The sequence below is a fragment of the Rutilus rutilus genome (assembly GCF_951802725.1).
Source record: "Rutilus rutilus genome assembly, chromosome: 16".
Classification (NCBI taxonomy): domain Eukaryota; kingdom Metazoa; phylum Chordata; class Actinopteri; order Cypriniformes; family Leuciscidae; genus Rutilus; species Rutilus rutilus.
Window position 1 is genome coordinate 35,205,543 of NC_140224.1, and position 144,179 is coordinate 35,349,721.

Here is a 144,179-nt window from a genome sequence, read left to right on the forward strand (position 1 = left end):
GATTCTGTTGTTTACATCATGGTAATCGTAGCTAAGGCGCTGATCTGTAAAACCATTTCTAGTAAACACACCCCGTGAATGCACCAAAACTAACTTTTCCATTTGAACCCCAATAACCGCACGGCTCCTGCTGCGACTCGTTCGCACTTTAATGTCCTCTTATTTGAGTGAAACTTTTCTGTCTGTCAACAGAAATAAAGCTATAGGGATCTTCACCGCCTTTTGCACAGGCCCATTGAGATAACCATTAACCAACACGCACTCTCGCTGTTTCGGGATAGCAGTAATAATAATAATCCAGAAATAAGTCGTGGAGTTTGGGCTAGTTAATCGTGTGGTTCCTGGAGGGGGCCACATTAACAGTAAGTGAGTGTAAGTGACAGAGATTGGCCTAAGTACAATCTCAGCATGAGTCCGGTTTTTGCCTCTAATTCACATCTGAATGAAATCACCCCCGCTAAGATCTCATCAGTGTTATTACCCCCGCGTTTACCCTGCGTTTATACTGTTGTCCGCTAGCTTCCTGTGGGGTTGTAGATGTTTTAACTCGACATTATCTTGCATGCGTTCCGTTGAAGACGCGCCTTAATGTCGATGATGTGATTTTGGGCGGGGGGTGCATGAGATGCTTTTAGTTTCGAAGAAGGAAGATCAAAAGATTAGCGATATGACTGTTTGTTAAAGTGTAGCTTGCCATCATTTTTGGAAATATGATTACTGCAATGCAGTTCAAATTGAGGGTGTATTAGAGGGAGTCCCGGACCCCCAAAGAGTCAAGGGACCCCATGAATGTGCTTCCAATCATCGCTCTGACATAACATGATTGTTTTAGTTTGTCCATTTTTTTGTCAGTGACTTAAAATTCAAGCAGTGAAGGGTTTGCACAATGAACACTGTACAAACATTTCAAATACTTAAGTTAAAGTTAAAAGTTAAAAAATGTTTGGTTCAAATACATTGGACAAATCTTCACAGTAAATCATTGAAGAAGTTAAAAACTTTAAAATAAATTGTCTTTAAAAGTTTAAGGCTGGGTCCGAAATTGCGTACTCTTTTATTTTGAATAAGTAATTACTTCACGACTGCTAAAAAAAAGTATGTTCTATTTAGTATGAATGTAATCTGGACGTACTACATTCGCCATGTTGTCATTATCATGTGACCTACCAGCATCAGTTACGTCACTTCACTGCCATTCATAAAGGCCGCGATATACTTCAAACGAAACTTATGTGACGTCATTTTGAACAAAATCAGGCCAAAACGAACTTCGTTTTGGGAGTTTGGAACAACTCTCCGGAAAAGTTTGCTTTGGCTAGTGAACACCTTTGTTCTACCATTGGTCCTTGGCAATTTCATAATAGGTAGATGTGCACAGATTTCTCCTCTAGAATCAGACATCAGTGAAAACATGAACACACTGGAAAGCTGCTTTATAGTAGAAAATGAAGTTGTACTTCTGATGAAACAAGGCACTGACACTGTTTTTCGTGTTTAATACGGTAAAGCTGCTAGATTTTAAGCAATCTATCATATAAACTGCTCTATATATATACAGTACTGTGCAAAAGTCTTAGGCATGTTAATACCCCCCCTCCCCCCCAAATTGTTTTAAGTCAGTTATTTATATCTTTTGCTGTAGTGTGTCAGTAGGAAATATCAGTTTACATTTCCAAACATTCTTTTTGCCATTAATTGTAGTAATCCAGTGAGATTTGTGTATGCACAAGGAGTCTGACAACAGCCGGTATGATCTGATCTCACCATCATCGAGTCCGTCTGTGATTACATGAAGAAACAGAAAAACTGAGACAGACTAAATCCAGAAGAACTGCGGGAACGTCTCCGAGACGCTTGAAGAAACCTTCCTGCAAAGCTACCTGAGAAACTATGCGCAAGTGTACCTGGACAAAAGCCGTTTTAAACGCAAAGGGTCGTTACACCATATATTGATTTGAATTAGTCAATAGAAGTTAAATCATAAATAAATTCAATTTGTGTTTTATTTTTGAAAGCATTCTCACTTTACAGCATTTTAACACAAGTGCCAGTACTTTTCACAGTACTGTATCAGTACTGGATATTAACATGCCTAAGACTTTTGCACAGTAATGTATATATATACATGATCAGATGCTTTTCTTATGCTTTATTAAAAAAATGCTTGCTGTTTTCTCAGTTTTGTGTTTATTTTGTTACCAAGAGGAACGAGCGCGGCACATATTCACATATTCATCTAACCGTCGCTCTCAGCAGTGTGGCCGGTGTCAGATGTTGGAGAACAGTACACCGCTGCTCACGGATTTCGAAGTTCGTTTTACCCCAAAGTAAAGATAATTGAAGATTATTGAAGATAATAACAAAATATCTTCGCCGTGAGTACATCAGAACCTCAAATCCTCTCCCGTGGCCTCATGGGACAGTAAAGTGTCCATCATATGCACACTTCAAAATCTCACTAGAAGTAGTGGGTCATCCGGGTACTTTTTGCCTACACTTTGAGTATTGCAAATTCTGACTTGCTGCTTTTGTCACATACTGTTTTTCGCCTACTATACAGTTCTGAAGTATGAGATTTCGGATGCAGCCCAAGTGATTTTTAGTCCCTTCAAGGCAAGTCTTTTCACTCGGTGGCCATCTCTGAAACGCCTCTCGGTCAGCTATTTCAGTCAAGCAAAGTACAGCTCTTATCTTATTGAATGGGGAAACATCAAATTTTCCAAAGCTGTTCACCAAACTTACTATTATATTTAATATTTGAAATCACCAATGAAATCTGACAACAACTGTCTCAAAAAAGTTGTTTCTAAACGCTCAAATCATGACAAAAAAAATGCATTTTTCAGACAGTTTTTAGCCAGTGTGCATGTATCAGAACACTGACTGTTTCTATATCACACTGAGCTTCTAAAGGAAGCTGCAGTGATGCAATGACTTTACCCATTGGCTATTGGCTCTTTTATTTAGAAGGTGGAGCTTATTCCACAATATTGCAAGTAAAATGAGTGCACCATCTTTGCATATCTGAAGTGTTGAGTTTAACTGCAAAAAAATGGAACAAAATATTCAATTTGCCAACAATTTTGATGGTGCACAAACACACAATAACAGAACTGAGAAAGTTGTTGAGCAGACTTACTGATGTTTTAATGTTTATGCTTGAAACATACACATACATCTGATTTTTTGTGCATTTCTCAATTTCCGGTCATCTTGCTGCGTCAGGACGCTCTTCAGCTTTTTGTTGAGTGTTTCCTTTTGTCATATTGCTGTTGATGACATTTTAGAAAAGCAATACGGTTGATGGCTTCTTGCTTTATTTTAACACTTTAAGAATCCATTTTCTGTACAGTACATTAATTTCACTTCTAAAATGAGAATAATATATGATTTTTGGTATCTCAGAGAGGATCGAGAGTGTATTTGACTGCAGGCCATCACAGAAACTCGTCTGTCCCCACCACGTTCATTTAATTCATTCTTGGGTAAAGATGCCTCTCACGGATTGCTGCTCTCGCTCAGATAAATTGATCTGTCGGGTCACCTACGGCGCTGACTCCTCGACGGCGGGGCAAACAGGGAGGCCCAGAGCAAAGCTATCTTAGAGCAATATCAATAAAACCCTACAGTATACACCCACTGAGCTGTGTACACAGACACAACACTGCGCTCCAGTCCTCCGCTCAAATCAAATTGTGCAAAATCATCGGGCCATGACCGACAAAATGGGGTGTAAATGTTAAATACAGTCCGATATTAGGCACAAGCGCATTAGAGGAGCATTTCAGCCAACAAACATGAGTCGGCAGAATTTCATTTAGCTCCTAAAGCCTTTCTGACACAGTCTTGTGTAGTAAAAATATCCAAGAACAGCCGCAATGCTGATACAAAGTACTCTCCTCTAAAATGAGTATTACTGGAATATAGTTGGGTCAAAAAAATCATTTAATTATACTTATTTGAGGGCTTTTTTTTCTGAGCAAATATCATATGGCATATCATGTAAATAATTCTGTTAATTCACTTAAAGTAAAAGACTTTGAGGGCTTTAACAGTGTCTTAATGACAGTTATGGCCTTAAGAAGAACATCAAGGGACTTCTCGTCTGATTTGCTGCAGCTCAGCAGTACTTGTCCCCTTAATGAATTTTTAATATCCTTAATGACAGCAAAAGAATGATGTAATTAAGAAGGCCAAGTTTGGAAAAATGCTGACCGGCACTCTTTTTGGAGAACATCTTAATAGCACTTCCCATAAATTAACATATTATCTTAATGAACAGATTGCCTTCAAGGGAACTGTGTTCTTGATCAGGTTGATGCGAGTCTTGAGATAAATTAATTAAGCAGAATAAAAAAATGGATTAAACATGCACATTTGCACACATAAAGTGTGGCATTTTTATAATGTTTCTTCTATATTTTTATTTTTTTTGTCATTAACAACAATAGGAATGCATATATATTTATGAACCATTTGATGTATATAGAATATTGAATTCATACGTGGATTTATCAAAGGATGCTAGTTAAATATGCCATCAAATTTATAGAGTGCAACAGTGCCTGCACACTTTTAAGCAGCGCTGGTTCCGGAAATATTTTTTCCATTAATTTTTTTCCCATTGGGAAATCTTTGTTAAAGAGTTATATACAGTGCTATGCATAAGTTTAGACACCCATGCTAAAGTTGACTAAAAAGAGGAATAAAAAATCATCTTTTGGAAATTGAACTTAATGCCTTAATTAAAAAAATTAGGAAAAATCCAACCTTTAAGGACACCAATTTTCTTTGTGAATGAATAATGTATCGTAAATAAATAAATGTTCTTCCTTAAAATACATGGTGCATAAGTGAGTACACCCCTATGTTAAATTCCCATAGAGGCAGGCAGATTTTTATTTTTAAAGGCCAGTTACTTCATGGATCCAGGATACTATGCATCCTGATAAAGTTCCCTTGGCCTTTGGAATTAAAATAGCCCCACATCATCACATAGCCTTCACCATACCTAGAGATTGGCATGGGGTACTTTCCATAAGATCATCTTTTAATGCAAATCAAACTAGCTATTAGGCTAACTGAAATAAAACCATGCCAATCTCTAGGTATGGTGAAGGTTATGTGATGATGTGAGGCTATTTTAATTCCAAAGGCCAAGGGAACTTTATCAGGATGCATAGTATCCTGGATCCATGAAGTAACTGGCCTTTAAAAATAAAAATCTGCCTGCCTCTATGGGAATTTAACATAGGGGTGTCCAAACTTATGCACCCTGTATTTTAAGGAAGAACATTTATTTATTTACGATGCATTATTCATTCACAAAGAAAATTGGTGTCCTTAAAGGTTGGATTTTTCCTAATTTTTTAAATTAAGGCATTAAGTTCAATTTCCAAAAGATGATTTTTTATTCCTCTTTTTAGTCAACTTTAGTATGGGTGTCTAAACTTATGCATAGCACTGTAGCATGAACCGAGCCAATCAGCTACGAGGTGAATGACAACACTACAAACTTTGATTTTAAGTAAAAAAAAAAAAGTTGAAAATCAGACAAAAGGGCAAACTGTACTTTTCGTGAGGGAAAGAACTACAATCCCATGAACAATTGCAAACAGCATAATCAAATACAAAAATGATTGAGAAATCTAAACCTACTAATTTACAAATATTAAATGTGTATATATACATACATATACATATATATTTTGTTTATTGCAAAATATGCATATATAAAGTATACAAACATTTTGATAGCGTAGAAAGATCGAGTCAATAATGTCATTCGCAGCGCTTCATGGGAGTGGGCGGAGCTAAAGAGCTAGTTTGGCTTGTGTTGCTTTTTTCAACTCTCTGATTGGTGTAATTTTCTGTACAGCATCATGGGTAATGTAGTTTTTCACTAGGAATTCCACTGTTAAATACAGTTACTTTAAAAAATAAGCTGAAATAGTGAGCTTCAACAACCAATGAGCTTCAAATACCACCAATAAACAACCCTGTAGCTCACAGTTTTTCTGTCTTTTAAAGGTTTATACATTATCGTTCAAAACTGTTGCACTATAAAGCATTTATCTCATTTGACATCATAACGGTCCATTCTGTTCAGCACAAAGTAGTCAAAAGCCTTTGGTTTGTCTCAGCCATGAACCATGATTTGCATTAAACCACAGAACTTGATTTCTTCTGGGTCTTTAGCCTATATTTGTAGAAAGAGCAGATAAGATCATTGCAGAGTAAGATAGTAGATATCCTTTAGCTAGCTGTTTTATCTTACTCAGCGAAGGAGGGGCTCTTGTGTTATTGATTAAAAACAGAAGGAAGAAGAATCCCACAGGCACTAAAAGGAACAGGCAATGATTAATGTCCCTCTCGGAAAAAAGAAATTATATGGAATAAATTAAACTACTGCGGCAGCAAATTGAAAAATAAGGACGCAAATGAGGTTTGAATACTTAATATCTTTTGAAGAGAAATAGTCAATGAAGCACAAAAACGATGAGGGATTGGCAAAGAAATGTGATATTAGCACTAATGACCCAGGCAAGGTTTGCTGTACTGTCAGAATTCACCTGTCATGTGTGATTTTACACCACAGCAGTGAAACAGTGAGGAGTGTAGCAGTGTGTTTATCATGGAGGTGTGTAAACCGTGCAGAGAGCTGTCCGCTCGATCATCTCGATGCTCGCTGAGACTCCTAGAACTAAAACCGAGTCCGAGTTTTTCCAGACTTTTCAGTGCTTGTCAATGGAGACAGATTGATGAATGTAGTTGCATCATCTACCAGCAGGGGCAGCCTTGGTGTCTATGCAGAACACAGTAACATGCAGGTTATATTTCAAAATAAATTATTTTAGTATTATTTAATTATTTAAATGGCTCCTAACTACTGTCATATGTTTAGAACCATGTTTTATTTTATATCATTAATGTTCTATTATGGTTATAATTATATTTTGGTGTAAATTTAATTTTTATATTTTATATTTTATTATGTTTTAGTAATTTTATTGTGTTTTTTTGCATATGTTTTTTTTTTTATATATGTCTGTATAGTTTCATTCATTTTTATTGATCAGTTTTAGTTAAGATATAATAACCCTGTTTAGAACATATTTAAATATTTATAAAACATTATAACAGATGGATCCGTGTCACTCATCTATCATTACAACCTTTAAGAGTTCCTCAAGTAGAGCACAAAAGATGTTCAGACCGGTTCATAACAAATGATTTCCAATGCAAATGATTTATACAAGCCCACTATAACTGATAGCGAATGATTCATATTTCATTGATGGTTATTCTTCTTTGTCTTTCCTTAAAAAGGTCAGACTGTTGAAACGGGCCTTTGATACATCACACACTGTCATCAGACATCATCAGCTCCTGTTGCAACATCAATTAGGTGCCGGTGATGACACAGCTATCCCACAATGCACTTGTGACGTCCGTTGCACAAATTGCGCTTCTCCAGTCAGGCATACTGTCCTAAAGGAAGTGTTTAAAACCTTAGGGGTGTGTGTGTGTGTGTGTGTGTGTGTGTGTGTGTGTGTGTGTGTGTGTGTGTGTGTGTGTGTGTGTGTGTGTGTGTGTGTGTTTGGAAGCTGCTGTAGCCACACCCCATTACCTGAGACGGATGTTTGGTGGGGAGGGACATTAAAACACTGATCGGCCACATGGAACCTTTAATTAGCCTCATTCTGCAGAACACACTGATGCCTGCACAGATGCTCCAAACTCACCACAGCACAACCGTTCTGCTACACACACACACACACACACACACTCACACACACTCTCTCTTCCCCTCTCTCTCTCTCTCTCTCTCTCTCTCTCTCTCTCTCACACACAAACACACACAAACAAACTTTCTGCATTTTTACATTTTCATAAAACATCCCTTAGTATGATTAATAAGCTGTTTTCCTCATGGGGACCAAATAATGTCTCTACAAGGTCAAGGTTTTTGGATATTGCATCTTTGGCGGTAACTTAGGTTCTGTCAGGACCACTATCGTCAAATATGATTGACAGTTAGCATACAGTTTGGATTGGCGGTATGGTTCTGTTATGGGCGAGAACTCCCTGCGCATCCATGCAGTCTAGCATTAATAAGAGCAATAACCCTCCTTAGGGTAAACCGAACAGAACCAACATGAATGTATTGCAGATATCATTAATTCAAGATTTTAAAGTACAACATAATTCGAGAATTCATTCTGATTTGAGGGGAATCAGAATGCCAAATCCTGACTGACGAGAGGAGGAGCTGGGGATGGAGGAGGGTAATCGCTCCTGAGAAACACGATAGCTGCTGATAATACTGAAGGATCTTATATATATGTATACGGTGATAGGCGTCGTATTCCTATAGGTAGATGTGCATCAGCTGAGAGTCACTGATGCGAGCTTGACTAGCGTGACCTGCCAGAACTAAAGCTATACGGTTGATGTTTACCTGAGACACACACACACACACACACACACACACACACACACACACACACACACACACACACACACACACACACACACACACACACACACACACACACACACACACACACACACACACACACACACACACACACACACACACACACACACACAGCAGCAGCAGCATCTCAGTACTTTGAAAGAATACATTCTGCATGTTTGTCTTTGTAGAGAGACATTCAGTTGTTTTTAATGAATGTTGGTAACCAGACAGCTGTATTTTTATTTTATTTTTGCTACTATAAGTCAATGGCTGTTTGATTATCAACATTTCTTCAAAATATCTTTTGTGTTCAACAGAAGAAAGAAATTCATACAGGTTTGGAACAACATGAGAGTGAGAAAATGTTTTAAATTATTCTCTGAGCTCTTTTATCCGTGACTCGAGCTTCAAGCGACTCGTACACGAGCACTTTATATATATACTTTATATATATATTGAGCACTTTATATATACACTTTATATATAGAGAGAGAGAGAGCTGGTCATGTGATGCAAACGTCAGAATTAACACAGTCACTTTGCAGTGAGAAATATTCAACACGGTAATATTTCCATATTATTGCTAATTTTCTACATTTTAGAACTGTAGTTTAGTTAAATTAAAACTTTGTTATATGTAAGCTTCTTTAACGTCACTGGCCTGGATATATAGGTCTGCTCTTAAAAGATGTTTGTTTAACTCATTTCAAGGATTTATATCTCTCTTCTGGGATCAGATTTGAGTGTACAGTTACATGTACATACAGTATATATCTGTTATGAGTTTTGCTTTGTGGTGTAAAAGAACTCATTATTCCATCAAGTAGTTTAAAGCAGTGTAATGGGGTTTTATACCAGAGAATCTAAACAACACAATCACTGTTAGCAAGACATTATGTGTCAATATACAGCGTATTTACAGACACGCACACTTGCAGGGTTTATGTATCATGGACATTTTAATGGATTCTGGCATCAGCCTCCTTGTGTTCTCTCAAATCTTATTAAACTGTGTTTAGTATCATAAAAGCTATGAACCACAGAGGCAAAACAAACATGTAACATTTTTCTTGTAATACTGGCTTGTTACGAGATGCTTTTAATACCCATGAAATCCTCCAAATGACTATAAATGTGACTTGTTCCGAGTTTTGATTGGTATTTCATTAGCATGAACTTCCTTCTGAGTGACTAATTCAAATTAATTACTCACTTCTGGGATTTTATCTGTTGATGGACAATCTTTATTTAATAGTATACAAGCAGCTTTCTTTCCGGAATGAGGTCCGTAAACTCCCACAATACGAGTGAAGCAGAAGCTGTCCGTTTTCTGTGTTTTACCAGCCAGACTCTCACTAAAGAATTAAAAATAAGAACATTAAAGCATGCCTGAGTCTAGAAGGGAAACAGATGTAGTGTGTTATCATGAGTGATAGAGCTTATTGACCTTATTATTCTTAAAATTGTATTTGCTGTTTTAAAGGATTTAGTTTTCTGTATGGTTTTAAGTTTGAATTCAAATGTTCATTAAATTGAAATGATAGAGGGTTGGTTTGGTGGGGATGAGGAATAATGATTTTTTTTATTTGATTATCACAGTAAATTCTTCACAAATTTGTATCACTCCATAGTCTCATTATGCATTTATTATTATTTTTTATAATAAAGTATTTGATTTAATTTCAAGATCTGTACTGAGCTCTGCATTATCTTATTGTGATGACAACATCACAGTAATTCTCTCTCTCTCTCTCTCTCTCTCTCTCTCTCTCTCTCTCTCTCTCTCTCTCTATGTCTCTCTCTCTCTCTCTCTCTCTCTCACTCACTCACTCTCTCTCTCTCTCTCTCTCTCTCTCTTTCTCTCTCTCTCTCTCTCTCTCTCTCTCTCTCTCTCTCTCTCTCACACACACACACACACTCACACACACACACACACACACACACACACACACACACACACACACACACACACACACACACACACACACACACACACACACACACACACACACACACACACACACACACACGTAATTGGTGCATCGTACCTGAACATGTACAGTGGCTGATTTGGCCCACATTTCAGTTTTGCCCCATTGGTCTTGTGAGGTGATGGCAAAATGTCAAAGTGAAACGCAGCAATTTGCTTTCCACACAAAATAATCATGTTTTCCTCCAGGAACAAGGATATGGGATATTAAAGCGGATGCAAAGACAACATTTCCAAGTGAAAGCAGGCGCCTGAATGACAGCAGCGCTGTCTATGTTTTTCTCATTCCCTGCCTTTCTGTTCCTCAGAGGTTTTTCAAAGAACAGACAGAGCATTCAGAGAGATTAAAACAATACTGAATGTGTGAAAATAAACTGTAACCTCACACTTTTTACTGCCAGAGTAGAAGTGGGTATAGAATAATGGGAGAAAACACCCGCTATTTACTGCATTCATGTATAATTTTGGAGGAAAGAGGCGCAGAGACTTTGTAAAATCGAGCGATGCATTAAGCGTTTTCTCTTCTACATTCATCAGTGTCACACACACACACGGGTTTAGAAATCTAAATGCACTGAAGTGTGTTTCTGTCTCCAGCCGCCTGTGACTCTCTCTGGGAGAATGTGTGTATATTAGCTGTGGAAATCCCTACTGTGAGTTTTTTCTTTTTTTTTTTTTTACATTGTCCATTTTGTTGGACAATAATAACACAAACTACATCTAAAGTGAGTTAGTGTTTGTGTAACTTGCCCTACAGCGGTGACCGGGGCAAGTTGTCACACTGGGAATTTATCGCAATATCTCTGTAACTATGGGATGGGTAAATTACATAGGCTAAATGTTTGTTTTCTCTAGCACTGGTTTTGATTCCAAACACTCCTCTCATACTTTTATACACATTGTTTTATCCCATAATATCTAAATAATTAGAGAATAAATGTTGAATACTGATTTTTTTGTAAGATACTGATTTCTTTTAAATTAATTTAAAACAGAGAATGGTACAAATTGTGTCATCAGTAATAACTGCACAAAAAACTACAACACATAAACAATACAAATGATGTAGATTCATGTTTAATCTTTGCACATTCACATCTGGCCTAAGTATATGGAGAAAGAGAGAAACAGTGTAATTTTAGTATTATTTACATAGTATTATATATATATAAATTAATTAGCTTTCCTTTTTATTTTTCAGTTTTCATTTTAGTTTTAGTATTTATTTATTTATTTATTTTTTGCATTTCTCTTTAGCCTTATTTATTTATTTATTTACATTTTAGTACTTCATATAATTCAACTTCAGTTGCCAAGGCATTATTTCTATTATTATTTTATTTTTTCAGTAGTTTTAGTTAATATAACACTGAGATTCAGTGTGCGAGTCAACAACAGAACCGAACACAAGTAGCCAGCATTGTTTTATCTGTTTAGTGATGTAGAAACTTTGAAAATCAATCTAGTACAGTAATAATTACAGCTCTTTGTTTTCAGCTGGTGACTCAAGACCCAAAAAAGGTCACAGCTCTGTTCTGATCTGATCTTGCCTTTAGGTTTAAGAGTTGACTGATACACTGGCTACAGCAGATACAGTAATGTCCAAATACCTACAGCAAATCTCCCAAACGTAAGTGAAGTTTGTTGGAAAATGCAAAGAGTCACAGCACCCTCTAGTGTCTAACTGAAGAACTGCACATACAGACATTTATAAAACAGAACTCATGTAGATGGTTTATCTTTGCTACACAGGTGAATCTTCCTTGAAGTAGTCAATCACAGAAGCTATATGTAAAAAAAATAAAAATAAAAAATATATATCTATCCTTGCTATTTTCACTGAATTCAGCATGTATACTGTGCACATCTGTATTCAATAGCCGGCCTGGTTGACCTTCTACATTCTCCAGAAAGACTCATTGTAGACATTTTTACACACAATACCTTTGTGACTGTTAGAAGATTGTAACTGTATTTATTGATTGATTGATTGATTGATAATTAGAAATAAGTAAAAGCTTGTCTGATAATATGATAGTTACTAATGATGGACAGGTCAGTTATGTTTTTATGTGCCATCTCCTGTCATAAACCCACAGACATTATCAGGTGTGGATGCTGTCCACGATGTGGCACATTGTTCTGTGACAGAGACAGTGTGTTCTGGACTTACAAGACAGACTTTGTCAGGTTGATACACCCCATTATTGATTGATTGATTGATTGATTGATTGTGTAATTTTTAACAATTCAGAGTGACTTCCTCTTCTTTGTTTTTTTTTTTTGTCCTCATAGTGTATCCATCAGTCCATAAATCATGTGCACATCATCTCATGCGCACAGACACACATCTGTCAAACACTAGGTGGCGCTATAATAAGGTGATTTGCATCCCTGAATCCTTCAGTCAAGTCTTACCCATTGGCACTTGGACACTCATGATTGCTGCTTGTGGTTATATTTTCTAATTAAAGATGTTTCTGTGTTGAAGAGAAAGGAAAATGTATTTGGTTATGATTAAGCTAGAAACAAACATTATAACAGTATCATAGTGTTCAGACAAACATAACAATGTTGTAAATGTATGGATTGGACTACATATGAAGTGAGCATCTGAAAACCACATAATAAAACTTGTTGAATATGTTGTAGCAAATTAGCTCTATGAAATATTAATAATCAATAATAACTGGTTATATAATTGATTATGAATATTTGGATCAGTTAATATAATTAACTTACTGTCGTAAATTAATATTACAATCAATTAACCTGTTTGTCCCGTGAACACTCGGGTGTCACTGTGTCCTGTGATTAATTGTTTATTAACTCTAAGAAATGTACATTTCCGTGGCATGGGAAATGTTTTTCTTAACTTACAGTACTACTAAGAGCAGTAGCAAAAATCTATATGATTAGTGACTCCAGATATGAGCTTGAGACACGGACAACTTTACATGTGACATGAACAAGATTTTATTAACTAGTCTAAACACTTAAACTACTCTAACACACACATACATACACACACACAGGGAAAGAGAGCAGAATACAGGAAAGCAAGAAGTTATAGAATTGTTTGAAATTCAGCAGATCAACAGCCTTGAGCAAACCATCAGTTTAGTTCTAACACGCCCTTCTTTAAAGGGGTAAGGATACTTAATGTATCAAATAATGAGACTAAGTTTGACACTTGCATGTCTCGCCCATTTGAATGAAACTGTCCTGATGCAATTTGTTGAGGCTCCAGTTGATCTTTGCTGATGTGGTCTTGATGAGAGAGAACCAGTGGGAGTCAGAGGATCTTTGGTGAATGGAAAGACAAGGCCGCAGCCTGGCACAAACTTGGTGGTCCTTAGAAACTTCTAGTTCAGCATCATCTTCACATCAGGATTCCAGAAAAGGACAAGAGAGAGTGATCTTGTGATCAGTAACTTTTAAAGCGTGAAGATGTCACAACCTCTGGAGGTGTGTGAGCCAATGAGAAGATTTCCCTTGGAGGGAAATTTTACTTTACGACCCATTGTTCAAGCAGGAACATGTAATTTGATTGGATGTTTAACACAAGAATCTTTAAGATGCTTATACTACTAATGCGTCACAAAGTTAGCAAAATGTAATGTAAATTAACAAATCGGGGACGAAGATTGGAGTTTATAGAGACCAAACATGACACACATATGATTTTGGGTTAACCATTGTATCCAAAGTCTGAAACATTAACCCAATAGAGTTTACAAGAACACAAAAGCCAAACCACATAAACGGAAAATCATGAGATTGGAAAATTAGATACATGTTTACACATTTCTCAAGTGGTTATATATAGAATATATAGGATTAACAGGGTTTATTTCTCCTTCTCAGCAAGAATTAAGTGAGTCGCAGCTCTCTGGAAATTCCTTTGGGTTGTAAAACTCTTATCAGTCTCAATGTGTCCTGTAACATGAAACCGGGTTCTGCCAGTGTGTTAGCTTCATTTGTGATATTAGTTTTGGGGGAAGTTTCATAGGCCTTTGTTGGGAGAGTGAGTTTGCTGGATTATTCATTAAATAAATGAATCATTTGTGTGTGTCTGATTGGTCCAGACGCTACAATGTCATTTTAAAACCCATGCTCATAAATAACCATCTCAAATGTGTTCAGTGAGGTTCAGGTCTGAGGTTTGTGCGGGCCGGTCAAGTTCTTCAACACCTGCCTCAGTAAATCTCTTCTATGTGGACGTTTGTGCCGTCCTCATCCTTTAAACAAGCCATTCTTTTAGCTTTTCAATGGGTAGAGAAAGTTTCTCCCATGATCACAATTATTATTAAAGGACACTACAGGACCTGGATAGTGAACAGGATAATGGATAATGCCGGCCCAAAAAGATTAAGATTAACAGCTTTATGTGTATGACAACATTCTCTTACTGTGACTATAATGAAAAGAGCATGCTCATGGCAGCAGTGCCAAGGTCATGGGTTCAGTTATCAGGGAAAAACTGTTCAAACTGAGACCTTAAAATAATGCACTGTAAGACACTGTGGAATAAAAGTTGCAAATCCATGCATAATAAATAACAAATACAATCATTGGATTTTTACCCCATTCCCAGTTTTATTGTTTTTTTGTTTGTTTAAAAAGAGTATTGTTAGCAGTCCACACACAAAATATATGAATACATTTTTAGATGATTTAAACAGAGGAAAGAGTTACAAGTGATTAAACATCAGTCAAACAAATGATCAGAAATGGTAATAGAGCAGGCGTGCACGATCCAGTATTTCACAATATTGCTGTTCTGAGATCTATTTCCATTCAAACAAATGCAGCCTCAGTGAACATAAGACACTTATGTAAGAATCCTTTAAAAAAATGTTGCAATCAATTTAATTCTAATCATAAAGCCAGAAGTCTGAAACAAGAAAGTAGAACAAAAGGTCATCAGATTAATCTCATCATGTCCATGCGTCCTCAGAGCGATGTTTTCTTGTAGGAGATCAGCTTGTAGGAGTTCAGTTTTGCAGGAACTCACTGAGGGGAGAGTGACTGATTTTCTGAAGTAAAAACAAAAAGGACAGAATCCAATTTAGAAAAAAGTACAGCATTCTTTAATCCTTTAAATAGAGATATATATGTGTTCATATCCTATAAAAAAAATATTTAAAATAATGAAATGACTTGAAAGTTTTTTTTTAAATGAAAGTAGAATTTTTTATACCATTTCCCCAAACTGATAAGAGGTGGGTTTGGCATGTTTGCTGATATCTTCAAACAGTTTCTTGAGTGTTGCTGAATTGAAGTCATTCTGTGAATATAAAGACAAATACACACATTTGTCATGATTACTTTGTGAATGCAATTAAATCAGAATATAAACATTTAAATGCCATTTGCATTGACAGAAAACTCTTACTAAATGAATGAACTTCAGCAGAGCAGAGGAGAACTGATCTGAGAGGTAGACTTGCAAGATTTTGTCAGGATCACTGGGAATGTTCTTGTTATTCTCATCACATGAAGTCACTGCATAGACTGGATGACAGATTCACGTCAGAACAGGTTTTTTTTTTTTATATATAAAATGATAATGGACACAAACCTTTAAATAAAGACAATGTATATGAGCCCATGCAACTCTTGATACTTTTAAGGCAGAACTATTTGATGTGATCTTCATGTAACTATTTATCTTATCTTCATCTTACCATTTATTGTAGTGGAAAGGGTTTTAAACATTGATCCAGAGAAGTCACTGTCCATGTATATCGCCATCTGCAGCACATACACATGAAGAGGAAATAGTAATAAATATTTTAAAATACAGCCAACTAATTCTCGATAGGTAAAGTGTTTTATATAACTACAGATTGTTTAAGCCCCTTTTGAGAGTTTTGCAGTTGCATTTGTAAAAGCAGTTCTGTTGTGACTGCTGGGAAAGATGGACCTGCTATAGGTAGAAGAGAAGAAACAAGAAGAATCACAACGGGCCCTATTTTAACGATATAAGCACACGGTCTAAAGCGTCTAATTGCGTCGGGTGTATGAGGCCCAAGGTTTGGATTTTCTTTTCGATTAAAGACTGGGATTTCTTAAAGATTTTAATAATTAGTCCATCAAAGACATTTGTATACATTTGATTATATTTAAGATATTTAAGTCTTTTAGTCAATCAGTTTCATACGTAATATTTGTCAAACACATTAATATGGATAATGCACACTATTTTCCTCCGCTCAAGTGAGGAGAAAGAGGGAATGATTGTTGCGTTACAAATTATTTTTAAGTTTAATTTATCATAAAACATGTCTCTGAGTCTGTGGACTGTTTGTCAAAAATAGATATGGAAATGTTACATCAAATTGACCAGTACATACCTTTGAGAATTTTTTTTTAGTGGACATGGTGTTGATTGCTTCAATGAGATCAGAGGCAGAAAGCTGTCATAAAAACATACCAAAATGAATTGTCTAGAAGTCAGCAGGTGTTCACATTAAACAGGTCCTTCGTCTTCATTAATCTACTTCAAAAACTTGAATTTAGAATTGTATCCCCTGACATCTCCTTCTAAATTCTAAAATCCGTAACTCTAGGGTTCACTGTGTCAGTTTAAGATGATCACTTTAAAAAAAGGTAAATGATGCCGGTAACACTCAGTAACAAAGTACTTTCAAATCCTTTGCAAAATATTGCAATTTTCAGTGACCTAATCTAAAGTGAGAGCTATTTATGGTTAATAAGTTGCTAACAAAGCATAAAAAACTATATCTAACTCTTTACATATGAGCTACAGTAATTAAACAATAATACTTTGATTTATTTCAGTCAAGATAAATGACGAACTATTTGTATGTGTTATTAATATATCAATGTAGAGACTACAATATATAAACTATGAATTAACTATAAACTAATAGTTTTAAGTACTTTATTACAGTATAGTTATGATAAAGTGTTATCCATTATGCCTTACTCAATTTAGTGGGTTTTTGCTTTACCTTATACAGAATTGTGGATAGCAAGATTACCTGATATTTACATTGTCTGCAGCATCATGTGCATTATTACAATATTAAAGCATGCATTCAATTATTCTGATTTTTATACATACCTGAGCCTCAGGAAAATTAAAAATGTATTGGTCTCCTAGTCCAGACATGTAGACGAATATTTCGTCATCGCTTCCACTGCATTAAATAATAATAATGGTTATTAATTTTCCAAGTACAGCAGCAGAAGATCCGTAACAATTATTTAAATAAGCATATCATCCTATCATCCTAAAAATCCACATAATGTTTGACCAGTAGTTAACATGATGTAAATGAATAGAAAGTTGTTGGAGCATCATAAGTTCATGACAAACACATTGACTAAGAAGTACTTAGTACTAGGAAACCTTGGTTTCTATTCATGAAAGGTTTTTACAACATGTTTTAACAGCGTTGAGCATTTTAGCCAATCACAAGCATGTCTGTTGAGCACCGAAAGCAGTTGGCGATCACTGTTCACTCTCTACTGGTTAAATCCATTCAATAGACCTTAGTCTGATTCAACACCATACTGAATTTAATGCAGATGAAAACAAGGCCATGAGGATAGACTTTACAATGTATAAAGGTCCTAGATCATGGTTTTGTCTAAACAAAAACTGAACAATCGATATGTCCTGTCATGACAGCTCTCAGAGTGTTTGTTAATGGACATGACACTTAATATGTTTGGTCTTGCCTGAATAGATCTGCCACGCTGCTGCTGCTGTAATTAAATACTATTTAAAAAGTTTTTCTCAATTACAAACCTTTTTATGACTTTTCCCCCTGCACTCTCATCCCCTTGAAGAACGGCCAGGAATTTCTCTGGGGTCACTTTCTGTAAGATCAGATTTTGTCATAATTGATCAACTCGGTAGATTTCCAGAAAAAAATGTCAAAATACAATGTTAGCAGCAAGCACCCCCGCCTCCTCCCTCCTCCCTCCTCCCACACACACGCACACACACACAATATTTAATATTAATAATGTTACCTCTCCAGTGTAGTCCTTTGGAACTCCTGTGTACACGTTGTCTTGATTGATTACACTGATAATCTTTCCCGGTTTTGGGTTTCTGCAGGCAGAGAAGAAGAGGAACATGTTAACCGCAATCAGCTCCATCAATAGATGTTTTTCACAGACTGTGACACATTCACCAGAATTCAAAGTTTTTTGTATTTTCTTTTAAATAATTTACATTTATAATGCTTGTATTACAGTACATTACCTTATAAATTCATCATGTTGCTGCAGATAATATGTATACAGTAACACAGATAACATTAAACAAGTTCACAAAATCAAGTTCAACCATTAAAAGAGATACTCAAAAGTTTCAGCAAATTACTCACTTGGTATTGTTAGCGATGTCATCATACATCATCACCACAATCTGCGCATCAGGAATTCCATGAGGCTTAATTCTCTGATATGCACAGCACACATTGGCCTGAAACACACACGAAAAAGATGATTTCAATGTTCACTTACTGTCATCATATACAAACTGTGGTTCAGCACACCTTGAGGAACTTATGAGCAATATGTCTTTGCTAGTGAAAATTTAAAAAATAAATAAAAAAGACAAACCTGGTGTCGGTAATTGTCCCAGCCCTTTGAGCCGGCGACGAGGAGAACCCATTTTTTTCCAGACATTTCTTGAGCCTTTTCAAAGCAGTCTAAAAAATAATAATACTAACATTTTAAAACTAAATTGAAAGTTCTAATTATTTTAATTGGCTAACATGTACTTTTGTGATGACTCATTTATAATATGATTTTAGAGCACAGAGAAGAACAGCTGTAAGTAAGCGATGTGTTATAAAGTTTATGTGAAAATAACAAGAGCTCAAGTTTTAAGAGAAGTGTTGCTTCTGTTCATCGAGTGCTGAAATGTCAATCAATCGCCATGATGTTAAAAATACTAATTTGCCTGGTCAAGAAATGTTCAAAGTTTCTATTTAGCCTAATTGTCTTCATAATTAAATACAAATGCTAAAAGTGTTTAGGGTTTTAGATTATTGATGTCGATTGGATCATATGTCATCATACCTGTGTTGAGTGTCAGGTGTTCCTCTGTTTCTGTCCAGTCGTGTTCTGCTGCTTTTAGTCGGACGATCACTGTCTTTATATAGGCAGTTTATTACTGTCATTTGAGACACACGGATGGAGAGTTCATGCTGGTGGGAGGGTCAGTTTAATATTATGCAATCTTTGACAGTAGTTGAAGTGGGAAAAGTACGTGTGTCATCTAGTATGAGCAAAACATATGAATTAAATAAAAAAAAATTGTAGTGAATACAGTTAAAGAATACAAAATGTATGCATACGTTTTGTTGTATTATTGGCTGTTGTCCCAGTTCGAAGGCTCCTCCAAATGCAGGATTTTTTTGAGATACATTTTTTTTTGAGTGTCAAATTACACTTTTAATCTTTTTTGAAAAGACTCACATTACACTCACATTAAGTTAATTTCCTGCTTCAATCTGCATCTTGAATAAACTCCTGCAACAGGGTTCTTATTTTTGTCGTTACAGCGGATAAACTGTATTTTATTTATTTTTACAATTGCTTTCTATAAAAGTGGTACTCAGTGAAACTATCTTCAGACCAAGTCTACAAAACTGCCCACAGACTGCTGTTGTGCTCACTGTATGAAGAGTTTAGTGACCTACATGTAAATGCATTTACTGATGATCTGCACATAGTGATCATGTGTGAAAACACTTACAGCACTTACAAACTAGCTTTTGAAAAAAGAAAGAAAGGATTTCCCACCTTGAATTTCTATTTTAGTGAAAATATAAGAAGCATATACTCAGAGCCGTCGCATAGACTGTGCGAACTGTGCAACCGCACAGGGCCTCGCGCCACTAGGGGGCCTCGCAATCCTGCTGTTTTTTTTGTTTTTGTTTTTTTTTTTACATATTTTTTTGTTGTTGTCCCCACCACTTTTTAAAACATCTCGCGGCACGAATATAACAATTCTACAAATAAAACATCTCCAGTTAACTGGCAGAGCATTCATTTCGTTCGTTTTTTAAATAAGAGATGATCTAGCGCTGAAATGTTTTTTTAAATCAAGTGATCAAAGTGCTCGTTGCCGCTGCGATCAGTGGGCGGATACAGTGTTTTCTCGTGTGGCTCGCGCACACACCGCACTAACTTCACTCGGACGTGCGCTTCAATCCGTTGCAAATACTGTCTTCGTTCTGGTGAAATCACCAAACATAATGCACACAAATGTGTCCCTGCTTGATATACAATCACTGATGAACATAATCGGTTTTGATGAGGGAAAAAACTATACGAAAAAAATACTATCCGAGGGCGGACTAGAACCGAAAACCTCTGACATGATAGGCGAAAGTTCTTCCACTGGACCATTAAGATACACGTTTTAACATAGGCGGATCTATGTATATATTCACATGAAAATTCTCGAGCTGACTTGATGTAAAGCCGCTCGTTGCACATTTGATTTTTTTCCCTCTGAAATAAATAGCAAAAAGTCATAGCTGACTCTGAGACTATGTGCATGATTATGCTGTATTATTTTACTTGATAAAAACGTATTGCAGCGAGGTTATGCGTGCAATAGAACTAGAACAGCTACGTCCGTGTGTCGTGCGCAATTGAGCATCCACATCAAAGAGCAGGGCCTCGCATTTCAAGTTCGCACAGGGCCTCGCACCCCACCTGCGACGGCACTGCATATACTGTATATACAGTGTATGTGCTCACAGGAATAATGTTTTACCTCAGGCATTGATGAGTCATTTTCATTAAAACATTTACAGGAAATGATTTGCATATTATTCTCTGTCTAATGGAGTGCATGCTTGCTGAAGCGGATTGTTTCCATAAATAACATTTGACGGTTCAGTGAAAGAATAACTTATTCTGGATCATTTATTCAAAATAACACGGAAAAATTATATGAAACATATTTCCTGTAAATATTCTGTCCTTGATTAAAATGAAAATAATTGTAGAGTTGGACTGAAAATCTCATTCTGGAATTTTTGACATCAGATCTCCTGATCAATGACTTTTTATTGGATGCATTTTTTTGTTGCCAATGAAAATCTGACATTTGTTTGAGAAATGCCCCATTCTAGGTAATATTGACCTGGATTTCCATCTTTGCCTCATTTTGGATGAATGTTGAGAGAGAGAAGGAAGCCAGTCAGATGATCTACTCTCTCTCATTTTGAATGAACGTTGAGAAAGAAGACAGAGGTCAGATCATCTCTCTAATAACTGTCTTTTGTGGAAGCCAAACATTTTCTTCACAATGTCTTTTGCTTCACTTCAATTCACCAATGAAAATGTGGTAAATTCTGGCACTACATCCGTATCAACCTCCATAATAAACCATCTTACTTTACCATTTTCAAGAATCCAGCAGTGGTTTGCTGGTGTAAAACTAGCACAAATGCATCTTTTCAATGCTTGCATGCTCATTTTATCAATATTCAGGATTGAATCAGCTATATTCAACTTGGTGAAGAGCTGGAGAAAACTTGGTTAAGCTGTGTGTCAAATATATTCAGCTGCTGTAAATAGCTTGGTTCAGATACATTATTCGGAAGATAACCTATAATTCTCAACCTTTCAATGGCTCAGAAACACAAGGAGACAACAATATGATTACAGTAAACCATGATGCTGGAATGATACAACAATTAAACTGTCACATTTCCGTTCATGTTTGGACTGTGTTGTCTTTGTCTTCTATTCACCTTCTTCTTCTTCTTCTTCTTGTTTAATGGCGATTAACTCCGAAGGAGCATTCTTCTATTCACCTGTCTCACCTGTGCCTTGTTAATCACGTCGTTTAGTTATCTCGTTTGTTTTGCCCCAGCTGTGTCTAATTTCCCTGATCTGTTTCCTTGTGTATTTAAGCCCTGTGTGTTCCTTCAGTCTTTGTTGGTCGTTGTATTGTCAAGATAGTGTTGAGTGTTCATGTAATCTGTGTTTGGGAATAAACCAGATGTATTGAAATCCTGTCTCCTCGTCTTCAACCTGCAAAAACCCTGACAGAACGACCGACCACATCATGAGCTGGGAGCTCACTGGACAGATCGCGGCTTTGGCTCGGTATAGCCGTGATCTGTTGCATCATGCCAGTCCAGCCGAGCCTGCACTTCACGCCAGTCCAGCCGAGCCTGCACTTCATGCCAGTCCAGCCGAGCCTGCACTTCATGCCAGATCTGCCGAAGCTAAGGCAGTTCGCGTCATGCCCGCCGCGCCTGAGATTGAGAGCGTCATACCCGCTGAGCCTGAGCCAGTTGTTGGCCTAGAGAGGCCAGATCCAGTTTCGAGTCCAGTTCCGAGTCCAGCCGAGCCCGCACTTCATGCCAGATCTGCCGAAGCCAAGGCAGTTCGCGTCATGCCCGCCGAGCCTGAGACAGTGGTTTGCCCAGAGAGGCCAGATCCAGTTCCGAGTCTTGTTCCTAGTCGGGGGGTTGGCTGCCCTGTCGAGCAGGAACCAGAGCCAGTCTTCGAGCGAGAGCCAGAGCCAGTCTTCAAGCAAGAGCCAGAGCCAGTCTTCGAGCGAGAGCCAGAGCCAGTCTTCGAGCGAGAGCCAGAGCCAGTCTTCAAGCAAGAGCCAGAGCCAGTCTTCGAGCGAGAGCCAGAGCCAGTCTTCGAGCAAGAGCCAGAGCCAGTCTTTCCAAAGGCGTTTTCACCGCTGGTCCTGTCCAGCTCAGAGCCCTCTTCGCGGCTGGTCCTGTCCAGCCCAGAGCCACCTTCGTCACTGGTCCTGTCCTGCCCAGAGCCGCTTTCGGCCCCTGCCTCATCCAGTCCAGTGTCAAAACCTGATAATTTCCCCAAGGAAATTTTTTTTGGGGGGGCTATAAGTCCTCTTCGCCATGGCCGTCCGAAGGGTCCTCACCGCCATGGTCACCCAAAGGGTCTTCTCCGCCATGGCCACCCAAAGGGTCGTCACCGCCTTGGTCACCTGAAGGGTCTTCACCGTCATGGCCGCCCGAAGGGTCTTCTCCGCCATGGACGCCTGAGGGTCCGACAGCTCTGTCGTGGTCAAGCCCCACAGCCTGTTCTGCCCTGGTTCCCCGAGCAGCCAGCTCCGCCCTTCATCTGCCTTCAGGGCGCCCACCCTCCCTACCCTTTGGATGTTATACGGCGTGAGGACGCGCCTTCGGGGAGGGGGGGAGTACTGTCACGTTTCCGTTCATGTTTGGACTGTGTTGTCTTTGTTTTCAATTCACTTGTCTCACCTGTACCTTGTTAATCACCTCGTTTAGTTATCTCGTTTGTTTTGCCCCAGCTGTGTCTAATTTCCCTGATCTGTTTCCTTGTGTATTTAAGCCCTGTGTGTTCCTTCAGTCTTTGTCGGTCGTTGTATTGTCAAGATAGTGTTGAGTGTTCATGTAGTCTGTGTTTGGGAATAAACCAGATGTATTGAAATCCTGTCTCCTCGTCTTCAACCTGCAAAAACCCTGACATAAACACAGCAAATCAATGATACTGTATACTATGGAAGCTTGTTCCAAAATAAAAAGGTAAACTTTTTATCTCACAATTCTGACTTTTTTCTCAGAATTGTGTGATATAAACTCGCAATTGATGAAGTTCTAAATGTTGGTTCATGAGGATCCTATACGTTCAGTCCCGTCAGTCATCATTTCTCTCTCTCTCTCTCTCTCTCTCTCTCTCTCTCTCTCTCTCTCTCTCTCTCTCTCTCTCTCTATATATATATATAATATATATATATATATATATATATATGTGTGTACACTACTGTTTTAGATCGGTACGATTTTTATGTTTTTAAAAGAAGTCTCTTCTGCTCACCAAGGCTGCATTTATTTGATAAAAAACAATATTATTGTGAAATATTATGACAATTTAAAATGACTGTTTTCTATTTTAATATATTCTAAAATGTAATTTATTCCTGTGATCAAAGCTGAATTTTCAACATCATTACTCCAGTCTTCAGTGTCACATGATCCTTCAGAAATCATTCTAATATGATGATTTTATGCTCAAAAAACATTCATTATTCATTATTTTCAATGTTGAAAACAGTTGTGTACAATTTTTTTTTCAAAATTCATTGATGAATAGTTTCGTTTCAAATCGTTTCGCTGGATAAGACCCTTATTTCTCAAATGGGATTGTGTCGAGACTTTGAAGCTGCATTGAGACAGACATTTGAACCTTCTTTGAACATTTGAATGGTTGGTTGCCATTGAAGTCCATTATATGGAGAAAATCCTGGAATGTTTTCCTCAAAAACCTTAATTTTTTTTTTCGACTGAAGAAAGAAAGACATGGACGTCTTGGATAAAATGGGGGTGAGTAAATTATCAGGTGTCAGTACAGTACAGTGTCACATGCATTTTTAAGTATAGGGAACAATCGTTTTGACCTTAATGTGAAGGTAAATGTTCAATCCATGTGAGGCTGGAGACTGATTAAATACATTACAGAATGCACAAATTTAAATTCAGCTTATGAATTAAACATTAAACTGGAAGTCTTTTCCTTTTTCCTGGATTTTCCTTTGTCTTGTTCAGATGATCATCCAGTGGTCATAAAGATCGAGGGTTCATTTAAACTCTTGAAACATCAAAATGATACAGACATTGACGCCAACAAAAAACAAGTTCTGATGAGAAAATATTATTCATTTCACCTATAACTGTTAAAATCATTATATTTTGCTGAATGAAAATGACCAAATCATCAAGTGTCCGATGAGATCCTGTCCCACATTCATGACCAATGAATCACTCGTTTGAACTCCTGAATCATACCTTGTTTCTTTAGTAATTTATTGAGTAGATTGTGAAAATGGAATGCACTTAATGATTGCAAATGTGTATGTTTGAGGAAAACAGCTTATAAATAATAAAGAATGATGTTTTTTTTTTTTTTTTTTTAATGCTGAAAGTGTTCTGTGATGGTCAGGTTTAGGGTTAGGAGACAGAATATGCAGTTTTTACAGTATAAAGACAATATCTGTGGAAAGACCCAATAAAACACGTGTGTATATAGTCCTGGTAAACCTTATGTTATCGGGACAAAATGTATTTAAAATATCTGACATTTTTGTCCTTTAGGGGATTTTTTTTTGGTGCACATGAAGAAATCAGCTTATAAATCTCGGCCTGTATCTTATCCCTCGGCAAAGCTGATCTTTGATTAAGACAGTGTTTTCATTTTCATCTGTGCCAGTGAAGAAATAAACATAGGCTGAGATAGAATGTATGTTTTATGAATCATATTCTTAGTGAAGTGAAAATTCTTACATTGAATTTACTGAAGGCTATCAGGAAAGCTACTAAGTAAATTATTAAATCCATTCACAATATGTGCACATTCCTTATTAATCTTATACCTAATATGATAAATATTAATGTTTCTGTGTTTCTTGTCCCTTGACAGTTATGAATTACATTACATGAATCGCAAATGATATAGGCTTATTTTCAATTAAAATGGCACAGTTAGATAATAGTTTAATAGTTTGCATCCCTGATTATTTCTGTTTCTATTGTAAAGCTATGTGTTTAGCTAGTTAGGCTATCTTATCTCACACTTTATGACTGTTAAGTGTCGCGCTAAGATTCGCGCTCAGCAGTTAGGCTACTGTTTGACACGAGCACTGAGGCAGCTCAGACGAGAAGGTCGGTCATTGGCGTTGTGCAATATCCTTGCAGCACCACCAGAGTTAATTTTAGGCAATTATTTCACAACCTTTACTGTGTCCACCTTACTGCGTTTTGAATTATGCGTGGCACTTCCGGTTTGGGGAACTTCCATCCAGAAAGGCTGAAACTAATAATTTCAAATCATAAGGTTGCCCTACAAATAAAGCTAATCCGTCAGTTTGACTGGATGAGCCGTCAATTTCCCTTCATGATTTTTTTCAGACATCATGAGAATAACATTATACTTGGTATTTTAACATGACATGTCTATGGCAAGCGCTCGTTTTAGCCGCTGCTTCTTAAAGCTGGGACAGAGATGGGTCTTGTGCATTTTGCCCACTTGGGTCCCACCTAGTACCAAGTGCAATCCTACATGAAATCCATCTGGGCAATTAACATGGGGCCATTATGGAACCCGCGGACAATCCTACATGGGGCCCATTTTTCAGCCCATTTCATCATATGGGCCCCACATACAGGCTGGGTACTTGGGCCCTACTAACACCCAGTGAAATCCTACATATAATCTACATGGGCAATTGACAAGGGGCCAACATGGAACCCATGGACAATCCCACTTATAACCCATATTTAAAGCCCATGTAGTCCCCATGTAGTACCCACATAACACTTAAAGCTGGGACCGAAATGGGTCTTGTGCATGTTGCCCAGTTGGGGCCCACCTAGTGGCAAGTGCAATCATGCATAAAATCCATGTGGGCAGTTGGTGTGGGACCATAAAGAAACCTGCGGACAGTCCTATATAAGGCCCATTTTTCCAGCCCATTTAATACCCATATGGGCCCCACATACAAATGTTGGCTGGTTAAAATAACAGTGAGATTCAGTGTGCGAGTCAACAACAGAACCGAACACAAGTAGCCAGCATTGTTTCATCTGTTTAGTGATGTGGAAACTCTGAAAATCAATCTAGTACTGTAATAATCACAGCTGTTTGCAGTGTTGGGCAAGCTACTTGGAACATGTATTGAGCTAAGCTAGCAGTTACTCTACATTAAATGAAGCTTCACTACACTGAAGCTACCACCCTGGAAAATGTAGCAAGCTAAGCTACAGGAACATGGCAAAAGTAGTTCACTACATCTAAGCTATTTTTTTTTAAATTACATTTTTATATTGAACCAACTTCATTCCAAATCAATGCTATCTCAGTGATCAATAAATCTTCCAGATCCTCCCAAATTAAGCTGCTTCCAAATCCTCAGTTCTCATTCTCCTGGATCTGTCTGCTGCCTTCGACACTGTGAATCATCAGATCCTTATGTCCAGCCTCTCATCACTGGGCATCACAGGAACTTCCCTCCACTGGTTTGAGTCCTATCTCACAGGTAGGTCTTTCAGGGTCGCATGGAGAGGCGAGGTATCCAAAGCACATCAGCTGACCACAGGGGTTCCTCAAGGTTCAGTTCTTGGACCCTTGCTCTTCTCCATTTACACCACGTCACTGGGACACATCATACAGGCACATGGTTTCTCCTACCACTGCTATGCTGATGACACACAGCTCTTCCTCTCATTTCAACCAGAGGATGCCACAGTAGCTGCACGGATCTCAAGCTGTCTGGCGGACATCTCGACATGGATGAAGGAACATCACCTGCAGCTCAACCTGGCAAAGACTGAGCTTCTCGTCCTCCCTGCCAATCCGTCTCTACAACACGACTTCACTATCCAGCTAGATTCATCATCAATCACCCCATCAAGGTCGGTCAGAAATCTTGGAGTAATATTTGATGACCAAGTTCAATCATGCAGGTTTGCACTGCACAACATCAGGAAGATAAGGCCTTTCCTAACTGAGCATGCAACACAACTTCTCGTCCAGGCCCTGGTCATCTCTAGGCTTGATTACTGCAATGCTCTTCTGGCTGGACTTCCATCATGTGCAACTAAACCTCTACAAATGATTCAGAATGCTGCAGCTCGTCTTGTCTTCAACAAGCCCAAAAGAGCCCACGTCACTCCTCTGTTCATCTCTCTGTACTGGCTACCTCTCGCTGCTCGCATCAAGTTCAAGGCATTGACGCTTGCTTACAGATCTACCACAGGCTCAGCTCCCTCCTACTTTCACTCACTCCTACGAGCCTACATCCCTACCAGAAGCCTACGATCGGTCAACGAGCGACGTCTCGTGGTTCCATCACAGAGAGCCACAAAATCACTTTCCAGAACATTCTCATTCACAGTTCCATGCTGGTGATGCTCTCCTCACCCTCATCCGGAATGCAGAATCCCTGGCAACATTCAAAAGACAACTGAAAACCCATCTCTGAAAAATGCCTGAACTTCGTATTTTGAGCACTTCTTGCGTTGTTTTTTGCCTCTTCATGATGACTCGCTTAATTTAGTCCTAATTTGTAAGTCGCTTTGGACAAAAGCGTCTGCTAAATGACTAAATGTAAATCTGTAAGTCAAACAGATAGGCAAGCATAATTGTTCAGTTCAATTGTTTATTCAACAACTGTTCCAAACCAATTTGGCAACAAAAACTAACAAACAAAAAACGTGATCCACATAATAACAAAACCAGGTGTCGAGAGTGTGTGTGTATTCATCTTTATGTGTATGTATGCATATGCACATGTGTTTGCCTGGGTATGCACAATTTAGACTTATTTGCAGGACTAACTGTAAGTTAATTTAAAACTCAACTCAGCTCAAACCACTGTAGCAAAAGAATTAAGACCTGCTCCAAACAGTACCAACATGGCAAAAAAAAACCCAAAAAAACATGTCCTCTAAATAACATTTGGTTTGTGTGTTTGTTTGTTTGTTTGTTTGTTTGTTTGTGTGTGCGTGTGTGCGCGTGTGTGTGTGTGTGTGTGTGTGAAAGATATCTATCTCTCTCCATGGAAACAAGTTTCTGCCACCACATATCAAGAGGTGGCCAGGCTGGACCCCAAGCTTTTTAACAAGAGGTGTTTATTCACGCGACACAATAGAAGCTTTTCAAAACTTTGCATCGGAAAGACGGTTTCTCTTTGGTCGGAAAATGTCTTTTCCTACACTAAAGAGTCGTTCACAAGCTGCACTAGCAGGAACTCCTGTGTTGTACTTCAGGAAGATCTTCATCATCTGCAGGTTTTGGAATGCATTGACAAGGTTGGTTTCGGGTGATTGCAAGTAGCTGTCCACTTCATTTAGAAATGTTCTTGTTCTGAGTGAAGGGAAGTATCCAGTTATTTCATCGCCATCATCAGTTGGGTCCTCGCCATCTGTCTGCATGTGATCATCTGGGTACTGAGTTTGAAGCAGGTTAATTTCTGCTTTCAGGTTTGACACAACATCAGCCTTCTTTCCACTGGGGATGTACCCCAATCTGAACATAGGATGAGCTGCAGAGGCTACGAGCAACCTTGTATCTTGAAAAATGTATCCAAACTTCCTCTTCACCCCATTGATGATTGAACTACCAGTGAGTTACAGTGATGCATGTTTGCCTCATGCTTCATCTGCTCCATTCTATTGAGGCGAATTGAGATTGTTGGCCCCAACACTCCTGTGTAGGCCATTTTATCTGATTGTAGTACGTCAAGGGCCTTGGCCAGAGGCGCCATAACCTTAAAGATGCACAGGAAAGACAAGGAATAAATAACAATTACTCAAAAGTAATAATAATATAAGTTTTCTTATTTATAATCATCATCATTCTAATAAGTAGTAGTTGTTTAACATTCAGTTAACAACCTGGGGAAAAAATTCCCTACACTAAGCTCAGTTAGAGGTATGTGGTTGCCTTTATGTTCAGACAGATACATGGATTACAGCATGAACACCGGTTAACTTAAGTACATATCAAAATAAAGGTAATATTTACCTGAACATACTCCTGTATGAAAGTGAGTTCTGTTGCTTTGAAGTGAGTCACCAGAAGCTTCTCACAGGTCTCCTAGAGGTCTTGTTCTTTTGTCAGGATACAGGTATTCAAGCGCTCCATGGCATGGTAAGTGGAGTTCCACCTTGTTGGACTGGGAACTATCAGCTGGCCCCCTAGCTTGTCTTTGATAATGTCTGAAGCTTGTGTGCTTCTGTGTTGCTTGTTCCACAGTCCCTGGCATTTGCCAATTGTTGATCTTGATACTTTTTTAAAGGCCTGTGATTGGGTCAAAGCACCCTCAATGTCTCTCGTTGCAACCAGGTTGAGGGTGTGGCAGGTGCATCGCTGATGAAGTGGGAGACTGTAGTCTTCTTCTGTTTTATTAAAAATATCTGTGACATTTATGAAGACAGTGTGATCCTCCTCTTCTTCCTCATCCTCCTCTTCTCTGTCTTGAATGGTTCTTTGAACTGCTGCACAGACATTGAAAGCCTTCACAAAATTTGAACCATTATCTGTAGTTGTAACAGTAACCTTGTCTTTTATGTTGAAATCTCTGTGCACGTCTTGCAACATCTCAGCTAAAACAACATATGTGTGGTGCCCTATGATCCTGCGACAGACTAATGCCCCAGAGCAGATGCTTAATGTTTCTAGGTTTATCCAGTGGATAGTCACCCCAAGGAAGCTTCTGTTGTTTGACGACCACCCATCTGTTGTGGTACATACATGGTTCTGTTTGGACAAAATCATAGACAGTGTGCTTTTCATTGATGTATACTCATCCTCAAGCATTCTTCCCAATGTTCTCCTGGACATCAAATGCATAGAGGGTAAAATCTCTCTGAATAAATCTGTATTCTGGTCTCTCCACAGTGTGAAGTGGATGCAATCATTGAATGATGAAGTTAAGGATCAACTTGTCAAATCTCTCTTGGGTTAGGGTGGGTCTACCTCCTCTGAAGTACTGTGCTACACTGCCTTGTACGAGAGGAACAGGGTGTTCCTCCTCCTCATTCCTGGATGCACTCATTTTCTTGGCGTGCTCACGTTCCATTTCCATGGAAGACATTTTAGTTGGGTGAACCCTCTATAAAATGTTAAAAACATCATAATTTCAGAATAATCTAAACTTTTCCTCTGGGGTCACAAAGCATTTTATCTTACCACTAGGAGTACTCCTAAATCACACTAAAAGATTTTAGCTAGGAGTTTTCTCTTAAAAGTTATTCACAACGCCTTTCAGACCTACTCTTAGTAAAGAAAAATGACAACTCCTAAACTAAGAGGATGACGTCATTACTCATGCACGAGCTTGACTGAAGTGACCACCTTGATTGGCTGATGATTGTAACGCGGGAATGATTCCAAACACCTCCCCTACGATGATGAGTGACAGGTGACAGGTCTGAGAATGCGTGCGCTACACAAGTAGTGCGAAGGACGGAAGATGATGAATAACTGAATAAATAGCCTAAATGAATAAAGAGTGAGGCAAAACAAATAGCCTAGTAGCCTAATGAAACATTTGGATTGATGCAATATCTTTGCAACATTATTGAATTAATCTGTCACTATATGCCTCTGCCTACGTTTGCAAAGAGAAGAACATTTTAATTTGATTCACAATGATAGGTTACAATTAGTTAACATGCAATGAGTAGCCTAGTTTTGGTTGTTGTTGGTGGCGTTATTGCATCCCTAGTTATGCCTACAATGCAAAATTGTTCCCTCGCGATTGGAAGCTCCTGTAGCCGCCGCATACGCATTTCAAAACATCGCACCGTGAAATGCCACAAAAAGCGGTTTGTGAATAGGTCTTAGTGAGTTAGGAGTCCTCTCGACTTCTTTTAAGCTGTCCCAGGCTTAGGTGCTACTTTTAGTGCTTAAATGCTTCGTGAATTACTCTTAGTCAAAAAAATGAGGAGTCCTAAAGTTATGAGTGACACGCCCATTATTTTTTAGGAGTTGCTCCTAAATTCAGTTAGGAGCTACTTTCAGCCTTAAAATTCTTTGTGAATACGGCCCCTGATCCTTAATTCTTTCCCCACCTCTTCCCTCCTACATGTACTGTATTTGTTTATTTGTTTGGGTAACACTTTATAATAATGTTCAGTTATAAGTCCCCTTAAACGTTATTAGTAAATGATGAACTAATTATTTACAAAATATGACTATACATTCATAAATGATTAATTTGATTAATACGTTTTATGCTAACATTTTATGAATGTTTATGAATGTTTTAATTGAGTTACAAGTCATTTATAAATTCTATACGTTCATAAATTGTTGTATGCTATACATAGGTGTGGTTTTAACATTTGGTGTGTGTGTTGTTATGTTCCCAATTTAGTCTAGGGGGTTTAAAGAGGGAGTAACAAATGATGTAACACAAACAAACAAACAAACAAACAAACAAACAAACAAATAAATAAATAAATAAATAAATAAATAAATAAATAAATAAATAAATAAATAAATAAATAAATAAATAAATAAATAAATGATTGAATGAATGAATGAATGAATGAATGAATGAATGAATGTGAAAAATCTCCTTTCCGTCTATCCCAGCTCTAATTCCTTTTCACCTTTATAGCCAAAAGGCTACACAACACCCATTGGTTTACACCTTGTAACAAAAGGACACTGCAAGAGTATGCTTAATGAGGTCTTTTATTAAAGGTTTAACCAATATATTTATGAAGCAAACAATGATCAAAAAGGTTATGTGACATACCAGGTTAAGTTTAAGGGTAAGTTAGTGGATAACCTCAACTTTCGGTTCCAAAAACGGAGGTAACTTTCTGGGTATGTATGTAACCATAGGAACTTACTCTCTGAAGATAACCTGCTCGGTAGCAGGTTATGTTCCAGGGTTAGTTTGTTTCAGAGAGGTGACGGAGCATGGCGTGCCCTTTTGAAGACGATCCAGTGGATGTGGAAGTCTCCTGTGGAAATCTTTTCCGCCATGAGGGTGATACGACCACGTATCGATGTGTTTTCGTATCCAAATGAATATTTACCGTTTTTCAAAAGAATCGTTAATTTATTAAATGAAGATAATGGAGTTAAATATTTAACTCCATTTATTTAACTTTTTTGCGACGGGGTATTTTTGTACACAATAGGCGATGCAGAGCATGTGGGAAAGGCAACTGTGTGTAGGGCTGTTCGTACAGTATGCATTGCACTCAAACGGGTCCTACACACTTTTGTGCAGTTCCCTGGCCATAAACCACTGAGGGTCATTAAAGAGGAATTCCACAGAGTGGCGGGTTTGTCCATTCTATGATATTCTATGAAAGACCATTTTAGTTACATAGCACTACTTAATTTATTCATACTGTATACAGTCACAATAATTTTAAATGTTTCTAATTATATAACTTTCAATTTCAGGGTTCCCAAATGTGATTGGGTGCATTGATGGAACCCACATTCCCATTAAAGCTCCTTCAGTCAATGAAGGAGACTATGTTAAAGGTCCCATGACATGCTACTTTTTGTAGGCTTTAATATAGGCATTAGTGGTCCCTAGTACTGTATCTGAAATCTTTTTCCAAAAATTCAGCCTTGGTGCAGAATTATAGCCACTACAAGCCAGTCCCAGAATGAGCTTCCTTTAGACGGGCCGTTTCGGTGTCTGTAGCTTTAAATGTTAATGAGGAGTAGAAAGGCGGCGCAAGATGGAGGCTGGGTGTGGCCTTGACCATCTTGCAGGAACATGTTTACGTTGGATGTATTGCAATGGCACGAAGACACGCAGTCGTTCAAGCATTTCAGTTCGACCCAGAATCGGATCCAGATGGAGAAGCAACGGATGAAGAAGTTGCAACTCAGCGGCACCAGCAGGACGTTTCCGAATGGTTAGTTTAAAATATTATGTCTGGATACGGTACTTTAGTGAATAACAATAATACTTCAAATTAGATCTATGAAACGACAAAATGATATTACATAATTTATTTGTTTACATAATTTATATTTCATATATATTAAAAGTAATATATATATATATATAAAAGTATATAAATATATAAATATATATAAATATATATATATATATATATATATATATATATTTATTTATATATAGAGCATTGGGGGAAAACTGTTTATTTTGCCTAGATGTTCTAGTACAGAGATCTGTAACGTCTGTAATTTATCTTATTGAAATGCGGATATCGCGCGCACCATATAACCAACAGGAAAACGGTTATCCAAATAACAAAGAAGTGTACAACACTCGCGTTACAGTGTGTGTGTCCACATTCTACGTGTAACAAGCTAGGTTACCATAAACAGTAAACAAGCAACACACTTATATATCATTAGTTGACTTGCTTGTCCGAGGTGTGTAGCTGAGCCAAAGAGAGTTGGTACTGATCCAGACTTTAGTTTCAGACGTTCAGCAAGCCCAGCTCTGTATTGACCCAAGTTGAGGGAACAGTCGTCGGTGAAATGTTTGCCGCAGACATGCAAAACTTTGGGAAGTTGTGTCGGCGCATTTCCAGAGAAAATTAAATTAATCCACTGGTTCTAAAAAAATCTCCTGCCATATTCTGTAAAATGACAATGACAATTTATTTATTCTCTTATGCAAAAAAGGGGGAATGCATTCTATGCATCATACCTCTATGGGCCTCCCCACATTTTCTGTTTCTGTCACAGCAGAAGTGGTCTCTTCATCATCATCCTACAGTAAAAATAAATGGTAAAATGGACTGCATTTATATAGCGCTTTCATAGACCTATGGCCACCAAAGCGCTTTACATAGCCTCACATTCACCCATTCACTCACTCATTCATACACCGACGGCGGTGTCAGCCATGCAAGGCGCCATCCAGCTCGTCGGGAGCAGCTGGGGTTAGGTGTCTTGGAGCAGCTGGGGTTAGGTGTCTTAATAAGGAATGCTTGGTCTAGCAAACAGAAACCTAAAGACAATAATCACTCACAACTGTGACAGAGTGTGGTGTTGCAGGAGGATCCAATAATACAATGTGGCCATCAGCAACTGCAAGATAATTAAACCAATAATATAATCATGCATATTCAATACTCAATATTCTTAAACAAATACAACTAATAAAGAAGGACATTAGGAACATCTAAGAGTACTAGTAATAAGATTACAGTATACAGCATATGCAGTCAAAGCAGCATGCATACTGCACAAGTAAATCAATGACTGTAAAATGCATTCAAAATGCCTTTTTAAAATGGTGACAGTGTTGATGATTTTCTTTATTAAAACACTGACAAAAACAGTGAAAAGTTTTGCTGAGTCCGATGAACTGCCCCTGGAACCCCATCGACCACAGGTCACCCTTTATTAAGGGACAGTGCCAGCTCCTGGGCAGCTGGGGTGGGGGAAGGTGGAGGTGGACCCCCACCTGTTTTACGGGCCTCAGCCTTCTTTCTATTGGCTATGTATAGAAAACTAAATTAGGCTACATTAAATACTAAATTACATTGCTGGAGAATGTTTTTGTGTTTCATTTTGACTTAGCTCACACTTCTTCTGGCTCCAGAAGGATTACACCTGATAAAAGAAGAAGCCAACATACTAGCCAATTAAGTGCATTACTACTGTAATATTAAGAAATATATGGAGGCCAACAAGTAAATACTTGTCTATTTTTACTACATGCCCCAAATAATTTTTGCGTCACAATGAAAGGGGAAAATAGCCCATTTATAATTTTATAAACTCATGCATTTACTCAGTCCGTTATTTTTTGCCAAGCCAACTCTCTTTATTCTGCTGATGCAGCAGTATTGCTTTTTTTTTTGTTATAATGGGCTTATAGTCTTCATAAGCAAGCATTAAAACCTCCAACTCAGTTTCACCGAAATATGTAGCTCGCTTTTTTTCTCCCTGGGTTTCCATGGTGACTCCTGAAATCGGTGATCCATTGAAAATGTCTTTATGTACTCGCCGTGTGCACGCATTAGCTCTGGGTTACCAATAGGAGGTTGATTAAACTAACTCTTCTCAGGTGTTTTGGAACCGACATACTCATGGTATGCGGGTTTGGGGTAAATCAACCCAGAGGTTATGATTTACCAAATGGTAAGTTAACCAAGCTTTCTGGAATACCCCCCTGATCGTCAGGAGAGGGCCAGGCCAAAATAACAAACAAAACAAGGGCTTCCTAAGTTTAAACCATAGACTGTAAAAAAAAGGTTTAAACCCAGATAAATTATCTAACAAAATAAATAAAAAATTAAAGACAGTTATCTTACCTCTCTCCCTGACTAGCGAGAGATAAACAGGAGAAAAGTTTAGGGATGTATAATCCAAATAAATTGGCACCCGTCTCCCGACACGGTTTAATAATTTAAATTCACACAGTCTAAACGGTCGTTGTACACAACAGGTTTCACAACAGAATATAAGTTCTCTTTTCAACAGCAGTTCACAACAATGTCTGTGATAGCTGGCGAGAGATTCTGTCGATCACAGTCTCTGTGCTGCTTTATACAGGCTGCCAACAGAAAAGCCAGGCTCCTGCTAATTAGCATCAGCTGTGGACGATTTGGAGTGCTGCATGAGAGAAAGAGAGAGAGAGAGAGAGAGAGAGAAAAAGAGAAAATATCACCAGCCCAATATAAACACAAAGACTACTTCACAGGACGTAACACCCCCACCGTTAAGATTATAAATAACAAGAGTTTGTTTGTTTGTTTGTTTGTTTGTGTGTGTGTGTGTGTGTGTGTGCGTGCGTGCGTGCGTGCGTGTGTGTGTGTGTGTGTGTGTGTGTGTGTGTGTGTGAAAGATATCTATCTCTCTCCATGGAAACAAGTTTCTGCCACCACATATCAAGAGGTGGCCAGGCTGGACCCCAAGCTTTTTAACAAGAGGTGTTTATTCACGCGACACAATAGAAGCTTTTCATCGGAAAGACGGTTTCTCTTTGGTCGGAAAATGTCTTTTCCTACACTAAAGAGTCGTTCACAAGCTGCACTAGCAGGAACTCCTGTGTTGTACTCAGGGCTGTAGCTAGAGAATTCAGGGCCTCCTGAAAAAATATTGTTGTGGGCCCCCACTACCCCCCACCAATATCATATAGGCTACTGTACAATAGATGAGCATGGAGGCCCACATAAAACAGAAGATTATGTTGTTGTAAAACCTTTATTTTTAAAGTTAAATGTTTATATAAAAATTACAACTAATAAAAACAAACAAAAAGCAAGAAATTGTTTAATAATAATAAAACGTATAATAAAAAAGTAATCAAAATAATGTTTTTTTTCTTCTTATCAAAAAAATAAAAACGTAAACATTTAGAAATTGACAAGAATGCAGTCAGATTTTAAAAATAAAATCCATTATTGTCTTATTTTTTAATAAAGATAATATGGAACTGGAAATATTACGAAATAAAGCTAATAAATGTATTCATCCAAGTGCAGTGTGTTGTATTGGTGTTTTCTTGATGTAATAAAAACATCATCCGCCGGCAGGTCAGGTGCATAATGCAATGCGTTGTGACCCATGTCCAGGGCCGGCTCTAGGTTATTTGGAGCCCAAGGCGAGAGTGTGTGGACAGTGCACAGTAAAAGTGTACAGCGTGTGCGCAGCTTTCATAATATGATACATACATTTGATTTAATTAACTTTTTTTTTTTTTTTTTTGCAATTTTGCGCCCCGTCCAGCAGATGGCGCCCCAGGCGGCCGCCTGTGTTTCGCGGACCACCTCAAATTTTCGCGGACCACCTCATAATACACATAATAAAATATGTCTACACATACCTGAATTAATCCGCACCTCTAAATAGGCTTACTAGCACTAAAACTATAACTGGTCATCACATCAGTATACGGCTTGTTAAAAGAAAGTTTACTGCTCACAACGGTTGCCACATATTTTATTTATTTATTTACTCAAGTGCCCGAGGGCATAATCAGGTTCATTTGAACAACAGGCTTATTTCCATAGCAATGGAGTATGAAATCTATACAGTAGTAATAAGAACACTTGGATATAGTCAACATTTCAAAACCTTTGGCGATTTTAGGGCATTATTAATCTTCAGAGTTTTACAAGTCCTCAAAAAGTAACGTTAGGCTTGAGTTTGTCCACTTAACAGCACATCCGCAAAACATTTCAGAAATGCGAGATCAAGAAACTAACTGGAAATTAAAATAATAACAGGCCTTATTCATTCCATTTATAAACATTTCGTTTCATAAACTGCCTATAAACTAAAGGCTATGCGTGTGATGTGATAATGAGAACATATCTGCCTCTGCCACTTTTCTCTTCAGAGAACCTGTTGCTACTCACCGATCCATGTTGTGGTTCTAACGGCACTGAACTTGAACGGCCGAGCGCCACTAGCCTATTTTAGTAATCACACAATAACTTGACAATTTCATTTAAATTGTATATCAATATAGGCCTACATATTCTTTTTACTTTTTTAATGGGAAAAAAATATTATTTTATATTTTATTTTGCCTTTCCACGGACCACCTGCAGTACCCTCACGGACCACTAGTGGTCCGCGGGCCACAGTTTGGGAATGGCCGTCCTAGAGGTCTTGTTCTTTTGTCAGGATACAGGTATTCAAGCGCTCCATGGCATGGTAAGTGGAGTTCCACCTTGTTGGACTGGGAACTATCAGCTGGCACCCTAGCTTGTCTTTGATAATGTCTGAAGTTTGTGTGCTTCTGTGTTGCTTGTTCCACAGTCCCTGGCATTTGCCAATTGTTGATCTTGATACTTTTTTAAAGGCCTCTGATTGGGTCAAAGCACCCTCATTGTCTCTCGTTGCAACCAGGTTGAGGGTGTGGCAGGTGCATCGCTGATGAAGTGGGAGACTGTAGTCTTCTTCTGTTTTATTAAAAATATCTGTGACATTTATGAAGACAGTGTGATCCTCCTCTTCTTCCTCATCCTCCTCTTCTCTGTCTTGAATGGTTCTTTGAACTGCTGCACAGACATTGAAAGCCTTCACAAAATTTGAACCATTATCTGTAGTTGTAACAGTAACCTTGTCTTTTATGTTGAAATCTCTGTGCACGTCTTGCAACATCTCAGCTAAAACATCATATGTGTGGTGCCCTATGATGCTGCGACAGACTAATGCCCCAGAGCAGATGCTTAATGTTTCTTGGTTTATCCAGTGGATAGTCACCCCAAGGAAGCTTCTGTTGTTTGACGACCACCCATCTGTTGTGGTACATACATGGTTCTGTTTGGACAAAATCATAGACAGTGTGCTTTTCATTGATGTATACTCATCCTCAAGCATTCTTCCCAATGTTCTCCTGGACATCAAAGGGTTTGCGTAGAGGGTAAAATCTCTCTGAATAAATCTGTATTCTGGTCTCTCCACAGTGTGAAGTGGATGCAATCCTTGAATGATGAAGTTAAGGATTGTCAAATCTCTCTTGGGTTAGGGCGGGTCTACCTCCTCTGAAATACTGTGCTACACTGCCTTGTACGAGAGGAACAGGGTGATCCTCCTCCTCATTCCTGGATGCACTCATTTTCTTGGCGTGCTCACGTTCCATTTCCATGGAAGTCATTTTAGTTGGGTGAACCCTCTATAAAATGTTAAAAACATCATAATTTCAGAATAATGTAAACTTTTCACTTTAAACTTTTCCTCTGATCCTTAATTCTTTCCCCACCTCTTCCCTCCTACATGTACTGTATTTGTTTATTTATTTAAGTTTGGGTAACACTTTATAATAATGTTCAGTTATAAGTCCCTTAAACGTTATTAGTTAATGATGAACTAATTATTTACAAAATATGACTATACATTCACAAATGATTAATTTGATTAATATGTTTTATGCTAACATTTTATGAATTTTTATGAATGTTTTAATTCAGTTATATTAAAATGTATTATTCATAAATTATTGTGGTATGCTATACATAGGTGCTGTTTTATGTTAATAATGTTTTTAATATTGACTTAATATTTAATATTGACTATCATTGTATATTGTTAACTACTTGCGTTGTTTTATTTTAAATGTACATTTTCTCTGAAATTTAAACTTGAGTAAATTTGTTGTGCTACACAATGACAATAAAATACTTGAATTTATGAATGTAGTCATGTTTTATAAATGATTAGTTCATTAACTAATAATTTATAAATAACTGAATAACAAAACATGTATATAAAATGTTATCATACCACTTTTTTTTAAAAAAAGCTGGTTGCCAACCGCTGTAAAACACAAAGAAGAAGAAGTCACCGGCAGGTCCGTGTATAGGGCGGTGGGTGGTGTCACTTGTGCGGCACGCTTGGTTGACATACGTGCTTCAGACTTAATCACGTGGAGGCGTTGCCAAAACATCATTGACGCATCCCGAGTTCCCTCGAAAGGGAACAGCTTATAAATTATACTAAGTGATGTTTTTTGAAAATGTAGAAATGCAGAAATGTTTCTGTGATCTTGATCATGCCTTTTCATAACTCACTAAACAGATACAGTAACAAAAATTACAAATACAGCCTGTACTGTAACATCTTTAATTCAGCAACAATGCTTATGTGAAACATGTATCTTGCAGCGCTCGCTACTGAATTAACTGATTGTTGAAAGTAGTAAATTGAAAGAAGATACAGTTGTGTTTTGGTGATTGAACCAAATGTTCTCAATTCATGTTATAAGAATTGTGTGTTTTGAAACAATGATTATGTGGAATATGTACAACTGTCATGAAAACATGAGAGCATGCCTTTGAGAATTCATTGTCAGGGTCAGAAATTGCAAAGCAGTTCTATAGAATCTATATCTGTGGAAATGTATGAATGATTCATTGATTAACCATTAAGAATTGACAAATGTATTAAACTGAACATAAACTGAAACTGTACATAATTGAAAATATACTAGAATGTCTATAAATTGTGAATTTTTGATGACTTGAAATTAGTACTAAAAAATGTAGAACAGATGAAATACTTACAAAATATATGTTTTATATTGTACAAATTTGATGATCTCTTTTGAGTTTAGGACTAAGAATTTTGACAAATTTACTCTTTAGTAATACCAAAGTGCATAAATACATCTTTAAAACATATATAAAGATGTTCATATAATGTATAGATACCAAGTCAGGAAGTTCATCCACAGGTTTTCACGTTTTTCCAAAAAAATAAAATGTTTTGACATAGTGTTCATTTCACAATGAATGCCAATTATGTGGGCTGCTTCCGTTAAATTTCATCAGAAATTATTAGAAAATCCTCAGATATGCCACATTACATTTCACAAGTTTGTTTGCCCATATAATCTTTAAACTGATAAGGTTAAGCTTATTAACTATAAATATGAAACTGTAGATACTGAGATACTGAAAACAGTCGGTTTGATTTCACAAAATCACAGGTTTTACAGTTTTTTGTTTTGTTTTTTTACAATTTGGGACTTTCTGTTCTGCAAACGTTTTGTCCCAATCTTCAAACAAGATAATTTAAACAGTTAGGATGTTCTGTCATACCATTTCACATAATGTCAGATGAAGATGGTTTAATATTATGAATCTATGGGGTCCAAATGTAATAACATTTAAAAAAAATAAAAACGTTGAGGAGTGAATATCACGTCAGGAGCTTCAAAGGAATAATCGTAAAATTTTATGCCAGCGTTTCAGAGAGAGTGATTTAACGCTAACCCATGACAGCAAAAATATTTTTCCAAATAATTCTCTCATTTGATTTCCTCTGAAGCTTATCTTGTTTCATCAGTGATTTATTAAGTAATGAAACATGAAAACCCATCGTGTGTGTGTGTGTGTGTGTGTGTGGTCCGGGTAAACCCTACGTTATGTGTAGTGAAAAAGATGCTTTGAATTTTGTCTACTGTACTTACATAATTGAAAACATGCTAAATGTCTGTAAACCCTGCATTTTTGATTACCTAAAATTAGTAATAAAAGCTTAGAAAAGTTACCACGGTTTGAATATGAATTGCAATTAATTACTGTAAAGCAAATGAATTTGGTATGTTTTAGTAGCTTTAAATGAATTAAAGGATTTATCTCTAATCCAAGACATCAAAATAGATTTCCAAATAGTTAACCTAGAAGTAATAATAACAGGCCCAACTCTAAGATTAAGCCAAATGTGTGACTCAATTCAACCAAAACTTTGGACCATGTTTAGTTTAGCTGAATCTCTCTTGTATTGTATACAGAGAGCCCAAACCTTCTCCTATTCCTCTTCTGAATATCCACCCCAAGCTCCCTCTTCAAGGCCAATCTGTGATTCCAAGTTTTAACTCTAAGAGCATAAAGCTTTATAAAAATAAGAGACCTGCTTGAGTGAAGGAGGTTTCAGGAGGATCTTCTTGACAATGAGTAGTTTGAGGCAAGCGTAGTGCTTTTGAACACATAGTCTCTAAATTGTGAAAAATCCATCCTAAAATCTCCTTTAAAACAAGATTTAATGAATTGGTGTTCACTAGATGTTGCATACTGTAGATGATACAATATTTACTCATTTAGCATTTTTACTTAAAGGGTTAGTTCACCTAAAAATGAAAATTCTGTCAGTAATTACTCACCCTCATGTTGTTCCAACCCCGTAAGACTTTCGTTCATCAAGGTATTTTTGATGAAATCTGAGAGCCGTCTCACTCCTCCATAGGCTTCTCTGTTATTGAAACTTGCCGGCCCAGAAAGTTAGTAAAGACAATGTTTAAAATAGTACAAGTGACTACAGTGGCTCAACCTTAAGTTTATCAAGCAACGAGAATACTTTTTGTGCACAAAAAACAACAACAAAAAGAAAGTTAGTAAAGACAATGTGAACTCACGTCAGAGGCCCACACAGAAGAAAATGAATAGCTGGATAAAGTCATTAGATTAATCTGATCATTTTCATGCGTCCTCAGAAGGATGTTTTCTTGAACAAGGTTCGAACAGCTTGTAGGAGTTCAGTTTTGCAGGAACTTACTGAGAGGACAGTGACTGATTTCCTGAAGAAGAAAAAAATGAACAGAAACCAATTTAGAAAAAAGTACAACATTCATTTATCATTTGAATAGAGAAATAGCTGCTGGGCGAGGATGCTCTGTCAGATGCTGAAATGGCTGAAGCCGCCCAGCCTCCCTGCCCCGCTAACGCTGAGCTGGTGGAGATAATGGAGACTTTTAATGGAGAGAATTTTATCATAGTAGCTCAAAATTGATCAGAAATTACTACTCTACTTTGCTCTTTGCAATTTTTTTTTTTTGTTCTTCCTCCTCCTTGTACCCCTATTTTTACAGTACTGTACCCTGCATCTCACAAACTTGTCCTTTGTCTCTGTGATACTGTAATTAATGATCACTTTATCATTTCTAAATTAAATATTACATTATTTACAAACCAGTTATTTAGGAGTTGTCAGTGGTTCATAAGATCATTTAGAAAAGTGTAAGTAAATGTTTAATAATATATTTAAATGTACATTTATACATCTTAGACATATAGTAAGGTTCCTCAGTGTGTTAACAAATGCGGTAACACTTTACAATAAGGTTCATTAGTTAACATTAGTTAACTACTTTCGCTAACATAAACTAAGAATGAGCAATACTTATTCAGCATTTATGAATCTTAGTGAATACTAATTTCCACATTTACTAATACATTATTAAAATCAGATGTTGTATTTGTTAACATTAGTTCATGCACTGTGAACTAACATGAACAAACAATGAACAGATTCATTTTTAGTAACTTATATTAACAAAGATGAATGAATACTGTAACAAATGTATTGCTCATTGTTAGTTGAGGTTAGTTAATACATTAACTAATGTTAAGTAATGAACCTTATTGTAGTGTTACCATAAATGCTTTATTAACACGTATTCCTATACTGTAATTCATGATTAATTCAGGTAGTTATAAAGCATTTAGTAGTTGTCAGTTTACTATTTTTGTCAGTAACGGGTAACTAATACTGGATTTTTATTATTATTATTATTATTATTATTAATATCCCATCATGTTATGGTTGTGCTCTTTTTTTTTTATAAAGTTTGATAATTTCATCTTGATAAACAAGAAATATCACGGCTATCACGGGTAAGACTGTGTCTTGAGATATAAGAAAACCACAACACCCTTCAGTCTCACTATGATTGTACATTTTCGCTGCATCAAGAAATAAATCAGGAATCTGTGTTTGAGTTAAATAAGTGTGAAAATACATGTATTAAGCATTTATAACATGTGAGTTAAAAATGTCTCACTATTTGGCAGGTAGTGTGTTAAAGTTGCCGTTTTTATTCATGCCGTTGTAACTGCTTATCAATAATTTATAAGGTATTTTTAAATGATTCATTAATCATTAACAAACACCTTTATAAACCCTTTACCAAGGGAACCTTAGTGTAAAGTGTTACCAAGAAATGTTTAGTTGTTTGCTGTGCTCCAGTATTTCCTTTTGAAACGTATAATGTTTCTCTTACTGATTATTTAAAACACGAATTGTACCAGTGTCACATGCTGCAATGACGACTGAATCACTCACTTGAACTCCTCTACATTTCCTTTAGAAACCTAATTCATTCCATGTTGGTGTAGGGTTCACTGTTTTTTTTGTCAATCTAACCTTGTTTTTTGGTGATTTCTGAAGTACTGAACAGATTATGTGAAGAATGAATGTGCCCAATGACTGCTAAACCTGTGGGAATCAGACGTGCGGTTACATGCAGACAAGACAAAGATCACGGGTGCACATTCCACGTTTCACTATTAGTCATATATCAGTAATAAAACCAATAAATGGTGTCATGATATAATTTTTTTTCTAGCTTTAGCACTATATGTACAAGCAGATAGTGTCAAAAAGTAAAAAAAAAAAAAACACGTCTCAAATTAACAGTTTCAGCATTGTTTTAATCATGTTACAGAGTGTGTGTAGGTTTGACTACTTGTGAGGTCCAAAATGTCCTCATTAAAGGGTTAGTTCACCCAATAATGTAAATTCTGTCATCATTTACTCACCCTCATGTCGCTTCAAACCTATAAGACTTTAACTGATGTGTGAGTTGATGAAGTTTCTTTGTGAATAAAAGCCTAAAGTCAATCTGTTCATCACATAAAGCGAGTCAAAAGTCTGAGATCAAACCCCTTCAATAAAACAATAAAACCCACTGATCTGGAAGGAAGATTTCCGAGAAAGAGCATTAAAAGAGCATTGCCCAAACTTTTACAGCTAATTAAATAAACATACAGTACCAGTGAAAAGTTTGGTCACACCTTCTCCTTTATTATTTTCAACATTTTACATTAATACTGAAGACATACAATCTATGAAAGAACACATATGGAATTATGTAGTGAACAAAAAAGTGTTAAACAACACAGAATATGTTATATATTTTAGATTGTCGGAAGTACATTCAGCTTTGATGACAGCTTAGCACACTCATTCTCCCAGTCCGCCTCATGAGGTACTCCCCTGGTTGAATGGTTTTCCAGCAATCTTGAAGGAGTTCCTAGAGGTGTTAGCTGCTTTTCCTTCACTCTTAGGTCCAACTCATCCCAAACCATCTCAATTGGATTTAGATCAGGTGATTGTGGAGGCCAGGACATCTGATGCAGCACTCCATCACTGTCCTCCTTGGACAAATTGCTCTCAGATAACCTAGAGGTGTGTTTGGGATCATTGTCCTGTTGGAAAACAAATGATGGCCCCACTACTGTAAGTGCAAAGCAGATGGGATAGCATGTTGCTGCAAAATGCTGTAGTAGCCATGCTGGTTAAGTGTGGCCTAAATTTTGACTAAGTCACCATAGCCCCTTTCACACAGTGTGATGATGATGATGAAATTGCCAGAACGCCTTCTGTGTGAACGCAAACACGACCCGGGATTGATGCCGGCATAGATGCCGGGTTGGGGACCTAGTAACATTGCCGTGTTCAGTCCCGGAACGCGCGCTGTGTGAACAAAAGCCGTAATAATGCCGTGTCGTAGTGATAGCGCTGAAGCCAGGATTGTTGGCCAGCTGTGAAATGGTACGTAATGCGCAAGTTTATGATCGAATCAGAGAAAAAAAAATGCACAAGCGTGGTTTCTCGAGAGAGAAATCGCAGCTCATAAGCAAACTTAAGACGCTGCTGAGACATTACAAGTCACATCGATGTCACGTGTCTTTACGGGTTGTGTGTGAACGCACTCTCTGATTCCGGAAAATCACTGGCAGTGTGAATGAACCAAAATCAAACGAACCCGGGTCAAATCCTGGGTCACTTTATCCGTGTATTTTCCGGAATCTCTGTGTGAAAGGGGCTCAACAGTGTCACCAGAAAAGCCCCCCCACACCATCACACCTCCTCCTCCATGCTTCACATGGGAACCACACATTCAGGAACCATCCGTTCACCCTCTACAACTAACAAAGACAGCGTTTAGAACCAAAAATCTCAAATCTGGACTCATCAGACCAAGAGACAGTTTTCCACTGATCTAATGTCCATTCCTTGTGTTTTTGGCCCAAGCAAGTCTCTTCTGCTTGTTGTTCTTCAGAAGTAATGGTTTCTTTGCCGCAATTCGACCATGAAGGCCTGACTCGTGCAGTCTCCTCTGAACAGTGGATGTTGAAATATATCTGCCACTTGACCTCCGAGAAGCATTTATGTGGGGATAATATGAGGTGCTGTAAATCTGCGGTTTTTTAGGCTCTTGGATTTCCTTTTCTGGGACGGTCCTCAAGAGAGCCAGTTTCATAATAGCGTTTGATGGGTTTGGCGACTGAACTCGGGGACACATTCAAAGTTCTTGAGATTTTTCGGATTGACTGACCTTCATTTCTTAAAGTATAGATGGACTTTCTTTTCTCTTTACTTAAGTGAGTGTTTCTTGCCGTAATATGGATTTGTATAGTAGTTGTAGAAGCACGAATACGGTTTTCTTTGATCACTTTCTTAATGTAGACTTATAGCTATTTTCCCAGTTTGAATAACTGTTTTGTTTTTCATGCTACTGAAATAACCAATGTTAAGTCTTTTTTCCCCCTAATCCGTAAAAAGCATTAAACAAATTAATTAACAGAGCTTGTTTTGTCTGTCAGCAGAATATGATGTGCTTTTCCCCCACCAAGAAAACTTTGTCGACTTAATAATTATCATTACAATTTCAAGAGCAATAATCAACCATAATAATTTTGTCAAAGCAGTGCTTTTACACTTGTTACGGTCCCTGGTCTAGGTCAGGGATGTGACATAAACAACAAAACAATACTTCTTAGTTAGCCTTTTTTTATTATTATTGTCTTTTCATGCTCTCTTGTTTGTCTTCAGAGCGGTGTACTTCAAATTTTACAAAACAATCTCTTGAAAAGAAAGAATCAAACAAACAAGGAAAAGATTCGAAGCAAAATCTTCAGGGGTGAGCTAATGCCAAAACAATAAACAAACAGAAACTAACTTTCCCACAAAAAAATAACTTCCCTACGAATCATAAAATAAAATATTCCGGGGAATTTATAGTCCAGGCCTCTTCTCTGGTCCAACCACCAATAGCTTCTCATTATGTCCAGGACCAATCCTAAAGGAGGAGAAGACAACAGCAAAAACCACAACAGACAAAACATAGCTGCATTAGGTCCAGGGCTGCCAACTCTCACGCATTGAACGTGAGACTCATGCAATTGACACTTTTCACACGCTCTCACGCCACACATCCATTTTCTCACGCACAGAAAAATTGAGGAGCAAAGAGCTACTTTTAATATTAAACTAATTCTCAGCTCTTAGATTCCGTCAATTTTATTACCAAATTCAGACAAAAATACATTTGGTGCTTGTAAATGTGACGTGACAGATCGCTGAGCGCCTCAGTTCAAGTGCACGTGAACCGATCATCTGTTACTTTTTTATTTAAAGATGCAGTACAACTTACCGAAAGTATACATAATATCGACCAATCAGTGTTTTTCAACCACGGAGAGAGGTCAATATAACAGCAGGAGAACACATAACGTTACATTTAGCTCAGGAAAGCCAATTAATGACCATAGCATGTTAATTGAATAGAAAAAGAGAGATTTTGCTGAGCACTATATTACATATTTATTATATTTTTACTTATGTCATTAAATAATTGTTATTATAACAAAAACTGCCATATATTAAATTTAATTTGTTATTTTTAACATTTAATAATACCAGCAGATTGGGCCCTCTGTTACAGCATTAGGTGAGATTATTTTTTTTTATAAAATTTTAAATAAACATGTATCCAAATTAGTCAATATTGAATCAAAATCGGAATAAAATCACAAGAATGGAATTGAAATCTTGAATTTTTTGTCAAGCAATAATAAAAACTGTATCCTACCAGTCATTGTACAATGTAAACATTGTAACGTTGTCACTAAACTTCATAAAATTCTATTAAGTTACCAAATGTTTTGACAATCACAATTACACTTATTGTGATGCAATATTTGTTTTTACATACATGAAAATTGTTTACACCAAGTTTTTTTTTTTTTTTTTTTTATAAATACTGAGGTTTTTATAAGATAATGATTCTACACTGGATTTTTCACAACCCAAGCATTAAACTTCTTTTAAAACACAGAATGCATACAGATAATACACTGCGCTGGCAACAAAAAGACCATAAAAACCATGACATATAAATTTATGTGTATACATGGCGAGAAGTGAGAGAAACATAGACAAAACTGAACACAAGAAGGCAGCATTGTTCTATCTGCGTTTAGTTTATGTAGAAACTCTGAACTGAAATTTCTCATACTGTAATGGTCTCAATGGATGGGTTGAAAAATGGGTCACAGTTCTGTTCTGAATCTTTAATTTTCCAATAAAGGTTTGAGAATTTACTGAAATACTGCCTACAGTATAATGTTATGAGATTGCACTAAATCCAGAAAATATTCAAAACTGCATTGTTATCATCTCTAACTACATTGTCACTATTAGAAGAACCAAATTTGATGGTAAATCTTTAAAATAAAGTTCCATTTGTTAACAAGGTTAATAAGCGCTCTAAAATTTAGTAATATAACTAGTTCATATAAACTAATGCATTAACTAAAGTTAACAAATGAGACCTTATTTTAAAGTGTTTTTTTAAGTATTACTGTCCCGTCTCAAATTTCTTAAAACAACTGAGCAATTTCCCATCATAAACCCACAGATGTCTTTTCTCAAAAAAACTGCTCCAAACATCTCGATCCAGCAACTGGACTAGTTCTAAGCTTTGGGTGTAACAGCTCTGGAACGTCATGAGCAGTAGTGTAACTCTCTGATGTTTGATGCAGAAACCTGAGCGAGGTGAGTTGGGATCAGTGCACTGTTCTGTGACCGAGTCCGAGTGCCTGTTCTGGAGCCGTTCAGCCTCAAAGGATGTGTGACGACTGACACTCTGGAGGAACATTTGAATTTCACAGCCCGTCATTAAAAAACTCTTATTCCTGTGTCAGGTAGACTTACAGGTAATCAATCACCTTGTCACAGTGATTTTTCCCTCTAATATTTTGTCTCATTTCAAACCTTTTAATGTTGCCTCTGCTTATGATTAGGCTTTTGTTTCTCCCTCTCAGCTACTTTTCACTTCACATTTCTGGATCAGATTGCACCTAAACACCACACCACCTATATGTGCTTATTGAACGTGTAAATCCGTCTAAATCGGTCCAATGGCGGTATCCGATAGAATGAGTGAAGGTCTCTGCGCGTTACTGTCTTTTCCGCGTGGCAAAGTAATTTAGTTCCAATTAAACTTATATGACTCCATTTTATCACGGCCTCAAATTTAGGTTAGAATGCCAATTGGTTAATGGTCAATTATATAATAGTTTTGCAGCACATTTGATTATTCTTTTCAACTCTTTACTTATATTTTACCCATTCATGCTAGGAAGTTATGTAGCTTTGAAGTCCTCACGCCTTCTGTTTAACGCGGGTCTCACGATCACAAACTCGCCAGCTTCGGTCACTAAACAGAGGTAATTGGCTATATACCCGATATCTTATTATCAAAGATATAACAGATATAAGTCGACCAACATTACTTGTCTTATAATAGCTTTGGATTGGTCATGCTGTGGTTTCCCACGTACACTTATCTAAAGTGACATTAAATTAAAACAGAGGTAAAACACACCCAGATTTAGGTTGGTCAAGCAGCATTTTGATGTCCTAAACGGAAATTCACTTCTTGTCTTTACAAAACCAAGTACACTTGAATTAGTGCCAAATATCAGTCTTCACTAATCTGACGCAGCCTTTGCGGTAACATACGAATCCGTTTAATCTACTTGGGAAAACAATATCAGAGCAAGTCAGAATTAAATCAAATGTAACAATTTATTATGTCAGGTAAATGTATCATGCCAATTTCATAATCGGTTCAAAGATAATCAATACAATACCATCAAATGCTCAGAGATAAAGAGTAAAAGATGAACCTGACTCAAGAAATGCATGATGCTGAGTGTCTTGCCCACACTCCACATCACGGGCTAATGTGAGCTACAAATCGCCCTGAGCCTCTTGTTGCATTTCTTTACATAGACAGAAACTTCTTTCACATGGAAACATTTGCTACCAATGGGAATTTGCATTCAGAGTTTACACCTTTTGGGCAGGATGCCATTTACCTGGAAGACACACCCTCCTCTGTGTGCAAGTTATCTCTAAACTCTTAAGAACCTTTTTACCTTTTGGTTTACTTCTTTAGTAATGAGACCTTTGTACCAGTCGCACTGAGACATTTCAAATTATTCCAAACATGTATAATACTGTATGATAGTTATTCATATTAAACCATATAGATTTTTTGGGTGAATTTCAGGTGATCTCAGCATGAGAGAGAGAAGGAACGGGGGAATGTGGAGTCAAGGCCAAGAGATGTAGATTAGGATGATTCTGAGGTGAGACTTGCGTCTCGAATGGTGATGCTAATTTCACAAGAGAGAGTTCAAATGTTAATTTCCTTTGTTTTCTCCGAGAGTTGCCCTCTCTTCCAGTTTTTCCAGTCTTACAAACATTTCAATATCATTTGCATAATGGGAAGATATCCACACACCAAATAAGTTAAACATTTAAAAAGTGCTTTTCTCCACATAAAATATGGCGAACAAGTACTTTTCTGTAACATTTTAATGTACTTCCAAACACCTCTCGTTGTTTGTTACACAAATCAAAGTAACTTCAGTATACAGAACCAAGTGAAAAGTGTCAGCTTAAAAGCCATTTAGTGCTACATTTCGGCACTTTACTCCGTCAACTTTAATTTGTAAGAGTTTTACACTTATAGCACAGAGAGAAATTGACACACACACACACACACACACACACACACACACACACACACACACACACACACACACACACACACACACACACACACACACACACACACACACACACACACACACACACACACACAGGAAACTTTCTTTCATTAACAAGATATCATTTTCTGTCTTTTTTCAGCAGAAGTGATCTTTCTCCTCATTTTTCATATTACTGGTTGTGCTCTATGAAAATCTGTCAAAACTCAAAAGGGTTTTCCTACATCACATTTCTCTGATAATTCAGCCTTTTTCTTTAGTTCAAAGTACATTCATCCATTGTCTCTCATATTCATCAGAGCAGTGCAGTTACCCATCATGCTTCACCCTGAACATGATGAACAGTATCTAAATGAATAACAAAATAATATCTAATTTGAGCAGAATAATGCAGGTTGCCAACTTTTCTTCTCAAAAACTGCAATGTCATAGCTTTTTAATCTATTAGGGCTGTTTACACAGGAAACATTATTGCAAACATATGAGGCAATTTTTTAATTCTGTGGTAAAGCAGCTCTCCCATAGTGTGATTAGTTGAGTTTAGACTTTAGTTTAACTTATCTTGGTAATACAGCATTATTAAGGAAACAAGGATAACAATGCACCATGCTTAATGATCTATGAGATCTGGCACAGAATAGTATCAGGTCCAATAAAACCCTGCACTCTAAAACATTGTGGGTTATTTTTTCTACCCAAATCCTGGGGTGAGCCTTTTGGGGTTTTTTTTGGGGTAATGTCAGATGTAACAACCCAGTGTTTGGGTAGTTTTTGTGTGACCAAGTTCCTGGTCAGATATAACAACCCAGGGATTGAGGTATTTATCGCAGGCTTTTTGCGACCTCTTCAGGAGAGAGCATGCAGTGCAGCTCCGTCAAAATGGCGTGTCCCTTCGGTAAAATAGGCCTACAGGTTTGTGTACATTTTATTTTATCTATAAATTCGCTATTATGCTGTATATTATTTAATTTTATTCAAAGCAAAATACATGGGCGTGATATGAGTCACTTAAATGAGTGTCTCGTCGATCTTTTTGTGTGATGGAAACGCCTGATACCTTGCATAAAATGTTATGATTTTATTCAAAAAGATACAGAATAAATACGTATGATGTTAAAATATGTTTTCAGAAGTGTACACTGATTATTTATGGACAGGTTATGGAGTCAGTCACAGCATATCTCGGCTACGAGTAAAACGTAGAAGTTAGAAGTTCCGCCGCTGAACATGATACAAGTACCGGCAAGAGATCCAGCGCCGTTAACGGGACAACAGAGACTGGTCAATTACACTTGAATTACTTATAAATGTTTATTTTTTACTTCTCTATAGTTGTTAAACGAGCATACACATTGGAAATGTGTATTTATAAAATATATTGTAAAATATGATTGAAAATAAAGGAATTATCATGCAAGCCAGTGGTTGTATGGAGTAGCCTATTTTAAAAAGGTTACTTTAGAGGATTTAAATTAATACAGAATTAAAAAAAAAAAAAAAAAAAGAAGCTAGTATTATAGTAAAAATTAATCAACTGTTCTGTGTTAAATCAAACCATTATGCTGGGTTAAATAAACAACCCAATTTTCTGGGTAAAATGAACCCAACATGTGTTTGCCAAGCCCTTTATGTTTTATATTTACCCAGCCCTTGGGTTGTTTTTAACCCAGTGTTTTTGTTGTTTGCGAGTGTGCTTATCTCACACTCATGAATTATGAGAACTCTGGGAATAAAAATTTGGAGGATGCATGACATTTTATGGGTAATGAATTTCACCAAACACAATGTAACACCAAAACCTTTAACTCCTAGGTGTGGATGCATGGAAATTAAAACATTTATGCCTGGTTTCACAGACAGGGCTTAGATTAAGCCAGGATTAGGCCTTTAAGTAGTTTTTATAAACATACCCTAGCAAAATAAAATGTTTAACTGGTGTACATCCTGAGACCAATAAAAAGTGGAAGTTGCTTTCAATTAAAAAAGCTCATACATGTATTTTAGTCTGAGACTAAACTTAAGCCTTGTCTGTGAAACCTTGGGCTAAAATGCTAAAATAATTAGAGCTCAACTCATTACTTCATGTTCATGAATTGATTTATATGTTTAACAGCTGTGGAATTAAACTGCTGCAATTGAATGAATGAGTTTGTGAGTTGAAACGATCAGATCCGTGTGCTACAACCCCATTTCCAGAAGTTGGGTCATTTTGTAAAATGCAATAATGCAAGTGAAAGAAATGCAATGGCAATTCTCTTTAACCTTTTTTTAACTGACAAAAGTACAAAGCAAAGTTTTCCAATGTTTTCATTGAACAACATAATTGTATTTTGTAAATATAAGCAAATTTTGATATTGATGGCTGCAACACACTAACTTTATCATTATGAATATAAACAACTAACATGGCTGTTAGTACTCACTATCAAGCTAGCATATCGATACTGGTAAAGTTTAAAATATATTGAGTTTGATTCGGTAACGAGCTAGAACATAAGGCAAAGCTAAAAACAGGTTGCAGTGATACACGTTTTCCCATTACCATCAGTTACACTGTGATGAAGGTGAATTTCGTGTAAGATTCATAACATATACAGTGTTTTGCATGTAAGAGCTTCCATTACCATTCCATTGTAATGAGGACTAACATTACACTCCGGAGACAAGTAGCCTACCTTTCTACCTTACTAGTTCCTTTTTTTGCCTTGTTTGCCTTCGCTGACTGTATATGCAGGTACTGGGAATTTTGACTGCTCTTTCTCTGCCATAATTGTGATTCTTCCTAGCTTCCGTGCCTCTCTCCGTGCCTCTTCCTCTCCTCGGGTCAAACAGGTGCGCGCATGTGGGCAGCTCCTGTAGCAGCAGGGGTGGTAGCCATGGTAGCGAGGGAGAGTGACAGTTCCGAATGGAAATAAGTAGCTGGGTTTATTGCGCCCTGAGAGGACTACAGACACTCGATTTTTATACTCTCTTTTTCAGAGTACTGACATTTTAATTATGTATTGGTATATAAAGAAAGTTGAAACAAATTTTGAAAAAAATTTTTTTGGAAAAAACTGCCAACCCTGCCTTTAACACAGTCTGACACTGCATCAAGAAATGCCACTTGAATCTCTGTTACGCAAGGAGAAAGCTATACATGAGTTCTAACAAAGATTCCGGCGAGTTCTCTGGGCCCGAGCTCATCTCAGATGGTCTAGAAGACAGTGTATGCTGTGGTCAGATGAGTCCATGTTTCAGCTTGTTTTGGGGAAAAACAGACATCGAGTTCTCAGTCCCAAAGACGAAAGGGACCAACCAGACTTTCATCAGTGACAGATGCAAAAGCAAACATCTGTCATGGTATTGGGAGGCATCAGTGGGTAACTTGCATTTGTGTGAAGGTAGCACTGACAGTATATTTAGATTATACAGAGACATAAACTGCCATCAAGATGACATCTTTCCTGGGGAGAAAGACAATGCCAGGCCTCATTCTGCACATGCTAAAACTGAGTGGTTTCTAGACACTGCACCATAGAAGAGATGTGCCTGACTGCAGTCCAGATCTGTCTCTTATTGGAAATGTAGGATCACCCATCATGAAAAGGAGAATCAGACAGCGATGGCCATAGACAGTTGTCTTATATCAGACAAGATAGGCAAATATTCCACTTGCAACATTTCAACAATTAGTATCCTCAATTCCCAAATGATTAAAAAGTGTAATTAAAAGGAAATGTGATGTGACACAACGGTAAACATGCTTCTGTCCTAACTTTTCAAAGTTAGTCAGTGAAAACATTGGAAATATTTTCTTTGTACATTTGTGAGTTAAATAAAGGTTCAAGAGATTTAAAAAAATCACAGATTCTTGATTTTATCGCATTTTACAAAATGTCCCAACTATTCTGGAAATGGGATTGTATAATAAACCTGCTCTGTCACTCCTCTGTCTTGGATGGACTGTTGCTATAGGGCAAGTACAGAGTTACAATTTAAAATACGAGCATTTCAATTAATAGTAAGTGAAAAAATATTTTTTGGATGGTTTCTGAATTCTTTTTTGTTAAAATTCTATAGACAAGAAAACACAAACACTCCCTATCCATTTTAAGCACTTAAAATCTCTTATTAGTTCCAAAATATTTTATCAACTCAAGGCTGAAATTTCAACCCCTAAAAACATGCAATTATCAATGGGATACGCACAGCATTATTCATGCAACTTATCATGTGAGAGCATAGGCATTATTTTATTGGAACTCAGTGTAATGATCTATTGATGAGTCTATGGATACTGGAATTGGAAGATCATTGGAGCAGAAATGGCACAGGGAATGCCAGGCCGCACCAGTCTGGAATGATTGACAGCTCACAGCTGACCCTGGCTCTTGTTGACTTCACAGTACCTCCATTTAATCAATTATTGGTATGTTACTGTCCACATCTGTAAACTATAGAGAAATATGAATTGCATGATTGGAAATATTTAAACACTGAAGTTCAAAGTTCACTAATGAACGGAAATGCAGATTGTTTTCATGAATTATATTGTCAGCGAGAATATGGCCACATTTTCAATACTTTTTTAACCTTTGATGTTGAGCAGATTATATGGACCGCTATCATTCTGCATCAAAGAAGCTTTCATTTCATCATCACTGTATTTATTTATTTAACCATTTAACTTGTAAACTTTTTATACTTTCTCTGGCAATAATTACTTTTACTTGGCATTGGATATTACTTTTATTAAATAATTTTCAGACCTCGTGCAGGCAAAATCTCAAAATCTGTGATCAGTGCAAAGAATTATAACATTTCTGTGAAAAATAATTTATTACCCAGCAAAAGCAGTAATTTTACAAAAATAAAGCAAATTTGTACAATCAGTTTTTAAAATGACTCTGAAACAATAATCAAGTCAAGATTATGACCATAAAAAAAGCCATTATTACAAGATACAGCAAATAAATTCCTTCACACATAAAAATAATTTATAAGTTAAAATCCTTTTCTTTTTTTCTTTTTTTTTCTTTTTTTTTGGAGTGTCATGTGGTCAATAAATATTACCCCCAAAAAATAAATAATAATAATTTAAACTACAGGTTATGGTTTGTGGTAATAGGAGATGGTATAGGCTCTCGGGAGTGAAATAATCAACATTATCAAGAAACAGTGCAGAAGTGAGGTCCTGGACTTGGATCTTTAAATTTTCTGCAAGTAGAAGAAAGAATATGGCTCAGTGCATAATATATAATGATGCAAAGCATAAAATTAATATGTTCAAAATGTACATAATCTGCCAATAAGTGAAAAAGAAATAAGCATAAAAGTTATTAAATGTTTGTTTAACTGGGCTGTGGACCCATGGATATGGAAGCGCTGTTATTATTCTTAAAAAAAAAAAAAAAGGATAATCAAATTGATTAATGAATGAATCATGAAATGATTCAACTGAATCATGCAATGGTACTTATACAACACATATTTATTGATAAGTCTTCTCTTATTTAGATGCCAATTAATAGGGTTTAGACAATCAAACACTATTAAAAAATGTATTAGCTTAAAATAATAAACATGCATTACAACAATTTACATAAAACAGTTTGTCAGTATTATGCTTAACACAATTTGGCTGAATTACATAAATGATATGTAAAATATTAGCTTTTTCCTAATTTGAAAATTTCCCTTGCCACTGTTGCCTTTGTCACTATAGCTTTGAAATGTACTATTGCATTGTGGTTGTGTTACCTGGGATTGTTATGCCTGTTGTCGTACTTTATTCTACTATGTTGCAACTCTGGTCTCAGTTGTGGTGCTTTCTGTTGCAGTGGTGCTTTCTGTTGTTGTAGTCTCAGTTGTGGTACTTTCAGGAGTTGTTGTGCCTGTGGTCGTACTTTCTGTTGTTGTAGTACCTACAGTTGTGGTCTCAGGGCTGGTGCTTTCCGCTGTTGTGGTTCCCACAGATGTGGTGCTTTCTGCTGTTGTTATCTCGGTTGTTGTACTTTCTGGAGTTGTTGTGCCTGTGGTTGTACTTTCTGCTGTTGTGGTCTCACTTGTGGTGCTTTCTGTTGTTGTAGTACCTTCAGTTGTGGTCTCAGTTGTGGTACTTCCTGGAGTTGTTGTGCCTGTAGTCGTACTTTCTGTTGTAGTGCTTTCTGTTGTTGTAGTAGCCACCACAGTTGTGGTCTCAGGTGTGGTCCTTTCTGCTGTTGTACTTTCTGCTGTAGTAGTACCTACAGTTGTGGTCTCAGGTGTGGTGCTATCTACTGTTGTGGTCTCAGTTGTGGTACTTTCAGGAGTTGTTGTGGCTGTGGTAGTACTTTCTGTTGTTGTGGTGTCCAGTGTTGTGGCCTCGCTTGTGGTACTTTCTGTTGCTGTGGTACTTTCTGTTGCAGTAGTACCTACAGTTGTGGTCTCAGGGGTGGTGCTTTGTGCTGTTGTGATCTCACTTGTGGTACTTTCAGCTGTTGTGGTACCCACAGTTGTGGTGCTCTCTGTTGTTGTGGTCTCGGTTTTGGTACTTTCAGAAGTTGTTGTGGCTGTGGTTGTACTTTCTGTTGTTGTGGTGTCCGGTCTTGTGGTCTCAGTTGTGGTCTCAGTTGTGGTACTTTCAGGAGTTGTTGTGCCTGTAGTCGTACTTTCTGTTGTTGTACTTTCTGTTGCTGTGGTGCTTTCTGTTGTTGTAGTAGCAACCACAGTTGTGGTCTCAGTTGTGGTACTTTCAGGAGTTGTTGTGCCTGTAGTCGTACTTTCTGTTGTAGAGCTTTCTGTTGTTGTAGTAGCCACCATAGTTGTGGTCTCAGGTGTGGTGCTTTGTACTGTTGTGGTCTCAGTTGTGGTACTTTCAGGAGTTGTTATGGCTGTGGTTGTACTTTCTGCTGTTGTGGTGTCCAGTGTTGTGGCCTCGCTTGTGGTACTTTCTGTTGCTGTGGTACTTTCTGTTGTAGTAGTACCTATTGTTGTGGTCTCAGGGGTGGTGCTTTGTGCTGTTGTGATCTCACTTGTGGTACTTTCCGCTGTTGTGGTACCCACAGTTGTGGTGCTCTCTGCTGTTGTGGTCTCGGTTGTGGTACTTTCAGGATTTGTTGTGGCTGTGGTTGTACTTTCTGTTGTTGTGGTGTCCGGTGTTGTGGTCTCAGTTGTGGTACTTTCAGGAGTTGTTGTGCCTGTGGTCGTACTTTCTGCTGTTGTGGTCTCGCTTGTGGTACTTTCAGCTGTTGTGGTACCCACAGTTGTGGTGCTCTCTGCTGTTGTGGTCTCGGTTGTAGTACTTTCAGGAGTTGTTGTGGCTGTGGTTGTACTTTCTGTTGTTGTGGTGTCTGGTGTTGTGGTCTCAGTTGTGGTACTTTCTTGAGTTGTTGTGCCTGTGGTCGTACTTTCTGTTGTGGTGCTTTCTGCTGTTGTACTTTCTGCTGTAGTAGTACCTACAGTTGTGGTCTCAGGTGTGGTGCTATCTACTGTTGTGGTCTCAGTTGTGGTACTTTCAGGAGTTGTTGTGGCTGTGGTTGTACTTTCTGTTGTTGTGGTTTCCGGTGTTGTGGTCTCAGTTGTGGTACTTTCAGGAGTTGTTGTGCCTGTAGTTGTACTTTCTGTTGTTGTACTTTCTGCTGTGGTGCTTTCTGTTGTTGTAGTACCATACACAGTTGTGGTCTCAGTTGTGGTACTTTCAGGAGTTGTTATGTCTGTAGTTGTACTTTCTGCTGTTGTGGTCTCGCTTGTGGTACTTTCAGCTGTTGTGGTACCCACAGTTGTGGTGCTTTCTGCTGTTGTGGTCTCGGTTGTAGTACTTTCAGGAGTTGTTGTGGCTGTGGTTGTACTTTCTGTTGTTGTGGTGTCTGGTGTTGTGGTCTCAGTTGTGGTACTTTCTTGAGTTGTTGTGCCTGTGGTCGTACTTTCTGTTGTGGTGCTTTCTGCTGTTGTACTTTCTGCTGTAGTAGTACCTACAGTTGTGGTCTCAGGTGTGGTGCTATCTACTGTTGTGGTCTCAGTTGTGGTACTTTCAGGAGTTGTTGTGGCTGTGGTTGTACTTTCTGTTGTTGTGGTTTCCGGTGTTGTGGTCTCAGTTGTGGTACTTTCAGGAGTTGTTGTGCCTGTAGTTGTACTTTCTGTTGTTGTACTTTCTGCTGTGGTGCTTTCTGTTGTTGTAGTACCATACACAGTTGTGGTCTCAGGTGTGGTACTTTCAGGAGTTGTTATGTCTGTAGTTGTACTTTCTGCTGTTGTGGTCTCGCTTGTGGTACTTTCAGCTGTTGTGGTACCCACAGTTGTGGTGCTCTCTGCTGTTGTGGTCTCGGTTGTAGTACTTTCAGGAGTTGTTGTGGCTGTGGTTGTACTTTCTGTTGTTGTGGTGTCTGGTGTTGTGGTCTCAGTTGTGGTACTTTCTTGAGTTGTTGTGCCTGTGGTCGTACTTTCTGTTGTGGTGCTTTCTGCTGTTGTACTTTCTGCTGTAGTAGTACCTACAGTTGTGGTCTCAGGTGTGGTGCTATCTACTGTTGTGGTCTCAGTTGTGGTACTTTCAGGAGTTGTTGTGGCTGTGGTTGTACTTTCTGTTGTTGTGGTTTCCGGTGTTGTGGTCTCAGTTGTGGTACTTTCAGGAGTTGTTGTGCCTGTAGTTGTACTTTCTGTTGTTGTACTTTCTGCTGTGGTGCTTTCTGTTGTTGTAGTAGCGACCACAGTTGTTGTCTCAGTTGTGGTACTTTCAGGAGTTGTTGTGCCTGTAGTCGTACTTTCTGTTGTAGAGCTTTCTGTTGTTGTAGTAGCCACCACAGTTGTGGTCTCAGGTGTGGTGCTTTGTACTGTTGTGGTCTCAGTTGTGGTACTTTCAGGAGTTGTTATGGCTGTGGTTGTACTTTCTGCTGTTGTGGTGTCCAGTGTTGTGGTCTCAGTTGTGGTCTCAGTTGTGGTACTTTCAGGAGTTGTTGTGCCTGTAGTCGTACTTTCTGTTGTTGTACTTTCTGTTGCTGTGGTGCTTTCTGTTGTTGTAGTAGCGACCACAGTTGTGGTCTCAGTTGTGGTACTTTCAGGAGTTGTTGTGCCTGTAGTCGTACTTTCTGTTGTAGAGCTTTCTGTTGTTGTAGTAGCCACCACAGTTGTGGTCTCAGGTGTGGTGCTTTGTACTGTTGTGGTCTCAGTTGTGGTACTTTCAGGAGTTGTTATGGCTGTGGTTGTACTTTCTGCTGTTGTGGTGTCCAGTGTTGTGGCCTCGCTTGTGGTACTTTCTGTTGCTGTGGTACTTTCTGTTGTAGTAGTACCTACAGTTGTGGTCTCAGGGGTGGTGCTTTGTGCTGTTGTGATCTCACTTGTGGTACTTTCCGCTGTTGTGGTACCCACAGTTGTGGTGCTCTCTGTTGTTGTGGTCTCGGTTGTGGTACTTTCAGGAGTTGTTGTGGCTGTGGTTGTACTTTCTGTTGTGGTTTCCGGTGTTGTGGTCTCAGTTGTGGTACTTTCTTGAGTTGTTGTGCCTGTGGTCGTACTTTCTGTTGTGGTGCTTTCTGTTGCTGTGGTGCTTTCTGTTGTTGTAGTAGCCACCACAGTTGTGGTCTCAGGTGTGGTGCTGTCTACTGTTGTGGTCTCACTTGTGGTACTTTCCGCTGTTGTGGTACCCACAGTTGTGGTGCTCTCTGCTGTTGTGGTCTCGGTTGTGGTACTTTCAGGTGTTGTTGTGGCTGTGGTTGTACTTTCTGTTGTTGTGGTGTCCGGTGTTGTGTTCTCAGTTGTGGTACTTTCTTGAGTTGTTGTGCCTGTGGTCGTACTTTCTGTTGTGGTGCTTTCTGTTGCTGTGGTGCTTTCTGTTGTTGTAGTAGCTGACACAGTTGTGGTCTCAGGTGTGGTGCTTTCTACTGTTGTGGTCTCAGTTGTGGTACTTTCTGGAGTTGTTATGGCTGTGGTTGTACTTTCTACTGTTGTGGTCTCGCTTGTGGTGCTTTCTGCTGTTGTACTTTCTGCTGTAGTAGTACCTACAGTTGTGGTCTCAGGTGTGGTGCTATCTACTGTTGTGGTCTCAGTTGTGGTACTTTCAGGAGTTGTTGTGGCTGTGGTTGTACTTTCTGTTGTTGTGGTGTCCAGTGTTGTGGCCTCGCTTGTGGTACTTTCTGTTGCTGTGGTACTTTCTGTTGTAGTAGTACCTACAGTTGTGGTCTCAGGGGTGGTGCTTTGTGCTGTTGTGATCTCACTTGTGGTACTTTCAGCTGTTGTGGTACCCACAGTTGTGGTGCTCTCTGTTGTTGTGGTCTCGGTTGTGGTACTTTCAGGAGTTGTTGTGGCTGTGGTTGTACTTTCTGTTGTTGTGGGGTCCAGTGTTGTGGTCTCAGTTGTGGTCTCAGTTGTGCTACTTTCAGGAGTTGTTGTGCCTGTAGTCGTACTTTCTGTTGTTGTACTTTCTGTTGCTGTGGTGCTTTCTGTTGTTGTAGTAGCGACCACAGTTGTGGTCTCAGTTGTGGTACTTTCAGGAGTTGTTGTGCCTGTAGTCGTACTTTCTGTTGTAGAGCTTTCTGCTGTTGTAGTAGCCACCACAGTTGTGGTCTCAGTTGTGGTACTTTCAGGAGTTGTTGTGCCTGTAGTCGTACTTTCTGTTGTAGAGCTTTCTGCTGTTGTAGTAGCCACCACAGTTGTGGTCTCAGGTGTGGTGCTTTCTACTGTTGTGGTCTCAGTTGTGGTACTTTCAGGAGTTGTTGTGCCTGTGGTCGTACTTTCTGTTGTGGTGCTTTCTGTTGTTGTAGTAGCCAACAAAGCTGTGGTCTCAGGTGTGGTGCTTTCTACTGTTGTGGTCTCAGTTGTGGTACTTTCAGGAGTTGTTGTGGCTGTGGTTGTACTTTCTGTTGTTGTGGTGTCCGGTGTTGTGTTCTCAGTTGTGGTACTTTCTTGAGTTGTTGTGCCTGTGGTCGTACTTTCTGTTGTGGTGCTTTCTGTTGCTGTGGTGCTTTCTGTTGTTGTAGTAGCCACCACAGTTGTGGTCTCAGGTGTGGTGCTGTCTACTGTTGTGGTCTCACTTGTGGTACTTTCCGCTGTTGTGGTACCCACAGTTGTGGTGCTCTCTGCTGTTGTGGTCTCGGTTGTGGTACTTTCAGGTGTTGTTGTGGCTGTGGTTGTACTTTCTGTTGTTGTGGTGTCCGGTGTTGTGTTCTCAGTTGTGGTACTTTCTTGAGTTGTTGTGCCTGTGGTCGTACTTTCTGTTGTGGTGCTTTCTGTTGCTGTGGTGCTTTCTGTAATTGTAGTAGCCACCACAGTTGTGGTCTCAGGTGTGGTGCTGTCTACTGTTGTGGTCTCAGTTGTGGTACTTTCTGGAGTTGTAAAGGCTGTGGTTGTACTTTCTACTGTTGTGGTCTCGCTTGTGGTGCTTTCTGCTGTTGTACTTTCTGCAGTAGTAGTACCTACAGTTGTGGTCTCAGGTGTGGTGCTATCTACTGTTGTGGTCTCAGTTGTGGTACTTTCAGGAGTTGTTGTGGCTGTGGTTGTACTTTCTGTTGTTGTGGTTTCCGGTGTTGTGGTCTCAGTTGTGGTACTTTCTTGAGTTGTTGTGCCTGTGGTCGTACTTTCTGTTGTGGTGCTTTCTGTTGCTGTGGTGCTTTCTGTTGTTGTAGTAGCCACCACAGTTGTGGTCTCAGGTGTGGTGCTTTCTACTGTTGTGGTCTCAGTTGTGGTACTTTCTGGAGTTGTTATGGCTGTGGTTGTACTTTCTACTGTTGTGGTCTCGCTTGTGGTGCTTTCTGCTGTTGTACTTTCTGCTGTAGTAGTACCTACAGTTGTGGTCTCAGGTGTGGTGCTATCTACTGTTGTGGTCTCAGTTGTGGTACTTTCAGGAGTTGTTGTGGCTGTGGTTGTACTTTCTGTTGTTGTGGTGTCCAGTGTTGTGGCCTCGCTTGTGGTACTTTCTGTTGCTGTGGTACTTTCTGTTGTAGTAGTACCTACAGTTGTGGTCTCAGGGGTGGTGCTTTGTGCTGTTGTGATCTCACTTGTGGTACTTTCAGCTGTTGTGGTACCCACAGTTGTGGTGCTCTCTGTTGTTGTGGTCTCGGTTGTGGTACTTTCAGGAGTTGTTGTGGCTGTGGTTGTACTTTCTGTTGTTGTGGTGTCCAGTGTTGTGGTCTCAGTTGTGGTCTCAGTTGTGCTACTTTCAGGAGTTGTTGTGCCTGTAGTCGTACTTTCTGTTGTTGTACTTTCTGTTGCTGTGGTGCTTTCTGTTGTTGTAGTAGCGACCACAGTTGTGGTCTCAGTTGTGGTACTTTCAGGAGTTGTTGTGCCTGTAGTCGTACTTTCTGTTGTAGAGCTTTCTGCTGTTGTAGTAGCCACCACAGTTGTGGTCTCAGGTGTGGTGCTTTCTACTGTTGTGGTCTCAGTTGTGGTACTTTCAGGAGTTGTTGTGGCTGTGGTTGTACTTTCTGTTGTTGTGGTGTCCGGTGTTGTGGTCTCAGTTGTGGTACTTTCAGGAGTTGTTGTGCCTGTGGTCGTACTTTCTGTTGTGGTGCTTTCTGTTGTTGTAGTAGCCAACAAAGCTGTGGTCTCAGGTGTGGTGCTTTCTACTGTTGTGGTCTCAGTTGTGGTACTTTCAGGAGTTGTTGTGGCTGTGGTTGTACTTTCTGTTGTTGTGGTGTCCGGTGTTGTGGTCTCAGTTGTGGTACTTTCAGGAGTTGTTGTGCCTGTAGTCGTACTTTCTGTTGTTGTACTTTCTGTTGCTGTGGTGCTTTCTGTTGTTGTAGTAGCCAACACAGTTGTGGTACTTTCAGGAGTTGTTGTGCCTGTAGTCGTACTTTCTGTTGTAGTGCTTTCTGTTGTTGTAGTAGCCACCACAGTTGTGGTCTCAGGTGTGGTGCTTTCTACTGTTGTGGTCTCAGTTGTGGTACTTTCAGGAGTTGTTGTGCCTGTGGTCGTACTCTCTGTTGTGGTGCTATCTGTTGATGTAGTAGCAGACACAGTTGTGGTCTCAGGTGTGGTACTTTCAGGAGTTGTTTTACCTGTAGTCGTACTTTGTGTTGTTGTACTTTCTGTTGCTGTGGTGCTTTCTGTTGTTGTAGTAGCCACCACAGTTGTGGTCTCAGGTGTGGTGCTTTGTACTGTTGTGGTCTCAGTTGTGGTACTTTCAGGAGTTGTTGTGGCTGTGGTTGTACTTTCTGTTGTTGTGGTGTCAAGTGTTTTGGCCTCGCTTGTGGTACTTTCTGTTGCTGTGGTACTTTCTGTTGTAGTAGTACCTACAGTTGTGGTCTCAGGGGTGATGCTTTGTGTTGTTGTGATCTCACTTGTGGTACTTTCAGCTGTTGTGGTACCCACAGTTGTGGTGCTCTCTGTTGTTGTGGTCTCGGTTGTGGTACTTTCAGGAGTTGTTGTGGCTGTGGTTGTACTTTCTGTTGTTGTGGTGTCCGGTGTTGTGGTCTTAGTTGTGGTCTCAGTTGTGGTACTTTCAGGAGTTGTTGTGCCTGTAGTCGTACTTTCTGTTGTTGTACTTTCTGTTGCTGTGGTGCTTTCTGTTGTTGTAGTAGCCACCACAGTTGTGGTCTCAGTTGTGGTACTTTCAGGAGTTGTTGTGCCTGTAGTCGTACTTTCTGTTGTAGTGCTTTCTGCTGCTGTAGTAGCCACCACAGTTGTGGTCTCAGGTGTGGTGCTTTCTACTGTTGTGGTCACAGTTGTGGTACTTTCAGGAGTTGTTATGGCTGTGGTTGTACTTTCTGCTGTTGTGGTCTCGCTTGTGGTACTTTCTGTTGTAGTAGTACCTACAGTTGTGGTCTCAGGGGTGGTGCTTTGTGTTGTTGTGATCTCACTTGTGGTACTTTCAGCTGTTGTGGTACCCACAGTTGTGGTGCTCTCTGCTGTTGTGGTCTCGGTTGTGGTACTTTCAGGAGTTGTTGTGGCTGTGGTTGTACTTTCTGTTGTTGTGGTGTCCGGTGTTGTGGTCTCAGTTGTGGTACTTTCAGGAGTTGTTGTGCCTGTGGTCGTACTTTCTGTTGTGGTGCTTTCTGTTGATGTAGTAACAGACACAGTTGTGGTCTCAGGTGTGGTACTTTCAGGAGTTGTTATGGCTGTGGTTGTACTTTCTGCTGTTGTGGTCTCGCTTGTGGTACTTTCTGCTGTTGTACTTTCTGCTGTAGTAGTACCTACAGTTGTGGTCTCAGGTGTGGTGCTATCAACTGTTGTGGTCTCAGTTGTGGTACTTTCAGGAGTTGTTGTGGCTGTGGTTGTACTTTCTTTTGTTGTGGTGTCCAGTGTTCTGGCCTCACTTGTGGAACTTTCTGTTGCTGTGGTACTTTCTGTTGTAGTAGTACCTACAGTTGTGGTCTCAGGGGTGGTGCTTTGTGCTGTTGTGATCTCACTTGTGGTACTTTCAGGTGTTGTGGTACCCACAGTTGTGGTGCTCTCTGTTGTGGTACTTTCAGGAGTTGTTGTGGCTGTGGTTGTACTTTCTGTTGTTGCGGTTTCCGGTGTTGTGGTCTCAGTTGTGGTCTCAGTTGTGGTACTTTCAGGAGTTGTTGTGCCTGTAGTCGTACTTTCTGTTGTAGTGCTTTCTGTTGTAGTAGCCACCACAGTTGTGGTCTCAGGTGTGGTGCTTTCTACTGTTGTGGTCTCAGTTGTGGTACTTTCAGGAGTTGTTGTGGCTGTGGTTGTACTTTCTGTTGTTGTGGTGTCCGGTGTTGTGGTCTCAGTTGTGGTACTTTCAGGAGTTGTTGTGCCTGTAGTCGTACTTTCTGTTGTAGTGCTTTCTGCTGTTGTAGTAGCCACCACAGTTGTGGTCTCAGGTGTGGTGCTCTCTACTGTTGTGGTCTCAGTTTTGGTACTTTCAGGAGTTGTTGTGCCTGTGGTCGTACTCTCTGTTGTGGTGCTTTCTGTTGATGTAGTAGCAGACACAGTTGTGGTCTCAGGTGTGGTACTTTCAGGAGTTGTTATGGCTGTAGTTGTGCTTTCTGCTGTTGTGGTCTCGCTTGTGGTACTTTCAGCTGTTGTGGTACCCACAGTTGTGGTGCTCTCTGTTGTTGTGGTCTCAGTTGTGGTACTTTCAGGAGTTGTTGTGGCTGTGGTTGTACTTTCTGTTGTTGTGGTTTCCGGTGTTGTGGTCTCAGTTGTGATACTTTCAGGAGTTGTTGTGCCTGTAGTCGTACTTTCTGTTGTAGTGCTTTCTGTTGTTGTAGTAGCCACCACAGTTGTGGTCTCAGGTGTGGTGCTTTCTACTGTTGTGGTCACAGTTTTGGTACATTCAGGAGTTGTTGTGGCTGTTGTTGTACTTTCTGTTGTTGTGGTGTCCGGTGTTGTGGTCTCAGTTGTGGTACTTTCAGGAGATGTTGTGCCTGTAGTCGTACTTTCTGTTGTAGTGCTTTCTGCTGTTGTAGTAGCCACCACAGTTGTGGTCTCAGGTGTGGTGCTTTCTACTGTTGATGTCACAGTTGTGGTACTTTCAGGAGTTGTTATGGCTGTGGTTGTACTTTCTGCTGTTGTGGTCTGTCTTGAGGTACTTTCTGTTGTAGTAGTACCTACAGTTGTGGTCTCAGGGGTGGTGCTTTGTGCTGTTGTGATCTCACTTGTGGTACTTTCCGCTGTTGTGGTACCCACAGTTGTGGTGCTCTCTGCTGTTATGGTCTCGGTTGTGGTACTTTCAGGAGTTGTTGTGGCTGTGGTTGTACTTTCTGTTGTTGTGGTGTCCGGTGTTGTGGTCTCAGTTGTGGTACTTTCAGGAGTTGTTGTGCCTGTGGTCATACTTTCTGTTGTGGTGCTTTCTGTTGATGTAGTACCAGACTCAGTTGTGGTCTCAGGTGTGGTACTTTCAGGAGTTATGGCTGTAGTTGTACTTTCTGCTGTTGTGATCTCGCTTGTGGTACTTTCAGCTGTTGTGGTACCCACAGTTGTGGTGCTCTCTGTTGTTGTGGTCTCGGTTGTGGTACTTTCAGGAGTTGTTGTGGCTGTGGTTGTACTTTCTGTTGTTGTGGTGTCCAGTGTTGTGGTCTCAGTTGTGGTACTTTCAGGAGTTGTTGTGCCTGTAGTCGTACTTTCTGTTGTAGTGCTTTCTGTTGTTGTAGTAGCCACCACAGTTGTGGTCTCAGGTGTGGCACTTTCTACTGTTGTGGTCTCAGTTGTGATACTTTCAGGAGTTGTTGTGCCTGTGGTCGTACTTTCTGTTGTGGTGCTTTCTGTTGTTGTAGTAGCCAACAAAGCTGCGGTCTCAGGTGTGGTGCTTTCTACTGTTGTGGTCTCAGTTGTGGTACTTTCAGGAGTTGTTGTGGCTGTGGTTGTACTTTCTGTTGTTGTGGTGTCCGGTGTTGTGGTCTCAGTTGTGGTACTTTCAGGAGTTGTTGTGACTGTAGTCGTACTTTCAGTTGTTGTACTTTCTGTTGCTGTGGTGCTTTCTGTTGTTGTAGTAGCCAACACAGTTGTGGTACTTTCAGGAGTTGTTGTGCCTGTAGTCGTACTTTCTGTTGTAGTGCTTTCTGTTGTTGTAGTAGCCACCACAGTTGTGGTCTCAGGTGTGGTGCTTTCTACTGTTGTGGTCTCAGTTGTGGTACTTTCATGAGTTGTTGTGCCTGTGGTCGTACTCTCTGTTGTGGTGCTTTCTGTTGATGTAGTAGCAGACACAGTTGTGGTCTCAGGTGTGGTACTTTCAGGAGTTGTTATGGCTGTAGTTGTGCTTTCTGCTGTTGTGGTCTCGCTTGTGGTACTTTCAGCTGTTGTGGTACCCACAGTTGTGGTGCTCTCTGTTGTTGTGGTCTCGGTTGTGGTACTTTCAGGAGTTGTTGTGGCTGTGGTTGTACTTTCTGTTGTTGTGGTTTCCGGTGTTGTGGTCTCAGTTGTGGTACTTTCAGGAGTTGTTTTGCCTGTAGTCGTACTTTCTGTTGTTGTACTTTCTGTTGCTGTGGTGCTTTCTGTTGTTGTAGTAGCCACCACAGTTGTGGTCTCAGGTGTGGTGCTTTGTACTGTTGTGGTCTCAGTTGTGGTACTTTCAGGAGTTGTTTTAGCTGTGGTTGTACTTTCTACTGTTGTGGTCTCACTTGTTGTGCTTTCTGCTGTTGTACTTTCTGCTGTAGTAGTACCTACAGTTGTGGTCTCAGGGGTGGTGCTATCTACTGTTGTGGTCTCAGTTGTGGTACCTTCAGGAGTTGTTGTGGCTGTGGTTGTACTTTCTGTTGTTGTGGTGTCAAGTGTTGTGGCCTCGCTTGTGGTACTTTCTGTTGCTGTGGTACTTTCTGTTGTAGTAGTACCTACAGTTGTGGTCTCAGGGGTGGTGCTTTGTGTAGTTGTGATCTCACTTGTGGTACTTTCAGCTGTTGTGGTATCCACAGTTGTGGTGCTCTCTGTTGTTGTGGTCTCAGGTGTGGTACTTTCAGGAGTTGTTGTGGTTGTGGTTGTACTTTCTGTTGTTGTGGTGTCCAGTGTTGTGGTCTCAGTTGTGGTCTCAGTTGTGGTACTTTCAGGAGTTGTTGTGCCTGTAGTCGTGCTTTCTGTTGTTGTACTTTCTGTTGCTGTGGTGCTTTCTGTTGTTGTAGTAGCCAACACAGTTGTGGTACTTTCAGGAGTTGTTGTGCCTGTAGTCGTACTTTCTGTTGTAGTGCCTTCTGTTGTTGTAGTAGCCATCACAGTTGTGGTCTCAGGTGTGGTGCTTTCTACTGTTGTGGTCTCAGTTGTGGTACTTTCAGGAGTTGTTGTGCCTGTGGTCGTACTCTCTGTTGTGGTGCTTTCTGTTGATGTAGTAGCAGACACAGTTGTGGTCTCAGGTGTGGTACTTTCAGGAGTTGTTATGGCTGTAGTTGTGCTTTCTGCTGTTGTGGTCTCGCTTGTGGTACTTTCAGCTGTTGTGGTCCCCACAGTTGTGGTGCTCTCTGTTGTTGTGGTCTCGGTTGTGGTACTTTCAGGAGTTGTTGTGGCTGTGGTTGTACTTTCTGTTGTTGTGGTTTCCGGTGTTGTGGTCTCAGTTGTGGTCTCAGTTGTGGTACTTTCAGGAGTTGTTTTGCCAGTAGTCGTACTTTCTGTTGTTGTACTTTCTGTTGCTGTGGTGCTTTCTGTTTTTGTAGTAGCCACCACAGTTGTGGTCTCAGGTGTGGTGCTTTGTACTGTTGTGGTCTCAGTTGTGGTACTTTCAGGAGTTGTTGTGGCTGTGGTTGTACTTTCTACTGTTGTGGTCTCACTTGTGGTGCTTTCTGCTGTTGTACTTTCTGCTGTAGTAGTACCTACAGTTGTGGTCTCAGGTGTGGTGCTATCTACTGTTGTGGTCTCAGTTGTGGTACCTTCAGGAGTTGTTGTGGCTGTGGTTGTACTTTCTGTTGTTGTGGTGTCAAGTGTTGTGGCCTCGCTTGTGATACTTTCTGTTGCTGTGGTACTTTCTGTTGTAGTAGTACCTACAGTTGTGGTCTCAGGGGTGGTGCTTTGTGCTGTTGTGATCTCACTTGTGGTACTTTCAGCTGTTGTGGTACCCACAGTTGTGGTGCTCTCTGTTGTTGTGGTCTCAGTTGTGGTACTTTCAGGAGTTGTTGTGGCTGTGGTTGTACTTTCTGTTGTTGTGGTTTCCGGTGTTGTGGTCTCAGTTGTGATACTTTCAGGAGTTGTTGTGCCTGTAGTCGTACTTTCTGTTGTAGTGCTTTCTGTTGTTGTAGTAGCCACCACAGTTGTGGTCTCAGGTGTGGTGCTTTCTACTGTTGTGGTCACAGTTTTGGTACTTTCAGGAGTTGTTGTGGCTGTTGTTGTACTTTCTGTTGTTGTGGTGTCCGGTGTTGTGGTCTCAGTTGTGGTACTTTCAGGAGATGTTGTGCCTGTAGTCGTACTTTCTGTTGTAGTGCTTTCTGCTGTTGTAGTAGCCACCACAGTTGTGGTCTCAGGTGTGGTGCTTTCTACTGTTGATGTCACAGTTGTGGTACTTTCAGGAGTTGTTATGGCTGTGGTTGTACTTTCTGCTGTTGTGGTCTGTCTTGAGGTACTTTCTGTTGTAGTAGTACCTACAGTTGTGGTCTCAGGGGTGGTGCTTTGTGTTGTTGTGATCTCACTTGTGGTACTTTCAGCTGTTGTGGTACCCACAGTTGTGGTGCTCTCTGTTGTTGTGGTCTCGGTTGTGGTACTTTCAGGAGTTGTTGTGGCTGTGGTTGTACTTTCTGTTGTTGTGGTGTCCGGTGTTGTGGTCTCAGTTGTGGTACTTTCAGGAGTTGTTGTGCCTGTGGTCGTACTTTCTGTTGTGGTGCTTTCTGTTGATGTAGTACCAGACACAGTTGTGGTTTCAGGTGTGGTACTTTCAGGAGTTGTTATGGCTGTAGTTGTACTTTCTTCTGTTGTGGTCTCACTTGTGGTACTTTCAGCTGTTGTGGTACCCACAGTTGTGGTGCTCTCTGTTGTTGTGGTCTCGGTTGTGGTACTTTCAGGAGTTGTTGTGGCTGTGGTTGTACTTTCTGTTGTTGTGGTTTCCGGGGTTGTGGTCTCAGTTGTGGTCTCAGTTGTGGTACTTTCAGGAGGTGTTGTACCTATAGTCGTACTTTCTATTGTAGTGCTTTCTGTTGTTGTAGTAGCCACCACAGTTGTGGTCTCAGGTGTGGTGCTTTCTACTGTTGTGGTCTCGGTTGTGGTACTTTCAGGAGTTGTTGTGGCTGTGGTTGTACTTTCTGTTGTTGTGGTTTCCGGTGTTGTGGTCTCAGTTGTGGTACTCTCAGGAGTTGTTGTGCCCGTAGTTGTACTTTCTGTTGTTGTACTTTCTGCTGCTGTGGTGCTTTCTGTTGTTGTAGTAGCCACCACAGTTGTTGTCTCAGGTGTGGTGCTATCTACTGTTGTGGTCTCAGTTGTGGTACTTTTAGGAGTTGTTGTGGCTGTGATTGTACTTTCTGTTGTTGTGGTGTCCAGTGTTGTGGCCTCGCTTGTGGTACTTTCTGTTGCTGTGGTACTTTCTGTTGTAGTAGTACCTACAGTTGTGGTCTCAGGGGTGGTGCTTTGTGCTGTTGTGATCTCACTTGTGGTACTTTCAGCTGTTGTGGTACCCACAGTTGTGGTGCTCTCTGTTGTTGTGGTCTCGGTTGTGGTACTTTCAGGAGTTGTTGTGGCTGTGGTTGTACTTTCTGTTGTTGTGGTTTCTGGTGTTGTGGTCTCAGTTGTGGTCTCAGTTGTGGTACTTTCAGGAGTTGTTGTGCCTGTAGTCGTACTTTCTGTTGTAGTGCTTTCTGTTGTTGTAGTAGCCACCACAGTTGTGGTCTCAGGTGTGGTGCTTTCTACTGTTCTGGTCTCAGTTGTGGTACTTTCAGGAGTTGTTGTGACTGTGGTTGTACTTTCTGTTGTTGTGGTGTCCGGTATTGTGGTCTCAGTTGTGGTCTCAGTTGTGGTACTTTCAGGAGTTGTTGTGGCTGTGGTTGTACTTTCTGTTGTTGTGGTTTCCGGAGTTGTGGTCTCAGTTGTGGTACTTTCAGGAGTTGTTGTGCCTGTGGTCGTACTTTCTGTTGTGGTGCTTTCTGTTCTTGTTGTAGCCAACAAAGCTGTGGTCTCAGGTGTGGTGCTTTCTACTGTTGTGGTCTCAGTTGTGGTACTTTCAGGAGTTGTTGTGGCTGTGGTTGTACTTTCTGTTGTTGCGGTGTCCGTTGTTGTGGTCTCAGTTGTGGTACTTTCAGGAGTTGTTGTGCCCGTAGTTGTACTTTCTGTTGTTGTACTTTCTGCTGCTGTGGTGCTTTCTGTTGTTGTAGTAGCCACCACAGTTGTTGTCTCAGGTGTGGTGCTATCTACTGTTGTGGTCTCAGTTGTGGTACTTTTAGGAGTTGTTGTGGCTGTGATTGTACTTTCTGTTGTTGTGGTGTCAAGTGTTGTGGCCTCGCTTGTGGTACTTTCTGTTGCTGTGGTACTTTCTGTTGTAGTAGTACCTACAGTTGTGGTCTCAGGGGTGGTGCTTTGTGCTGTTGTGATCTCACTTGTGGTACTTTCAGCTGTTGTGGTACCCACAGTTGTGGTGCTCTCTGTTGTTGTGGTCTCGGTTGTGGTACTTTCAGGAGTTGTTGTGGCTGTGGTTGTACTTTCTGTTGTTGTGGTTTCTGGTGTTGTGGTCTCAGTTGTGGTCTCAGTTGTGGTACTTTCAGGAGTTGTTGTGCCTGTAGTCGTACTTTCTGTTGTAGTGCTTTCTGTTGTTGTAGTAGCCACCACAGTTGTGGTCTCAGGTGTGGTGCTTTCTACTGTTCTGGTCTCAGTTGTGGTACTTTCAGGAGTTGTTGTGACTGTGGTTGTACTTTCTGTTGTTGTGGTGTCCGGTGTTGTGGTCTCAGTTGTGGTCTCAGTTGTGGTACTTTCAGGAGTTGTTGTGGCTGTGGTTGTACTTTCTGTTGTTGTGGTTTCCGGAGTTGTGGTCTCAGTTGTGGTACTTTCAGGAGTTGTTGTGCCTGTGGTCGTACTTTCTGTTGTGGTGCTTTCTGTTCTTGTTGTAGCCAACAAAGCTGTGGTCTCAGGTGTGGTGCTTTCTACTGTTGTGGTCTCAGTTGTGGTACTTTCAGGAGTTGTTGTGGCTGTGGTTGTACTTTCTGTTGTTGCGGTGTCCGTTGTTGTGGTCTCAGTTGTGGTACTTTCAGGAGTTGTTGTGCCTGTAGTCGTACTTTCTGTTGTTGTACTTTCTGTTGCTGTGGTGCTGTCTGTTGTTGTAGTAGCCACCACAGTTGTGGTCTCAGTTGTGGTACTTTCAGGAGTTGTTGTGCCTGTGCTCGTACTTTCTGTTGTGGTGCTTTCTGTTGTTGTAGTAGCAGACACAGTTGTGGTCTCAGGTGGGGTACTTTCAGGAGTTGTTATGGCTGTAGATGTACTTTCTGCTGTTGTGGTCTCGCTTGTGGTACTTTCAGCTGTTGTGGTCCCCACAGTTGTGGTGCTCTCTGTTGTTGTGGTCTCAATTGTGGTACTTTCAGGAGTTGTTGTGGCTGTGGTTGTACTTTCTGTTGTTGTGATTTCCGGTGTTGTGGTCTCAGTTGTGGTACTTGCAGGAGTTGTTGTGCCTGTAGTCGTACTTTCTGTTGTTGTACTTTCTGTTGCTGTGGTGCTTTCTGTTGTTGTAGTAGTACCTACAGTTGTGGTCTCAGGTGTGGTGCTTTGTACTGTTGTGGTCTCAGTTGTGGTACTTTCAGGAGTTGTTGTGGCTGTGGTTGTACTTTCTGTTGTTGTGGTGTCCAGTGTTGTGGCCTCGCTTGTGGTACTTTCTGTTGCTGTGGTACTTTCTGTTGTAGTAGTACCTACAGTTGTGGTGCTTTGTGCTGTAGTGATCTCACTTGTGGTAATTTTAGCTGTTGTGGTACCCACAGTTGTGGTGCTCTCTGTTGTTGTGGTCTCGGTTATGGTACTTTCAGGAGTTGTTGTGCCTGTAGTCGTACTTTCTGTTGTTGTACTTTCTGTTGTTGTAGTAGCCACCACAGTTGTGGTCTCAGGTGTGGCGCTTTCTACTGTTGTGGTCTCAGTTGTGGTACTTTCAGGAGTTGTTATGGCTGTGGTTGTACTTTCTGCTATTGTGGTCTCGCTTGTGGTACTTTCTGTTACTGTGGTACTTTCTGTTGTAGTAGTACCTACAGTTGTGGTCTCAGGGGTGGTGCTTTGTGCTGTTGTGATCTCACTTGTGGTACTTTCCGCTGTTGTGGTACCCACAGTTTTGGTGCTCTCTGCTGTTGTGGTCTCGGTTGTGGTACTTTCTGGAGTTGTTGTGCCTGTAGTCGAACTTTCTGTTGTTGTACTGGCCACCACAATTGTGGTCTCACTTGTGGTGCTTTCTGCTGTTGTACTTTCTGTTGCAGTAGTACCTACAGTTGTGGTCTCAGGTGTGGTGCTTTCTACTGTTGTGGTCTCAGTTGTGGTACTTTCAGGAGTTGTTGTGGCTGTGGTTGTACTTTCTGTTGTTGTGGTGTCCAGTGTTGTGGCCTCGCTTGTGGTACTTTCTGTTGCTGTGGTACTTTCTGTTGTAGTAATACCTACAGTTGTGGTCTCAGGGGTGGTGCTTTGTGCTGTTGTGATCTCACTTGTGGTGCTCTCTGGTGTTGTGGTCTCGGTTGTGGTACGTTCAGGAGTTGTTGTGGCTGTGGTTGTACTTTCTGTTATAGTGCTTTCTGTTGTTGTGGTCTCAGTTGTGGTACTTTCAGGAGTTGTTGAGCCTGTAGTCGTACTTTCTGTTGTTGTACTTTCTGTTGCTGTGGTGCTTTCTGTTGTTGTAGTAGCCACCACAGTTGTGGTCTCAGGTGTGGTGCTTTCTACTGTTGTGGTCTCAGTTGTGGTAATTTCAGGAGTTGTTGTGCCTGTGGTCGTACTTTCTGTTGTGGTGCTTTCTGTTGTTGTTGTAGTAGCTGACACAGCTGTGGTCTCAGGTGTGGTGCTTTCTACTGTTGTTGTCTCAGTTGTGGCACTTTTAGGAGTTGTTATGGCTGTGGTTGTACTTTCTGTTGTTGTGGTGTCCGGTGTTGTGGTCTCAGTTGTGGTACTTTCAGGAGTTGTTGTGCCTGTAGTCGTACTTTCTGTTGTAGTGCTTTCTGTTGTTGCAGTAGCCACCACAGTTGTGGTCTCAGGTGTGATGCTTTCTACTGTTGTGGTCTCAGTTGTGCTACTTTCAGGAGTTGTTGTGGCTGTGGTTGTACTTTCTGTTGTTGTGGTGTCCGGTGTTGTGGTCTCAGTTGTGGTACTTTCAGGAGTTGTTGTGCTTGTAGTCGTACTTTCTGTTGTAGTGCTTTCTGTTGTTGTAGTAGCCATCACAGTTGTGGTCTCAGGTGTGGTGCTTTCTACTGTTGTGGTCTCAGTTGTGGTACTTTCAGGAGTTGTTGTGCCCGTGGTCGCACTTTCTGTTGTGGTGTTTTCTGTTGTTGTAGTAGCCGGCAAAGCTGTGGTCTCAGGTGTGGTGCTTTCTACTGTTGTGGTCTCAGTTGTGGTACTTTCAGGAGATGTTGTGGCTGTGGTTGTACTTTCTGTTGTTGTGGTGTCCGGTGTTGTGGTCTCAGTTGTGCTACTTTCAGGAGTTGTTGTGAATGTAGTCTTACTTTCTATTGTTGTACTTTCTGTTGCTGTGGTGCTTTCTGTTGTTGTAGTAGCCACCACAGTTGTGGTCTCAGGTGTGGTGCTTTCTACTGTTGTGGTCTCAGTTGTGGTACTTTCAGGAGTTGTTATGGCTGTAGTTGTACTTTCTGCTGTTGTGGACTCACTTGTGGTACTTTCTGTTGCTGTGGTACTTTCTGTTGTAGTAGTACCTACAGTTGTGGTCTCAGGGGTGGTGCTTTGTGCTGTTGTGATCTCATTTGTGGTACTTTCCGCTGTTGTGGTACCCACAGTTGTGGTGCTCTCTGCTGTTGTGGTCTCGGTTGTGGTACTTTCAGGAGTTGTTGTGGCTGTGATTGTACTTTCTGTTGTTGTGGTGTCCGGTGTTGTGGTCTCAGTTGTGCTACTTTCAGGAGTTGTTGTGTCTGTGGTCGTACTTTCTGTTGTGGTGCTTTCTGTTGTTGCAGTAGCCACCACAGTTGTTGTCTCAGGTGTGGTGCTTTCTACTGTTGTGGTCTCAGTTGTGGTACTTTCAGGAGTTGTTGTGCCTGTAGTCGTACTTTCTGTTGTAGTGCTTTTTGTTGTTGTAGTAGCCACCACAGCTTTGGTCTCAGGTGTGGTGCTTTCTACTGTTGTGGTCTCAGTTGTGGTACTTTCAGGAGTTGTTGTGCCTGTGGTCGTACTTTCTTTTGTGGTGATTTCTGTTGATGTAGTAGCTGACACAGCTGTGGTCTCAGGTGTGGTGCTTTCTACTGTTGTGGTCTCAGTTGTGGTACTTTCTGGAGTTGTTGTGCCTGTAGTCGAACTTTCTGTTGTTGTACTGGCCACCACAATTGTGGTCTCACTTGTGGTGCTTTCTGCTGTTGTACTTTCTGCTGTTGTGGTACCCACAGTTGTGGTGCTCTCTGCTTTTGTGGTCTCGGTTGTGGTACTTTCAGGAGTTGTTGTGGCTGTGGTTGTACTTTCTGTTGTTGTGGTAGTTTCTGTTGTAGTAGTACCTACAGTTGTGGTCTCAGGGGTGGTGCTGTGTGCTGTTGTGATCTCACTTGTGGTACTTTCTGCTATTGTGGTACCCACATTTGTGGTGCTCTCTGCTGTTGAGGTCTCGGTTGTGGTACTTTCAGGAGTTGTTGTGGCTGTGGTTGTACTTTCGGTTGTTGTGGTGTCCGGTGTTGTGGTCTCAGTTGTGCTCCTTTCAGGAGTTGTTGTGCCTGTAGTCTTACTTTCTATTGTTGTACTTTCTGTTGCTGTGGTGCTTTCTGTTGTTGTAGTAGCCACCACAGTTGTGGTCTCAGGTGTGGTGCTTTCCACTGTTGTGGTCTCAGTTGTGGTACTTTCAGGAGTTGTTATGGCTGTGGTTGTACTTTCTGCTGTTGTGGACTCACTTGTGGTACTTTCAGTTGTAGTAGTACCTACAGTTGTGGTCTCAGGGGTGGTGCTTTGTGCTGTTGTGATCTCATTTGTGGTACTTTCCGCTGTTGTGGTACCCACAGTTGTGGTGCTCTCTGCTGTTGTGGTCTCGGTTGTGGTACTTTCAGGAGTTGTTGTGGCTGTGGTTGTACTTTCTGTTGTTGTGGTGTCCGGTGTTGTGGTCTCAGTTGTGCTACTTTCAGGAGTTGTTGTGCCTGTGGTCGTACTTTCTGTTGTGGTGCTTTCTGTTGTTGTAGTAGCCACCACAGTTGTGGTCTCAGACGTGGTGCTTTCTACTGTTGTGGTCTCAGTTGTGGTACTTTCAGGAGTTGTTGTTGCTTTAGTCGTACTTTCTGTTGTAGTGCTTTTTGTTGTTGTAGTAGCCACCACAGCTTTGGTCTCAGGTGTGGTGCTGTCTACTGTTGTGGTCTCAGTTGTGGTACTTTCAGGAGTTGTTGTGCCTGTGGTCGTACTTTCTTTTGTGGTGATTTCTGTTGATGTAGTAGCTGACACAGCTGTGGTCTCAGGTGTGGTGCTTTCTACTGTTGTGGTCTCAGTTGTGGTACTTTCTGGAGTTGTTGTGCCTGTAGTCGAACTTTCTGTTGTTGTACTGGCCACCACAATTGTGGTCTCACTTGTGGTGCTTTCTGCTGTTGTACTTTCTGTTGCAGTAGTACCTACGGTTGTGGTCTCAGGTGTGGTACTTTCAGGAGTTGTTGTGGCTGTGGTTGTACTTTCTGTTGTTGTGGTGTCCAGTTTTGTGGCCTCGCTTGTGGTACTTTCTGTTGTTGTGGTACTTTCTGTTGTAGTAGTACCTACAGTTGTGGTCTCAGGGGTGGTGCTTTGTGCTGTTGTGATCTCACTTGTGGTACTTTCTGCTATTGTGGTACCCACAGTTGTGGTGCTCTCTGCTGTTGTGGTCTCGGTTGTGGTACTTTCAGGAGTTGTTGTGGCTGTGGTTGTACTTTCGGTTGTTGTGGTGTCCGGTGTTGTGGTCTCAGATGTGGTACTTTCAGGAGTTGTTGTGCCTGTAGTCGTACTTTCTGTTGTTGTAGTGCTTTCTGTTGTTGTAGTACCATCAGTTGTGGTCTCAGTTGTGGTACTTTCAGGAGTTGTTGTGCCTGTGGTCGTACTTTCTGTTGTAGTGTTTTCTGTTGTTGTAGTAGCCACCACAGTTGTGGTCTCAGGTGTGGTTTTTTCTGCTGTTGTGCTATCCACAGTTGTGGTGCTCTCTGCTGTTGTGGTCTCGGCAGTTGTACGTTCTGGAAATGTTGTGCCTGTGGTTGTAATTTCTGCTGTTGTGGTCTCAGTTTTGATATTTTCTGTTACACTTTCTGTTGTTGTGGTCTGGCTTGTGGAACTTTCTGTTCCCGTGATACCGACAATTGTGGTGCTTTCTGTTGTTGTGGTATCGGCTGTTGTAGTCTCAGTTGTGATACTTTCTGTTGTTTTTGTCTCGCTTGTGGTACCCTCTGTTGATGTGGTGCTTTCTGCTGTTGTTGTAACCACATTTGTGGCCTCAGGGGTGGTGCTTTCTGCTTTTGTGGTCTCGGTTGTGGTACCCTCTGTTGTTGTGGTGCCCACAGTTGTGGTGCTTTCTGCTGATGTGGTCTCGGCTGTTGTACCGTCCGGAGTTGTTGTGTCTGTGGTCGTACTTTCTTTTTTTGTGGTGCCCAATGTTGTGGTCTCAGTTAAGATTCTTTCTGCTGTTGTGTTCTCAGTTGTGGTACTTTCTGGAGTTGTAGTCTCCATACTCTTACTTTCTGTTTTTGCGGTTTCCATTGTTAGTGTTGTATCCACTTTTTCTGTAAGGGGCAGTAAATATATTTATACATTTAAACTGAAAAATGTATTATATATTTTAATTCATTCATAATTTGATCTGTTATTTCACAAATCAAATTTATATCATATTTGGGAATTCTGTGTTTCACAAACTGTTTAACTTATATAAATGCTCATAACAGATCTGATCTCGTCATTCAAAACAAAAAAACATAATTTTCACATAGCACATTAAATTACCAGTGTCCATTGTTGTATCTATAAATGTAGTTGTTATGGTTGAAGTGGTTTCCATTATGGTAGTAGTATAGAAAGTGGTATTGTGCCCAATATCTGGGGGGAAAAAAAATATAAAATTTTTATACAATTGATAATTATTAAAACAATATACAATTACTCAGGCACTAAGACATACACACACACACACACACACACACACACACACACACACACATATATATATATATATATATATATATATATATATATATATGTGTGTGTGTATGTATTATTTGCTTACTAATAGCAAATCATAAAACAGAAGTCATAAAGAGACCTCTAACTGCACATTTTACTTTTTTATTTTTCAACTTCTTTATATGCAGACACAAATGCTTAAGATGGATCTAGTCATGTAATAAATCCTGCAGATGGAAAATTAGCACATTTGATTACCAGTTGTTGTGTCCATGGTTGTGGTTTCTGTGGTTAACATTGTCTCTGGAGTGACAGTGGTATAGGTAGTGTTTGTGCTCTTTACATCTGAAAAATATTGATGCACTGTAAATCAACAAAGCTACAATTATAACTTATGTAAACAAGGGAAGATGTAAATGTATTTACCTGCACAGTACGCCAAAGAGCAGAAATCTGGTTTCACAAACTCATAAACATAATAATTGCCAGGGCAGGCTTTGACTTTAATGGGATTGGATTGGAAATAGCAGCAGTTATTGCTCCAGTGTCCACAGACATCTCGAGTGACCACTCCATCCTCAACTGTTGGATGTCCTCCTTTCAGCCACAGTGGAGCATGAGTGCCACAGCTGTCCTGATCAACACATGTGTCTGGCATCTGAACGCTCTGACCATCAAAAAAGAGTCGGTACCAGCCGTTCCAGCTGACCTCACAGTCACACATTATTTCAGAGGGATATTGATTGTTGGTGGCTCTCCATGAATCATTCAGATCATTGTAGTTGTTGCAGGGGTCCGCTGTTATTGAAACATTAAAATAATGTTTGTAAATACTTTGTAAATAAAAATGAATAAATTCCCTCTAATATTGAAATCCTAGAATCAAAAGTCTTCATCCTCTTCGAAATGTTACTTTTTAAATTATTTTCCAAAACTGAACTACATATTTATTTATTTTATTTATTTATTTTTACTAGTATAATTGTTTAAATTTCAAAAATGTATGGAAAGTATTAAAAACACAAATAATTGACTACTCTCATTCCATTTACGTCAGTATTTAGTAGATGCACCTTTAACAACAGTACAGTCTTGAGTCTCTATCAGCTTTTCACATCTGGCAACTGTAATTTCCCCCCTTTGCGGAACCATTCAAGGTCTGTCAGATTGCATGCATGGAGATTGGGATTTGACAGACTTTTTCCAAGGCCACCCATACTCTAAATTGATTGAGATCTGAACTCTGACTTGGTCACTCAATGACATTATTATTGTTGTTTTTCAGCCATTGGCTTGACATTTAGGGTCATTGTCTTAATGGAAAACTAAATTAATTTTTGTTTTTTAATTATTGATTAAACTGTATACTAAAGGATTCCAGTGATTTGGAAACATTCTTGTATCCATGCCTTGGATAGCAAAGCTACTAAAAGTAGATTGTTTCTTCATGGTGTAAAGTATGCCAAATTACTGACTCACCAGCTACAATCAATTGAAGTTCCCTGACCACGCACAAGTGTTCTTTAATACGTACTATTTATTATTTCTCACATTAAAGGGGGTGAATACTTAAGAAATCAATTAGTGATTTGTGATTTTAGGGATTTTATATGTACTCAAGCACATTTTTGGAATATTTCTACATTGCTCCAATTCATTTCCCCAGACCCTTTTTTACTTTTGTGATTGAAAACAATGCATCTGCACTTATATTCTGCAAACTCTCTAATAGTAATTATGCAAACCTGAATCAAAATCACAGCTGCGCATTACACACACATACTTTACATGCAGTCAAAAACTTGGATCTGGTCTGACTTCATAGGTTTGCTAATCTGAACAAAAATACTTCAGAAACATTTAAAAAACATCACATTACCACTCGTAATAGCCATGGATGTCATTTCTATAGCTGAGGTTGAGAAGGTATAGGTGATGCTGATGTTCCTTACATCTGAGAAAAGTAAAATAAGATCAAAATTAAATCAACGAAAATGCAATTATGACTTAATTATGTGAAAAAAAAGATTGTAAATATATTTACCTGCACAGTAAGCCAAATAGCAGAAAGATGGTTTCACAAACTCATAGACATAATAATCTCCTGGACAGGCTTTGACTTTAATGGGATTGGACTGAAAAGCGCAGCAGTCATTGTCATAGTGTCCACAGACATCTCGAGTGACCACTCCATCCTCAACTGTTGGATGTCCTCTGTTCAGCCACAGTGGAGCATGAGTGCCACAGCTGTCCTGATCAACACATGTGTCTGGCATCTGAACACTCTGACCATCAAAATAGAGTCGGTACCAGCCGTTCCAGCTGACCTCACAGTCACACATTATTTGAGAGGGATAGTGATTGTTGGTGGCTCTCCATGAATCATCCAGAACTTTGTAGTTGTCGCAGGGGTCCGCTGTTATGGAAACATTAAAATAATGTTTGTAAATATTTGTTAATTCATAATTCAATGCTACATACCATTACATGTACTATTTAAAATTAGATTAAGAATGAGCATCTCTTTTCTTTTAGCTGTGACAAAGAGGATATAAACAGCCTAACATTTAAGTATTGAAAAGTATTGTAACGTGTTGGTTGCCTAATGTTTTAAAGTATTGAATTGTGGAATGTGTATCTCATGATGTCAACTGTGACAGAATTGACAGTTTGTGGTGACATGATGCACACGCCTACACTATGTGGTTTTGAAGATGAAATTCCATGACGCAGTGTACATCCCTTTAGATGCATACACCGAATTGTGGCATGCTAAAAAAATATGTTCTTTATTATGACAAACAGTACATACTTTTAGGCCATAGTTTTAGGCCAAATTGCAACACAGCACACGTTTTTTCACGATCCGTGCATTTATCTGAGACTTAAATGATTGCACTTTTCAATAAACTAAGTAGTGGGGAACTTCTGATTCCATTTATTGTTTTTCCTCAGTCGTTTTTACATTTCTCCAGACTAATGCCCGTTTCACACATACTCCGTTTGCAGAGCGTATTTTTTCCCGTGTTAACAGGTTAGAGCTTTCACACTGCGCGTGGATGCGGTCCGGCGATCTGTTCCAGGAGCGGTGCGTATACAGCAGTGCAGAGATCGTTTACGCACCGAGTCTATTTCTGCTGTGCAGCACGCGCTGAATTAAAGTGACAGTTTGTTTCGAGGTCAAAATGAACACAGATTGACATGAAAATGTAGTAATTTCATCATAAATGCATTTAAATAAATACTACTATTTTTGGTAGTACCACTATTTTTCACAGTCACCTTTTTACTTTAAGACCGGGGTAAATCAAGGAAAACTACAATTTACTTCAGCAAGGCAACATAATGAACAACACTCGTCTCATTCGTGGAGGTGGAAAAACAAGTTCTTTGTGACATGCAAGATTTATTGCTGTTTTTGTCAGTTTTGTTTTAATTTAAAATATATGCGATTTTAATATAAGTAGGCTAAATATTGTACCACTTGCTTGAGCAACTTAATATATAATTATATAGAAGTAATGCATTGAATAATACGTTGTTTAAATTGTTTTTAAACGTGAATACGTCTATTAAAGAGTGTATACACAAAGAGAATCGCAATGGTGACAAAAAAACTTTTTTAAAATAAAAGTTGCTGATAACTTCTGGATTTTAAATACAAATAGTGAGTATTAAAACTATTAATACAGAGATCCAATCAGACTCTTACTTTAGGCAACTTTTTTTGCAAAATGTACATATTCAGCTAAATGTTATTAAAAGTGTCTCTGTACTATTGAAATAACATGTTTATCATAAAGTTCCACAATGAAGATTTTTTTGTCATTTTTTTTTTTTCACATGCTTTGTTTGTCTAATAGAAAGCTCGAGATAGAAAGGGGAAGCAGTCTTAAAACTGGTGAAGATGAAGTATAAGTGTAGTGTTATTATAAGAAGATGAATGGAAAGAATTACCTGATTGTCCATCAATTATTTTACCTTTAAAACAAACAAATAAAAAATATAAGAACAATGGTTTCATTTTGAAAGATGATACAGTCAGTTCACTTATTTGAATATACTGTAGCATCATTCCAGCCTCATTAAAACTTCAAAGATGTAAAAAAACACTCACCAAACAGCAATATTGAAACACACAATGAGTATAGAAAACTCATTGTAATAAACGGCACGTCCTGCACCTGCACACATGAACATAAACATGTGAAATATGTGTTTCTATATTTATTGTATTAGTGTTGTCAACACATTTTTAATAAAAAAAACTCTTTTTTTAAAATATATTATTATGGTGTAAAATTATATTGTTCATTCTTACTTTGTGTTAGTTAACGCATTGACTAATTTTAACAAATTATTGTAAAAAGTGTTACCAAAACGTAAAAGATTTACCAAAAGCAGATTACTGAAAGAGTAATTAGAGTGATAAAATGAACTAAGTGACATTACCTGATACAAAAATGTTGCTTCACAAATTTCAAAACACAGCGACGCTTAGTTAATCCAGTTGCAGAATACAATGAAGAATGAACTGCAGGCCTCACAATCTTATGACTGTATTAAGTGTGGGTGGACCTTTTCTAGATGGGTTGACAACTCTAACAATACCCCACCTCCAACAACAACATTTCCCCATGTTGCATGACGCCAGTGTTTCTTTACACACCTGCTATTCAGAAACACATTTTTTTAGTCTTGAATAGATGAACGTAGATAGAACAATAAGACTATCAGATGAATCTGAGTTACGAGGATACTCGTTCCCAAAATCATTACAGTCTCTCAGCCTGTTTTACAGTTTACTTTTACACATTTATTCATACTAAGGTTAATCTTCTCAAAACAATTAACAGAGCCACCTCAAAAGTTAGCCATTTTCCTAAACATTATTGTAAATATTTGATGGTTTAATACAAATCACACACAACATTTGAAAACATACTAATTTGACACCTATCCAAGTTTCAATTAAGCCATATTTCCACAAAGTACATTTTATTAAATTACACAACAATTATGAGTTCTCTTTATATGTATAAGTTACCAGAAGAATAAGAAGAAAAAGAAGATGAAGAAGTGCAATTGGCAGAACAAGAGGAGAAGAAAGAGTTGATAAGGTAGAAAGAGATGATGGAAGAAAAATAGGAGAAGATGTATAAAAAGGAGAGGAAGAAGGGAGAATAAGAGTGGAGGGCAATGGAAGAGAAAGATGATGTGTTGTAAGAATTGGAGAGAAGAGATAGAGTTCATCTAACTTATGAATCAGCGATGGGGTCTTGAGGTCATCGTACACAAGACCTGACTTTATACAGGAAACGACTCATCCTCTTTTGTTTTATTAAATGTGTTATTGATATGAAATTCTATGCTTATTTACTTAATTATGCAGTGAACCTGAACTTTTTTGCTGTATGTTTCTGTATTCATTGTTTTTGAGATCATTAAACTTAGTTTGGAGAATTTGTGTAAAATCAGTTGAGAAACAACTTTTTATGACGTTATAAAACCATAATGACAAATTGCTTAGAATATAAATCGTGCTGATCAGTGTTAGGGTCATAGTGGTTTGTGAGTACAATCAAATTCCCAGATTCATTTTCCCTGGAATCATTGTGTTTGATGAACAAAGGTCTGGAAAATGTTCCATGAATTAAAGATCCATTGTGATACTGTTGTCAATTTCAGTTACTATACTAGCAAATTAATATGGAATTATGAATCATGGGTGGATCAGTGCAGTGGATCAATCCTGTTTCTCTTTTGTGGCCTCGCCCGTGATATAAACAGCAGCAGCATTATGACGTGCATGCATGTGTATTATGGTATTTTTGTGTGGGGCAAAATGCTGCCTCTTTTTACTTCCAAGCTATTCTAAGAAAATTGTCAGCTTTGACTGGGAGAAGCAGCCGTCAGTCAGGGCGGATCAAAGCCTGCATGCGCAGCCCGTATGCAGACACACCTGTGTGAACATTAAGCATGATCTGGTGCTCTGAGCAATAACTGAACCTCACCCTAACTGAACCCTCTGAAAGAGAACTGCAACCGGTGCTGCAACATTCTTCAGATCCTTTAGAAATCAAGTTGCATTGCCACACACATTTGACGCAAATAAGTATCAGTATCATCACTATGGAAATTGAAACAATTGCTTAAATGGTATTACAAATATCAATATCACATTATTAGGCTACTTAATGTTATATTACTCAAAAACAAAAGAGAAAATAGACAGATTATGAATCTTAGGTAAAGATCATGTAATTTACATGATGCAAATCAAAATTAAATAGCTAATAATTTTATGCTAGTAGGTGAGCACATAACATTCATAAACAAGATAAAAATACATTTTGGAACAAGGAGCTAGTCACTTCAATATTCCTAAAAAAATGTATTATTATATAAATCACAATACAGTTTATACACACACGTGTAGAGAAAATCAGTTCTACCAAAAAGACTCAGGAGAGAATTATTGAATGCAATAGATTTATTTGTGAAAGATTACAAACGGAATAAAATAGATGCTCAACAAGCTCCGTCTCGGTTCTTTGGCGTGGGCTCTGTCCTCCGTCTGGGTCGGTGAGTTAGCCGGTAGGTCCTGCCTGATGGTCTGGACAGGGGCGGAGCCTAAACCCCCTGACGGATGGACAGGAGCCTATACCTGGTGGTGGTGGGGAGGATGGGGGAAAACTTTTCTACGACACCTACAGCAACGAAAGGGGAAGATAAGGTCAGTCTTTTATATCTGATGTTGAACTGTGATTGGTGGTGCGAAATTACATATTAGTGACGTGGCAATAGAGTCTTTCTGGTAGAACTTACGCTGACGCTTCCATTGGCACCATCGGTTACGACGATCATGCTCTGATGACGCAGCAGATCAGATCTGTGTGCTGGCATGATGCTATAAAAACTGATACGGTAATACATTATTTATTGTTTTTGGACTGTAAAAAAAAAATTTTTCTGTAACAGTATGTGGTAAAAAATCGATATATTTTTTTTTCAGTCCAAAAACAATAACACATTTATTTGTTCTCTATTTTTAAACGAGATTGTCACCAAATTTTGCTCTACTGCTTATTGGGCTAAATTTGTTAATGACCTCGATTGGGAAAGTGTTTGGTTATTACCTCGTAAGTTTTTATTTTTTATTTTTTTATTTACAAACAAGGTGTAAGAATTCTTTTTGCAAGATAATACACAAATTCTACCCTGTCAAACATTTCCTTAGTAAGTTTAACAAAAACATTGATGTTAGCTGCTCTTTTTGCTCTCTGCAATTGGAAACAGTACCCCATGTAACATGTAAGTATGATAACAGTGTGATAAGGAGGCTTTTGTAATTCATTTGTTAATTTTATTAGTCAAATTTCACATTCATAAGTGTAAGTTGTTTCTAACAAAAAGCCAGTTTTCTCAGTAGTCCTTAAATAAATTGAATATTTATTCCCTTCTATTCAATCTGGTAATCGAGGTGACAGTTGAACTAACTATGCAAAAAAGGACACTACCACTGTACATTATTGATGGCAATCACCCAGCTTTGCTAGGAAGGACTTGGCTGGAGAGGATTTAGTTGGATTGGCAGGAGGTCCATCTGGTCAGTGAAAACACAAAACTCCAAGGGATTCTAAATAAGTATTCGGATGTGTTCAGTGACAAACTAGGAGGTATGAAGGACATTACAGTAAAACTGACGGTAAAACCAGACAGTCAACCAAAGTGTTTAAAAGCCAGACTGTTGGCCTACGCAATTAAACCCCAGGTTGAAGCTGAATTAGAGAGACTAGTAAAGGTTGGAGTTCTGCGACCAGTACACACGAGTGAGTTGGTCACGCCAATTGTGCCGGTCAAAAAAAAAGACGGGTCCCTTCGACTATGTGGAGATTTTAAGGTGACCGTGAATCCGGTTCTGACCCCAGAGCAGTATCCCCTGCCTCGTATTGAGGATATTTTTTTCTGGTGTTGCTGGGGGCCAACGGTTCAGTAAAATTGACTTTTACTATTTGGAATATTTGGAGATGCACATGGACCCGAACTCACAAGAACTTCTTATCATTGTGACCCATAAGCTGATGTACCAATATCAGCAGCTTCCCTTTGGGATTACCTCGGCGCCGGCACTGTTCCAAAGAGCAATGGACCAGATTCTCAGTGGGCTGACCGAAGTGCAGTGTTACCCCGATGATTTGCTCATCACCGGAAAGGATGAGACAGAGCATTTGAGTAACCTAGAAGCCACCTTGTAGAGAATGCAAAGTTTTGGACTGAAAGTCAGGAAGGACAAGTGTGAGTTTTTCTGCCCTTCTGTTGAGTATTTGGGCCACGTGATTGATAGTTCGGGACTTCATAAGGCTCCATCGAAAGTGAAGGCAATAATTGAAGCGCCAGCTCCACAAAACATCAGTTAGCTTCTGTATTTTTTGGGGTTGATGACTTATTATGTGAAATATGTGCTGAATCTAGCTAACAAGCTGAAACCGTTGCACGAGCTACTGAACAAATCCAAAAAGTGGGAATGGACTAAACAATGTGAAGAATCTTTTAATGAGGTGAAAACAGCCTTAGCCCAGTCTGAAGCTCTCACTCATTTCAACCCCGCTCTGCCAGTGCAGCTGGCATGTGACGCATCGCCCTATGGCGTCGAGGCTCTGGTGTCACACATCATGCCATCGGATGAGGAAAAACCCATTGCTTTTGCATCAAGAACTTTGAGCAAGGTAGAATGTAACTATGCCCAAATTGAACATGAGACACTTGCTATTGTCTTTGGGGTGAAGAAATTTCATCAATTCTTGTTTGGTAGAAGATTTACGATCTTAACTGATCACAGACCTCTCACCTCCATCTTTGGCCCACATTCAGGTATTCCTTCACTTGCTGCCGCAAGAATGCAGCTTTGGGCCCTTCTTCTGTGTGCGCATCAGTATGATATCAAGTACAGAAGATCGGAACATCATGCTAATGCTGATGGGCTCTCCCAACCTGCTATTGCCCACTACATATCCAGAACCAGCAAAGGCAGAAATTTTCACTTCAAAGAGATAGACAATTCTCCTATAACGGCAGCTCAGGTAAAAAAGCACAGACGTACAACCTGTACTGATCCAGTGATGTCCAAGGTTTTGGATCTCGTTCTCAGAGGGGAAGTGGGAGAAATGTCTCCGTTCCTAAGGCCTTATGTGATCAGGAAGAATGAGCTTACAGTTGAGTCTACTGTGGGGCTCAAGGGTCATTATTCCACCACCATTGAGACAACGAGTACTGGAGGAACTTCATTCTGGACACTGTGGAGTTGTTCAGATGAAGGAGATTGCCCGTAGCTACCTTTGTTGGCCAGACTCTGAGATTGAAGAAAAAGCAAAAATATGCAGTGCATGTCAAAAGCTGAGAAATACCCCTCAACCAGCCCTGTTACACCCCTGGCAATGGAACTGTGGGTGAGAGTCCATATTGATTTTGCAGGGCCATTGGAAGACCATATGTTTTTAGTTCTTCTTGATGCCCACAGCAAATGGCCAGAGGTCGAGGTAATGAAATGCATGTCATCAATGAAAACAATGGAAGCCCTTCGTTAAATTTTTGGTCGGTTTGGCTTGCCACAGCAACTTGTCACACTGTAAAAAATTTCTAACCCTCCCAAATCAAAAGTTTCAAGTGACCGAGATCTAAATTTTTCAATTGGCCCAAGTGAAATTCTTGTTGCAATAGTCTGTTAACATTGGCTCAATGAGAAATAATACGTCAGACTAATTGAAAAATTTAGATGTTATCGGTCACTTGAAATTTTTGACTTGGGGATGTAATTTTTTTTTACAGTGACAATGGGCCTCAGCCGGTCTCGGAGGAGTTTAAGGCTCACTGTAAAAAAATTGTAACCTCCCTAACTCAAAATTTTCTAGTGACTGATAACATCTACATTTTTCAATTGGCCCAAGTGAAATTCTGTAAATTTCAATTGGCCCAAGTGAAAATCTGTAAATTTATTTTTAAAATTTACAGAATTTCACTTGGGCCAATTGAAAAATGTAGATGTTATCAGTCACTAGAAAATTTTGAGTTAGGGAGGTTACAATTTTTTTACAGTGCTTTTATGAAGGCCAACGGGATTCAACACATTCGATCAGCACCTTATCACCCGTCCACTAACGGTCTTGCTGAGCGGTTTGTCCAGGCAATGAAGCAAGCTCTTAAGTCGACACAGGGTAAAGGATCACTGAATCAACGCCTCAACATTTTTTGGTAACACTTTATAATAACTGCACACTACTAACCATTAGTGAAGCATTAGTAAATAGTTAATTCATCATTTCTAAAGCATTAATAGACATGAATAAGCAGTTGATAAATACATCTAAAAATGCTGTAATGTTGATTTATAAGCATATCTATAATGTGTTTAATAATTGTATTTTCATACTTTATTAATAATCTATTTATCATTTCTAAATGAAGTATTGCATTATTTACAAACCAGTTATTTATGAGTTGTCAGTGGTTCATAAGATCACTTAGAAATTGTAAGTAAATGATTAATAAACTATTTAATTGTACATTCATACATCTTATTATTCAGATATATAGTAATAGTTATAGTGTGTTAATAAATGCTGTATTAACATGTATTTCTACTGTAATGCATGGTTAATTCAGGTAGTTATAAAGCATTTAGTAGTGGTCAGTTAACTATTTGTGTGAGCTCATCTAAAGTGAGGACAAGTTATGCCTCGTAAAGCATTTACAAAGGAGATTTAAAGGCTCGGTTATCTTCTAAACAGAAAAAGGCAACAAACACAACACAGTGATACAGAACATGGAAATATTTAAGATGTATGAATGTACATTTAAGTAATTTATTAATCATTTACTTACACTGTCAAAGTGATCGTATGAACCACTGACAACTCCTAAATAACTGGTTTGTAAATAATGCAATACTTAATTTAGAAATGAGAAATTGATCATTAAAAAAGTATGAAAATACAATTATTAAACACGTTATAGATACAGTATGCTTATAAATCAAGATTATAGCATTTATAGCTGTATTTATAAACTGCTTATCAATGTCTATTAATGCTTTATAAATGATGAATTAACTATTTACTTATGCTTAACTAATGATTAATAGTGTGCAGTTATTATAAAGTGTTACCCACTTTTCTACTTTCTTACAGAAACACCACCCATACCGCCATCAAAGTGTCTCCTGCCGCCGCTATGTTCAAAAGACAACTTCGCACACGTCTGGATTTGTTGAAACCCCTGAAAATAAAACAGACTGTTCAAGCGCAACAACACCTTCAGATGGAACGACGTCTAAAAGCAAAACATCGTTGTTTCAGACCTGGAGACAAAGTGCTAGCTCGTAACTATGGGAAAGGTGTCAAATGGCTACCAGCAGTAGTGACTGCACAAACAGGGCCAGTGTCTTACACGGTTGAGCTGACTGATGGTCATCTCATCTGGAAAAGGCATGTAGACCAGTTATTAGCTGCAAATTCATGTGACAACTCAGGAGAACAGGTGACGATAGATCTTTACCTGGAAATTGCTGAGGATCTATCGTCCCGAGAATGCACAGACTGAGACTCTACCAAGTCAGGCGAAAGAGACTGTTCCAGATACAAGTCAGTCAGTGCCCTTGTCAACCCAAACCCCTGTGAAAGAGACTTTAACTACTGTGCGGCCATATCCTAAAAGAGAAGGTCGACCTCCAAATAGACTGACACTCTAGTTAGTGACAAACCCACAACAATAGGGCAGAATAATCCCCAGGGTTATGTCTGGGAATAGAGATAGTCTACCCTCTTTCCCTAGTTAAAAAATAATAATGTTGTTATCTTCTGGATATTGTGTGCATCTGAAGCTAAAAGAAAATGTTACTGTTGAAGTAAGGTTTTTTTTTTTTTTCTACTACAAATTTAGGAGGAATATGTTGTGTATTTATGAAATGCAAATTGACCTTTCTGTGTTTCCTTATAGACTCCTATGTTATGTGATTGTTCTACGTAAACACCGTAGAGTTTGAGTGTATCATTCGTTGAAATAAAACGGCAAGCACTGGTTTACGCTTACTCCTGTCTCTCGTGTATTTATCTACAAAATATATATCGCTTTTCGTATATAATTTAAACAAGAAGAATATTTAAACATTTAAAGAATATGCTGGTCTGGACATGCCAATACACAATCATCAGCACATAGAGCTTGATGGACAGACCATCGAATGGACCAAGAACTTCAAATATCTTGGCTCCCACATCGCCTCTAGTGAATCCGACTTCAAAATACGAAAAGGCCAAGCATAGGGTGCCTTCTGGAAGATGAAGAACGTATTTCAGTCAAGATGAAATCTTGACAACAAGCTGCGTGTCTCTCAATCCTGCTCTATGGTTGCGAGAGCTGGATCCTTAGCAGCAAACTCAGAGACCAACTCGACAGTTTTGCCACTAACTGCTACAGAATCATGCTTGGCATAAAGCGTCTTTTAAAGAAAAGCAATAAAGAGATTTATGAAAGAGCTGGCCGCAACCAACTCGTTCTTCAAGTACAACAGAGGCAGCTAAGATTTGGAGGACACCGCCTAAGAAAATATGAGCGACTTGATGCGCCACAACGCCATGGCACAAGAAGTCGAGGCAGAGCGAAAGCTTTACCATCAATATATCGGCGAACTCATCAATAAGGACGTATCAGCAACAGCGGGCGAACTACGAGAAGTTGCCAGCAATCACAAGGAATGGCGAAAATTAGAGACCGACTGTCAACCTACCCTGTTTATGGGGCGCCGTTTGTAAAGATTTAGATTTCGATTTAACATTTCGATTTAACATTTAGATTTAGATTTAACATTTAGATTTAGATTTAACATTTAGATTTAGATTTAGCATTTAGATTTAACATTTAGGTGTAACATTTAATATTTAGATTTAACTATTTAAAATATCTCTAAGTTGACAAATGTTGTAAATGTGCTAAAAAGTGACTGTCAAAAATTCATGCAGTGTTTTAAACATTGTTTGAAGCTACATGTGACAAAATGTTGCTGTCATTTTCAGCGTGAGCCGCTTTACAAACGGCGCCCCATACCCTGTTCGCAGCCGATTGATGATATAATTTAATCACAGTTTAAATAATCTTTTTTTCATCCTACTAAGAGAAATGACGTGAAGTTGATCGTTTAGCCACTGGCTTGATTTACTGATGCATAAACAGTAGGCTATGAACGATTTTCAGAGAATCTGTCTGAACTTAAATAATTATACATCAGAAATCACTGATCACAGATCAAGCATTGGAGCACACATGATTACTTGCATGTTTGTGGCGCTGCTGGCAGATCCATATCGTAAAAGTCTGTTTGCAAAGCCTGCACCGAAATTTACCAAATAATCCACAGTGAAATGCACTAAATACAAACAAATAATGCACTGCTGAGACATTCACATTGTTGAAAAAACAAAACAAACAAAAAAACACTTTCCTAGCATTAGGATCGTTTGGAAGGTAATTGTATTAATATCAGGGGGGCAGGGTTTCATATTATTTTGAAGCTTCCCCGGGCGCCACCATTGATTAGCCAACCCCCACCTGCTGTTAGCATTCCATTGACTCCCATTCATTTTAGCGTCACTTTGACAGCGAATAACTTCACATCTGAGGCGTTTAAAGACTCCATTTGTCCATTATTTATTTCTAACGAAACACAAAAATGTATAAAAGGCTCCATTACCTTGTAGCTTACGTTATGGCCCCGTAGAAGCAATTTTTGTAAAAATAGGCTAACGATTGCGTCATAACCACACGACTCTCTGTCGCACAGTAGAGAGATTACCGTATGGACAGGAGGAGAAGCTCACGAGCAATCGGGGGGACGTGGAGGCAAAATGACTAAATAATTCATCAGGATACCTACTAAAAATGTACAAATTTCTCCTGCTCCTAGCTCATGGACACCTCCTACTCACACTCTCTGTCTCTGCAAGTTTCGTAAGGGAATGATTTAGATTTCTCTTGGCACAACTACCAGAAGACAGACGGGTTACTCATGTCACATCTATGTCGTCGAACTCAGTTTGAGTCTGCGCAGTACGCTCGAACCCCAGGAAGTGAGTGCTTCTAATTGACTTCACTTGTCTCTCGGAGGTGGATCCAAGATGGCGGCATGTTAAGATAACTATTTGTAGCTCTGCTGACAAAAAACTATTATAACTCATGTAAACTGTCTACTTTCAACTGGTTACCTTACACATCCATTGTGTGTTTTATTAATAACACCAAAAAGTCCTGGAAAACGAAAAGAACGGGCGAAAAGTATGATGGATGTATCCGTAGATATGCACGATTACGCACTTTCTGCTGCTACTGATCCCGGTCCTGGACATACTCTGGATACTCTTTGCTTAACTCATCTTCCCGACACGCCAACTAAGCCTGCTTCCAAGAAAGGAAAAATGGAGACTTTGGAAGATGTGGTCGCGATGCTATCATCCATTTCATCACTGATCAACGAGCGCTCTGATTCTCTTGAAAAGTTGGTGAGTAACAATGCTATGAGAATTGAGGGCTTGAAAAACACTGTGGACTTTGTCTCTGCTGAAGTCAAAGATATGAAAGTGAAGGTTGACCACCTAGCTTCTCGGTTGCAACTCGGCGAGCAACGAATTGAGATGTGTGAAACTCGTTTAGCTGACATGGAGAGATATTCGAGGCGCTGGAATCTTCGGCTGAGAGGGGTTCTAGAAAAGGAGGAGGAGAACATCAGGGATGAAGTCATCCGCATATGTGAACAAACATATCCTGAAGGGAAGGGCACATTCTCCTTTGCTCAGTTCTCAGTTCACAGATTGGGGAAAAAGCAAAATGAAATTGGCAACAAGTCTGTCCCTCGTGCTGTAATAGTGCAGTTTACCTCACGCATTATCAGGGTATCAGGGATGCTACTGTATATGGAAGGCAGCGAAGTCTTCGGCTTATCTAAAGGACAATGGGATGCGATTTATGGAAGACCTTACTTCACTGGACAGAGAAAGACGGAAGAAGTTGTGGCCTATGGTAGAAGAAGCACGCACAGCTGGAAAAGCTGCCTACTATGTCTGTGCACGCGCCTTCATTAATGGTACTGAGATCCGTTTGCCTGCGTCTGCTGAAAAAAAAAAAAAAAAAGAAGACTCGGACTTTCTTTTACGATCATAACTCCCTTTAGCGGACCAGTTTATCGCCGACAAACTTTACAATCTTTATCGAAGGTTTCGATTACCAGCTACCATCACATCTACGGATGATGCGTCTGTATTATTACGGCTTGTTTTTTTGTTAACATAATGTTACTTTCTTTCGGCAACCAGTTGTCATGTCTTGACGGAAGGACTTTCTCTCAGTATGTTCAGATGAGCTACGTTTCTCAGGTTTATACTTACTACTTGTTGTGCTCTTTTTGCACTTGCTTTAACTTTCTTTGTTCATTGACTTGTTCATTATTTCTATTTCTGTTATCTCTCTAAATGCCTGGGGTTTGAGAGATTCTGTGAAGCGTAAAGCTCTTTTTCTTTTTGGGAAAAAATACAATACCGACTTCTGTTTCTTCCAAGAGTCTCACTCAGCTGTTAATGACTTCTGGAAATCACAGTGGGGAAAAGATGCATGGTTTTCTCATGGATCTGAACGTTCGGCAGGTGTTTTAACACTAAAGAATAAGTTTGCTGGTGATGTTCTACATTATTACTGTGACCCTTATTTTTTTGGTTCTTTACACTAATAACATTTTAATTTTTTTGATTAACGTGTATGGTTATAACTCTTCAAATGGAAACAGGGCTCTTTTTGAGGTGATTGAAAACAAAATTGCCTTATGGCTAAACAAATATCCATCTGGTATAATTTGTATTGGAGGAGACTTTAACATTGCTCCAGATAATATGCTAGATCGTATGCCACCAAAGAACACTCCATGTAACTTGCTATTAAAAACTTTTATGGAGAAATATGACTTAATAGATATCTGGAGACAAAAATATCCAAATAAAAAAAACATATACTTGGTGTAATACTGATTTCTCCAGGCAATCAAGAATAGATTTTTGGCTTACGTCTAGGAATGTTGACTTACATAGTATCTCTGTTGAGATAATTCCAACCCCTCTTACTGACCACAAAGCAATTTTCTCAATATGCAGATATTCACTTATTATGGTCCTGCAAAATCATCTTATTGGAAACTCAATAATTCTTTACTGAAAATCGAATCAGTAAAAATAGAGATTACACGTCTCATTAAGTATTTTTTTTTAATCATTAAAATTATATTGCACTAATTGGGAACTTTTTAAATTTGAGGCTTCAAAATATTTAAAGCATGTTGGCAGTCATCTTGCTAAAGTTAATAAAGAACAGGAAGATATAATTATATTTGGAATTACCTCACTCCTAAACAAAGGGTCTAATAACTTTTCAGATATAGATAAAACAAATATGGCAGAATTACAAAGCAAACTAGACAACATCTATAAAAAAAAGGCTGAAGGAGCCTTTATAAGGTCTAGGAAAAGATGGCTGGAGGAAGGTGAACAGAATACCTCCTACTTCTTTAGATTAGAAAAGAATCACGCTACGTTAAATACTATTCATCAATTAAAAATGAATGATAAAATATCCAAGGACCCTAAAGAGATTTCAGAGTATTGCTCCACCTTCTACTATCTATATGCGTGACAATCTATGATGCTAAAGCCTCAAATGACTTCTTAAATTCAGTGGAAGTGAATAAAAAAAAAAAAAAAAAAAAAATAGATAAGGCTGTGTGTGACCAACCTGTTAGTTTAGAAGAAATAACCAATTCAATTCATAACTTAAAAAATAATAAGTCTCCTGGAACTGATGGTCTAACCTCATAATTTTATAAGTTATTTGCTGAGCAACTAGCCCCTTTTCTTCTTTTAGTTTTTTGTGAAAGCTTATCTAAGTCCAGCCTCCCATCCACCATGACTCAGGGGTTAATTACCCTTATTCCTAAGCCTAAGAAAGATTTGACTATAATTGATAATTGGCGGCCAATTAGTCTTTTGAATAATTATTCATATTTGATTGATGAAAATAGTTTTATTTTATTTTTTTGACACTGTGGAGCATCTTTTTTTTATTTTCTTCTTTAAAGGTTTTTGGGTTTGGTGAGTTTTTTGTGCAGCTGTTGAAACCCTGTATAATAATGCAAATTGCTCAATCAAACTCAAACATGGAAGTACATCTAGATTTGATTTAAAAAGAGGTATTAGACAGGGTTGTCCTATTTCTCCGTATCTTTTCCTGCTTGTAACTCAGTTATTATCTATGCATGTTAAAAAAAGTATTCTTAAAGGTATAAGAGATATAATTATAAGCCAGTTAGCCGATGATACAACCCCTTTTTTTTTTTTAAATAGTGATCAAATTACTATCTCAATGTCAGTAAGTGTGAGCTAATGGCTGTTAAAGACTGTGATTTAACAAGTATTAGTAACATTCCTGTCAAGGAGAGTGTTACATACTTGGGTATCATTACTGTTAAAGACCAGCTGAAAAGATGTTCTTTGAATTTTAACCCCATAATAGATAAACCCCCCCCAAAATTTTTACTTCTGGCTTCAAAGAGATCTATCCTTAAAGGGAAGAGTTCTCCTTACGAAGGCTGAAGGTATAGCCCGACTAACATATGCCTCCTTATCTTTATATCTTGATAACCTTACTTGTAAAAATAAATGCTATTTGATTTCTTATGGAAAAATCAAACACACTATGTAAAAAAGACTGTAATTATGAACACATACGAGAATGGTGGCCTAAATTTTTTAGATTTCACCACAATGAACCATACCTTTAAGATTAATTGGATTAAGCATCACTTAAAAAACCCCCACTTCTGTCTGGAATTTTATCCCTCACTATATGCTTTTTCAAATATTGGTGGTCTTAGCTGGAATTTTATCTATATTATAATTACACAACAAACAAAACTAAGTTATCTGCTTTCCACAAACAAGTGCTCCTATCTTGGTCATTAATATATAAGCACATGTTTTCTCCGCATCGCTGTTTCATCTGGAATGACAGAAACATTCTTTATAAACACAAATCTCTTTTTTTTAAAGAACTGGTTTGACAACGATATTAAATTGGTTAGTCAGTTATATAATAAAGAAGGAACACTCTTTTCTTATGATGAATTCCTTTCTTATTATAAAATACCAGTCACTCAAAAAGAATTTGCAATGGTTTTTGGTTCAATCCCTTCTGGTACACAAATGCTATTTCGAGGTATTGATAAAGACCATTCTCCCGGTTCAGTGTCTTTTGATGTCACTAAATCCTATGTTGGTAAAATTAGTTTTTCATCATACCTCAAGAGAGCTATCCGTACTCTTTTCCAAAGAGAAATTGTTACTGTGCCTTATATCTTGTCTCACTGGGCCTCCTTATTAAATGGAAAATTGATTTGCTGGAGGGGAAGTGTGGTTGTTACCACAAAAATAGCATCTTAGAAATAAGATTAAAGAAGTTTCTTATAAACTTATTCACAGATTTTATCCAGCAAGTCATTACTTACAATTTTTTTTAAAAAAAGGAATAAATGTAAATTGTACTTTTTGTAATGAATATGAGGAAACTGCCTTCCACTTATTTTGGCACATAGTTACACTATGGGGTAAGGTCCAAAAGTTTATTTGGGAGAATATTCAGTTTAAAACATTTTTCACTCTTATGGGAAAATGTACTTTTTGGCTTAACTGACTATCCTGACCAAAAAGAACAATACTTTTACTTAATTAATTTACTTATTCTGTTGACCAAATTTCACATTCATAAGTGTAAATTTAGCAATAAAAACCCAATTTTATGGTTTTGTTAACGGAAATATGTATTTATATTGACAGTATCAGAGACTCTGTGAATAAGAAAGCTGTAAGAACTTTGAAAATTTGTACATTTTACAATTTATTTATTTGATTTTATATATGCGTGTATAATACTTTCCTCCCCCTGGCAATTGTTTTGTTTGTTGTAATTTGTATTTCCATCTTTTTTCTGTTCCTTTTTTTTTGTTTTACTATTTTGCTTCTTGATAACATGTTGTATGTTATAGTTCTTCTTCTTCTTCTTCTTCAAAAAAAGACTTCACTTGTCTCCACTGTCTATGATTAATATCTACTGCCGCTCTAGTAGGCGGGGCCAAAGACGCGGTGACGTAGACGTAGGCGTTGATTTTCTTCTGCAAAGGCGGGCTTTCGCTGCCCTGTGACGTAATAAGTCTGCTCTTTTTAGATCTTGTTATTTTCTGGCCATGGTTTCAATAAAAGCAGTTTTTGTAATAACAAGTAAGTTTTGAGTTTTAAAACTTGGGCTACAGGGTATTTTTTATAGCATAACGAACTCACAACTGTCAAAAGATCAAGGAAAATTAGAATTCTCAGTTCATGACCCCTTTAATCAGGAGATTCTGTACTCTGTCAGAAGTTGTGTAATAGCGCCCCCTACCGTATATCAGTGAAAACACGGAAAGCTGTAAATTTCCGTCAATGGTGGGGAGTTAATCATATGATCTACCTCGTAGTCTGCTTCATAACTGCAGTTGGACTTATTTATTTATTTTTTAGTATATTGCATTTCTGTCAACATATCCTCCTAAATATTGCACAATGCACCTTTTAAGGCACTGTGGAATTCATTATTAAATATGCAAGCTTATAACATTGCATATAGTCAGGCATGCTAAATCAGAATGTATGGCCTATACTAAATCAGCATGCCTGACTATATGCAATGCAATAAGCTTGCATATTTAATAATGAATTCCACAGTGCCTTAAAAGGTGCATTGTGCAATATTTAGGAGGATATGTTGACAGTTTCACATAATCACAGTCTGGATGAGGATTTAGAAAAAAATATTTTTATTTAGGAAGGAAGCATTTCCTAATGCTCCCAACTAATACACAGTTATTAGCTGAAAGCATTTGTCGCAGTAAATATATAGAGTATTTAAATTATATATATATATTATAATAATTATATTTTAAGGATTTTAAGTACAATTGAAAATAAAGAAGAAAGCAATCAAATTAATTCTTATTTTACCATACCAGACAGAGAAAGTTATCATCATAAACTTAAGGGTCCTCATTATTATTAGGTGCAAATGCAAGTCAAAGCAGAACAATTTATAAGTTCAATGTCAATTGTTCCTAATCCAATGTACAGTGTACAAATCAGATATGACAAACAACATTTTTTGAAATGTATAATCAAAGAATTCAGAGGTAATTGTATGTCTAAACATACAACAAAGTGTAGGCACTAAGGAGTGAAACCATCAAAATGATCAAGGAACCACACAGGCCTGGTGCCCTGGACACTTGCACTTTTTCTGGGATCAGTATGTCTGAAGGGGGACAAGACATGGTTCAGTGCATGGTAAAGTTGCAAAAAATAAATAAATATGGATTAAATCTTACAGAAATTTGACATAAGTAAAAAAAGAAAATTAAGCATTAAGGTTATTAAATTTAATGTTTACCTGAGCTCCGTTCAGACCAAACCAGAGGACCCAGGGATATGGAAGCACTGTCATGGAATTTGAGAGACCTGCCCTCTCTCCGCTGGTGTCCAGAAGAACAGTTCTAAAGATTGAAAATGGATGTGATGAGTTTTTTACAGTCTTCAACAGTGTCTTACTGCATACGCACAGACTACTTTACTCTAGATGGCGATATAATGCCAAAAACAGATGTTCAGTCTTCTGAAGGAAACAGAACAATCTGACACACGATTAGTGCACACTAAACTCACCGTTGAGCAGCGATTGCTTGACAGAAGGCAAAGGTGAACAGCACAGTGCAGGTAAAGCTTAGTGGAGTTTGCAGTGAAGATAAACATCCTGAAGGAGAAACGGCTGGATGTCGAGACGCCGTTCTGCAGCAGCTCCACTGTGTTGTCATGTGGATTGGGACACCTGAGAATATCAATAATGACAAATTCTTTCTTTTGGAGACGGTCAATACAGAGTGATCTCCTGTAAATCATCACATATTTGCATTCCATGTTCAAACATTTAATATTTTACTTAGTTCTGAAAAACTGAAAGACGTGTAACGTAATGTAATCCTGAGTTAAGGCTAAGCTTAAAAGAATTTTTTTAAATCCCTGCTTTACTCTGAAAGGATGAGATCCCAGCGGAGGCTGTAATCAGGATCATTCACAGGTGTAGCCCAACACGTGTCCATCACCAGGGCAAACTGGCGGCTGTCGACCCCCTCAACACGAACTTCCACATGCATCTCCTGGTCGAGCTCTGCATCCACACGACCAGTGAAGGGCCGGGTAAACTCATCATCCTCATATGGAATCATCCGGACCAGATATCTGCCTTCACCAGCGGGAAGAGTCTTGTGCACAATGCTGTTGAAATAATGGATAGATCTGTAAAACTACTATGTAAACTAGGTTTACTCCTAAATTCTGCTTTAGGAGTAAACCATACATGTTCTTGGTTTAGAGAATATTAGCATATATTTACTTTATACACACACACACACACACACATTTAATATTCTGTTTTGGTGAACTACTCCTTTAATAACAGTAGCTTTGCTGAAACCAGAATTTGTATTTGACTCGCACCTCTCCAGTGGGTTGATTTCCACATTCATGGAAAGTGTTTGTGATTGAGGATAAGCACAGCTGAAAGAAAGCTTCAGGATTTTCTCTCTGCTGATGATGAGATCTTCTGACCTCGGTGTCCCCAGAATAAAGTTATTATAGATGAAGTGGGTGCCGTTAGCCTGTGGACAACAAATATAACATTTTGTAATTTAGCCTAAATTGAAGTCAAGGTGTTTAAAAAGGCAGCAGCTTTTTGCACTACAGCAGTATTTTCTTTGCACTAAGAAAAAAAAAGTTGTTAGATGCTATTTATACTTAATGCAAATAGTGGCAGATACTAAATTGCACGTTAGCGTATTGTAGTAATACTATTATAAAACAATCTGCGATAATAATAAATGGATGCTACCTTACTGGGACATTACCTGTCCCTGTCCCTAAAGCCCACACTACACCTTCCCCTGACCCTATCATATTGAATCTGCTGATCAGTAAAGGTCCTCGAAGGTCCAGGAAAGGAGCCATGGTTTTGAGTGTGATCATAAGAGCTGCACGTGCAGCAAATATGGGCAGAACTCTTTACTGCCCTAGTACTTCAAAATCCTTTTAAATGTATACATGTGAATTAAACGTGACACAATGGCCTTCGTCATCACAGTATGCTAATGGCTATCTAGTGCAAGGAATTTCATCAATATGCTGATTGAGGACTGTTGAGACACTCCAGGCACAGGATGGTTCTGTCGGGAGAGACAGAGTCGTTTGCACCTCAATGACACGTCTGTACCATTTGCTTCACAGGACATATGTTTTCAACTCCATACTTTTTATTTACTAGTGTGTTCTAATATGTAACTATGCCATTTTTGGTCTCATCTGACAGCCTATAAACTGAAATGAATGGTGGTGAACTTAATAGAGATATTAAAGTATCCTAATGTACAATCTAGGTACTATTGGTTAAACAAACACTGAGGAGAATATGTTAATGTTCTTCTCCCCCTCTTGATCACCACCCATTTGCCTCATCTTTTGGTTTCCTGTCGGTCGGTTTTGGTGTTGGTATTCCACTCATGTTTAACAATGCTTTGCTCAGGGTATAAGAAGGAAAGGTAACTGTTGGCTAGGAGCATCTAGGAGAATCAACAAACTAGGAGAAAGGCTTTAACCCTGCCACTCCCGCACACCGGTGCGTAACCTCATACTATGAGAAAGGCTTTTACGGCCTCTTCTGCACAACAATGAATTATTTGTTACAACTACGTTTTCTATACAGTATGTTGTTCCATTCTATTGTCTGTATATTTAAACATGTAACTTAATAAATAACTTTGCCTGCTTTAAAGGTTTTGAGAATCTTTCCTTTTATCACTGGTCATGTTGAAAGCTAAAGTGATTAAAACTTTCGTTATCTAAACGTTCAGGTTAAATCCTACGTTATCCTATCAGTTATAAGAAAGACATTTACCTTTAAAAAATAAGAGGTTAAAGAATAACAACAACTTTGATACAGTCAGATTAATTATATTGTAGTCAGATAAATATTTGAATTATACACGTCATCCTTCAACTGCCTTTTGTTCCGATTATCGGTTCAAAATAGCAGAGTAAGTTTCCAGCCTTACAATGTCTGATCAACGTGAAGACACAACATCCAATTTAAATTATAGGCCAATTAAAGACCTGTTGAAAACTTTATTCCTACTACTAAATACCTTTTGGGTGGAGTAAGTGTAAATAGCCTCTGCCTAGCTATGCACTTGGAGTAAATAGAAACTTATTTTTTTTTTGTAACTCAACATTATACATATCATTAAAAACTACAAATCCCAAAATGTATCAGTCAAATTGAATTTGTAGAATGTAGAATTGAAGAATGTGGGCACAAGTTCCAGTGTCTTTTGTGGCATTATGATGTGTATCTTTCCCCTCTGGATCTCTTTCAGACTTTGAGAAGTCTATAGGGAAGTCTGTTTAGGCCCTTTATTTTGTTGTTACAGATTCAGTATCCTTGCAGACCTCCCTACAGACTTCTCAAAGTATCAAAGAGATTCCCCAAGTGGTCAGATCAAACTCTGTTGGTTCTAGCAGACACTACAAATATTTAGATTGTGTATTGAATAGATTATACATAGTTAAACCTACCAGAAGATTTGTACCACAGATGTGTTCATCATTATCAAAATGGAATTCCACTCTGCCATTCCGGACCATTCCTTTGCAGCTGGGATCATTGAGGTGTAAGACATCAGCTGGAAAACCAGCCTCAAAGAGCTGACAGCGAGACACAGATATGGAGCCAGAGCTGCTTTCACAGGTTTCTGAGAAATCTGAGAGGGGATAAAAAGACAAAAGATTGTCAGAATTGTTAAAAAAGAAAAAGGCAACTAATGTCTGAAAAAAAAAAAAAAACATTTCTTTTTTTCTTTTTTGAATGATACCAACCAAAAGAGTCAGGTTGTGGTCTGGGATGGTCTTCGTTACATAAACAGCCATAAACACCATTTTTCTTCCCACACCATTCATCCTCAGAGCAGTTGAGTTCAGAACAGCGATCTCTCACATCTAAGAGGAAAAGCACAGATAGAGTCATGTTAACAGAATCAGAGCTTAACATTCTGGTCCCCTGAACGATTATTGCTCTGTATTCCTCAAGGTAATACATTATTCTTTCTAGTGAATTCAATGGGTCATTTCATTTGTAATAATTTCCTTTGAGATCCACAGATAGTCCACTTTCCATCCATCTGACCATAAGAATTAAATTGGTAATATTCCTGGTGCTGCCAAGAGAATGCACCAAAAACATTTCTGTTCACTGATGTTAACATTTCACACTGATTTATGGGGCTCTTGTTTGAATCTGGACTGGTTATGATATGTAGCTTGACGATACAGTAAAATACTTAACCACTAAATAAATCTCTATATGGTGTTTAAGAAATAAAGTCCACTAGGTAACATTGTCTTTAATAAATATAAATATAATTTAGAAAAATACAGCACCCTCCACTAATATTGGTGGTGGGGGAGGGTGGGGGGTGGGGGGTGGTGTGTGTTCCATATAAATACCCTCTAAGTTCTCCATTATGCTTAATGTGTAGCAACGATCACATTTTACCCATGATTGGTGGTCAAGTCCAATATCGGTACTGCTGGCTCATTGTGACATACAGTTTTGGGCAGTAGCATTGCTAAAAAATAGCCTAATGGTAGTGCTGCTATTTTTTTAAAATCATATCTATTAAAATCATAGTCTGTTAAGAGCTAGTAATGACCAATTTGTGAATTAATAATGTTTTTAAATTGTCATTCTTTTCTATTAGTTTAGAAAAATCAGTTAAAGGTTAGATCAAAATCAGCTCATTCATCCTCTGAATCATTTGGAACCAGTTCCCTTTCGGAAGGTCAGTCGACACCACGTCGAGACCGACGAATAGGAATCTCGCTAGAGAGGCCAATCTACTTCGAGTGAGACAAAAACAAGCCAGTACACATTGGCGTGCAATCATTTGCATCAGCTGTGCAGCCTCACAGCGCTTGTTTATAACGAGCAGCTGGTGTGATTGCACTTCAGCTTTTTGCTTCGGAGCCAAGCACTTCGATGCTTTCTACTGAAAACAGAGTGACTTTACAAGCGTTTCTGGACCTCTCCATCTTCGGTGCGGGCGTGACAGCACAACAGCGCGAGCGGTCTTCTTTCTCTCTCTCTTTTTTTTTGTTTTTGTCAAATTGAGCAAAACAGAGTGCTGGGAGCACTCAATGGCCGTTTTCACGGCTGGTAAGATCAGCAAAGAGAGACAGCGCACAAACAGATGCACATTCCTGTCTGTATTCATGGTGGCCGTTCCCATGCGTTTCAGCACCAGTGAGAGCAGTCCCTAAAAGAGCTTACACAGATAGATGATCATAATCGCTGCCTCGTGTGTCTGGGCATTAAACACGCTGAGGCAGTTTTTGTAGATGAGTCATGTACCCATTATGGGAAGTTGACCATCGTGGAGCTGCGGTCGCAACTCTCGTTCCTGCAAAGCGGCGGAGTCCCCGTGCCTCTGCCTCGATCCAATCCCCCTCAGAGGGTTGCTTCGGGCAGTGACATTGGAGACCTGAGGATTACAGTGAGCGCGTCTCCTTCGGGGAACCAACCCCCTAGGAGCCCTCACCCCTCTCACGCTCCGCAGCCAGTTGAGCCACCATTGGAGAACACCGAAATGGCGCTGTGGAGCCAGGCTCAGCTATGTGATTCAGTTCGCCCGGCATCCCCCCAAGTTTCGGCCCATCCACTCCACTACAGTGAGAGCGGCCGATGCCCATGTCTTGCGCACGGAGATAGCAGTCCTACTGGCGAAGGACATGATAGAGCCTGTCCCTCCAGCCGATATGAGGTCAGGACACTACAGTCCCTACTTCATTGTACCCAAGAAAGGTGGTGGGTTACGACCGATCTTGGATCTGCAAGTTTTGAATCAGAGGCTTCACAAGCTACCGTTCAAAATGCTCACGCAGAGACGCATTGTCGAATGCATCCGTCCACGAGATTGGTTTGCAGCGATCGACCTGAAGGACGCTTACTTTCATGTCTCGAGTCTTCCTCGACACAGGCCGTTTCTGCGCTTTCGTTCGAGGGTCGAGCATATCAGTACAAGGTCCTACCCTTCGGGCTGTCCCTGTCTCCCCGTGTCTTCACGAAAGTCACGGAGGGGGCCCTTGTTCCCATGAGAGAACAGAGCGTTCGCATCCTCAACTATCTCGACGACTGGCTCATACTGGCACACTCTCGAGATCAGTTATGCGAACACAGGGACCTCGTGCTCAGGCACCTCAGCCAGCTGGGCCTTCAGGTCAACAGGGAAAAGAGCAAACTCGCCCCCGTGCAGAGAATCTCTTTTCTCGGTAAGGAGTTGGATTCGGTCACTCAGACAGTGCGCCTCACAGAGCAGCGCGCCTCACAGATTGGACTGCTCCATATGAGACCGCTTCAGCACTGGCTTCTCGGCCGAGTCCAGAGATGGGTGTGGCATCACGGTACTCACCGGGTGGTAATCACACCGGATTGCCGCCAGACCTTCAGTCCGTGGTCAGACCCCTCGTTCCTCCGGGTAGGAGTCCCCTTGGAACAGATGTCCAGGCATGCAGTGGTATTCACAGATGCCTCTGCCACCGGCTGGGGTGCCACGCACAATGGGCATGCAGTGTCAGGGGTGTGGACAGGCCCCCAACTACATTGGCACATTAACTGCCTCGAGTTGCTAGCAGTACGTCTCGCTCTGAGCCGCTTGAAAAGGCCGCTTCAGGACAGAGACGTGCTGGTCCGTACGGACAACACTGCGACCGTTGCGTACATCAACCGACAAGGTGGTCTACGCTCCCGTCGTGTATCCCCGATGTGCTCAACCATGTGGCCGACGACCTATCACGAGCTGTGCTCGCGGGAGAATGGCGATTCCACACCCAGGTGGTTCAGCTGATTTGGAGAGAGTTCAGGGAGGCTTAGGTAGACCTGTTTGCCTCCTCAGAGACCTCCCAATGCCAGCTGTTTTACTCCCTGACCGAGGGAACACTCTGCACGGACGCACTGGCACACAGCTGGCCCCAGGGCCTCCGCAAATATGCATTTCCCCCAGTGAGCCTACTTGCACAGACACTGTGCAAAGTCAGGGAGGACGAGGAGCAGGTCCTTCTGGTGGCTCCCTATTGGCCCACCCGGACCTGGTTCCCAGAACTTATGCTCCTTGTGATAGTCCCTCCCTGGCCCATTCCTCTGAGGAAGGACCTGACTCGGAGACGGGGCACCCTATGGCACCTATGCTCTCTGCTGTTGTGGTCTTGGTTGTTGTACCTTCTGAAGTTATTGTGCCTGTGGTTGTACTTTCTGCGGTTGTAGTCTTACTTGTGGTACTTTCTGTTGCTGTGGTGCTTTCTGTTGTTGTAGTGCCCAGAGTTGTGGTCTCAGTTGTGGTACTGTCTGGAGTTGTTGTATCTGTAGTTATACTTTCTGTTGTAGTGCTTTTTGTTGTTGTAGTAGCCACAGTTGTGGTCTCAGGTGTGGTGCTTTCCACTGTTGTGGTCTTGCTTGTGGTACTTTCTGGTGTTGTGGTGCTTTCTGCTGTTGTGGTACCCAGAGATGTGATCTCAGGTGTGGTACTTTCTACTGTTGTTTTCTCAGTTGTGGTACTTTCAGGAGTTTTTGTGCCTATGGTCATACTTTCTGATGTTGTAGTTCCTGCAGTTGTGGTCTCAGGGGTGGTGCTTTCTGCTGTTGTGATCTCGCTTGTGGTACTTTCTGCTGTTGTGCTACCCACAGTTGTGGTGCTCTCTGCTGTTGTGGTCTCGGCAGTTGTACGTTCTGTTGCTGTGGTGTTCTCTGTAGTTGTAGTACCCACAGTTGTGGTCTCAGGTGTGGTGCTTTCTACTGTTGTGGTCTCAGTTTTGATATTTTCAGGAGTTGTTGTGCCTGTGGTCATATTTTCTGTTGTTGTAGTGCCTTCTGCTGTTGTGGTATGGCTTGTGGAACTTTCTGTTACAGTGATACCCACAGTCGTGGTGCTTTCGGCTGTTGTGGTATTGGCAGTTGTACTTTCTTGAGTTGTGCCTATGTTTGTACTTTCTGCTGTTGTGGTCTCACTTGTGGTACTTTCTGTTGCTGTGGTGCTTTCTGTTGTTGTAGTACCCACAGTTGTGGTCTCGGGTGTGGTAGTTACTGCTGTTGTGGTCTCAGTTGTAGTACTCTCTGGAGTTGTTGTGCCTGTAGTCGTACTTTCTGTTGTAATGCTTTCTGTTGTTGTAGTAGCCACAGTTGTGGGCTCAGTTGTAGTGCTTTCCGCTGTTGTGGTCTCGGCTGTTGTACTCTCGGCTGTGGTACTTTCTGTAGCTTTGGTGCTTTCTGTTGTTGTAGTACCCACAGTTGTGGTCCCAGGTGTAGTGCTGTCTACTGTTGTGGTCTCTGTTGTGGTACTTTCAGGAGATACTGTGTCTGTGGTTGTACTTTCTGTTGTTGAAGTACCTAAAGTTATGGTCTCAGGGGTTGTGCTTTCTGCTGTTGTGATAGCCACAGTCATGGTGCTCTCTGCTGTCGTGCTCTCGGCTGTTGTACTTTCTGGAGTTGTTGTGCCTGTGATTGTACCTTCTGCTGTTGCGGTCTCACTTGTGGTACTTTCTGTTGCTGTGGTGCTTTCTGTTGTTGTAGTACCCACAGTTGTGGTCTCAGTTGTGGTGGTTTCTGCTGTTGTGGTCCCAGTTGTAGTACTGTCTGGAGTTGTTGTGCCTGTAGTCGTACTTTCTGTTGTTGTAGTACCTAAACTTATGGTCTCAGGGGTGGTGCTCTCTGCTTTCGTGATCTCAGCTGTTGTACTTTCTGTTGCTGTGGTGCTCTCTGTTGATGTAGTACCCACAGTTGTGGTCTCAGTTTTGATATTTTCAGGAGTTGTTGTGCCTGTGGTCATATTTTCTGTTGTTGTAGTGCCTTCTGCTGTTGTGGTATGGCTTGTGGAACTTTCTGTTACAATGATACCCACAGTCGTGGTGCTTTCGGCTGTTGTGGTATTGGCAGTTGTACTTTCTTGAGTTGTGCCTATGTTTGTACTCTCTGCTGTTGTGGTCTCACTTGTGGTACTTTCTGTTGCTGTGGTGCTTTCTGTTGTTGAAGTACCTAAAGTTATGGTCTCAGGGATGGTGCTTTCTGCTGTTGTGATAGCCACAGTCATGGTGCTCTCTGCTGTCGTGCTCTCGGCTGTTGTACTTTCTGGAGTTGTTGTGCCTGTGATTGTACCTTCTGCTGTTGCGGTCTCACTTGTGGTACTTTCTGTTGCTGTGGTGCTTTCTGTTGTTGTAGTACCCACAGTTGTGGTGGTTTCTGCTGTTGTGGTCCCAGTTGTAGTACTGTCTGGAGTTGTTGTGCCTGTAGTCGTACTTTCTGTTGTTGTAGTACCTAAACTTATGGTCTCAGGGGTGGTGCTCTCTGCTTTCGTGATCTCAGCTGTTGTACTTTCTGTTGCTGTGGTGCTCTCTGTTGATGTAGTACCCACAGTTGTGGTCTCAGGTGTGGTGCTTCCTACTGTTGTGGTCTCAGTTTTGATATTTTCAGGAGTTGTTGTGCCTGTGGTCATATTTTCTGTTGTTGTAGTGCCTTCTGCTGTTGTGGTATGGCTTGTGGAACTTTCTGTTACAGTGATACCCACAGTCGTGGTGCTTTCGGCTGTTGTGGTATTGGCAGTTGTACTTTCTTGAGTTGTGCCTATGTTTATACTCTCTGCTGTTGTGGTCTCACTTGTGGTACTTTCTGTTGCTGTGGTGCTTTCTGTTGTTGAAGTACCTAAAGTTATGGTCTCAGGGGTGGTGCTTTCTGCTGTTGTGATAGCCACAGTCATGGTGCTCTCTGCTGTCGTGCTCTCGGCTGTTGCACTTTCTGGAGTTGTTGTGCCTGTGATTGTACCTTCTGCTGTTGCGGTCTCACTTGTGGTACTTTCTGTTGCTGTGGTGCTTTCTGTTGTTGTAGTACCCACAGTTGTGGTCTCAGTTGTGGTGGTTTCTGCTGTTGTGGTCCCAGTTGTAGTACTGTCTGGAGTTGTTGTGCCTGCAGTCGTACTTTCTGTTGTAATGCTTTCTGTTGTTGTAGGAGCCACAGTTGTGGGCTCAGTTGTACTGCTTTCCGCTGTTGTGGTCTCGGCTGTTGTACTCTCGGCTGTGGTACTTTCTGTAGCTTTGGTGCTTTCTGTTGTTGTAGTACCCACAGTTGTGGTCCCAGGTGTAGTGCTGTCTACTGTTGTGGTCTCTGTTGTGGTACTTTCAGGAGATACTGTGTCTGTGGTTGTACTTTCTGTTGTTGAAGTACCTAAAGTTATGGTCTCAGGGGTTGTGCTTTCTGCTGTTGTGATAGCCCCAGTCACGGTGCTCTCTGCTGTCGTGCTCTCGGCTGTTGTACTTTCTGGAGTTGTTGTGCCTGTGATTGTACTTTCTGCTGTTGTGGTCTCACTTGTGGTACTTTCTGTTGTTGTGGTGCTTTCTGTTGTTGTAGTACCCACAGTTGTGGTCTCAGTTGTGGTGGTTTCTGCTGTTGTGGTCCCAGTTGTAGTACTGTCTGGAGTTGTTGTGCCTGCAGTCGTACTTTCTGTTGTTGTAGTACCTAAACTTATGGTCTCAGGGGTGGTGCTCTCTGCTTTCGTGATCTCAGCTGTTGTACTTTCTGTTGCTGTGGTGCTCTCTGTTGATGTAGTACCCACAGTTGTGGTCTCAGGTGTGGTGCTTCCTACTGTTGTGGTCTCAGTTTTGATATTTTCAGGAGTTGTTGTGCCTGTGGTCATATTTTCTGTTGTTGTAGTGCCTTCTGCTGTTGTGGTATGGCTTGTGGAACTTTCTGTTACAGTAATACCCACAGTCGTTGTGCTTTCGGCTGTTGTGGTATTGGCAGTTGTACTTTCTTGAGTTGTGCCTATGTTTGTACTTTCTGCTGTTGTGGTCTCATTTGTGGTACTTTCTGTTGCTGTGGTGCTTTCTGTTGTTGTAGTACCCACAGTTGTGGTCTCGGGTGTGGTAGTTATTGCTGTTGTGGTCTCAGTTGTAGTACTGTCTGGAGTTGTTGTGCCTGTAGTCGTACTTTCTGTTGTAATGCTTTCTGTTGTTGTAGTAGCCACAGTTGTGGGCTCAGTTGTAGTGCTTTCCGCTGTTGTGGTCTCGGCTGTGGTACTTTCTGTAGCTTTGGTGCTTTCTGTTGTTGTAGTACCCACAGTTGTGGTCCCAGGTGTAGTGCTGTCTACTGTTGTGGTCTCTGTTGTGGTACTTTCAGGAGATACTGTGTCTGTGGTTGTACTTTTTGTTGTTGAAGTACCTAAAGTTATGGTCTCAGGGGTTGTGCTTTCTGCTGTTGTGATAGCCACAGTCATGGTGCTCTCTGCTGTCGTGCTCTCGGCTGTTGTACTTTCTGGAGTTGTTGTGCCTGTGATTGTACCTTCTGCTGTTGCAGTCTCACTTGTGGTACTTTCTGTTGCTGTGGTGCTTTCTGTTGTTGTAGTACCCACAGTTGTGGTCTCAGTTGTGGTGGTTTCTGCTGTTGTGGTCCCAGTTGTAGTACTGTCTGGAGTTGTTGTGCCTGTAGTCGTACTTTCTGTTGTTGTAGTACCTAAACTTATGGTCTCAGGGGTGGTGCTCTCTGCTTTCGTGATCTCAGCTGTTGTACTTTCTGTTGCTGTGGTGCTCTCTGTTGTTGTAGTACCCACAGTTGTGGTCTCAGGTGTGGTGCTTCCTACTGTTGTGGTCTCAGTTTTGATATTTTCAGGAGTTGTTGTGCCTGTGGTCATATTTTCTGTTGTTGTAGTGCCTTCTGCTGTTGTGGTATGGCTTGTGGAACTTTCTGTTACAGTGATACCCACAGTCGTGGTGCTTTCGGCTGTTGTGGTATTGGCAGTTGTACTTTCTTGAGTTGTGCCTATGTTTGTACTTTCTGCTGTTGTGGTCTCACTTGTGGTACTTTCTGTTGTTGTAGTACCCACAGTTGTGGTCTCGGGTGTGGTAGTTACTGCTGTTGTGGTCTCAGTTGTAGTACTGTCTGGAGTTGTTGTGCCTGTAGTCGTACTTTCTGTTGTAATGCTTTCTGTTGTTGTAGGAGCCACAGTTGTGGGCTCAGTTGTAGTGCTTTCCGCTGTTGTGGTCTCGGCTGTTGTACTCTCGGCTGTGGTACTTTCTGTAGCTTTGGTGCTTTCTGTTGTTGTAGTACCCACAGTTGTGGTCCCAGGTGTAGTGCTGTCTACTGTTGTGATCTCTGTTGTGGTACTTTCAGGAGATACTGTGTCTGTGGTTGTACTTTCTGTTGTTGAAGTACCTAAAGTTATGGTCTCAGGGGTTGTGCTTTCTGCTGTTGTGATAGCCACAGTCATGGTGCTCTCTGCTGTCGTGCTCTCGGCTGTTGTACTTTCTAGAGTTGTTGTGCCTGTGATTGTACTTTCTGCTGTTGCGGTCTCACTTGTGGTACTTTCTGTTGCTGTGGTGCTTTCTGTTGTTGTAGTACCCACAGTTGTGGTCTCAGTTGTGGTGGTTTCTGATGTTGTGGTCCCAGTTGTAGTACTGTCTGGAGTTGTTGTGCCTGTAGTCGTACTTTCTGTTGTTGTAGTACCTAAACTTATGGTCTCAGGGGTGGTGCTTTCTGCTGTTGTGATCTCGCTTGTGGTACTTTCCACAGTTGTGGTGCTCTCTGCTTTCGTGATCTCAGCTGTTGTACTTTCTGTTGCTGTGGTGCTCTCTGTTGTTGTAGTACCCACAGTTGTGGTCTCAGGTGTGGTGCTTCCTACTGTTGTGGTCTCAGTTTTGATATTTTCAGGAGTTGTTGTGCCTGTGGTCATATTTTCAGTTGTTGTAGTGCCTTCTGCTGTTGTGGTATGGCTTGTGGAACTTTCTGTTACAGTGATACCCACAGTCGTGGTGCTTTCGGCTGTTGTGGTATTGGCAGTTGTACTTTCTTGAGTTGTGCCTATGTTTGTACTTTCTGCTGTTGTGGTCTCACTTGTTGTACTTTCTGTTGCTGTGGTGCTTTCTGTTGTTGTAGTACCCACAGTTGTGGTCTCGGGTGTGGTAGTTACTGCTGTTGTGGTCTCAGTTGTAGTACTGTCTGGAGTTGTTGTGCCTGTAGTCGTACTTTCTGTTGTAATGCTTTCTGTTGTTGTAGGGGCCACAGTTGTGGGCTCAGTTGTAGTGCTTTCCGCTGTCGTGGTCTCGGCTGTTGTACTCTCGGTTGTGGTACTTTCTGTCGCTTTGGTGCTTTCTGTTGTTGTAGTACCCACAGTTGTGGTCCCAGGTGTAGTGCTGTCTACTGTTGTGGTCTCTGTTGTGGTACTTTCAGGAGATACTGTGTCTGTGGTTGTACTTTCTGTTGTTGAAGTACCTAAAGTTATGGTCTCAGGGGTTGTGCTTTCTGCTGTTGTGATAGCCACAGTCATGGTGCTCTCTGCTGTCGTGCTCTCGGCTGTTGTACTTTCTGGAGTTGTTGTGCCTGTGATTGTACCTTCTGCTGTTGCGGTCTCACTTGTGGTACTTTCTGTTGCTGTGGTGCTTTCTGTTGTTGTAGTACCCACAGTTGTGGTCTCAGTTGTGGTGGTTTCTGCTGTTGTGGTCCCAGTTGTAGTACTGTCTGGAGTTGTTGTGCCTGTAGTCATACTTTTTGTTGTTGTAGTACCTAAACTTATGGTCTCAGGGGTGGTGCTTTCTGCTGTTGTGATCTCGCTTGTGGTACTTTCCACAGTTGTGGTGCTCTCTGCTTTCGTGATCTCAGCTGTTGTACTTTCTGTTGCTGTGGTGCTCTCTGTTGTTGTAGTACCCACAGTTGTGGTCTCAGGTGTGGTGCTTTCTACTGTTGTGGTCTCAGTTTTGATATTTTCAGGAGTTGTTGTGCCTGTGGTCATATTTTCTGTTGTTGTAGTGCCTTCTGCTGTTGTGGTCTGGCTTGTGGAACTTTCTGTTACCGTGATACCCACAGTTGTGGTGCTTTCGGCTGTTGTGGTATTGGCGGTTGTACTTTCTTGAGTTGTTGTGCCTATGTTTGTACTTTCTGCTGTTGTGGTCTCACTTGTGGTACTTTCTGTTGCTGTGGTGCTTTCTGTTGTTGTAGTACCCACAGTTGTGGTCTCAGGTGTGGTAATTACTGTTGTTGTGTTCTCAGTTGTAGTTCTCTCTGGAGTTGTTGTGCCTGTAGTCGTACTTTCTGTTGTAATGCTTTCTGTTGTTGTAGTAGCCACAGTTTTGGGCTCAGTTGTAGTGCTGTCCGATGGTGTGGTCTCGGCTGTTGTACTTTCTGTAGCTTTGATGCTTTCTGTTGTTGTAGTACCCACAGTTGTGGTCCCAGGTGTAGTGCTGTCTACTGTTGTGGTCTCTGTTGTGGTACTTTCAGGAGATACTGTGTCTGTGGTTGTACTTTCTGTTGTTGAAGTACCTAAAGTTATGGTCTCAGGGGTTGTGCTTTCTGCTGTTGTGATAGCCACAGTCATGGTGCTCTCTACTGTCGTGCTCTCGGCTGTTGTACTTTCTGGAATTGTTCTGCCTGTGATTGTACTTTTTGCTGTTGTGGTCTCACTTGTGGTACTTTCTGTTGCTGTGGTGCTTTCTGTTGTTGTAGTACCCACAGTTGTGGTCTCAGTTGTGGTGGTTTCTGCTGTTGTGGTCCCAGTTGTAGTACTGTCTGGAGTTGTTGTGCCTGTAGTTGTACTTTCTGTTGTTGTAGTACCTAAACTTATGGTCTCAGGGGTGGTGCTCTCTGCTTTCGTGATCTCAGCTGTTGTACTTTCTGTTGCTGTGGTGCTCCCTGTTGTTGTAGTACCCACAGTTGTGGTCTCAGGTGTGGTGCTTTCTACTGTTGTGGTCTCAGTTTTGATATTTTCAGGAGTTGTTGTGCCTGTGGTCATATTTTCTGTTGTTGTAGTGCCTTCTGCTGTTGTGGTATGGCTTGTGGAACTTTCTGTTACAGTGATACCCACAGTCGTGGTGCTTTCGGCTGTTGTGGTATTGGCAGTTGTACTTTCTTGAGTTGTGCCTATGTTTGTACTTTCTGCTGTTGTGGTCTCACTTGTGGTACTTTCTGTTGAAGTGGTGCTTTCTGTTGTTGTAGTACCCACAGTTGTGGTCTCGAGTGTGGTAGTTACTGCTGTTGTGGTCTCAGTTGTAGTACTGTCTGGAGTTGTTGTGCCTGTAGTCGTACTTTCTGTTGTAATGCTTTCTGTTGTTGTAGGAGCCACAGTTGTGGGCTCAGTTGTAGTGCTTTCAGCTGTTGTGGTCTCGGCTGTTGTACTCTCGGCTGTGGTACTTTCTGTAGCTTTGGTGCTTTCTGTTGTTGTAGTACCCACAGTTGTGGTCCCAGGTGTAGTGCTGTCTACTGTTGTGATCTCTGTTGTGATACTTTCAGGAGATACTGTGTCTGTGGTTGTACTTTCTGTTGTTGAAGTACCTAAAGTTATGGTCTCAGGGGTTGTGCTTTCTGCTGTTGTGATAGCCACAGTCATGGTGCTCTCTGCTGTCGTGCTCTCGGCTGTTGTACTTTCTGGAGTTGTTGTGCCTGTGATTGTACCTTCTGCTGTTGCGGTCTCACTTGTGGTACTTTCTGTTGCTGTGGTGCTTTCTGTTGTTGTAGTACCCACAGTTGTTGTCTCAGTTGTGGTGGTTTCTGCTGTTGTGGTCCCAGTTGTAGTACTGTCTGGAGTTGTTGTGCCTGTAGTCGTACTTTCTGTTGTTGTAGTACCTAAACTTATGGTCTCAGGGGTGGTGCTTTCTGCTGTTGTGATCTTGCTTGTGGTACTTTCCACAGTTGTGGTGCTCTCTGCTTTCATGATCTCAGCTGTTGTACTTTCTGTTGCTGTGGTGCTCTCTGTTGTTGTAGTACCCACAGTTGTGGTCTCAGGTGTGGTGCTTCCTACTGTTGTGGTCTCAGTTTTGATATTTTCAGGAGTTGTTGTGCCTGTGGTCATATTTTCAGTTGTTGTAGTGCCTTCTGCTGTTGTGGTATGGCTTGTGGAACTTTCTGTTACAGTGATACCCACAGTCGTGGTGCTTTCGGCTGTTGTGGTATTGGCAGTTGTACTTTCTTGAGTTGTGCCTATGTTTGTACTTTCTGCTGTTGTGGTCTCACTTGTTGTACTTTCTGTTGCTGTGGTGCTTTCTGTTGTTGTAGTACCCACAGTTGTGGTCTCGGGTGTGGTAGTTACTGCTGTTGTGGTCTCAGTTGTAGTACTGTCTGGAGTTGTTGTGCCTGTAGTCGTACTTTCTGTTGTAATGCTTTCTGTTGTTGTAGGGGCCACAGTTGTGGGCTCAGTTGTAGTGCTTTCCGCTGTCGTGGTCTCGGCTGTTGTACTCTCGGTTGTGGTACTTTCTGTCGCTTTGGTGCTTTCTGTTGTTGTAGTACCCACAGTTGTGGTCCCAGGTGTAGTGCTGTCTACTGTTGTGGTCTCTGTTGTGGTACTTTCAGGAGATACTGTGTCTGTGGTTGTACTTTCTGTTGTTGAAGTACCTAAAGTTATGGTCTCAGGGGTTGTGCTTTCTGCTGTTGTGATAGCCACAGTCATGGTGCTCTCTGCTGTCGTGCTCTCGGCTGTTGTACTTTCTGGAGTTGTTGTGCCTGTGATTGTACCTTCTGCTGTTGCGGTCTCACTTGTGGTACTTTCTGTTGCTGTGGTGCTTTCTGTTGTTGTAGTACCCACAGTTGTGGTCTCAGTTGTGGTGGTTTCTGCTGTTGTGGTCCCAGTTGTAGTACTGTCTGGAGTTGTTGTGCCTGTAGTCATACTTTTTGTTGTTGTAGTACCTAAACTTATGGTCTCAGGGGTGGTGCTTTCTGCTGTTGTGATCTCGCTTGTGGTACTTTCCACAGTTGTGGTGCTCTCTGCTTTCGTGATCTCAGCTGTTGTACTTTCTGTTGCTGTGGTGCTCTCTGTTGTTGTAGTACCCACAGTTGTGGTCTCAGGTGTGGTGCTTTCTACTGTTGTGGTCTCAGTTTTGATATTTTCAGGAGTTGTTGTGCCTGTGGTCATATTTTCTGTTGTTGTAGTGCCTTCTGCTGTTGTGGTCTGGCTTGTGGAACTTTCTGTTACCGTGATACCCACAGTTGTGGTGCTTTCGGCTGTTGTGGTATTGGCGGTTGTACTTTCTTGAGTTGTTGTGCCTATGTTTGTACTTTCTGCTGTTGTGGTCTCACTTGTGGTACTTTCTGTTGCTGTGGTGCTTTCTGTTGTTGTAGTACCCACAGTTGTGGTCTCAGGTGTGGTAATTACTGTTGTTGTGTTCTCAGTTGTAGTTCTCTCTGGAGTTGTTGTGCCTGTAGTCGTACTTTCTGTTGTAATGCTTTCTGTTGTTGTAGTAGCCACAGTTTTGGGCTCAGTTGTAGTGCTGTCCGATGGTGTGGTCTCGGCTGTTGTACTTTCTGTAGCTTTGATGCTTTCTGTTGTTGTAGTACCCACAGTTGTGGTCCCAGGTGTAGTGCTGTCTACTGTTGTGGTCTCTGTTGTGGTACTTTCAGGAGATACTGTGTCTGTGGTTGTACTTTCTGTTGTTGAAGTACCTAAAGTTATGGTCTCAGGGGTTGTGCTTTCTGCTGTTGTGATAGCCACAGTCATGGTGCTCTCTACTGTCGTGCTCTCGGCTGTTGTACTTTCTGGAATTGTTCTGCCTGTGATTGTACTTTTTGCTGTTGTGGTCTCACTTGTGGTACTTTCTGTTGCTGTGGTGCTTTCTGTTGTTGTAGTACCCACAGTTGTGGTCTCAGTTGTGGTGGTTTCTGCTGTTGTGGTCCCAGTTGTAGTACTGTCTGGAGTTGTTGTGCCTGTAGTTGTACTTTCTGTTGTTGTAGTACCTAAACTTATGGTCTCAGGGGTGGTGCTCTCTGCTTTCGTGATCTCAGCTGTTGTACTTTCTGTTGCTGTGGTGCTCCCTGTTGTTGTAGTACCCACAGTTGTGGTCTCAGGTGTGGTGCTTTCTACTGTTGTGGTCTCAGTTTTGATATTTTCAGGAGTTGTTGTGCCTGTGGTCATATTTTCTGTTGTTGTAGTGCCTTCTGCTGTTGTGGTATGGCTTGTGGAACTTTCTGTTACAGTGATACCCACAGTCGTGGTGCTTTCGGCTGTTGTGGTATTGGCAGTTGTACTTTCTTGAGTTGTGCCTATGTTTGTACTTTCTGCTGTTGTGGTCTCACTTGTGGTACTTTCTGTTGAAGTGGTGCTTTCTGTTGTTGTAGTACCCACAGTTGTGGTCTCGAGTGTGGTAGTTACTGCTGTTGTGGTCTCAGTTGTAGTACTGTCTGGAGTTGTTGTGCCTGTAGTCGTACTTTCTGTTGTAATGCTTTCTGTTGTTGTAGGAGCCACAGTTGTGGGCTCAGTTGTAGTGCTTTCAGCTGTTGTGGTCTCGGCTGTTGTACTCTCGGCTGTGGTACTTTCTGTAGCTTTGGTGCTTTCTGTTGTTGTAGTACCCACAGTTGTGGTCCCAGGTGTAGTGCTGTCTACTGTTGTGATCTCTGTTGTGATACTTTCAGGAGATACTGTGTCTGTGGTTGTACTTTCTGTTGTTGAAGTACCTAAAGTTATGGTCTCAGGGGTTGTGCTTTCTGCTGTTGTGATAGCCACAGTCATGGTGCTCTCTGCTGTCGTGCTCTCGGCTGTTGTACTTTCTGGAGTTGTTGTGCCTGTGATTGTACCTTCTGCTGTTGCGGTCTCACTTGTGGTACTTTCTGTTGCTGTGGTGCTTTCTGTTGTTGTAGTACCCACAGTTGTTGTCTCAGTTGTGGTGGTTTCTGCTGTTGTGGTCCCAGTTGTAGTACTGTCTGGAGTTGTTGTGCCTGTAGTCGTACTTTCTGTTGTTGTAGTACCTAAACTTATGGTCTCAGGGGTGGTGCTTTCTGCTGTTGTGATCTTGCTTGTGGTACTTTCCACAGTTGTGGTGCTCTCTGCTTTCATGATCTCAGCTGTTGTACTTTCTGTTGCTGTGGTGCTCTCTGTTGTTGTAGTACCCACAGTTGTGGTCTCAGGTGTGGTGCTTTCTACTGTTGTGGTCTCAGTTTTGATATTTTCAGTTGTTGTTGTGCCTGTGGTCATATTTTCTGTTGTTGTAGTGCCTTCTGCTGTTGTGGTCTGGCTTGTGGAACTTTCTGTTACCGTGATACCCACAGTTGTGGTGCTTTCGGCTGTTGTGGTATTGGCGGTTGTACTTTCTTGAGTTGTTGTGCCTATGTTTGTACTTTCTGCTGTTGTGGTCTCACTTGTGGTACTTTCTGTTGCTGTGGTGCTTTCTGTTGTTGTAGTACCCACAGTTGTGGTCTCAGGTGTGGTACTTACTGCTGTTGTGTTCTCAGTTGTAGTTCTGTCTGGAGTTGTTGTGCCTGTAGTCGTACTTTCTGTTGTAATGCTTTCTGTTGTTGTAGTAGCCACAGTTGTGGGCTCAGTTGTAGTGCTTTCCGCTGTTGTGGTCTCAGCTGTTGTACTCTCGGCTGTGGTACTTTCTGTAGCTTTGGTGCTTTCTGTTGTTGTAGTACCCACAGTTGTGGTCCCAGGTGTAGTGCTGTCTACTGTTGTGGTCTCTGTTGTGGTACTTTCAGGAGATACTGTGCCTGTGGTTGTATTTTCTGTTGTTGTAGTACCTAAAGTTATGGTCTCAGGGGTGGTGCTTTCTGCTGTTGTGATAGCCACAGTCGTGGTGCTCTCTGCTGTCGTGCTCTCGGCTGTTGTACTTTCTGGAGTTGTTGTGCCTGTGATTGTACTTTCTGCTGTTGTGGTCTCACTTGTGGTACTTTCTGTTGCTGTGGTGCTTTCTGTTGTTGTAGTACCCACAGTTGTGGTCTCAGTTGTGGTGGTTTCTGCTGTTGTGGTCCCAGTTGTAGTACTGTCTGGAGTTGTTGTGCCTGTAGTCGTACTTTCTGTTGTTGTAGTACCTAAACTTATGGTCTCAGGGGTGGTGCTTTCTGCTGTTGTGATCTCGCTTGTGGTACTTTCCACAGTTGTGGTGCTCTCTGCTTTCGTGATCTCAGCTGTTGTACTTTCTGTTGCTGTGGTGCTCTCTGTTGTTGTAGTACCCACAGTTGTGGTCTCAGGTGTGGTGCTTTCTACTGTTGTGGTCTCAGTTTTGATATTTTCAGGAGTTGTTGTGCCTGTGGTCATATTTTCTGTTGTTGTAGTGCCTTCTGCTGTTGTGGTCTGGCTTGTGGAACTTTCTGTTACCGTGATACCCACAGTTGTGGTGCTTTCGGCTGTTGTGGTATTGGCGGTTGTACTTTCTTGAGTTGTTGTGCCTATGTTTGTACTTTCTGCTGTTGTGGTCTCACTTGTGGTACTTTCTGTTGCTGTGGTGCTTTCTGTTGTTGTAGTACCCACAGTTGTTGTCTCAGGTGTGGTACTTACTGTTGTTGTGTTCTCAGTGGTAGTTCTGTCTGGAGTTGTTGTGCCTGTAGTCGTACTTTCTGTTGTAATGCTTTCTGTTGCTGTAGTAGCCACAGTTTTGGGCTCAGTTGTAGTGCTTTCCGCTGTTGTGGTCTCGGCTGTTGTACTCTCGGCTGTGGTACTTTCTGTAGCTTTGGTGCTTTCTGTTGTTGTAGTACCCACAGTTGTGGTCCCAGGTGTAGTGCTGTCTACTGTTGTGGTCTCTGTTGTGGTACTTTCAGGAGATACTGTGCCTGTGGTTGTATTTTCTGTTGTTGTAGTACCTAAAGTTATGGTCTCAGGGGTGGTGCTTTCTGCTGTTGTGATAGCCACAGTCGTGGTGCTCTCTGCTGTCGTGCTCTCGGCTGTTGTACTTTCTGGAGTTGTTGTGCCTGTGATTGTACTTTCTGCTGTTGTGGTCTCACTTGTGGTACTTTCTGTTGCTGTGGTGCTTTCTGTTGTTGTAGTACCCACAGTTGTGGTCTCAGTTGTGGTGGTTTCTGCTGTTGTGGTCCCAGTTGTAGTACTGTCTGGAGTTGTTGTGCCTGTAGTCGTACTTTCTGTTGTTGTAGTACCTATATGTATGGTCTCAGGGGTGGTGCTTTCTGCTGTTGTGATCTCGCTTGTGGTACTTTCCACAGTTGTGGTGCTCTCTGCTTTCATGATCTCGGCTGTTGTACTTTCTGGAGTTGTTGTGCCTGTTCTTTTTGTTGGAGTGCTTTCTGTTGTTGTACTATCCACAGTTGTGGTCTCAGTTGTGGTGGTTTCTGCTGTTGTGGTCCCAGTTGTAGTACTGTCTGGAGTTGTTGTGCCTGTAGTCATACTTTTTGTTGTTGTAGTACCTAAACTTATGGTCTCAGGGGTGGTGCTTTCTGCTGTTGTGATCTCGCTTGTGGTACTTTCCACAGTTGTGGTGCTCTCTGCTTTCGTGATCTCAGCTGTTGTACTTTCTGTTGCTGTGGTGCTCTCTGTTGTTGTAGTACCCACAGTTGTGGTCTCAGGTGTGGTGCTTTCTACTGTTGTGGTCTCAGTTTTGATATTTTCAGGAGTTGTTGTGCCTGTGGTCATATTTTCTGTTGTTGTAGTGCCTTCTGCTGTTGTGGTCTGGCTTGTGGAACTTTCTGTTACCGTGATACCCACAGTTGTGGTGCTTTCGGCTGTTGTGGTATTGGCGGTTGTACTTTCTTGAGTTGTTGTGCCTATGTTTGTACTTTCTGCTGTTGTGGTCTCACTTGTGGTACTTTCTGTTGCTGTGGTGCTTTCTGTTGTTGTAGTACCCACAGTTGTGGTCTCAGGTGTGGTAATTACTGTTGTTGTGTTCTCAGTTGTAGTTCTCTCTGGAGTTGTTGTGCCTGTAGTCGTACTTTCTGTTGTAATGCTTTCTGTTGTTGTAGTAGCCACAGTTTTGGGCTCAGTTGTAGTGCTGTCCGATGGTGTGGTCTCGGCTGTTGTACTTTCTGTAGCTTTGATGCTTTCTGTTGTTGTAGTACCCACAGTTGTGGTCCCAGGTGTAGTGCTGTCTACTGTTGTGGTCTCTGTTGTGGTACTTTCAGGAGATACTGTGTCTGTGGTTGTACTTTCTGTTGTTGAAGTACCTAAAGTTATGGTCTCAGGGGTTGTGCTTTCTGCTGTTGTGATAGCCACAGTCATGGTGCTCTCTACTGTCGTGCTCTCGGCTGTTGTACTTTCTGGAATTGTTCTGCCTGTGATTGTACTTTTTGCTGTTGTGGTCTCACTTGTGGTACTTTCTGTTGCTGTGGTGCTTTCTGTTGTTGTAGTACCCACAGTTGTGGTCTCAGTTGTGGTGGTTTCTGCTGTTGTGGTCCCAGTTGTAGTACTGTCTGGAGTTGTTGTGCCTGTAGTTGTACTTTCTGTTGTTGTAGTACCTAAACTTATGGTCTCAGGGGTGGTGCTCTCTGCTTTCGTGATCTCAGCTGTTGTACTTTCTGTTGCTGTGGTGCTCCCTGTTGTTGTAGTACCCACAGTTGTGGTCTCAGGTGTGGTGCTTTCTACTGTTGTGGTCTCAGTTTTGATATTTTCAGGAGTTGTTGTGCCTGTGGTCATATTTTCTGTTGTTGTAGTGCCTTCTGCTGTTGTGGTATGGCTTGTGGAACTTTCTGTTACAGTGATACCCACAGTCGTGGTGCTTTCGGCTGTTGTGGTATTGGCAGTTGTACTTTCTTGAGTTGTGCCTATGTTTGTACTTTCTGCTGTTGTGGTCTCACTTGTGGTACTTTCTGTTGAAGTGGTGCTTTCTGTTGTTGTAGTACCCACAGTTGTGGTCTCGAGTGTGGTAGTTACTGCTGTTGTGGTCTCAGTTGTAGTACTGTCTGGAGTTGTTGTGCCTGTAGTCGTACTTTCTGTTGTAATGCTTTCTGTTGTTGTAGGAGCCACAGTTGTGGGCTCAGTTGTAGTGCTTTCAGCTGTTGTGGTCTCGGCTGTTGTACTCTCGGCTGTGGTACTTTCTGTAGCTTTGGTGCTTTCTGTTGTTGTAGTACCCACAGTTGTGGTCCCAGGTGTAGTGCTGTCTACTGTTGTGATCTCTGTTGTGATACTTTCAGGAGATACTGTGTCTGTGGTTGTACTTTCTGTTGTTGAAGTACCTAAAGTTATGGTCTCAGGGGTTGTGCTTTCTGCTGTTGTGATAGCCACAGTCATGGTGCTCTCTGCTGTCGTGCTCTCGGCTGTTGTACTTTCTGGAGTTGTTGTGCCTGTGATTGTACCTTCTGCTGTTGCGGTCTCACTTGTGGTACTTTCTGTTGCTGTGGTGCTTTCTGTTGTTGTAGTACCCACAGTTGTTGTCTCAGTTGTGGTGGTTTCTGCTGTTGTGGTCCCAGTTGTAGTACTGTCTGGAGTTGTTGTGCCTGTAGTCGTACTTTCTGTTGTTGTAGTACCTAAACTTATGGTCTCAGGGGTGGTGCTTTCTGCTGTTGTGATCTTGCTTGTGGTACTTTCCACAGTTGTGGTGCTCTCTGCTTTCATGATCTCAGCTGTTGTACTTTCTGTTGCTGTGGTGCTCTCTGTTGTTGTAGTACCCACAGTTGTGGTCTCAGGTGTGGTGCTTTCTACTGTTGTGGTCTCAGTTTTGATATTTTCAGTTGTTGTTGTGCCTGTGGTCATATTTTCTGTTGTTGTAGTGCCTTCTGCTGTTGTGGTCTGGCTTGTGGAACTTTCTGTTACCGTGATACCCACAGTTGTGGTGCTTTCGGCTGTTGTGGTATTGGCGGTTGTACTTTCTTGAGTTGTTGTGCCTATGTTTGTACTTTCTGCTGTTGTGGTCTCACTTGTGGTACTTTCTGTTGCTGTGGTGCTTTCTGTTGTTGTAGTACCCACAGTTGTGGTCTCAGGTGTGGTACTTACTGCTGTTGTGTTCTCAGTTGTAGTTCTGTCTGGAGTTGTTGTGCCTGTAGTCGTACTTTCTGTTGTAATGCTTTCTGTTGTTGTAGTAGCCACAGTTGTGGGCTCAGTTGTAGTGCTTTCCGCTGTTGTGGTCTCAGCTGTTGTACTCTCGGCTGTGGTACTTTCTGTAGCTTTGGTGCTTTCTGTTGTTGTAGTACCCACAGTTGTGGTCCCAGGTGTAGTGCTGTCTACTGTTGTGGTCTCTGTTGTGGTACTTTCAGGAGATACTGTGCCTGTGGTTGTATTTTCTGTTGTTGTAGTACCTAAAGTTATGGTCTCAGGGGTGGTGCTTTCTGCTGTTGTGATAGCCACAGTCGTGGTGCTCTCTGCTGTCGTGCTCTCGGCTGTTGTACTTTCTGGAGTTGTTGTGCCTGTGATTGTACTTTCTGCTGTTGTGGTCTCACTTGTGGTACTTTCTGTTGCTGTGGTGCTTTCTGTTGTTGTAGTACCCACAGTTGTGGTCTCAGTTGTGGTGGTTTCTGCTGTTGTGGTCCCAGTTGTAGTACTGTCTGGAGTTGTTGTGCCTGTAGTCGTACTTTCTGTTGTTGTAGTACCTAAACTTATGGTCTCAGGGGTGGTGCTTTCTGCTGTTGTGATCTCGCTTGTGGTACTTTCCACAGTTGTGGTGCTCTCTGCTTTCGTGATCTCAGCTGTTGTACTTTCTGTTGCTGTGGTGCTCTCTGTTGTTGTAGTACCCACAGTTGTGGTCTCAGGTGTGGTGCTTTCTACTGTTGTGGTCTCAGTTTTGATATTTTCAGGAGTTGTTGTGCCTGTGGTCATATTTTCTGTTGTTGTAGTGCCTTCTGCTGTTGTGGTCTGGCTTGTGGAACTTTCTGTTACCGTGATACCCACAGTTGTGGTGCTTTCGGCTGTTGTGGTATTGGCGGTTGTACTTTCTTGAGTTGTTGTGCCTATGTTTGTACTTTCTGCTGTTGTGGTCTCACTTGTGGTACTTTCTGTTGCTGTGGTGCTTTCTGTTGTTGTAGTACCCACAGTTGTTGTCTCAGGTGTGGTACTTACTGTTGTTGTGTTCTCAGTGGTAGTTCTGTCTGGAGTTGTTGTGCCTGTAGTCGTACTTTCTGTTGTAATGCTTTCTGTTGCTGTAGTAGCCACAGTTTTGGGCTCAGTTGTAGTGCTTTCCGCTGTTGTGGTCTCGGCTGTTGTACTCTCGGCTGTGGTACTTTCTGTAGCTTTGGTGCTTTCTGTTGTTGTAGTACCCACAGTTGTGGTCCCAGGTGTAGTGCTGTCTACTGTTGTGGTCTCTGTTGTGGTACTTTCAGGAGATACTGTGCCTGTGGTTGTATTTTCTGTTGTTGTAGTACCTAAAGTTATGGTCTCAGGGGTGGTGCTTTCTGCTGTTGTGATAGCCACAGTCGTGGTGCTCTCTGCTGTCGTGCTCTCGGCTGTTGTACTTTCTGGAGTTGTTGTGCCTGTGATTGTACTTTCTGCTGTTGTGGTCTCACTTGTGGTACTTTCTGTTGCTGTGGTGCTTTCTGTTGTTGTAGTACCCACAGTTGTGGTCTCAGTTGTGGTGGTTTCTGCTGTTGTGGTCCCAGTTGTAGTACTGTCTGGAGTTGTTGTGCCTGTAGTCGTACTTTCTGTTGTTGTAGTACCTATATGTATGGTCTCAGGGGTGGTGCTTTCTGCTGTTGTGATCTCGCTTGTGGTACTTTCCACAGTTGTGGTGCTCTCTGCTTTCATGATCTCGGCTGTTGTACTTTCTGGAGTTGTTGTGCCTGTTCTTTTTGTTGGAGTGCTTTCTGTTGTTGTACTATCCACAGTTGTGGTCTCAGTTGTGGTGGTTTCTGCTGTTTTGCTCTTGGCTGTTGTTCTTTCTGTTGTTGTGGTGCTTTCTGTTGTTGTAGTCCCCACAGTTATGGTCCCAGTTGTGGTGCTTTCAATTGTTGTGGATTCAGTTGTGGTACTTCCAGGAGTTGTTGTGCTTGTGGTCATACTTTCTGTTGTTGTGGTGCCTGTTGTTGTGGTCTCAGTTGTGATGCTTTCTGCTGTTGTTGTCTCAGCTGTTGTACTTTCTGTTGCTGTGGTGCTCTCTGTTGTTGTAGTACCCACAGTTGTGGTCTCAGGTGTGGTGCTTTCTACTGTTGTGGCATCCGTTTTGATATTTTCAGGAGTTATTGTGCCTTTGGTTGCTGTAGTAGCCACAGTTTTGGGCTCAGTTGTAGTGCTTTCCGCTGTTGTGGTCTCGGCTGTTGTACTCTCGGCTGTGGTACTTTCTGTAGCTTTGGTGCTTTCTGTTGTTGTAGTAGCCACAGTTTTGGGCTCAGTTGTAGTGCTTTCCGCTGTTGTGGTCTCGGCTGTTGTACTCTCGGCTGTGGTACTTTCTGTGGCTTTGGTGCTTTCTGTTGTTGTAGTACCCACAGTTGTGGTCCCAGGTGTAGTGCTGTCTACTGTTGTGGTCTCTGTTGTGGTACTTTCAGGAGATACTTTGTCTGTGGTTGTACTTTCTGTTGTTGAAGTACCTAAAGTTATGGTCTCAGGGGTTGTGCTTTCTGCTGTTGTGATAGCCACAGTCATGGTGCTCTCTGCTGTCGTGCTCTCGGCTGTTGTACTTTCTGGAGTTGTTGTGCCTGTGATTGTACTTTCTGCTGTTGTGGTCTCACTTGTGGTACTTTCTGTTGCTGTGGTGCTTTCTGTTGTTGTAGTACCCACAGTTGTGGTCTCAGTTGTGGTGGTTTCTGCTGTTGTGGTCCCAGTTGAAGTACTGTCTGGAGTTGTTGTGCCTGTAGTCGTACTTTCTGTTGTTGTAGTACCTAAACGTATGGTCTCAGGGGTGGTGCTTTCAGCTGTTTTGATCTTGCTTGTGGTACTTTCCACAGTTGTGGTGCTCTCTGCTTTCGTGATCTCAGCTGTTGTACTTTCTGTTGCTGTGGTGCTCTCTGTTGTTGTAGTACCCACAGTTGTGGTCTCAGGTGTGGTGCTTTCTACTGTTGTGGTCTCAGTTTTGATATTTTCAGGAGTTGTTGTGCCTGTGGTCATATTTTCTGTTGTTGTAGTGCCTTCTGCTGTTGTGGTATGGCTTGTGGAACTTTCTTTTACCGTGATACCCACAGTTGTGGTGCTTTTGGCTGTTGTGGTATTGGCGGTTGTACTTTCTTGAGTTGTTGTGCCTATGTTTGTACTTTCTGCTGTTGTGGTCTCACTTGTGGTACTTTCTGTTGCTGTGGTGCTTTCTGTTGTTGTAGTACCCACAGGTGTGGTCCTTACTGTTGTTGTGTTCTCAGTTGTAGTTCTGTCTGGAGTTGTTGTGCCTGTAGTCATACTTTCTGTTGTAATGCTTTCTGTTGTTGTAGTAGCCATAGTTGTGGGCTCAGTTGTAGTGCTTTCCGCTGTTGTGGTCTCAGCTGTTGTACTCTCGGCTGTGGTACTTTCTGTAGCTTTGGTGCTTTCTGTTGGTGTAGTGCTGTCTACTGTTGTGGTCTCTGTTGTGGTACTTTCAGGAGATACTGTGCCTGTGGTTGTATTTTCTGTTGTTGTAGTACCTAAAGTTATGGTCTCAGGGGTGGTGCTTTCTGCTGTTGTGATAGCCACAGTCGTGGTGCTCTCTGCTGTCGTGCTCTCGGCTGTTGTACTTTCTGGAGTTGTTGTGCCTGTGATTGTACTTTCTGCTGTTGCTGTCTCACTTGTGGTACTTTCTGTTGCTGTGGTGCTTTCTGTTGTTGTAGTACCCAAAGTTGTGGTCTCAGTTGTAGTACCCACAGTTGTGGTCTCAGTTGTGGTGGTTTCTGCTGTTGTGGTCCCAGTTGTAGTACTGTCTGGAGGTGTTGTGCCTGTAGTCGTACTTTCTGTTGTTGTAGTACCTAAACTTATGGTCTCAGGGGTGATGCTTTCTGCTGTTGTGATCTCGCTTGTGGTACTTTCCACAGTTGTGGTTCTCTCTGCTTTCATGATCTCGGCTGTTGTACTTTCTGGAGTTGTTGTGCCTGTTCTTTTTGTTGGAGTGCTTTCTGTTGTTGTACTATCCAAAGTTGTGGTCTCAATTGTGGTGGTTTCTGCTGTTTTGCTCTTGGCTGTTGTACTTTCTGTTGTTGTGGTGCTTTCTGTTGTTGTAGTCCCCACAGTTATGGTCCCAGTTGTGGTGCTTTCAATTGTTGTGGATTCAGTTGTGGTACTTCCAGGAGTTGTTGTGCTTGTGGTCATACTTTCTGTTGTTGTGGTGCCTGTTGTTGTGGTCTCAGTTGTGATGCTTTCTGCTGTTGTTGTCTCACTTGTGGTACTTTCTGTTGATGTGGTGCTTTCTGTTGTTGTAGTACCCAGAGTTGTGGTCTCAGTTGTGGTACTGTCAGGAGTTGGTGTGCCTGTGGCCGTGCTTTCTGTTGTTGTAGTGCTTTCTGCTGTTGTGGTCTCGCTTGTGGTAATTTCTGTTGCTGTGGTACCCACAGATGTGGTACTTTCTGCTGTTGTACTTTCTTGAGTTGTTGTGCCTGTGGTTGTACTTTCTGTTGTTGTTATGCTTTCTTTCTCATGTGTGGTGCTGTCTGCTGTTGTGGTGCCAGGTGTTGTGGTCTCAGTGTTGGTCCCTTCTGTTGTTGTAGTACCCACAGTTGTGGTGCTTTTTGCTGTTGTTATCTCTGCAGTTGTATTTTCTGGAGTTGTTGTGCCTGTGGTCGTGCTTCGAGGGGTTGTGGTGCCTGGTGTTGTGGTTTCAGTAGTTGTGCTTTTTGCTGTTGTTGTCTCACTTGTGGTACTTTCTGTTGCTGTGGTGCTTTCTGCTGTTGTGGTCTCAGTTATTGCACCTTCAGGAATTGTTGTGCCTTTAGTCATACTTTCTGTTGTTATAGTGCTTTCTGTTGTTGTAGTAGCAACGGCTGTGGTTTTGGGTGTGGTGCTTTCTCCTGTTGTGATCTCGATTGTGGTACCCTCACTTGTGGTGCTTTCTGCTGTTGTTGTCTCTTTTTTAATTTTTTCTGTTGCTGTGGTGCTCTCTGTTGTTGTAGTAAGCACATTTGTGGCCTCAGCGGTGGTGCTTTCTGCTGTTGTGGTCTCGGTTGTGGTACTTTCTGGTGTTGTGGTACCCACAGTTGTGGTGCTTTCTGCTGATGTGGTCTCGGCTGTTGTACTTTCCGGAGTTGTTTTGCCTGTGGTCGTACTTTCTTTTTTTGTGGTGCCCGGTGTTGTGGTCTCAGTTAAGATGCTTTCTGCTGTTGTGTTCTCGGTTGTGGTACTTTCTGGAGTTGTCGTCTCCATAGCCTTACTTTCTGTTTTTGTGGTTTCCATTATCTTTGTTGTATCCACTTTTTCTGTAAGAGGCAGTAAATATATTTATATATTTAAACTTAAAAATGTTTTATATATTTTTATTTATTTATAATTTGATCTGTTATTTCACAAATCAAATTCAAATCAAATTTGGGAATTCCATGTTTCACAAACTGTTTAACTTGTATAAATGCAACTCATAACAGATCTGATCTCGTCATTCAAAACAAAAAACATAATTTTCACATAGCATATTAAATTACCAGTGTCCATTGTTGTAGTATCTATAAATGTAGTTGTTATGGTTGAAGTGGTAGTAGCATAGAAAGTGGTATTGTGCCCAATATCTGGAAAAAACAAAATCAATACAAATTTGATCAATTTGATAATAATAAAACAATAAATAATTACTCAGACACTAACACATACACACCCACACACACACACACATATATGTATATACATATACATATATATATATATATATATATATATATATATAGTGCAATGCATAAGTGAATACACCCATGCTAAAGTTGACTAAAAAGAGGAATAAAAAATCATATTTTGGAAATTGAACTTAATGCCTTAATTTAAAAAAATAGGAAAAATCCAACCTTTAAGGACACCAATTTTCTTTGTGAATGAATAATGTATCGTAAATAAATAAATGTTCTTCCTTAAAATACATGGTGCATAAGTGAGTACACCCCTATGTTAAATTCCCATAGAGGCAGGCAGATTTTTATTTTTAAGTTTTTTTTTTTTTTTTTTTTTTAGGATACTATGCATCCTGATAAAGTTCCCTTGGCCTTTGGAATTAAAATAGCCCCACATCATCACATAGCCTTCACCATACCTAGAGATTGGCATGGGGTACTTTCCATAAGATCATCTCTCAATGCAAATCAAACTAGCTATTAGGCTAACTGAAATAAAATCATGCCAATCTCTAGGTAAAAATCTGCCTGCCTCTATGGGAATTTAACATAGGGGTGTACTCACTTATGCACCATGTATTTTAAGGAAGAACATTTATTTATTTACGATACATTATTCATTCACAAAGAAAATTGGTGTCCTTAAAGGTTGGACTTTTCCTAATTTTTTAAATTAAGGCATTAAGTTCAATTTCCAAAATATGATTTTTTATTCCTCTTTTTAGTCAACTTTAGCATGGGTGTATTCACTTATGCATTGCACTATATATATATATATATATATATATATATATATATATATATATATATATATATATATATATATATATATATATATATATAATGTATTATTTGCTTACTAATAGCAAATTATAAACAGAAGAGACCTCTAACTGCACATTTAAAAAAAAATATATGCAGACACAAATGCTTAAGATGGATCTAGTCATATAATAAATCCTGCAGATGGAAAATTAGCACATTTCATTACCAGGTGTAATGTCCATGGTTGTGGTTTCTGTGGTTAACATTGTCTCTGGAGTGACAGTGGTATAGGTAGTGTTTGTGTTCCTTACATCTGAAAAAAATATTGATGCACTGTAAATTAACAAAGATACAATTATAACTTATGTAAACAAGGGAATATGTAAATGTATTTACCTGCACAGTATGCCAAAGAGCAGAAATCTGGTTTCACAAACTCATAAACATAATAATTGCCAGGGCAGGCTTTGACTTTAATGGGATTGGATTGGAAATAGCAGCAGTTATTGCTCCAGTGACCGCAGACATCTCGAGTGACCACTCCATCCTCAACTGTTGGATGTCCTCCGTTCAGCCACAGTGGAGCATGAGTGCCACAGCTGTCCTGATCAACACATGTGTCTGGCATCTGAACACTCTGACCATCCAAATAGAGTCGGTACCAGCCGTTCCAGCTGACCTCACAGTCACACATTATTTCAGAGGGATATTGATTGTTGGTGGCTCTCCATGAATCATTCAGATCATTGTAGTTGTTGCAGGGATCCGCTGTTTTATATTTGTAAATAAAAATAAATAAATTACCCCTAATATTGAAATCCTCGAATCAAAACTTTTCATCCTCTTCGAAATGTTACTTTTTAAAATATTTTCCAAAACTGAACTTTTTACTACTAGTATAATTGTATAAATTTAAAAAAAATGTATGGCAAGTATTAAACACATAATTGCCTGCTCTCGTTCCATTTACGTCAGTATTTAGTAGATGCACCTTTAACAACATAATAATAACAATAAAAAAATATAGCTGCAAGCAGCAATTATCGGGACCAAGCACAATCAGATGACAAGACATGCCAACAATGCTGAAAGTGTCAGACCAACTGCAACAATGAGCAATTAAAGACATTAAAGAGGATTTTAGGCAAAATGCCTGAAAAATCATAGAAACAGTAAATAAAAATATGATTTAATGGATTATCACTTTCGACCAATAGGTGGCGCAGTTACAAAACTGATGTGATTTGGTCAGAGTGAAGTGACAATGACACATATAAAGTTTGGTGTCAACATGTCAAGGCATAGCAGAGATAAAGCCTGAATAGTGCTTTTAGCATCATGCCTCAACTTTGCTGCTGCGCTATACGAAAATGGTTTCGTCAATCGACACGAAATCCATTACTTTTAGTCGGCACGGTCTGGAGATGATACGATTTGATTTTGGTGAAAATCGTACAAACGGTGTAAGAGGAGTTTGAAAAAGTAGGTTTTGAATGAAAATCAAGATGGTGGACAGGAAGTTTGGCCAAATAAGGAAAACTTGGTATCTATGTTCTCGGCTTGACCCAAGGAATCTATTAATACCAGTGCCATTTCAATAGGCAGATTTATTCAAAAGTTATTAGTATTTTTAGAAATTTTGTTATAACTTTTGACCAAAAGGTGGCGCTGTCTCGAAATATGTTGGGTACTTTCAGGGGATGGTGTTGATGGAACATTCTGAGTTTCATTAAATTACACCAATGCATTTGTTTAGTATAGCATTTTATTTCACAAAACTGTATTGAAGTCAATGGGAATTTCATGTTTTGTTCTATTATAGCGCCACCAAGAGGCTCAGTCCCACCATTTTTTTTATGTGTCCTCAGAGTGAGCCCATACATATGTGTGTTAATTTTGGTGAAAATATCTCAATTCGCTTCGGAGTTATAGACATTTATATGAAAAAACACATAAAAAATGACTGACACATGACTTTGATTGGATATTACTACCCCTTACTATCAATATTTTTAACCGGACTAGCGGTTTTGAAGATAGAGCCAAATGTTTTTAAAGCGCTAAATCACAACGCTACACAAACCGTAAGGCAAAACCTAGCATGTTTGGTATCGTAGGACTCGGCAAGGTTTCAGGAGTCTAATGATATGAGTCTCGTGAAAATAAGTCGACCACACCCAAAGTTATAAGCATTTGAAGAAAAAAAATTCACCACTAGGTGGCGCTGTTTCGAAACTTCTCACGCTCCTTCAGGACATTGTGCTGATGACCCATACCAAGTTCTGTAACAATCCGTTCATGCGTTCTTAAAATACAGCATTTTAGCACAAAATTCTAAATGGCCGACAGTCAAAATGGCCGATATGGTAAAATTGGATATCAGTCGACTCGGCATGTTGCCCTGAATCTAACAAGACCAATTTTGGACAAACTGTTCAGAAGTTATAAGCAAAAATAGCCATTTTTCATATCTCCGGACCAGTAGGTGGCGCTGCGCCGAAACGCAGCATGTAGCCTCAAGTCATGCTTGTGATGACATGTACCAAGTCTGGTCTGAATACAATAAACCGTTGTGGAGATACAGCCTTACGACTGTTTTTGCAGGCGCTACGTAAAATTTGTTCGAGCGTTTATCGAAAACGGTTTGACGAATCAATTTGAATTCCATAACTTTTGGTCAGCACTGCCTGAAGATGATCTGGTTCAATTTTCGTGCAAATCGGACAAACCGTCTAGGACAAGTTCGAAAAAGTAGGTTTTTCGAAAAATTAAAAATGGCGGCCATATTTTTATGACGGAAAATGACGTCATAGGGTGCAATCGAATCGTCATGAGCTCAGGAATCAGAGGAACAATGCCTGAGCTTCATATTTTGAGCACTTCTTGCGTTGTTTTTGCCTCTTCACGATGACTCGCTTAATTTAGTCCTAAATTGTAAGTCGCTTTGGAGTCTTGAGTCTCTGTCAGCTTTTCACATCTGGCAACTGTAATTTCCCCCCTTTGCAGATCCATTCAAGGTCTGTCAGATTGCATGCATGGAGATTGGGATTTGACAGACATTTTCCAAGGCCACCCATACTCTAAATTGATTGAGATCTGAACTCTGACTTGGTCACAATGACATTATTATTGTTGTTTTTCAGCCATTGGCTTGACATTTAGGGTCATTGTCTTAATGGGAAACTAAATTAATTATTGTTTCTTAATTATTGATTAAACTGTATACTAAAGATTTGTCACGGTTGGTAGATCCGCTGTCTCATTCTAGTCGTGTGTTTGTGTGTGTGTGGGTGTGTCTCGTTATGTTCATTGTTTCGGGTGGGCGTGGCCGCCAATCATCCCAATCAGCGGCAGCTGTATGTCATCAAAGCAGCTTATTTAATGCCCTGTCTCCTGTCTCATGTTGTCAGATCTTTGTTTGAGTATCCTATCTTCGTGCCTGTTCCTGGTCCCTCGTGTTTCCTGTGTACTGGACTCTGGATTACTTCACCTCTGATCTCACCCTGGATTCACCATCTCCTTCACTCTGCACCATAGGATTTGCCTGTCTCAGTCCCTGCATCACGCTCTCCTGCTGTTGTGTTCCTGATCATCGGCTTCCCACATGAGAGACTGCATTCAGCGCTGGAGTTATTATTGCATCGATCTGTCTTTACCATTGAGTATTTGTTATCTAATAAATACATCTTTGCACTTGCATTTGCTTCCGTCCAGTTTATCGTTACAAGAGTCCAGTGATTTGGAAACATTCTAGCATCCATGCCTTGGAAAGCTACTAAAAGTTATTTTTTTCTTCATGATGTAAATTATGCCAAATTACTGACTCACCAGCTACAATCAATTGAAATTCCCTGACCACGCACAAGTGTTCTTTAATACGTACTATTTATTATTTCTCACATTAAAGGGGGTGAATACTTAAGAAATCAATTAGTTTGAATTTGTGATTTTAGGGATTTTATATGTACTCAAGCACATTTTTGGAATATTTCTACATTGCTCCAATTCGTTTCCCCAGACCCTTTTTTACTTTTGTGATTGAAAACAATGCATCTGCACTTATATTCTGCAAACAACTCTCTAATAGTAATTATGCAAACCTGAATCAAAATCACAGCTGCACATTACACACACATACTTTACATGCAGTCAGAAACTTGGATCTGGTCTGACTGCATAGGTTTGCTAATCTGAACAAAAATACTTCAGAAACATTTAAAAAACATCACATTACCAGTCGTAATAGCCATGGATGTCATTTCTATAGCTGAGGTTGAGATGGTATAGGTGATATTGATGTTCCTTACATCTGAAAAAAAAGTAAAATAATGCAATTATGACTTAAGTAAAAAAAAAAAAAAAAAAGAAGAAAAAAAGAAAAATGTAAATATATTTACCTGCACAGTAAGCCAAATAGCAGAAAGATGGTTTCACAAACTCATAGACATAATAAGCTCCTGGACAGGCTTTGATTTTAATGGGATTGGACTGAAAAGCGCAGCAGTCATTGTCATAGTGTCCGCAGACATCTCGAGTGACCACTCCATCCTCAACTGTTGGATGTCCTCCGTTCAGCCACAGTGGAGCATGAGTGCCACAGCTGTCCTGATCAACACATGTGTCTGGCATCTGAACACTCTGACCATCCAAATAGAGTCGGTACCAGCCGTTCCAGCTGACCTCACAGTCACACATTATTTCAGAGGGATATTGATTGTTGGTGGCTCTCCATGAATCATTCAGAACTTTGTAGTTGTTGCAGGGGTCCGCTGTTATGGAAACATTAAAATAATGTTTGTAAATATTTGTACCGTAAATTCATATTTCAATGCTACTGTTGAAGATTTTATTATTAAGAAAAGAAGTAATTTAGCTAAAGATTTGTATACTATTATTCCCTTGCTGTGTGTTGGGTTTGACTTTGGAAAAATGAAGGACAGCAAGGGCGAAATTGTCAATCACACATTGGGGGGGACAGCTGTGTACTTGGTACCTCTAGGGGGGTCCGGGGGCATGCTCCCCCGGAAGAAAATTTTGTACATTTTAAAGGTAAATTCATTAATCTGGTGCACTTTGAGTCACCCGAATCCACTGTTAAAAATAAATAATCCACCCGCAAACCGCCCGAACCTATGATATTCTCTGATTTAGATATCTGCATCTGATCATCACATTACAATTATTCAAATTCTTAGTGTTAAGCATGATAATATGGTAACATATCACACTGACATGCTGATTTAAAATGAACATTTATTTAAAATAAAAGTTCTTCTTTTGGCAAAATTATATTTCCTTAATAGCCTAAACAGAGGCTTTACTCCCTTCAAACTTAAAATTGTCCATTTTTCATTACATCACTGTTTGAAAACACTCAGAATAGTTTTTGTACCTTTATAAAGGGCATTTTCCCCCCTAATTTTATTAACTGTATGCTCCATCTTTCATTTTAAATTCTTAAATTTGATAAATATATCCAATTAAAATAATGACACTAGGCTGTTACCAATCAAATTAAATAATTAAATTTACATTGAAAAATTATAACTGTATTAAATTAGATTATTTTAAATATTTTTATAACCGCAACAGAACCATCACGGTGGGGAAAGTGTATCTGACCATGTGACTGTCTGTCCGAGTTTTGTCGAGAGCCGGAGGCGGCACAAAATTTGACGGAGGCAGCCGCCTCATAATTCTCTATGCAGGAAAAACTCTGGCAATACCCATAAATGGAAACATAAATTTACAACTGTACTTCGGTTTCTCTGCGAGGACACCGCCGTCACCTGCCATATGAGATTTCACCATGTGAGACGACACCGCCGTCACCTGCTCTGTCAGATTTCGCGCTCCTAACTCTTCTTCTGTTTGGTTTTTCCTAACTCACTGACGGTGCACGAGCTACTAAAGGTATAGGGAAAACATGACATGGATTTCAGGAGAAATAGGTTTTGTTAATGTATAGTGTAAGGCCAGTCGAATGGATTTGGGAAATGGACCGGCCGGGATTTTATATTTTCGGAGCTGGAAAGAAAGACGTATTTGCAATCACATCGATATTGCCCGTATAATCATACAGTATGATCAAATATTGGGGGGGACAAAGATATTTCTCAAAATATCTATAGAATGTATGAAAATTTTTGGACAAAGATGTGTGTTTATATGTGACGTGGGCCATTGATCTGAAGCACGTCTTTCTGCAAAGGACGCGTTCGGCTCTATTGTGAAATAAAGTCTAATATTTCTGGCATCAAAGATCTCTGATAAATGATTTCTCAAAAAGATTGAAACCACAACACTACATACCATTACATATACTATTTAAAGGGCCCCTATTATGGATTTTTTTAAATGACCTTTCATGTAGTGTGTAACATAGCTCTAAGTGAATGAAAACATCCTGCAAAATTTTAAATCTGAAAGTGCACCGTATATAAAGTTATTGGGCCCTATCTTGCACCCAGCACAATTGACTTTGTAAACCGATGCATGTATCATTCCTATTTTGCACCCGACGCACAGCAGACTTTTCCCTCCACATAGACGCACGTCGGCAAATTAGGGAATGAACTTGCGCTCCCGGGGGCGGTTCAGCGAAAAGAGGAGGCGTGTTCCTGGTGCTATTTTGCTAGTTTGCTTTGCTAGTTTCAGAAAACAATTCCACCACAGGCCAGGAAAAGCCTAGTCTAAAGTCAGTGGTGTTATTCAGATGCTATTTTAAAGGGTGCATGCTTGGCCATAATGTAGCGTGTGTACAACGCGCATACACTTTGCTTCTCTCATCTACACAGATGCATTACTGCAATCCATATTACATAATTACAAGGAAAAATATTCCACATGAGGGAAATGAGGGTGTCCATGAAGATGTGAAAAAATAGGCATAAATCTAGCTTACACATTTACCAAAATTATTATACGCCTGTTTAACCGAAGCTAATTTGGGTAGGTTTCTCCCATCCCCATACAATGTCACTTCTCTGTGTTTTACGGCCCTGACGAGAACGTCAGTCTGAAGCTGAAGCTGTTCCGCTGAAGAGGCTGTTCGACGGCGAAGAGGCTTCTGATCCGGAGAAATCAGCGACGAGGTGAGTCCGAAGCTGAAGGAGATTAAATCTGTCATATGGCGAGTTTTCTCTGAATTTATACTCTCCAGTCCGCCTATTTTGGCGCGCTAAGAGCCTGGCAAGGCGCCAAGCGCTCCGATTGGACCGCACGCCTATGCTGACTCGCCATAGGTTTGTGCAGTTGCCGCAGCACAGCCAATCAGCTCGCTTATGCGAGCTATGAGGCTCTTGCTGTGCAGCTGCAATGCGTTTTAAAATAAAGGCTTCAATATTCTCAAGAAAAGGAGTTTTTTTCCACAGCGTTTGCAATGCAGTACGAGAGAACGTTCTCGTAAGGGAACCTGTTGTAGGAGACTCCAAAACAACATTAGGAAACGTTAAAATAGCATAATAGGGGCACTTTAAAATTAGATTAAGAATGAGCATCTCTTTTCTTTTAGCTGTGACAAAGGGGATATAAACAGCCTAACATTTAAGTATTGATAAGTATTGTAATGTGTTGGTTGTCTAATGTTTTAAAGTATTGAAATATGGAATGTGTATCTCATGATGTCAACTGTGACAAAATGATTGACAGGTCGGTTTGTGGTGACATGATGCACATGCCTACACTAATTGGTTTTCAAAATTAAATTCCATGAAGCGTCTTACGCTATTAGATGCTACACCGAATTGTGACATGCTCAAAAAATATGTACTTTATTAAGACAAACAGTACATACTTTTAGGCCATAGGTTTAGGGCAAATTGCAACACAGCACACGTTTTTTCACGATCCGTGCATTTATCTGAGACTTAAATGATTGCACTTTTCAATAAACTAAGTAGTGGGGAACTTCTGATTCCATTTATAGTTTTTACTCAATCGGTTTTACATTTCTCCAGACTAAGGTCCTTGCTCTTTAAAACTATTAATACAGTGATCCAATCAGACTCTTACTTTAGCCAACAATTTTTTTTATGCAAAATGTACATATTCAGCTAAAAGTTATTAAAAGTATCTCTGTACTATTGAAATAACGTTTATCATAAAGTTCCACACATATTATTAATTTTTTTTTCACACGCTTTGTTTGTCTAATAGAAAGCTAGAGATAGAAAGGGGAATCAGTCTTAAAACTGGTGAAGATGAAGTATAAGTGTAGTGTTATTATAAGAAGATGAATGGAAAGAATTACCTGATTGTCCATCAATTATTTTACCTTTAAAATAAACAAATAAAAAATATAAGAACAATGGTTTCATTTTGAAAGATGATACAGTCAGTTCACTTCATTTGAATATACTGTAGCATCATTCCAGCCTCATTAAAACTTCAAAGATGTAAAAAAACACTCACCAAACAGCAATATTGAAACACACAATGAGTATAGAAAACTCATTGTAATAAACGGCACGTCCAGCACCTGCACACATGAACATAAACATGTGAAATATGTGTTTCTATATATATTGTATTAAATTTAGTGTTGTCAACACTTGGGAAAACAACTTAATAAAAAAAACTATTTTAAAATATTATTATGATGTAAAATTATATTGTTTATTGTTACTTTGTGCTAGTAAAAAAAAAAACCTTGTAAAGTGTTACCAAAACTTTTTTACTTGATTTACCAAAAGCAGATTACTGAAAAAGTAATTAGAGCTCAAAGATATTAAATTAACTAAGTGACATTACCTGATACAAAAATGTTGCTTCACAAACTCCAAAACACAGCGACTTAGTTAGTTAATCCAGTTGCAGAATACAATGAAGAATAAACTACATGCCTCACAATCTTATGACTGTATTAAGTGTGGGTGGACCTTTTTCTAGATGGGTTGACAACTCTAACAATACCCCACCTCATTTTATTAAACTATTCAAACAATTATGATTTCCCTTTATATAAGTTACCAGAAGAATAAGAAGAAAAAGATGAGGAAGAAGTGCAATTGGCAGAACAAGATGAGAAGAAAGAAAATAGGAGATGATGTATAAAAAGGAAAAGAAGAAGAGAGAAAGAGAGTGGTGAAAAATGCTTCCTCTTTTTTCAGATCAAAGCCTACGCAGCCCTTATGCAGACAAACCTGTATGAACATTCAGCATGATCTGGTGCTCTGAGCAATAACTGAACCTCACCCTAACTGAACCTTCTGAAAGAGAACTGCAACCAGTGCTGCAACATTTTCCAGGTGCTTTAAAAATTAAAATTGCATTGCCACACACATTTGACGCAAATAAGTATCAGTATCATCACTATGGAAATTAAAACAATTTCACAGATGGTATTACAAATATCAATATCACATTTATCTCATTAAGCTAATTAATGTTATATACGTCAAAAACAAAAGGGAAAAAGCTGGGGGGGGGGGGGGGGGGGGGGGGGGGGGTTGCCAAATGATGTAAAATTTTGGAATGTTTTTTTTTTTTTTTATCTTGTACATCCTCACATTGGAGTCTCGAGTTAATGTACAAAGTTTGGTTTCGATACGTGACAGCGTTCCTGAAATATGACCTATACTTCCTGTTTTGGCGACTACGCCGCCGATTTTGTTTGGCTGTGACGGGCAAACGCTTCCGAAAATCAAAAATCCTACTAGTAACTTTTGTGAGGCTTGGTCCAAGGATCATGTACGTCCAGTTTCGTGAAGTTCGGACCAAATTTGTGACCTGTGAAAATTTAGTTTCGCTTTCTGTTCAATCCAATATGGCAGACGAACATGCAAGCACACTTAATTAAAGTAACAGAGATTGCAGCTCTAGAATAAAGTTATTGTCCAGCTAAAGTTAGTTTTGATTGATTCACTTTCATCACAACGATCATTAGTTATTAACTTACTACGCTAACACGGCACCGTTTTAACAGAAAACTCTTAAGTTCTCTCTACGCAAACTTTAAAAACGTGAGCCTGTGAGAACACTGATGGCGTGCACATGCGTATTACGAGTTCAGTCCATAGGTATGTGCGTTTGAATATATGTGCGCAAGCGTGTAGTCCTTCCCCACAAACCAACCCTCAAAAAACTACTTGTCTGCCCTTAAAATTTATAAAACTGAATTTTCACTGCTTCCACGTAGCCACGCGAACTGGAATTATCCCTACAACGCTTTATCTGTAGAGAGGTAAAGGGAAGGGAAGGAGGCCTTCACAGGGGAGAGACTAGTTGACACTTCAGGACTGCGTTGTTGTCGCGTCCAGGCTCAGGTCCTTCATCAGATCTGGATACGGCCTGGATCTGGCGGACTGCGGTAAACCTCGGTATAAACAGAGAGACTAATATTGGCGTAGACGCCATTCTTCTTATGATGTAACGAGTACATCAGGATTTATGGGAAGTGTTCCCGGTTCCAGCTGGCCTAATCTATGGAGCCTAACATTGAATTATAGAAGTCTATAATGTGTTATGTGTATGCTAGGTCAAAGAGATGAGTTTTTAGTCTAGCTTTGAACTGACAGAGTGTGTCTGCTTCCCGGACAATGGTAGGAACACTGTTCCAAAGTTTTGGTGCTAAATAGGAGAAGGATCTACCGCCAGCAGTCGATTTTGATATTCTAGGTATTATCAACTGGGCAGAATTTTGAGATCGCAATAGACGTGAAGGACTATAATGCGTTAAGAGCTCGCTCAAGTACTGCGGAGCTAAACCATTTAGTGCTTTGTAAGTAATCAGCAATATTTTAAAATGTATACGATGTTTAATAGGGAGCCAATGCAGTGTTGACAGAACAGGGCTAATGTGGTCATACTTCCTGGTTCTGGTAAGAACTCAAGCTGCTGCGTTTTGGACCAGCTGTAGTTTGTTTATTAAGCGTGCAGGGCAACCACCCAGTAAAGCATAACAATAATCTAGCCTTGATGTCATGAACGCATTAAAGCTGCATTATGCAGCTTTGCCGACTTCTTCGCTGTTTTCTCACTTTTTGCTCGCGGGTTTCTCTATAGAGCTCCCCCTACAGCTTCGGAATAGATGTTTGACAACACTGTCGTTAAAACTCGTTGGCTCGTCCCATCTTCTCCCGCTGGTCATGTGTATTTGTTTTCAAAGAACCCGGGAAACGCACGGAGCCATGTCCACTGAGGTATGTATAATACACAGAAGGCTAGCATATAAATGTTTAGATAGTATATGTGTGCAGTGCCGTAAAGCAGTTTGTTACATCGCGAGACCTGATATCACGCGATACTTCCTGATGCTGCGGCCGGCGTGTCGCTGGCCCAAAGTTGCAAGGGTGGTTTTTCGTCTCACAGGCGCTCGAGGGGTGCGAGAAGACCACCATTCAACCCGAAAACAGTCATAAAACCATTCCAATGACTCCGAAGCTGTTCGGTTAAGATAAAAAAGTTACTTAGTTCACCTTTAACTAATTGTTCTGCATTTGTCAATGAGAGCATATGACGTAATTTAGATATATTTTTAAGATGGAAAAATGTGGTTTTACAGGTTTTAAACCATGCTAATGCAATTCCACTAATGCCAACATAATTTTCGAGTGTATGTAAAAGAATGTTGTGGTCGATAGTGTCAAATGCAGCACTAAGATTGAGTAACACTAATAGAGAGATACAACCACGATCGGATGATAGGAGCAAATCATTTGTGACTCTAATGAGAGCTGTCTCAGTACTATGGTATGGTCTAAATCCTGACTGAAAATCCTCACAGATAAAATTTCTTTCTAAAAAGGAACATAATTGTGAGGATACTGCCTTTTCTAGTATCTTTGACAGAAAAGGTAGATTTGAGATCGGCCTGTAATTGACTAATTCTGTAGGATCAAGTTGTGGTTTTTTAACAAGCGGTTTAATCATAGCCAGCTTAAAAGTTTTCGGTACATATCCTAGTGACAAAGATGAATTAATGATATTAAAGCAGCACTCAGTAGCTTCGGGATTTCTACGCTGTATTCTCGCTTTTTGCTCGAAGGTTTCTCTCTAGAGCTCCCCCCACAGCTTCGGAATAGATATTTGACAACACTGTTGTAAAAACTCGTTGGCTATTCTCAGACACCAGAGGCTAGCAGATCAACGACATCAAAGCAGATGGGACATTCTTTAAAACGTCTTCTTCATTCGGGTTCGAACAGCGTGAGGGAGCGCAATAATGACAGCATTTTAGCAGATTTCTTTTGGCCGTAAAGCAGTTGTTTACATCGCGAGACCTGATATCACGCGATACTTCCTGACGCGGCGGCCGGTGGCCCGCCGCCCCAAAGTTGCAAGTGCGTATTTTCCGCTCACGGGCACCAGGGGCATGCGAAACGACCACCATTCAACCCGAAATAAGTATTATAACCATTCCAAAGACTCCGAAGCTGTTCAGTTAAGGTAAAAAAGTTACTTAGTTCACCTTTAAGAAGAGGATCTGTGACCTCTGGAAGCATCTCTTTCAATAGCTTAGTCGGTATAGGGTCTAACATACATGTTGTCGATTTAGATGATTTAACAAGTTTAGTACGTTGTAAATTCTTCCTCTCCTATAGCAATGGATGAATCAAATTTTTACTCAAGGAGACTACAATGCACTGCCTGATGCGATACTGTAGTAGACGGTTGCATAGTTATAATTTTCTCCCTGATATTATCAATCTTGTTAGTAAAGAAGTTCATAGTCATAGTCAAGTCATTACTGCTGTGCTGCTTGGAAACTTCTGGGGTTGAATATTTATTTTTCATTAGTTTAGCCACTGTTTCAAATAAATACCTAGGGTTTTGTTTATTTTCTTCAAATAGGTTTGAAAAATAAGCAGATCTAGCAGCTTTTAAGGCCTCTCTGTACGCAATCGAGCTCTCTTTCCATGAAATGCGAAATACCTCTAGTTTTGTTTTCTTCCAGTTGCGCTCCACTTTTCTGGCTTCTCTCTTAAGTGCCTGAGTGTGCTCGTTGTACCACGGCGTTGGACTATTTTCTTTAATCTTCTTTAAGCGCAAAGGAGCAACTGTGTCTAAAGTGCTGGAAAAGAGAGAGTTAAAAGTTTCTGTTGCAATATCTAGTTCTTCTAAGCTATCTGGGATGTTGAGATGATGAAACTGATCAGGAAGATCATTAATAAAGCAATCTTTAGTGGCAGAAGTGATAGGTCGACTTTGCAGCCTTGGCTAAATGAAGTTTACACGAGACTAGATAATGATCTGAGATGTCCTCGCTCTGCTGCAGAATTTCAACGGCATCAACATTGATTCCATGTGATAATATTAGATCTAAAGTATGATTACGACAATGAGTAGGTCCTGACACGTGTTGTCTAACTCTAATAGAGTTCAGAATGTCTTTAAATGCCAATCCCAATGCATCTTTTCCGTTATCTACATATTAAAATCACCAACAATTAGTACTTTATCTGCAGCCAGTACTAACTCTGATAGAAAATCAGCAAATTCTTTGATAAAGTCTGTATGGTGCCCTGGTGGCCTGTATACAGTAGCCAGCACAAATGTTAAACGTGATTTATCATTTACACTAGATAGTGTTACATTTAGCAACAACACTTCAAAATAATTATATTTAAAACAAGACTTCTCAGTAATTCTGAAGGTATTACTATAAATTACAGCAACACCTCCCCCTTTGCCTTTCAGACGAGGTTCATGTTTATAACAGTAATCTTGCGGGGTGGACTCATTTCAAATAATGTAATTGTCTGGTTTTAGCCAGGTTTCTGTCAAACACAGCACATCTAGGTTATAATCTGTAATCATATCATTAACAATAAGTGCTTTTGAAGTAAGGGATCGAATATTCAGCAACCTGAGCTTTATCATTTGTTCATCCGTATTATATCTGTTTTTTTATTTGTTTAACATCAATTACATTTTTACCCTTGAATGGGTTTAGTAGTTTTTTGTATTTCCTAATTCAGGGAACAGACACAGTCTCTATATGATGACAATTGTCTTTGTAGTCAGCTGCTTATGCGTTGTCAACCTCAGTTAGCTCCTTTTTTGTTGTTCTTTGTTAAAAGAGTTATTTTTGTATGTCCATTTCAGTTTTTTCTCTCAATGCCAGGGGTCTAAGAGACATTACTAAACGGAAGGCTTTGTTTTTTATATGGCAAATCGGTCAAAACTGATTTTTGTTTTTTTTCAAGAGTCCCACTCCGTTGCCAGTGATTCTGCGTTTTGGAAAAATCAGTGGAACAATGATGTTTGGATGGCTCACGGTTCGGAGTGTTCAGCTGGAGTTCTGACTTTGAAAAACCTTTTTGCTGGGGATGTTTTGCACTACTTTAGCGACCCGAATGGACATTTTCTGCTTATGGTCAATTGTTTAAACAATACTGTGGTAATACTAATTAATATGGTATAATAGTTCTCATGAGAATGATCTACTGATTGATGTGATAGAAGGGAAAATTCTGCTGTGGCTTAATGCATACCCAAATGCCTTAGTTTTCATTGGTGGGGACTTTAATATTGTACCTGATAATAATCTCGATAGACTGCCACCTAAACAGACTGCCTCTGCTAATTCTAAATTAAAGATATTAATGGATACATTTGATATTATTGATATTTGGAGGGAAACATTTCCGAACACTAAATCCTATACTTGGAGTAACAAAAATTGTTCTAGACAGTCCAGAATAGACTACTGGCTTGTTTCACAATCTGTTAGGGACTTTAATGTTTCTGTTAGCATTCTCCCTTCACCCATGACTGATCATAAAGCAACTCTTATTCAGTCCCCTCTATCTTCAGTTATCTCTTCTTCAAAACCTAGAGCCTCTTATTGGAAGCTTAATGCTTCTTTGCTTAAGCATGATCAATTAAGGAAAAACATTTTATATTTGATTGAATATTACTGGATCAAAACACAAAAGGAAAATAAATACGGCCTCAATTGGGAACAACTTAAACATGAAATTAGCAAGTGTGCTAGGAATTTTGGCAGCCTTCTAGCTAAACGTAAAAGACTTGAAGAGGAGACTGTCATTTCCAAAATAATGACTCTTTC

At 40.1% G+C, this 144,179-nt stretch overlaps 2 protein-coding genes across 2 annotated transcripts; both read right to left on the bottom strand.

Annotated features, from left to right (window-relative positions):
- Positions 1-15,046: 15,046 nt before the first annotated feature.
- On the bottom strand, positions 15,047-19,606 carry LOC311306053 (legumain). The gene is made up of 11 exons (XM_084434231.1): positions 19,542-19,606; positions 19,080-19,168; positions 18,842-18,939; positions 18,483-18,564; positions 18,256-18,326; positions 17,566-17,641; positions 16,832-16,894; positions 16,163-16,229; positions 15,871-15,989; positions 15,676-15,762; positions 15,047-15,511 (listed from the first exon to the last, which is right to left on the bottom strand). The coding sequence occupies exons 2-11, from the start codon at positions 19,143-19,145 to the stop codon at positions 15,470-15,472; spliced, it is 771 nt and encodes a 256-aa protein (XP_084290357.1). The 5' UTR covers positions 19,146-19,168; positions 19,542-19,606; the 3' UTR covers positions 15,047-15,469.
- An 18,955-nt stretch (positions 19,607-38,561) lies between these two features.
- On the bottom strand, positions 38,562-83,409 carry LOC311306287 (uncharacterized protein; the record flags this gene model as incomplete). Its single annotated transcript, XM_084434609.1, has 18 exons — positions 83,294-83,409; positions 82,959-83,025; positions 82,799-82,822; positions 80,886-81,257; positions 80,721-80,795; positions 79,268-79,639; positions 79,100-79,186; positions 78,665-78,757; positions 74,515-78,444; positions 69,976-70,983; positions 68,830-68,970; positions 67,708-67,848; positions 65,992-66,132; positions 64,855-65,712; positions 64,069-64,209; positions 45,398-45,699; positions 39,444-39,579; positions 38,562-38,962 (listed from the first exon to the last, which is right to left on the bottom strand). The coding sequence occupies exons 2-18, from the start codon at positions 82,999-83,001 to the stop codon at positions 38,562-38,564; spliced, it is 8,265 nt and encodes a 2,754-aa protein (XP_084290735.1). The 5' UTR covers positions 83,002-83,025; positions 83,294-83,409.
- Between the last annotated feature and the right edge of the window lie 60,770 nt (positions 83,410-144,179).

Bases quoted from the DNA above. Each gene is read 5' to 3' on its own strand.
- LOC311306053 (XM_084434231.1), bottom strand. From the start codon at position 19,145: ATGTCTGGAAAAAAATGGGTTCTCCTCGTCGCCGGCTCAAAGGGCTGG. The intron at 17,642-18,255 runs GTTTGTAATTGA...TATTTAATGCAG, and splicing joins GGGGGAAAAGTCATAAAAAG to TGGAAGCGATGACGAAATAT. The intron at 16,895-17,565 runs GTATGTATAAAA...TTTTTATGACAG, and splicing joins TTAATTTTCCTGAGGCTCAG to CTTTCTGCCTCTGATCTCAT.